Genomic DNA, 144,179 nt, shown 5'->3' on the forward strand with positions numbered 1-144,179 from the left:
GTTAATACAGCATTGGTGATGAAAGGTACATAATGCATTGCCATCAGGCCACTGCATGCTGTGACATGTGCCTGGATGGTGACACATCTTCAAGGTTCCTGATTGAATACTGTGGCCTTCGGTGGTACCGGAAGGAAGGGCCTTACCTGGGAGTACAGCAACACACTCTCTCTCTCTCTCTGACTCACAGCCATTCTGTCAACCACAGGAGGTTGGTGGCACCTTAATTGGGGAGGACAGGCTCGCAATGGCTAGAGTGGTATAAGTGCAATGGTATCAAATACATCAAACACATGGTTTCCATGTGTTTGATGCCATTCCATTCGCTCTATTCTAGTCATTATTATGACCTCTCAGAAGCCTCAACTGCTGTTAACATGTATTGTATGTAACCGCTCAAATTTATACAAACTGCTACGGACACAATCACTGACTTATATTCACTTATCCCATTCACTTATTCCATTCACTCTTGTCTGGGATATACAGTATATATATATACAGTGCCCATCCAAGAAGGCTCAAGGTCACAAATAAAATGATGTCAAATCACGGTATATCTATAGTAGCTTTGATTGGACTGATCATGTCAACATCACACTTTCAAAATCTTAGCTAGCAGTCATAATCATGAATCAAGCCGACAATTATGTAATATGCCGGGGAGATATGTATACTGTAGCTAAGAAAGTAATACTAAGTGTATGTTGTGTAGTAAGCTGTTAGTAGCCCATGTGCCTCACCCTAATAATTTGGTAATATTTTCCCCTCTTAATTTTGCCTAATGTTCTGACTTGGTGGTGCACATGTAGCCTATAACCTGTTATAAGAGCTTTCATTGTCTGCTTATATGCCCCCTTTATTTATCATACGGTCTGACTTGGTGTACAGGGAGAACACTGTAAGAACGGCCCATATTCTGAATTCTGTCGCTGTATATTTAAAAAGTGATGTACAAATAGTTATATTGACTACATCTGCCCTAGCTCGCTCATTAATGTCTTAATCAAAATTACAGATTGCCTCTTATCATCCCCTTATGCCATAATTTGTACATCTGAATTGTCAGTATAAACCACATTTGTTTAAGCAAGTTAGCCATATCAGACCTCACAAGTGGCACAGCAGTCTAAGGCACTACATCTCAGTGCTAGAGGCGTCACTACAGAATCTGCTTTGATCCCGGCTGAAACACAACCGGCCGTGATCGGGAGTCCCATAGGGGCGGTGCACAATTGGCCCAGCGCCGTCCGGGTTAGGGGAGGGTTTGGCCAGAGTAGACCGTAATTGTAAAATAAGAATTTGTTCTTAACTGACTTGCCTAGTTGAATAAAAATAATATCTGCTATGTTTTTAAAAAAGGCAATAAATGAGACTGAATAAACTGTTTCACTGCCAGACAAGGCTCCGCTGAATACTTATGTAAAATATAAAAATAAAAATAGTTTATACATTTGCAGAAATGTCTAAAAACCTGTTTTAGCTTTGTCATTATGGGTTATTGTGTGTACTTTGATAGGAAAAAATGTATTTTATGCATTTTAGAATAAGTCTGTAACGTAATAAAATGTGGAAAAAGGGAAGGGGTCTGAATACTTTCCGAATGCACTGTATTGGTGCATTTATTTATTTATAATTATGGCAGATTTGGTCCTCCACAGAGCAAAGTCATTGTAGCATATCATTTCACTTGCCCTGTGAGAACCATAAGCATGGGCTGGCTTGGCTTTGCTGTACCGTGTCCATATAATGTAGAAAAATGGCTCTCTATCCCAAACCGTTCAATAGTTCAAAGTGTTCAAAGCGTTCAAAGTGTTCAAATTAACTTGATTGAGGTGTTTGCATTGATGACATCCTGATTTACTCCCTGAAGGAACAAATACAGCATGTGCAAAAGGTTCTTCAACGGCTCCTTGACCATAACCTTTACGTGAAGACTGAAAAGAGCGCCTTCCATGTAACTGATAGAGGAATTCTAAATCCCTTTATGTTTTGTTGCCAAAACCAATTCAATTCACACTCATTTCTAATTCATGATAAGTTGTAAGTTTATCATTTGCATGAATTAGCAAGAGACCAGTCTTAAAAACAAGTTCAGCATTTATTCTTGATGAGTACTGCCCCATAATACAAAGAACATTACATTTTAAAGAAAGAAGACATAAAATGACGTCATCAGTTTCACACCCTCTCCCAGCCTTACAATGGCGCAGTATTCACTCCTGGAGATAGTTTCACTCCCCTCATAAACTACATTCCAACCTGTCTAAAGGATATACTTCTCTCCACTAATGGAATCCAACCAAAACATTCTTATCTGTTTGATCCCTCTTTCCCAGGAGACACAGACAATTAATTCATTTCTGCTTACATTTTCAGTAACAGCTCAACTAAAAACATAATAGTATTAGAATAAATGATTCTAATCATTAATGTATACATAATTGATCATCTAAACTATATTTTCCTCTAACAGTAACCTCTGTACATTTCCTCGGCTTCGTACTGACACCTGACGGGATCAGCATGGATGAGAACAAAGTCACCGCCATCAATAACTGGCCCAAGCCCACCACTGTTAAGGAACTCCGTTTCATTGGGTTCTCCAACTTCTATCGCCAGTTCATTTGGAACTTCAGTTCTATGTCCGTTCCCCTCACTGCCCTTACCAGCCAAAAGACCTGGACCTTTCTATTGACTGATACCACCTTGACTGCGTTCAACAACTTAAAACGCCTCTTTACCTCAGATCCTGTCCTTCGCCAACCCGATCTGACCCTTCTTTTCACGCTGGAGGCGGATGCCTCCGGAGTAGGAGCCATACTCTCTCAGTGGGTGAGAACAACTTGCAAATCACAGCCCTGTGCCTTCTTCTCCAGGAAGTTATCCCCCGCTGAGAGGAATTACGATGTGGGGAACAGAGAAATCCTTGCCATCAAGCTGGCCCTCGAGGAGTGGCGCCACTGGTTGGAGGGCGCACAACATCCCTTTCTCGTCTTAACAGATCATTGTAATCTGGAATATATCAGAGGGGCCAAGAGGTTAAGCTCAAGACAAGCCAGCTGGGCTCTCTTCTTCACACGCTTCCATTTTCATGTTACTTACATCCCTGGAAAGAAAAACGTAAAAGCTGATGCTCTCTCCCGCCAGTTTGACCTTCCGACCAGTAACTCAGACCCTACACCCATTTTTCCTTCCTCTTGCATTATGGGACCGGTACAGTGGGAGGTTCACTCTGCCATACAAGAAGCGCTAACCTCAGACCCAGCTCCTCCTGAGACACCAGCTGGGAGGAGTTACATACCAGCAGCTGTTAGACCCTACACATCCTTGGGGTCAGGACATTCGGGCATTACACGAACCACCAAACTTCTAGCCCACTAGCACCCAACGTAAGGGATGGTGTACTCTCCTATCCAGTCTGTGCCCAAACCAAAAGCCCTCGTCACCTCCCTTCCGAGAAAATTCAACCTTTGCCAATCCCTCACAGACACTGGTCCCACATAGCTGTTGACGTCATCACAGACCATCCTGAATCATCTGGTAACACCACCATCCTTGTCATAGTAGACTGTTTTTGAAAAATGTGTCGTCTGGTTCCTCTTCCTTATCTACCTATCGCCATGGAATTTGTGGAGTTTATGTTCCAGAAGGTGTTACGTCTATATGGGATTCTGGAGGACATTGTCTTTGATTGTGGGCCCCAGTTTGTCTCCCGGGTGTGGCAAGCCTTCTGTGACTGACTGGGGGTCGCCCTCAGCCGCTCCTCCGGGTACCATCCCCAGACCAACGGGCAGACGCCTGAACCAACAATGTTCTGCCTCGCCACACAACTGGAGTTGTGTGGGCCAAATACACTCAGAACTCACTCATGCACTCATCCCTCATTGCCTACCTACGCCACTCTTTCACCCCGGACAGCTTGTGTGGCTCTCTACCAGAGACACCCGGCTTCGCCTCCCCTGCAAAAAGTTCTGTCCTCGCTTCATTGGTCCCTTCAAGATAACCCATCGCTTCAACCCTGTCACGTACCACCTCCAGTTACCGCGTCAGTATAATATCTCCTCGTCTTTCCATGAGTCTCTGTTAAAACCAGTCACCTACAGTCCTCTTCATCCTCCAGTCTCTACCCACCGTTCGACGTCGGAGGGGAACCTGCCTACGCCATATGGGCCATCCTTGATTCCAAACGCCTGAGAGGGTCGCATCCACTACCTAGTGGACTGGGAAGGTTATGGGCCTGAAGACCGGTCCTGGGTCCCCGACCAAGACATCCTCGACCCAAAAATGATTCAGGCATTTCACCATAACCGTCCAGAACGCCCCGCTCCCCGACCTCAGGGCCGACCCCCAAACAGACCCACTGGACATCAGCCTCGACGCAGAACGTCGGGTCAGTCCACGACCTCGTCGAACCAGCATCCCGGACCTCGTCCGCCTCTGCTCCCCCGCCTGCCCGCTCCGTTGGGTCATCAGGAGAAAGGACCCGGTGGTCGCTCTGACAGAGCTCTAGAGTTCCTCTGTGGAGATAGAACAACCTTCCAGAAAGACAACCATTTTTGCAACATGCCACCAATCAGACCTTTATGGTGGAGTGGCCAGACAGAAGCAACTCCTCAGTAAAAGGCACATGACAGCCCGCTTGGAATTTGCCAAAAGGCACCTAAAGGGCTCTCAGACCAGGATAAACAGAATTCTCTGGTCTGATGAAACCAAAATTGAAATATTTGGCCTGAATTTCAAGCGTCATGTCTGGAGGAAACCTGGCACCATCTCTACGGTGAAGCATGGTGGTGGTAGCATCATACTGTGTTTTTTTTTGCGGCAGGGACTGGGTGACTAGTCAGGATTGAGGGATAGATGAACAGAGCAAAGTACAGAGAGATCCTTGATGAAAACTTGCTCCAGAGCGCTCAGGACTGGGACAAATGTTTACCTTCCATCAGGACAACAACCCTAAGTACACAGCCAAAACAACGTAGGAGTGTCTTCGGGACAAGTCTCTGAATGTCCTTAAGTGGATCTGCAGAGAAGAATGGGAGAAACACCCCAAATACAAGTGTGCCAAGCCTGTAGCGTCATACCCAAGAAGACTCGAGGATGTAATTGCTGCCAAAGGTGCTTCAACAAAGTACTGAGTAAAGGGTCTGAATACTTATGTAAATATGACATTTCCATTTTTTTATATACATTTGCAATAATTTATTATTTTCTTTTATGCTTTTTTCTTTTATGCTTTTCTCTTTTATGGTTTGTCATCATGGGGTCATCGGGTGTAGATTGATGAGGGGGAAAAAAACAATAATACATTTAGAATAAGGCTGTAACGTAACAAAATGTAGAAAAAGTAAAGGGGTAAGAATACTTTCTGAATGCATTGTACACTGAGTGTATAACACATTAGGAACACCTGCTCTTTCCATTAAATACATGGACTGACCAGGAGAATCCAAGTGAAAGTTATGATCCCTTATTGTCATGTAAAATCCACTTCAATCAGTGTAGATGAAGGGGAGGAGACAGGTTAAAGAAGGATTTTTATGCCTTGAGACAATTGAGACGTGGATTGTGTGTGTGTGCCATTCAGTTTGTGAATGGGCAAGACAAAATATTTCAGTCCTTTTGAACAGTATATGATAGTAGGTGTTAGGTGCACCGTTTTGAGTGTGTCAAGATCTGCACCACTGCTGGGTTTTCCGCGTTCAACAGTTTCCCGTGTGTGTCAAGAATTGTCCACCACCCAAAGGACATCCAGCCAACTTGACACAACTGTGGGAAGCATTGGAGTCAACATGGGCCAGCATCCCAGCATCCCTGCGAAACCTTGAAACCAAGCCCCGACTAATTGAGGCTGTTCTGAGGGCAAACCGGGGTGCAACCCAATATTAGAATGGTGTATAATACTGTCATGTATAATGTATTAAAGCATGAGTTGCCTTGGTGTTGAGGCAAACCTTTACAGTATACGCGTTAAAGTCATTTTAGTCTGCAAGGCTCAACAGTACAGCTGCATTTCACCGTAAAAATAAGATGAGTGCCTGAGCTTAATGATGAATTTGGAGGGATATTATGGTGATGAAGAATGAGCTGTAGTCAAGGAACATCATTCTTACGTAAGTATTTCTCTTTTCCATGGGATAGGGCAGTGTTCAGTACGATGGCGATTGTGTCATCCGTGGATCTATTGGGGCAGTATGCAAATTAGAGGCTGCTGCCCTATCTACAAAGGCATGGGACACTGGTCACTTTAATAATGGAACACTGGTCACTTTAAATAATGTTTACATACTGTGTTACCAACTTCATACGTACAATACAAGTCAAAAGTTTGGACACACCTACTCATTCAAGTTTATAAAATATTTTTTTAAACTATTTTCTACATTGTAATAAACTTTTCTAGGTCAGCAAATAACAGACTGGAATACCGGAAGTCGGAAGTTTACATACACTTAGGTTGGAGTCATTAAAACTCGTTATTCAACCACTCCACAAATTTCTTGTTAACACACTATAGTTTTGGCAAAATCGACTTTGTGCATGACAAAAGTAATTTTTCCAACAATTGTTTACAGACAGATTATTTCATTTATAATTCACTGTATCACAATTCCAGTGGGTCAGAGCTTTACATACTCTAAGTTGACTGTGCCTTTAAACAGCTTGGAACATTCCAGAAAATGATGTCATGGCTTTTTCTGATAGGCTAATTGACATCATTTGAGTCAATTGGAGGTGTACCTGTGGATGTATTTCAAGGACCACCTTTAACCTCAGTGTGTCTTTGCTTGACATCATGGGAAAATCAAAAGAAATCATCCAAGACATCAGATAAAAAATTGTAGACCTCCACAAGTCTGGTTCATCCTTGGGAGCAATTTCCAAATACCTGAAGGTACCACGTTCATCTGTAAAATCAAATCAAATCAAATGTATTTATATAGCCCTTCGTACATCAGCTGAAATCTCAAAGTGCTGTACAGAAACCCAGCCTTAAACCCCAAACAGCAAGCAATGCAGGTGTAAAAGCACGGTGGCTAGGAAAAACTCCCTAGAAAGGCCAAAACCTAGGAAGAAACCTAGAGAGGAACCAGGCTATGTGGGGTGGCCAGTCCTCTTCTGGCTGTGCCGGGTAGAGATTATAACAGAACATGGCCAAGATGTTCAAATGTTCATAAATGACCAGCATGGTCGAATAATAGTAAGGCAGAACAGTTGAAACTGGAGCAGCAGCATGGCCAGGTGGACTGGGGACAGCAAGGAGTCATCATGTCAGGTAGTCCTGGGACATGGTCCTAGGGCCCAGGCCAGTTGAAACTGGAGCAGCAGCATGGCCAGGTGGACTGGGGACAGCAAGGAGTCATCATGTCAGGTAGTCCTGGGGCATGGTCCTAGGGCTCAGGTCCTCAGGGAGAGAGAAAGAAAGAGAGAAGGAGAGAATTAGAGAACGCACACTTAGATTCACACAGGACACCGAATAGGACAGGAGAAGTACTCCAGATATAACAAACTGACCCTAGCCCCCCGACACATAAACTACTGCAGCATAAATACTGGAGGCTGAGACAGGAGGGGTCAGGAGACACTGTTGCCCCATCCGAGGACACCCCCGGACAGGGCCAAACAGGAAGGATATAACCCCACCCACTTTGCCAAAGCACAGCCCCCACACCACTAGAGGGATATCTTCAACCACCAACTTACCATCCTGAGACAAGGCCGAGTATAGCCCACAAAGATCTCCGCCACGGCACAACCCAAGAGGGGGTGTGCCAACCCAGACAGGCTGACCACAACAGTGAATCAACCCACTCAGGTGACGCACCCCCCCCAGGGACGGCATGAGAGAGCCCCAGTAAGCCAGTGACTCAGCCCCTGTAACAGGGTAGAGGCAGAGAATCCCAGTGGAAAGAGGGGAACCGGCCAGGCAGAGACAGCAAGGGCGGTTCGTTGCTCCAGAGCCTTTCCGTTCACCTTCCCACTCCTGGGCCAGACTACACTCAATCATATGACCCACTGAAGAGATGAGTCTTCAGTAAAGACTTAAAGGTTGAGACCGAGTTTGCGTCTCTGACATGGGTAGGCAGACCGTGCCACAAAAATGGAGCTCTATAGGAGAAAGCCCTGCCTCCGGCTGTTTGCTTAGAAATTCTAGGGACAATTAGGAGGCCTGCGTCTTGTGACCGTAGCGTACGTGTAGGTATGTACGGCAGGACCAAATCAGAGAGATAGGTAGGAGCAAGCCCATGTAATGCTTTGTAGGTTAGCAGTAAAACCTTGAAATCAGCCCTTGCTTTGACAGGAAGCCAGTGTAGAGAGGCTATCACTGGAGTAATATGATCACATTTTTTGGTTCTAGTCAGGATTCTAGCAGCCGTATTTAGCACTAACTGAAGTTTATTTAGTGCTTTATCCGGGTAGCCGGAAAAGTAGAGCATTGCAGTAGTCTAGTGACAAAAGCATGGATTAATTTTTCTGCATCATTTTTGGACAGAAAGTTTCAGATTTTTGCAATGTTACGTAGATGGAAAAAAGCTGTCCTCGAAATGGTCTTGATATGTTCTTCAAAAGAGAGATCAGGGTCCAGAGTAACGCCGAGGTCCTTCACAGTTTTATTTGAGACGACTGTACAACCATTAAGATTAATTGTCAGATTCAACAGAAGATCTCTTTGTTTCTTGGGACCTAGAACAAGCATCTCTGTTTTGTCCGAGTTTAATAGTAGAAAGTTTGCAGCCATCCACATCCTTATGTCTGAAACACTTCTAGCGAGGGCAATTTTGGGGCTTCACCATGTTTCATTGAAATGTACAGCTGTGTGTCATTATGTTTTCGAATAACATCCCCAAGAGGTCAAATATATAGTGAAAACAATAGTGGTCCTAAAACGGAACCTTGAGGAACACCGAAATTTACAGTTGATTTGTCAGAGGACAAACCATTCACAGAGACAAACTGATATCTTTCCGACAGATAAGATCTAAACCAGGCCAGAACATGTCCGTGTAGACCAATTTGGGGTTCCAATCTCTCCAAAAGAATGTGGTGATCGATGGTATCAAAAGCAGCACTAAGGTCTAGGAGCACGAGGACAGATGCAGAGCCTCGGTCCGATGCCATTAAAATGTCATTTACCACCTTCACAAGTGCCGTCTCAGTGCTATGATGGGGTCTAAAACCAGACTGAAGCATTTCGTATACATTGTTTGTCTTCAGGAAGGCAGTGAGTTGCTGCGCGACAGCCTTCTCTAAAATTTTTGAGAGGAATGGAAGATTCGATATAGGCCGATAGTTTTTTATATTTTCTGGGTCAAGGTTTGGCTTTTTCAAGAGAGGCTTTATTACTGCCACTTTTAGTGAGTTTGGTACACATCCAGTGGATAGAGAGCCGTTTATTATGTTCAACATAGGAGGGCCAAGCACAGGAAGCAGCTCTTTCAGTAGTTTAGTTGGAATAGGGTCCAGTAATGCAGCTTGAAGGTTTAGAGGCCATGATTATTTTCATCATTGTGTCAAGAGATATAGTACTAAAAGACTTGAGCGTCTCTCTTGATCCTAGGTCCTGGCAGAGTTGTGCAGACTCAGGACAACTGAGGTTTGGAGGAATACGCAGGTTTAAAGAGGAGTCCGTAATTTGCTTTCTAATAATCATAATCTTTTCCTCAAAGAAGTTCATGAATTTATCACTGCTAAAGTGAAAGTCATCCTCTCTTGGGGAATGCTGCTTTTTAGTTAGCTTTGCGACAGTATCAAAAAGGAATTTCGGATTGTTCTTATTTTCCTCAATTAAGTTAGAAAAATAGGATGATCGAGCAGCAGTAAGGGCTCTTCGGTACTGCACGGTACCGTCCTTCCAAGCTAGTCGGAAGACTTCCAGTTTGGTGTGGCGCCATTTCCGTTCCAATTTTCTGGAAGCTTGCTTCAGAGCTCGGGTATTTTCTGTGTACCAGGGAGCTAGTTTCTTATGAGACATTTTTTTAGTTTTTAGGGGTGCAACTGCATCTAGGGTATTGCGCAATGTTAAATTGAGATCCTCAGTTAGCTGGTTAACGGATTTTTGTCCTCTGGCGTCCTTGGGTAGGCAGAGGGAGTCTGGAAGGGCATCAAGGAATCTTTGTGTTGTCTGTGAATTTATAGCACGACTTTTGATGTTCCTTGGTTGGGGTCTGAGCAGATTATTTGTTGCAATTGCAAACTTAATAAAATGGTGGTCCGATAGTCCAGGATTATGAGGAAAAACATTAAGATCCACAACATTTATTCCATGGGACAAAACTAGGTCCAGCGTATGACTGTGACCGTGAGTGGGTCCAGAGACATGTCGATGACAAGTCGATGATGGCTCCGAAAGCCTTTTGGAGTGAGTCTGTGGACTTTTCCATGTGAATATTAAAGTCACCAAAGATTAGAATATTATCTGCTATGACTACAAGGTCCGATAGGAATTCAGGGAACTCAGTGAGAAACGCTGTATATGGCCCAGGAGGCCTGTAAACATTAGCTATAAAAAGTGATTGAGTAGGCTGCATAGATTTCATGACTAGAAGCTCAAAAGATGAAAACGTCTTTTTTTTTTTGGTAAATTGAAATTTGCTATCGTAAATGTTAGCAACACCTCCGCCTTTGCGGGATGCACGGGGGATATGGTCACTAGTGTAGCCAGGAGGTGAGGCCTCATTTAACACAGTAAATTCATCAGGCTTAAGCCATGTTTCAGTCAGGCCAATCACATCAAGATTATGATCAGTGATTAGTTCATTGACTATAATTGCCTTTGAAGTAAGGGATCTAACATTAAGTAGCCCTATTTTGAGATGTGAGGTATCATGATCTCTTTCAGTAATGACAGGAATGGAGGTGGTCTTTATCCTAGTGAGATTGCTAAGGCGAACACCGCCATGTTTAGTTTTGCCCAACCTAGGTCGAGGCACAGACACGGTCTCAATGGTGATAGCTGAGCTGACTACACTGACTATGCTAGTGGCAGACTCCACTATGCTGGCAGGCTGGCTAACAGCCTGCTGCCTGGCCTGCACCCTATTTCATTGTGGAGCTAGAGGAGTTAGAGCCCTGTCTATGTTGGTAGATAAGATGAGAGCACCCCTCCAGCTAGGATGGAGTCCGTCACTCCTCAGCAGGTCAGGCTTGGTCCTGTTTATGGGTGAGTCCCAGAAAGAGGGCCAATTATCTACAAATTCTATCTTTTGGGAGGGGCAGAAAACAGTTTTCAACCAGCGATTGAGTTGTGAGACTCTGCTGTAGAGCTCATCACTCCCCCTAACTGGGAGGGGGCCAGAGACAATTACTCGATGCCGACACATCTTTCTAGCTGATATGCACGCAGAAGCTATGTTGCGCTTGGTGATCTCTGACTGTTTCATCCTAACATCGTTGGTGCCGACGTGGATAACAATATCTCTATACTCTCTACACTCGCCAGTTTTAGCTTTAGCCAGCACCATCTTCAGATTAGCCTTAACGTCAGTAGCCCTGCCCCCGGGTAAACAGTGTATGATCGCTGGATGATTCGCTTTAAGTCTAATACTGCGGGTAATGAGTCGCCAATGACTAGAGTTTTCAATTTGTCAGAGCTAACGGTGGGAAGCTTCGGCGTCTCAGACCCCGTAACGGGAGGAGTAGAGACCAGAGAAGACTCGGCCTCTGACACCGACCCGCTGCTTAATGTGGAAAACCGGTTGAAAGTTTCTGTCGGCTGAATGAGCGACACCGGTTGAGCGTTCCTACAGCATTTCCTTCCAGAAACCGTGAGAAAGTTGTCCGGCTGCGGGGACTGTGCCAGGGGATTTATAATACTATCTGTACTTACTGGTGGCACAGACGCTGTTTCATCCTTTCCTACACTGAAATTACCCTTGCCTAACGATTGCGTCTGAAGCTGGGCTTGCAGCACAGCTATCCTCGCCGCAAGGCGAGCACAGCGGCTGCAATTAGAAGGCATCATGTTAATGTTACTACTTAGCTTCGGCTGTTGGAGGTCCTGACGAATCGTGTCCAGATAAAGCGTCCGGAGTGAAGAAGTTGAGGAAAAAATAAATAAATATATGAACGGTAATTAAAAAGTGAAAACCGTAAAGTTGTCAGGTAGCAAAATAGGTTGGCAACAAAACGCACAGCAACTCGAAAACAAGCCTGCAAGTTGTGACCGGAAATGTACACTTCCTGGCTGTAAAACAATAGTACGCAAGAATAAACACCATGGGACCACGCAGCCATCATACCGCTAAGGAAGGAGACGCGTTCTGTCTCCTAGAGATAAACATACTTTGGTGCAAAAAGTGCAAATCAATCCCAGAAGAACAGCAAAAGACCTTGTGAAGATGCTCAAGGAAACCGGTCCAAAAGTATCGACACTGCTCAAAAAAATAAAGGGAACACTTAAACAAAACAATGTAACTCCAAGTCAATCACACTTCTGTGAAATCAAACTGTCCACTTAGGAAGCAACACTGAATGACAATACATTTCACATGCTGTTGTGCAAATGGAATAGACAAGAGGTGGAAATTATAGGCATTTAGCAAGACACCCCCAATAAAGGAGTGGTTCTGCAGGTGGTGACCATAAACCACTTCTCAGTTCCTATGCTTCCTGGCTGATGTTTTGGTCACTTTTGAATGCTGGCGGTGCTTTCATTCTAGTGGTAGCATGAGACAGAGTCTACAACCCACACAAGTGGCTCAGGTAGTGCAGCTCATCCAGGATGGCACATCAATGCGAGCTGTGGCAAGAAGGTTTGCTGTGTCTGTCAGCGTAGTGACCAGAGCATGGAGGCGCTACCCGGAGACAGGCCAGTACATCAGGAGACGTGGAGGAGGCCGTAGGAGGGCAACAACCCAGCAGCAGGACCGCTACCTCTGCCTTTGTGCAAGGAGGAGCAGGAGGAGCACTGCCAGAGCCCTGCAAAATTACCTCCAGCAGGCCACAAATGTGCATGTGTCTGCTCAAACGGTCAGAAGCAGACAACATGAGGGTGGTATGAGGGCCCGACGTCTTACAGCTCAACACCGTGCAGGACGTTTGGCATTTGCCAAAGAACACCAAGATTGGCAAATTCGCCACTGGCGCCCTGTGCTCTTCACAGATGAAAGCAAGTTCACACTGAGCACATATGACAGACGTGACAGAGTCTGGAGACGCCGTGGAGAACGTTCTGCTGCCTGCAACATCCTCCAGCATGACCGGTTTGGCGGTGGGTCAGTCATGGTGTGGGGTGGCATTTCTTTGGGGGGTCGCACAGCCCTCCATGTGCTCGCCAGAGATAGCCTGACTGCCATTAGGTACCGAGATGAGATCCTCAGACCCCTTGTGAGACCATATGCTGGTGCGGTTGGCCCTGGGTTCCTCCTAATGCAAGACAATGCTAGACCTCATGTGGCTGGAGTGTGTCAGCAGTTCCTGCAAGAGGAAGGCATTGATGCTATGGACTGGCCCGCCCGTTCCCCAGACCTAAATCCAATTGAGCACATCTGGGACATCATGTCTCGCTCCATCCACCACAGACTGTCCAGGAGTTGGCGGATGCTTTAGTCCAGGTCTGAGAGGAGATCCCTCAGGAGACCATCCGTCACCTCATCAGGAGCATGCCCAGGTGTTGTAGGGAGGTCATACAGGCATGTGGAGGCCACACACACTACTGAGCCTCATTTTGATTTGTTTTAAGGACATTACATCAAAGTTGGATCAGCCTGTAGTGTGGTTTTCCACTTTAATTTTGAGTGTGACTCCAAATCCAGACCTCCATGGGTTGATAAATTTGATTTCCATTGATAATTTTTGTGTGATTTTGTTGTCAGCACATTCAACTATGTAAAGAAAAAAGTATTTAATGAGAATATTTCATTCATTCAGAATCTAGGATGTGTTATTTTAGTGTTCCCTTTATTCTTTTGAGCAGTGTATATCCACAACTAAACAATTCCTATATCGACATAACCTGAAAGGTCGCTCAGCAAGGAAGAAGCCACTGCTCCAAAACCGCCATAAACAAAGCCAGACTACGGTTTGCAACTGCACATGGGAACAAAAATCGTACTTTTTGGAGAAATGTCCTCTGGTCTGTTGAAACAAAAATAGAACTGTTTGGCCATAATGACCATCCTTATGTTTGGAGGAAACAGGGGGAGGCTTGCAAGCCGAAGAACACTATCCCAACCGTGAAGCACGGGGGTGGCAATATCATGCTCTTGGGGTGCTTTGCTGCAGGAGGGACTGGTGCACTTCACAAAATAGATGGCATCATGAGGCTGGAAAATTTTGTGGATATATTGAAGCAACATCTCAAGACATCAGTCAGGAAGTTAAAGCTTGGTCACAAATGGGTCTTCCAAATGGACAATGCATAGTTCCAAAGTTGTGGCAAAATGGCTTCAGGACAATAAGGTCAAGGTATTGGAGTGGCCATCACAAAGCCCTGACCTCGATTCCATAGAAAGTTTGTGGGCAGACCTGAAAAAGTGTGTGCAAGCAAAGAGGCCTACAAACCTGACTCAGTTACACCAGCTCTGTCAGGAGGAATGGGCCAAAAATCACCCAACTTGTTGTGGGAAGCTTGTGGAAGGCTACCCAAAACATTTGACCCAAGTAAAACAATTTAAAGGCAATGCTACCAAATACTAATTGAGTGTATGTAAACTTCTGACCCACTTGGAATGTGATGAAATAATAAAAGCTTAAATAAATAATACATATTATTCTGACATTTCACATTCTTTAAATAAAGTGGTGATCCTATCTGGCCTAAGACAGGGAATTTTTACTAGGATTAAATGTCAGGAATTGTGAAAAACTGAGTTGGTTAACGACATCACGCTACCACGTTCCCCAAGGGCCCCCCCCCACACTCAACTCAAAAGGTGGCGCACAGAATGCAAAAATATTCTTCGAAATATTTAACCTCCACACATTAACAAGTCCAATAGCTCAAATGAAAGATAAACACCTTGTTCATCTACCCAGCAAGTCAGATTTCTAAAATGTTTTACGGCGAAAACATAGCACATATTTATATCAAACCACCACCAAAGACACAGCTAATTTAAATAGCCATTTTGTCGAACAAAAGATGTAATCACAAACGCAGGATTAAAAGAAAAATAATTCACTAACCTTTTGAAAATCTTCATCAGATGACAGTAATAGGACATGTTACACAGTACATTTATGTTTTTTTCAATAATATGCAATTTATATCCATAAATCTCTGTTTACAATGACGACATGTTAAAAAAAAAAAAAAATGCTACTAAAATGTCCGGAGAAATTATGATAACTCCACCAGATAACAGCAATACACATCATAAACTTTGACTAAATATACATGTTCTACATATAGTTAGAAAGATACACTGCTTCTTAATGCAACCGCTGTGTTACATTTATTTTTAACGTTACAGAATTCGTTCACTAGGCAATAATCTGAGACGGCGCTCAGACATTAGCAATATTTCTCCGTTATGTTGGAGTCAACAGAAACACAAAATTACCACATACATATTCCCTTACCTTTGATGGTCTTCGATCAGAAGTCGTGGAAGGAGTCATACTTACCAAAAACAGCGTTTGGCTTTCAAGTCTGCGTCTTTGGGTTATCAAACGCGACAAATTCCGGCTGAAATGCAGCCAAAATTCGAGGAGTTGCGCATCAAAACTTCAAAATTACATATTATATGTCGACTAAAACTGGTCAAACTAAGTGCAGAATCAAGCTTTAGGATGTTCTAAACGTGCAAAACAATTCTCAACTCGAACAGACAAACTCACATCGTGTAATGATTCCTGGAACAAAGGGATCTCCAGACGCGACGTGCGCATGAGAGTGCATGTATTTTCGCGTGACCTGAAGGTTTTAGCCCACCAAAGGGTGAGAGAGCGTGCGATTTTCAGAATGAAACGCCCTATTGAAAGGAGACATCTCGCTGAAGACATAGAAACTGTTCCCAGATCCGTAGCTGGTTGGGAAGGGTGGGGGCGATGACGTCAAAGTTGGCCCAACTTTACTGATGACAGAGAGAGTTTGGGAGAATGGCTGCCCTGTGAGTTCTGCTTTACATACAGACATAATTTGAATGGTTTTAGAAGCTTTAGAGTGTTTTCTATTCAATAATAATTATTATATGCATATGTTAGCAATTTTGGACTGATTTATTTTCTGTTTACTATGGGCACGCAATTCCTCCAAAGGGGGCAGTAATTCTGCCTAGCTCTAACTGGTTAAATTTATTTGGCTAAGTTGTACGTAAACTTCCGACTTCAACTGTACCTATTGTTCACTTAATACCTTTTTTGCACTGTTCGTTAGAGCCTGTAAGTAAGCATTTCACTGTAAAGTCTACACCTGTTGTATTCGGCGCACTTGACAAATAATCTTTGATTTGATATACTACGTATTCTATCCATATATTGTCCATATTGTCTATGCATTCCATCACATATATATCTATACTCCGGACTCTGACATTGCTCGTCCTAGTATTTCTATATTAGTTCCATTCTTTTATTTTTTAGATTTGTATTGTTAGATATCACTGCACTGTTGGAGCTAGGAACACTAGCATTTCGCTACATCCGCAATAACATCTGCTAATATGTTTATGCGACCAATACAATTTGATTTGATTTCTTTCACTAGACAGTGCCTTTGAGGTTTTACACATATCCCTGTTGGGAACAGTAATGGCGCACAGCCCATCGGATCCATATCACAGACTCAAAGTCTCAACAAACATCTGCTCCAAGTGATTATGTTTAAGAGAAGTAGGTTGTTGCTGGAAGTGTGTGATGTTGGGTTGTGTGATCCAAGGACAACTCTGGTGGACATTATGAATCTATTTGACAGCCTTTCTGAATTTATTAAAGGTCTATAAAGCATGATACACAGATTTTTCAAAAAAAGTGTTATCAGAAAGTCATGTTGTATTTGTTCATTTTATCAGATAAATTGGGTTGATGCTCTTCCGTGCTTACTCAGTGGTTCTGGGCAACTCCAAAAATAGTTTCAACTTCACTTCTCTCTGCCCCTGGTGATGCAGAAAGACACTCTCCCTTTATCGCTCACACGACCCTTCCACCCATGCAGAAAGCAGTTCAGGGAATTTCCAATCCAGGTTTCTGTGCATCGCCTTCCCCCTGAGTGCCTGTGACTGTGACTAAGAATAGGAGGAAAGAGAGGCTGGAAAGACACTGATCATCCCAGACAACTGGAGGAAGATACTTTTGGCCCCTGAGTTTGATGGATGTGGGAGTTCATTTTCAGTCAGAATGTCTCACTTTGACTTGGGCTGTTTTGGGAAGTTGTGTGTGCATGTCTGTGTGCGTGTTTTCATTGAAAGGGGCTTGTGTTGTGTGTTCAGTGTACTGTTGAACATCCATTAAAAAAACAAGTTACCTTGAATGCCCTACTCTCCAGTTCTACTCTCTACTGCTCATGCTCATAAGTGGTGCACAGGCTTAGACCTGAGACATAAGACCTCATGAGACCCTTGACCTTATGGTCAAGATGCATTTGCATGTCTACTGCGTCGTTCTGTCACGTTGAACAAAACACCCTCACAAGCACAAAAACTAATATGTATGAAATATTTAAACCATTACCAATGTTATTGTGTTGTTTCAGGTGGACTGTGTTGCAGAGTACTACTGTGGTCCTATCAGAGAAGGCCGTCCCTGACCTTAGGACAGAGAACAGTGTTGTCTCTGACGGAGCCGAAACAGTCAGCATCTACAGTGAGGAGACCTACAATGGCAATGCGTGAGTAAAAAGGCTTGATACTGTATATACTGAACAAAAATATAAACGCAACATGTAAAGTGTTGGTTCCTGTTAAGGGAATTTTTATCAATGATGACTAATTATGTATACATTTCAATCAGGACTGACTAATCAGAATACTATTATGTTACTGTATATGTACTAATCAGAATACTATTATGTTACTGTATATGTATGAATTTTCTTTTTAATCCTAGTACTGAATATAATGTGTGTAAATATAATCAAGAATTAGAACAATGACTGTCTGTTCCTTGGTAGAAATGAATGACCTATATCGCCAGACTGGCTAGAATGCTTATCTACACAGGCTGACCTTGGCTCTAGGTGAGGTGGGAAGGCTTGAGAACTATAGAGCCTTTCTATCAGTGTCAAGAAGAGACGGAACATTTAGAAAACGCTGACGTCATTTTCAGTTTATAACCTGTGTTATAAACGCAGCTGGTTGATTTCAAAGGCTGGTCTCTGTCCATTTTATACCAATAAGGGTCTTACAACCTCTTATGAATTGACATAGTGATTAATTTTAATTGGTTATTAAAACAGAGGAATTTATTCATTCCTGTGACAATTGGTCCTTCGAACGCCGGATCTAAATATCCGTCCCTGCCATCTGAAGGTACTATGCCGAAAATCGTGCAAGAGCGGGTTGGGTCCCATTATTTAAGACCTGGCCTCTAAATTGAGGGTGAAAAGACCAGGCCGGTGTACACCCCAGACCGACAGGGACGGTGACTAGATCCAACGAACAGTGCTTTTCCCAGTCGGCGGCAAGGTCAGTAGCCTTTATTCTCGAATTTGGGAGGAATTATTTGGGATATTTTTTGATTAAATCTTCTAAAGGAGGTTGGATTTAATCAATGACAGGTGCGTGAATATTCTGAACAAATACAATGGGTTTCTACTTTGTGTTTTAACCAAAATCAATAGGAAGGAAACAGGTCTGAAATTGAGCTGTGGTAAGGTGCACTACCATAAATAAACTAGAGCTTAATAAATCCTGGTTTTGCAAGCCGGAAGGTTATTAAGGAGGGATATAGTACGTATTGGATGATAGGACGGTCGTTCTGTACAAATAGGATAGCCATTAATTCAAAAGACATACCTAAATAAAGTTTTAACCTGAGTAGTCTATCTGTATATGGGAAGTAGTCTGACTATGAAGAAGTAGCAGATAGATATATTAAAACAGGTGAGGATAAATTAGGCTTGGTGAGAAGGCAGGGTAATTCTAGGCGAACACATTTTTTTTACCTGTACAATCCTGAAAGAAATTAATATCTAAAGAGGAGGAGAGGGAAACTTAGTCATAGAGTAGTCAGATATGAGATATTAACATTACAGTCCCAACGGTGTGATTTGTTTGATCGTAGCTAGCTACATAGCTAGCTACATAGCCGTCTTTGTTTCAAAGATAATTGTGTAGTCTAGAGCGATTTTCTAGGTTAGCTAGCCAGCTATTGTCGTTCTCCTAACGCAACGTAACGTAACCAACACTGCTAGCTAGCCAGCTAGCTCCCGAAAAGCAGCATTGTAGAAACTTCACACTCAACGGTACGACTTGATTAGGGTAGTGTCAACAACGCAGCTAGCCTACCCCAGCAGTACTGTATCATTTTAATCATTTTAGTCAATTAGATTCTTGCTACGTAAGCTTAACTTTCTGAACATTCGAGACGTGTAGTCCACTTGTCATTCCAATCTCCTCTGCATTAGCGTAGCCTCTTCTCTAGCCTGTCAACTATGTGTCTGTCTATCCCTGTTCTCTCCTCTCTGCACAGACCATACAAACGCTCCACACCGCATGGCCGCGGCCACCCTAATCTGGTGGTCCCAGCGCGCACGACCCACGTGGAGTTCCAGGTCTCCGGTAGCCTCTGGAACTGCCGATCTGCGGCCAACAAGGCAGAGTTCATCTCAGCCTATGCCTCCTTCCAGTCCCTCGACTTCTTGGCTCTGACGGAAACATGGATCACCACAGACAACACCGCTACTCCTACTGCTCTCTCTTCGTCTGCCCACGTGCTCTCGCACACCCCGAGAGCTTCTGGTCAGCGGGGTGGTGGCACCGGGATCCTCATCTCTCCCAAGTGGTCATTCTCTCTTTCTCCCCTTACCCATCTGTCTATCGCCTCCTTTGAATTCCATGCTGTCACAGTTACTGGCCCTTTCAAGGTTAACATCCTTATCATTTATCGCCCTCCAGGTTCCCTCGGAGAGTTCATCAATGAGCTTGATGCCTTGATAAGCTCCTTTCCTGAGGACGGCTCACCTCTCACAGTTCTGGGCGACTTTAACCTCCCCACGTCTACCTTTGACTCATTCCTCTCTGCCTCCTTCTTTCCACTCCTCTCCTCTTTTGACCTCACCCTCTCACCTTCCCCCCCCTACTCACAAGGCAGGCAATACGCTCGACCTCATCTTTACTAGATGCTGTTCCTCCACTAACCTCATTGCAACTCCCCTCCAAGTCTCCGACCACTACCTTGTATCCTTTTCCCTCTCGCTCTCATCCAACACTTCCCACACTGCCCCTACTCGGATGGTATCGCGCCGTCCCAACCTTCGCTCTCTCTCCCCCGCTACTCTCTCCTCTTCCATCCTATCATCTCTTCCCTCTGCTCAAACCTTCTCCAACCTATCTCCTGATTCTGCCTCCTCAACCCTCCTCTCCTCCCTTTCTGCATCCTTTGACTCTCTATCCTCCAGGCCGGCTCGGTCCTCCCCTCCCGCTCCGTGGCTCGACGACCCATTGCGAGCTCACAGAACAGGGCTCCGGGCAGCCGAGTGGAAATGGAGGAAAACTCGCCTCCCTGCGGACCTGGCATCCTTTCACTCCCTCCTCTCTACATTTTCCTCCTCTGTCTCTGCTGCTAAAGCCACTTTCTACCACTCTAAATTCCAAGCATCTGCCTCTAACCCTAGGAAGCTCTTTGCCACCTTCTCCTCCCTCTTGAATCCTCCTCCCCCTCCCCCCCCCTCCTCCCTCTCTGCAGATGACTTCGTCAACCATTTTGAAAAGAAGGTCGACGACATCCGATCCTCATTTGCTAAGTCAAACGACACCGCTGGTTCTGCTCACACTGCCCTACCCTGTGCTCTGACCTCTTTCTCCCCTCTCTCTCCAGATGACATCTCGCGTCTTGTGACGGCCGGCCGCCCAACAACCTGCCCGCTTGACCCTATCCCCTCCTCTCTTCTCCAGACCATCTCCGGTGACCTTCTCCCTTACCTCACCTCGCTCATCAACTCATCCCTGACCGCTGGCTACGTCCCTCCTGTCTTCAAGAGAGCGAGAGTTGCACCCCTTCTGAAAAAACCTACACTCGATCCCTCCGATGTCAACAACTACAGACCAGTATCCCTTCTTTCTTTTCTCTCCAAAACTCTTGAACGTGCCGTCCTTGGCCAGCTCTCCCGCTATCTCTCTCAGAATGACCTTCTTGATCCAAATCAGTCAGGTTTCAAGACTAGTCATTCAACTGAGACTGCTCTTCTCTGTATCACGGAGGAGCTCCGCACTGCTAAAGCTAACTCTCTCTCCTCTGCTCTCATCCTTCTAGACCTATCGGCTGCCTTCGATACTGTGAACCATCAGATCCTCCTCTCCACCCTCTCCGAGTTGGGCATCTCCGGCGCGGCCCACGCTTGGATTGCGTCCTACCTGACAGGTCGCTCCTACCAGGTGGCGTGGCGAGAATCCGTCTCCTCACCACGTGCTCTCACCACTGGTGTCCCCAGGGCTCTGTTCTAGGCCCTCTCCTATTCTCGCTATACACTAAGTCACTTGGCTCTGTCATAACCTCACATGGTCTCTCCTATCATTGCTATGCAGACGACACACAATTAATCTTCTCCTTTCCCCTTCTGATGACCAGGTGGCGAATCGCATCTCTGCATGTCTGGCAGACATATCAGTGTGGATGACGGATCATCACCTCAAGCTGAACCTCGGCAAGACGGAGCTGCTCTTCCTCCCGGGAAGGACTGCCCGTTCCATGATCTCGCCATCACGGTTGACAACTCCATTGTGTCCTCGTCCCAGAGCGCTAAGAACCTTGGCGTGATCCTGGACAACACCCTGTCGTTCTCAAATAACATCAAGGCGGTGGCCCGTTCCTGTAGGTTCATGCTCTACAACATCCGCAGAGTACGACCCTGCCTCACACAGGAAGCGGCGCAGGTCCTAATCCAGGCACTTGTCATCTCCCGTCTGGATTACTGCAACTCGCTGTTGGCTGGGCTCCCTGCCTGTGCCATTAAACCCCTACAACTCATCCAGAACGCCGCAGCCCGTCTGGTGTTCAACCTTCCCAAGTTCTCTCACATCACCCCGCTCCTCCGCTCTCTCCACTGGCTTCCAGTTGAAGCTCGCATCCGCTACAAGACCATGGTGCTTGCCTACGGAGCTGTGAGGGGAACGGCACCTCAGTACCTCCAGGCTCTGATCAGGCCCTACACCCAAACAAGGGCACTGCGTTCATCCACCTCTGGCCTGCTTGCCTCCCTACCACTGAGGAAGTACAGTTCCCGCTCAGCCCAGTCAAAACTGTTCGCTGCTCTGGCCCCCCAATGGTGGAACAAACTCCCTCACGACGCCAGGACAGCGGAGTCAATCACCACCTTCCGGAGACACCTGAAACCCCACCTCTTTAAGGAATACCTAGGATAGGATAAAGTAATCCTTCTCCCCCTCCCTCCCCCCTTAAAAGACCTAGATGCACTATTGTAAAGTGGCTGTTCCACTGGATGTCATAAGGTGAAAGCACCAATTTGTAAGTCGCTCTGGATAAGAGCGTCTGCTAAATGACTTAAATGTAAATGTAATTAACGTTGAAAGTCCCAAGGAGAATATCCTACGGGTGAAATGTAATGTCCGATCAAAAGTAAAATCTATTGACGAAGTTTCCAGAAAGGAGAAATACATATAGAATCCCATACACATTGATTATCATTAAAGAGACACACACATAGTCAGACAGAATAGCAACTAAAATAACTGTGTAACAATAAATACACTTGAATAGGTCATAGAAATATATACACAGACAATCATGAGAGGCATATTCGCCCGAGATTAAGACGGGATAGTAAATAGGTGCTGGGGGATAGGACGGTGATCTTGTAAAAATACTAGGCGTGAGGAGACAGGAAGGGAATGCTATGCGGACAAGATAACTGGAATGGTCATTTGAATTGTGGGAGTATTGATCATCGTTCCGATTCAACAAATAGTACTGAAATATCCAAATGAGGAGGAGAGGGAAACCAAAATCTATGGGAATGGGATAAAAGCCAAATCTATAGACAAGAGGTTCCATGCGAGAGGGAAGCCTAAGAAATAGTGGCGTGAGATAACGATTATTAGCGTTCTTTAAAAGTCCTCTGACACAACCGGAAAATAAGATATTAACTACCCCTAGTTGTATAGGTAAGACCTAATATCTGACTCAACAGTCAAAGCTATTGATAAGGTTTCCATAAAGGAGAAAACACAAATAGAAATCCAAGGAGGTCCTGGAACTAACGGGAGATTACCGTTATAGGAGAAGAAGAGAATGGAAGGGAGGCGTCCAAAATCTGACTCAGACGAAGAACCTGAATAGAAGCTGATATTACTAAAATAGTCAGGAAGGGTTTTCTGAGAATTCTCGGTGTCGAAGTTTGCGACTACAGACAATTATAATAATATAGTTATTGGCGGGGAAACTCAATAATTTCAATAGCGGGAGACTAAAGGTTTGTATTTCAGCTTTGAAACCGATAGACTAAAATTGATTTTAGATTGTAATTCATCTGTTTGTATGTTTTGCCTGAAAAAATACGGTCGCTAGTGTTTGTATAAGATATGAACTGAACGTTTAATATGTTGTTTAGATTGAATTGAAAGAAGAATTCATTCAAAATAATGGCGAGACAATTTCGATGTAATACGCTATTTTGCCCAAAATGATCTGCTGGAATAATGTATTGAGATGGGAGTCGTATTTAAATAAATGGTGACAGGCAGCGGCAGCAGGAGCTACGAAGTTTGGAGTATACGACTTGGGAGGAAATAGACAGGTGGGCGGTCGACCCAGAGAGAGTGCCAGAGCCCGCCTGGGATTCGCTGGAGCAGTTCGAAGAAGGTTATCGGAGAATGGAGTTGGCGAAGCAAGCATGGCGGCACGGACGGAAGACCGAGAGTCAGCCCCAAAAATGTATTGGGGGGGGCTCAGGGAGAGTGTGGCAGAGTCAGGGTTCAAACCTGAGCCAACTCCCCCTGTTTATCGTGAGGAGCAGCGATCAAAGGACTTCTGGACTTGGGAGGAGATATTGGACGGAAAAGGACCCTGGGCACAGCCTGGAGAATATCGACGCCCCAAAGAAGAACTGGAGGCGGAGAAAGCGGAGAGGCGCTGGTATGAAGAGGCAGCACGGCAACGCGGATGGAAGCCCGAGAGTCAGCCCCATAAATTTATTGGGGGGAGGGCTCAGGGAGAGTGTGGCAGAGTCAGGGTTCAGACCTGAGCCAACTCCCCCTGTTTATCGTGAGGAGCCAAGGAGGAGACCAGAACCAGAGCCGGTGTTGGAGGTGAGTGAAGCAGAGACTGTGAAGGAGTTAATGGGGAAAGTGGAGGAGAGAGTTATGAGGGAGTTGCTAGTTTGGTGCTTTAAGTACGATATTCGCCCGACGGAGCGTGTCGGGGATTTAATGGCACCTGGGTCAGCGCTCCATACTCATCCGGAGGTGCGTGTTAGTCGGCTGGTGAAAATTGTGCCAGCCTCACGCACTAGGCCTCCTGTGTACCTACCTAGCCTTGCACGTCCTGTGCCAGTCCTGCTCTCCAGTACGCCTTCACGGTCCGGTCCATCCTGTGCCACCTTCACACACCAGTCCTCCGGTGGCAGCTCCCCGCACCAGGCTTCCTGTGCGTGTCCTCGCCCCAGTACCACCAGTGCCAGCACCACGCACCAGGCCTTCAGCGCAGCCAGAGCCTTCCTCCTCTACAGCGCTGCTGGAGTCTCCCGCCTGTTTAGCGCAGCCAGAGCCTCCCTCCTCTACAGCGCTGCCGGAGCCTCCCGCCTGTTCAGCGCTGTCAGAGCCTTCCTCCTCTCCTGCGCTGCCAGAGTCCCCCGCCTGTCTAGCGCTATCAGAGCCTTCCTTCTCTCCAGCACTGCCGGAGTCTCCCGCCTGTTTAGCGCTGCCAGAGCCTTCCTTCTCTCCAGCGCTGTCGGAGTCTCCTGCCTGTTCAGCGCAGCCAGAGCTGCTAATCTGCATGGAGAAGCCAGAGCTGCCAGTCTGCATGGAGCAGCCAGAGCCTCCAGTCTGCATGGAGCAGCCAGAGCTGCCAGTCTGCATGTAGCAGCCAGAGCTGCCAGTCTGCATGGAGCAGCCAGAGCTGCCAGTCTGCATGTAGCAGCCAGAGCTGCCAGTCTGCATGGAGCAGCCAGAGCTGCCAGTCTGCATGGAGCTGCCAGAGCTGCCAGTCTTCATGGATCAGCCAGGGCTGTCAGTCTGCATAGAGCAGCCAGAGCAGCTAGAGCCGCCAGTCAGCCAGGATCCACCAGTCGGCCAGGATCCACCAGTCAGCCATGATCTTCCAGATCCGCCAGTCAGCCAGGATCCGCCAGTCAGCCAGGATCTGCCAGAACCACCAGCTAGCCAGGATCTGCCAGAGCCAACTACCTGCCTGAGCTTCCTCTCAGTACTGGGCTTCCTCTCAGTACTGGGCTTCCTCTCAGGGCTGAGCTTCCCCTCAGTCCCGAGCTTCCCCTCAGTCCCGAGCTTCCCCTCAGTCCCGAGCTTCTACCTCATTCCCGAGCTGCCCCTCAGTCCAGTGGGGTCCTTGGTGAGGGTTATTAGGCCAAGGTCGGCGGCGAGGGTCGCCAATCATAGGACGCGTTACAGGGGGACTAAGACTTGGTTGGAGTGGGGTCCACATCCCGAGCCAAAGCCGCCACCGTGGACTGATGCCCACCCGGACCCTCCCGTTTGGGTTTAGGTGTGCGGCCGGGAGGCTCTGTCACGCCTTGGTCTTAGTATTTTGTGTTTTCCTTATTTATTTGGTCAGGCCAGGGTGTGACATGGGTTTATTTTGTGGTGTGTTTTTGTATTGGGGTTTTAGTAGGTATTGGGATTGTGGCTGAGTAGGGTTGTCTAGGAAAGTATATGGTTGCCTGAGGCGGTTCTTAATCAGAGGCAGGTGATTATCGTTGTCTCTGATTGGGAACCATATTTAGGCAGCCATATTCTTTGAGTGTTTCGTGGGTGATTGTTCCTGTCTCTGTGTTTAGGCTGTATAGGTTTTCACATTTCCGTTTGTTGTTTTTGTATTGTTCGTGTTTTTTTTCTTTATTAAAGATGTATCGAACAAACCACGCTGCATTTTGGTCCGACTCTCCTTCAACGGAAGAAAACCGTAACAGGCAGGCTGACATGCGGTGTCATTTTACGTTGACAACACCGTTCCTCAAATTTAAACAGAGAAAATGGGTTGTGGCATTTAGAGGGAAAATGTGTGCATTATAGCTTTGAGTTACTTTTCAAAAGTGGCTAAAAGTTCCAAATATTTTTTTTTTAAAGGAGCTGAATATCGTAAGGATAGTCTGAAAAGATGCTACAGCTAGCAACGGAATTGCTAGGCATTCAATTGGGCTATATTGGACTATAAAATAGGTAAGAATAGTTGAATCGTAAAAAGTTGTGATTGTTTTCCCGAGTATTGATTTTTGGTTAGGTAACGCCAGTGAATTCAAACAAGAAGTTAACATATTCTAAAAACATGATCTGTTTTCATTACGGGGAACAAGTAAATGTCTTATCTTAAGAAACCCCTCACCTGCTCTTCACTAACAGCTCTCTGTGTCAATACTGATATTCCAAAACGGAACCGTTGGCTAGGATACTCGCAGACGCTGCAGGGACAAAATCATGAGGAGACACTCCTCCTACACGTTTAAGCTAGAAATGAACCTCCCCTTGTCAATGTAATTGTACTCAGTGTGAAGGAAAAACAGATCTTAAAATGAGTACTTCTTTGTGAATATGGGCCTTGGCTTCTCAGCATGCTGACCTGTCAGCAATGCCACTCCACCTAAAATACAACAAAAACATGAATAAGAATTATCTTACTCGGTAACATAGATAATTAGGTAATGAAACACACATGTAAATGTGCACAAGCCTAATCAGCTAAATTGTCTGAAAACAACACAGCCTATTTGCAGTGAAATTAGGAGGGGCATTTCTCTTGCCAACGTTCAGTCACCAATAAACAGGCAGGGGAACAAAGTAGTTTAACTTAGACTGTTGAATATTCAGTAACTAGCTGGTCTTTAAACTATAGCTAAAATATCAACGCAACATGCAACAATTTAAAACATTTTACTGAGTTTCAGTTCATAAAAGGAAATCAGTCAATTTAAATAAATTCATTAGGCCCTAATCTATGGATTTCACATGATTGGGCATGGATGGAGCCATGGGTGGAACTGGGGAGCCAGGCCCAGCCAATCAGAATTTGTTTTTTTCACAAAAGGGCTTTATTACATTTACATTTACATTACATTTAAGTCATTTAGCAGACGCTCTTATCCAGAGCGACTTACAAATTGGTGCGTTCACCTTATTACAGACATACTCCTCAGCACCCCACCCTGCCTCCCTTTTCCCTCATCAATCTACACACAATACCCCATAATGACAAAGAAAAAACAGGTTTTTAGACATTTTTGCACATTTATAAAAAATTTAAAAAATGATATCCCATTTATATAAGTATTCAGACCCTTTACTCAGTACTTTGTTGAAGCACATTTGGCAGCGATTACAGCTTCAAGTCTTTTTGGGTATGATGCTACAAGCTTGGGACACCTGTGTTTCTCCCATTCTTCTCTGCAGATCCTTTTCAAGCTCTGTCAGGGTGGATGAGGAGCATCGCTGCACAGCTATTTTCATGTCTCTCCAGAGATGTTCGATCAGGTTTGGTCCTCCATATTGATCATGATGCATGAAAAAATGATATCAACACCCCGAGGGCATTGGACACAAAATACGAATACAAATGTAACAACAACACAACACAATAGATAAACAATTTCTTTTGCGGGTGCCTTTTCATTATAGGATAGGCATTTGTGCTTTCTAGCTGCACCAGTCAAAGCATTGGAGTGTGTAGTGAAGCAAAACTTTAGTGGTTAAAAACATTAATGTCCCCCTCACATACTGAAATTGCATTTTTGTCCCCCCCCCAGTTGGAATTGGATACAAAACGAGGCAACGGAGTGCTTAAGGGCCATGCGGACGCCTCCGAGCAGTCGGGTAGGCTGTTTGGAGTGTTTTTCCGATGGGATTTAAAAATATATATATAATAATAATATTATGTCCCCCCCACTTCTAAAACCAAAGCTGCACTCCTGGTCAGATGTATATAGATTTTCAATAAAAAAATCAAGTGAAACTTGACAAATTATCATATGATGCAAAACGCATCATACCGTCTTTTCTATATATTTTTTATGTTATATATCTTGAAAACTTGATTGCTGACATGCAAAACATTTTGGGACTATATCAAAAATCGACAAATGAAACAAATACCGGTCCTGCGTCATTTGAAGTGCATCTTATAAAGGCTTCATAAAGCTTTCAGTAAGGCTTCATAAACACTACATAGAAGCTTCACAAATCATCTAAAACCGTATATCATGCTCTATAAAGATTCATAATGTGGCATAACTGTGTGACATAACCATCCATTTATTTTTTCACATTTATTCATCCTCTACAGAGCATTAAATAAATATAATTATTGGTGGCCAATTTATGTAGTGCTTATGAAGTCAATCTCTAAAATTTATGACAGCAGAATTAGAGCATTGAGGCAATTCCATGGTAACACTCAGGTGTTTTTATTTCAAATGTATGTCAAACAAAAGCCAATGATTGCAGGTAAACAAACCTTACATTTACACAAATAATAAAGATGAGTGGAGTTTAGACCAAAAAGCTCTATTTTTGTCTCATCAGACCACATGACCTTCTCCCATTCCTCCTCTGGATCATCCAGATGGTCATTGGCAAACTTCAGACGGGCCTGGACATGCGCTGTCTTGAGCAAGGGGACCTTGCATGCTTGCCTATTGTCCTGTAGCCCATCCCAGCCTTGTGCAGGTCTACAATTTTATCCCTGATGTCCTTACACCCTCTCTGGTCTTGGCCATTGTGGAGAGGTTGGAGTCTGTTTGATTGAGCTTGTGGACAGGTGTCTTTTATACAGGTAACGAGTTCAAAAAGATGCAGTTAATACAGGTAATGAGTGGAGAACAGGAGGGCTTCTTAAAGAAAAACTAACAGGTCTGTGAGAGCTGGAATACTTACTGGTTGGTAGGTGATCAAATACTTATGTCATGCAATAAAATGCAAATGAATTACTTCAAAATCATACAATGTGATTTTCTGCTAAATCGACAGTGTACCAAATACTTCTTCTCCCCACTGTAAATGTTTTAATCTGAAAGCCCTTTATGCCAGGATCTGTTCTTATGGCCTCCGCCAGGGGTTCTATGGCTAGCACAAAAAGGAGCGGGAAAAGTGAACAGCCTTGTCTACAACCTCTAAAGACTGGGAAAGTGGCTGACATCATGACATTAGTGGTGAGCTTGGTTTGCAGTTCATAGTATAAAATCTTAACCCAGTTGACAAACGAAGGACCAAAATTAAACTTAGCAAGGACCTAGAATAGGTATGGCCACTCCAGCCTATCAAAGGCTTTTTCAGCATCTAGTGATACTGCTGCTATACTGTACTAGGATCGCTCCTCACACTGGCCATGTGAATTAAATTGAATAATCTGCGCAAATTATTGGTGGAGGATCTTTTCTGTATAAAGCCTGTTTAATTGGTGTTGGTCAAGTTTAGTCAACTATTGGCCTAATCTATTCGCAATCGCCTTAGAAATAGATTTATAGTCAGCATTGAGGAGCAAGATCAGCCTATAAGAAGAGCATTGTAGGGGGTCTTTATTTTTCTTATTTATAACTTTTATAATAGCCGTGAAAAAGGAGTCCGGTAGGCTCTGTCACAGCAGCTAAATTTAGAACATCCATCAAGAGAGTAATAAGCAAATCCTTAAACTTTTCAGTTTTTGATTTGTTAAAAAAGTTTGAAATATCCAATAAATGTCGTTCCACTTCATGATTGTGTCCCACTTGTTGTTGATTCTTCACAAAAAAATACAGTTTTATATCTTTATGTTTGAAGCCTGAAATGTGGCAAAAGGTCGCAAAGTTCAAGGGGGCCGAATACTTTCGCAAGGCACTGTATGTATGTTATCACAATCACACCATGAGTAGTTCATCATGAAACATACACCCTGCCTTTCTTCTTGCCAGATAGTTATTTGTTCCTGTCTACACGATGTACTGATAACCCAGCTGGCTGTATGGATGGGGACAGTATATCCCAAGAGAGCCATGTTTCCGTGAAACAATTCCTGATGTCTCGCTGGAAGGAGATCCTCACCCTGAGGTCATCTACTTTATTATCCGGAGACTGAACATTAGTGAGTAATATACTCGGAAGCGGTGGAGGATGTGCACGCCTCCTGAGTCAGACTAGAAGTCCACTCTGAATACCTCTTCTCCACCGTCGTTGTTTTGGAGCAGCCTCTGGAATAAGTTGAATTGCCCTGGGGGGTACGAACAAAGGATACAATTTGGGAACGTCGTAGTCCTGGTTGTAAATGCTGGTAAGTTACCACCACTCTGATATCCAAAGTTATTTCCGGCTGTATGTAATAACACAAAAAAACGAAATACTGCAAAGTTGCTTAGGAGCTAGAAGCAGAGCTGCCATATCTGTCGGCGCCATCTTACTCCATTATGTTCTACACCTGTTAGATGTGTTTCTTGTATAAACGCAACATCAGTCTTTAGCTTTTTCAAGTACATAAGCACTCATTTTCATTTAACAGGTCCATTCAGTCCATTAACTTTCAATGATGTATGATTTACTGTCTTAGCCAGGAATATGTCCAATAAGGGTGTCGGATATTCTTTTGCCTATTTTCAGTGAGCCTGTAGTCAAACACATAATATAAAGTAAACGTCTGTCAGAAAACATTACTGTAACATAAAGAAAACAAAACAATCCGTTCCCTTCTTCCCCCCGGTGTTGAACGTGCCCAGCACAAATCTCACCTGCAGTGGAGCTACACTTCCTGCGTCGCTATTCCTATATTCGATTTCTCACATGAAGGCAAACGTGAGCCTGGAGCTCAAAACCAGTAAATTAAAAAAACAGCATCCTTATATGATACTTTTGTTTTTACCTTTATTTTACTAGGCAAGTCAGTTAAGAACAAATTCTTATTTTCAATGACGGCCTAGGAACAGTAGGTTAACTGCCTGTTCAGGGGCAGAACGACAGATTTTGTACCTTGTCAGCTTGGGGATTTGAACTTGCAACTTTTCGGTTACTAGTCCAACGCTCTAACCACTAGGCTACCCTGCCGCCCCGGCTCAGCCATACAAAAAGGTCTAGCACATCACAGTGATGCCTCTGAGGACCATGCCTGTCCCAAATAACAATGTAAAAACAAAGTGACACTCTCTGGTGAAAACGAATAGTTGTGATCTTACCTCATTGATCTGTCCTTAGCCTCTCTGTGATATTCGGAACGGTAGCGTCCCACCTCAACAACAGCAAGTGAAAGTGCAGGGCGCCAAATTCAAAACAGAAATCTCATAATTAACATTCCTCAAGCATTTTACACCATTTTAAAGACAAACTTCTCTAATCCCACCACAGTGTCCGATTTGAAATAAGCTTTACGGCGAAAGCACACCAAACGATTATGTTAGGTCAGCACCTAGTCAGAGAAAAACACAGCCATTTTTCCAGCCAAAGAGAGGTGTCACAAAAAGCAGATACAATTAATCACTAACCTTTGATGATCTTCATCAGATGACACTCATAAGACTTCATGTTACACAATACATGTATGTTTTGTTCGATAAAGTTCATATTTATATCCAAAAATCGGAGTTTACATTGGCGTGTTAGGTTCAGTAGTTCCAAAACATTCGGTGATTTTGCAGAGAGCCACATCAATTTACAGAAATACTCATCATAAATGTTGATGAAAATACAAGTGTTATACATGGAACTTTAGATAAACTTCTCCTTAATGCAACCGCTGTGTCAGATTTCAAAAAAGCTTTACCGAAAAAGCACACCATGCAATAATCTGAGTATAGCGCTGGGACAACAAAACAGCCAAACAGATATCTGCCATGTTGTGCAGTCAACAGAAGTCAGAAATAGCATTATATATATTCACTTACCTTTGATCTTCATCAGAATGCACTCCCAGGAATCCCAGTTCCACAATAAATGTTTGATTTGTTCGATAAATCCCCTCATTTATGTCCAAATACCTCCCTTTTCTTGGCCCGTTTACTACACAATCCAAAATCACGATGCGCAGGCAAGTCCATGCGAAAGTTCAGACAAAGTTATATTACAGTTCGTAGAAACATGTCAAATGAAGTATAGAATCAATCTTTAGGATGTTTTTATCATATCTTCAATGTTCCAACCGGAGAATTCCTTTGTCTGTAGAAAAGCAATGGAACACAAGCTAACTATCACGTGAACGCGTGTGGTCAGCAAATGGCATTCTGCCACTTCACAGTAGAAGCGTCAAACAAGGTTCTAAAGACTGTTGACATCTAGTGGAAGCCTTAGGAAGTGCAGTATGACCCCATAGATAATGTGGTTTCGATAGGGAATGAGTTGAAAAACTACAAACCTTAGATTTTCCACTTCCTGGTTGGATTTTTTCTCAGGCTTTCGCCTGCCATATGAGTTCTGTTACCAATAATATGCATATATTAGCAACTGGGCATGCGTAGCAGGCGATTTACTCTGGGCACCTTATTCAGCCAAGCTACTCAATACTGCCCCCCAGTCCCAAAGAAGTTATAGTATAATCCAGCAAAGCAGTCCTACCGGTTATGAAAGTAATAAGGCATGCTAGTGGGATACAGCCCAGCACAGGATGCTGGTGGCACTTAATTGGGGAAGATGGGCTCTTGGTAATGGTTGGAGTGGAATAAGTGGAATAGTATCAAGTACAACAACCATTTCCTGAGCCGATCGCCTGCAGTCCACAGAGAAATGTTGCGACTTCTTTGGGCGTTTTGAAGAATCTTCTCTGTCCACCATGGATGATTCTCATCGTTGCAGGTTGAAGCAGCGCAAAGGGAATGGTCTTGGAGGTAAATGATCTTTACACCTGGTAGAAGTCCTTCCTGCATTTTACCATCCCGGGACTCATGTCTGGAAATAATTGAATTAACTCCCCATTGTATAGGATCAACCCCTTCTCTTTGAAATGTTTGGCCGAGAACTGAGAACTTTCTCTCTGTCCTGGTACCTCAGGAACTGGACAAGTAAGGGTTGTGGGTTCTGATCAGGGGATGGGCGAGTGACCTGTGTGCCCATTTGATGATCAGGGGCTCAGCAAAATGTTCTTTGCCCAGAAGGAAGGGGATAATGGCAGCAGCGAAATCAATGGGGTCCATCCCTTCACAGCCCTTGCGGAGGCCGATAATTCTAATGTCGCTTCGCCTACTGTAGTTTTCAAAATGGTCTACCTTATTCATCAGGGATTTGTTGGTTTTTGCGCAGTTTCTGTAATTCCGTCCCCATGCCCTCTAGCTTGTCCTCAGCACTGCCGACACGCTCTTCAGCCTCTTCCATTCGTGATCCTAGCTTGTTGATTGATGTTGTCAAACCTGAGATGGAGTTGTTGATTTCAGCCAGCTGTGCTGAGATGGAGCAGCTAATCTCAGCCGTTTTCAAGTTAAATTGTGTTATTGCCTTCTGTGATCAGGATGGGGGCTAGCCTAGCATCTTGCTGATGTGTAATGGCGCCATCTTGGGTTTCCCAGGAGGCTATTGTCAGAGATTCTTTCTCCGACGTCTGTTTTGGTGCTTTTCTTGCCTTTTTCTGTCTTGTAGGCATATCACCAGTTATCAAGTTTTAGGATAAATTTGTCAAAGATTCATCGGGAATTCTCAGTCAAGCTTCTTCCTAGCTACTCTGCATCATGTGACCCCCCCAGAGGTGGAGTTATTAAATTACATTCCAAACTCCGTATCACCAAGCAAAAAAATGGTAGTTCCAACTGATAACGTTCACTTCCCTGAAACGTCTGTAATGTCATGTTTCTTCTCGCATTATCGCATTGTTATATTTTAAAAGTTCCGAATGTATTTTAAGTTTAACATTTACAGTTATTCTCACTTGGAATATACTTTCCGAGGCTATCATCTATTTCTCATGCATGTACATCTCCTCAAACTATCAAAAACATTAGCCATGTAAATACAAACCTCCCCACAGAGCAGCAGAGCTGTCTGAGGTTGTGCATAGGTTGCTATTTAGCTGTAATTAGGACATTTTCAGCTGACCTTTAAACTTGACAATACTTTCATTGTGTCTCTGTTTGGAATACACTTGTGTCTTATAAATGTCTGTGTGCAGTACTCCAAAAACAGGGAATATTCAGAAAAACATTAAATCCACATGTCCGAGGCCTCATCACATCGAAACGACTAGTTCCTGCAAAGATGCTTGGAAATGCTAGCTGTCTCATGTGCAGCAGCTAAGATGGCGAGGAACCTCCTCACGCGGTACAAAACATGGATTTAATATACACTGCTCAAAAAAATAAAGGGAACACTAAAATAACACATCCTAGATCTGAATGAATTAAATATTCTTATTAAATACTTTTTTCTTTACATAGTTGACATGTGCTGACAACAAAATCACACAAAAATGATCAATGGAAATCAAATTCATCAACCCATGGAGGTCTGGATTTGGAGTCACACTCAAAATTAAAGTGGAAAACCACACTACAGGCTGATCCAACTTTGATGTAATGTCCTTAAAACAAGTCAAAATGAGTCTCAGAAGTGTGTGTGGCCTGGGCATGCTCCTGATGAGGTGGCGGATGGTCTCCTGAGGGATCTCCTCCCAGACCTGGACTAAAGCATCTGCCAACTCCTGGACAGTCTGTGGTGCATGGAGCGAGACATGATGTCCCAGATGTGCTCAATTGGATTCAAGTCTGGGGAACGGGCGGGCCAGTCCATAGCATCAATGCCTTCCTCTTGCAGAAACTGCTGACACACTCCAGCCACATGAGGTCTAGCATTGTCTTGCATTAGGAGGAACCCAGGGCCAACCGCACCAGCATATGGTCTCACAAGGGGTCTGAGGATCTCATCTCTGTACCTAATGGCAGTCAGGCTATCTGAGGATCTCATCTTGGTACCTAATGGCAGTCAGGCTACCTCTGGCGATCACATGGAGGGCTGTGCGGCCCCCCAAAGAAATGCCACCCCACACCATGACTGACCCACCGCCAAACCGGTCATGCTGGAGGATGTTGCAGGCAGCAGAACGTTCTACACGGCGTCTCCAGACTGTCACGTCTGTCACATGTGCTCAGTGTGAACCTGCTTTCATCTGTGAAGAGCACAGGGTGCCAGTGGCGAATTTGCCAATCTTGGTGTTCTCTGGCAAATGCCAAACGTCCTGCACGGTGTTGGGCTGTAAGCAAAACCCTCACCTGTGGACGTCGGGCCCTCATACCACCCTCATGGAGTCTGTTTCTGACCGTTTGAGCAGACACATGCACATTTGTGGCCTGCTGGAGGTCATTTTGCAGGGCTCTGGCAGTACTCCTACTGCTCCTCCTAGCACAAAGGCGGAGGTAGCGGTCCTGCTGCTGGGTTGTTGCCCTCCTACGGCCTCCTCCACGTCTCCTGATGTACTGGCCTGTCTCCTGGTAGCGCCTCCATGCTTTGGACACTACACTGACAGACACAGCAAACCTTCTTGCCACAGCTTGTATTGATGTGCCATCCTGGATGAGCTGCACTACCTGAGCCACTTGTGTGGGCTGTAGACTCCGTCTCATGCTACCACTAGAGTGAAAGCACCGCCAGCATTCAAAAGTGACCAAAACATCAGCCAGGAAGCAAAGGAACTGAGAAGTGGTCTGTGGTCACCACCTGCAGAACCACTCCTTTTTTGGGGGTGTCTTGCTAATTGCCTATAATTTCCACCTGTTGTCTATTCCATTTGCACAACATTATATGCAATTTATTGTCAATCAGTGTTGCTTCCTAAGTGGACAGTTTGATTTCACAGAAGTGTGATTGACTTGTGGTGTTTAAGTGTTCCCTTTATTTTTTTGAGCAGTGTATTTAGGAATTTTCTCAGTTGAAATGTTTTTTTTATCTGCAACTGGACACGGACATTTATAAGATACACTTTTTTCACCAAATCGAGAATGAACAAAGTATCGCCAAGACCAGGTTAGTTGAAAAATTATATGGTGGTGTTTTACTTTAGCCAAGAGTCATCACAAAACGGCGTTACAAGTCGTAACTACAAGAATATGCACCCTAACTTCTCTTGTGTCTGCTCCAAAACGACCGCTCTCTCCTTCAAAATTTGGAGGTATTTGGAAAGGTGGAAGAGATGACACTTCTGGAAGATTTTGTAATTTTCACCTGCTGTATAGGCTAGCTGCATAACTCTTGACATTAATACATTTTTATTCAACACAAAACAATGAAAATTGCTCAAATAAATGTTTATACATCAATTCTTATTGCCCCAGCTAGCACATAATGTTCTGAGAACCATATGCTTCTTAGTGCTTGGTGATAGTGTGGTGCTCCTATAATTATTTTGCTTACAACCTTCCCCACACTTTCTGGGAATGGTGCAGGATAGTTGCTTGGCTTTGGAAAATTCTCAGCACATTTAAGGAACTTGACAAACAAACTTTATTTTCTTGATATTTTATTAATAGTATAAGTCATTTAGCAGATGCATTTACCCTAAGTGACCTACACTCACGCTTGCATTCATTTTATGTATGGTTGGTCCTGGGAATCAAACCCACTACCCTGGCATTAGAAGTGCTATGCGCTACCAACTGAGCTACAAATCAACATACTACTTATTACTTTAACATAACCTTTCCTGAAATGTCAAACATTAAATGTTGGTAATGTTCTAGGAATGTTCTCCAACCTGTTTGACATTGGGAATATTCTCAAATAGTTTAAAGAATTTTAAGAAAAACAATTCTTCTATGGGAATTTTAGTACTTCAGCATAACATTTTCTACAGGTTTCCTCATGGTTCTATTTAAAGTCATGTTCTCAAATTGTTCCAAGAATGTTAAGAAACAACATTCCATAAAAAACACAATAAAACTTTAGTAATGTTCAGAGAATATTCTAAGAATGTGATTTAAAAACATATATATTCCATTCTCAGCAGTAACAAAACTCTCTATCCTCTATCTTGTTAAGTGTGTTCAGGTGTGTTGGCCATTTAGTGGGGATGGCCAACACACCTGAACACACTTAACAAGATAGATTAGAGTTTTGTTGCTGCTGAGATTGGAATATATATCTCTGATCTTAATGAGTGTTTGTTTCCTTTGAAATAGGGTCTGTTTGAATAGACTAAAAGGAACAGCCTTTGATGCGTAAAAAAACACGTCACGCTATCTCCATCTCGGGGACTTAGTGGACTTATTCCAATGATCAAAAGATTATAGGTTTGGATCTCACTGATACTGTGTCACAATAATGCGTAAGGAAATACATTTCCATGTGTCTTATTTGTGCTTGGTGTTCAAAAAAGTTAACCCCAAAAAGCTAGTAGTGTTGTTAAAAGTCGTATTGAAACATTCAGTGAACGTTTTAAGGAAGTTAATTAAAACCCTCCAGTTAACCTATGATTTCCATTATCAGAGCTGTAATAAAACCTCCCAGGAAAACATTCGTTTAGTTCTGGGTAAAACGTTCTCAGAACCTCCCTGCAACCTAAAACTAAACGTTCCCAGAACAGGTGAAATTGTCACTTCTGTTCTCAGAGATTTATTTTTTTAAACGTTCAGTTTTACCGGTCAGAAAACGTATGGCTTCATCTCCACAACCAATGTGAAACCAAAAACATGCATTCCCACAACTTCCAAGGAATCAAATGTGCTAGCTGGGGCATGTCATTAGCCTACTGTGTAACAGCTTCAAATTGATTGCTGGTACTTGACTGCCCTTTTAGCATTTCATATTTTAAATTTCATATGAAAAACTCTCCAAGGATTTGATAGTGTATTGCCCTGTAAGCCTACAAGTGTAAATGCAATGCTTGCCGATGCAATGGGAATTGACCCTGTTAGCATTGTTCACAAAAGTCCAAAGGTATGTACACAACTGCGCTCCGTTTATGAGTTTATGAGTTCATTCACTTCATGACTGAAACTCACACACAATATTCGTGGGAAAGTCATTTTTACAGTAAGCGCAAAAAGTGTTGCAGGCTATAATGTAACAACAGTTTACTGATTTGTACAGCCATTTACTGAAACCTACTTAAGGAACACGCCAAAAACACAATTAGTGCTGAAATAAGTCTCACAGAGAAGACGTGACAGGAACAGAATAATAATGGCCCCTTTGTTTCCTCTGTGTACGTGCTAATTTCTTCACATCCGAACCTTTGCCATGGTGTCTTGGTCGAAATTGCGGATCCTGTTCTTGATGTGGCTTAATTTAGCTTTCAGATAGTCACATCGTTCCTTCTTCTCCAGGAAGGCGGGGTCCTGTGAAGTCACACAGAAACACACATCATTTTGACTGCAGCTCTATCACTCCACAGCTTTCCCTCATAGCCCCAGATTTTGTTTGTGATGTATATGTGGTAAATTACAATTTCCAGAGGCCCCATTTCAAAGTGGCAGCAATATTATTCGCATGAATGGGCAGTTTTATTGAAAAAGAAAGTACTACCTGGGTGTTTACACAACAGTAACAATTCTAATAAATCTCAGTTGAATGTGAAAATGATTGCTGAATGATTTTTGGAATTGTCTCAGCGTGAGCGAGGAAACGTGAGAGGAATGTTAGGGACCTCTGCCCATCACTTACACTCTTTTTTTGCTCGTACTTCTTCAAAATCCGCTGGATTCTTTTCTGCTCCTACAGACAGAACAAACACCCGCAATTCAATTGGTTAAAAGGATGACAGATATTTATGTTTAAAAATAGTATCATCCAGACATGCTATTTTTAGTGGAAACCTTTGTTCAGAACATATCTCTTATTGATCAGTGTCCGTGACAGTGAGATAACAAAAATGCGACTTATACTGAGAAGTGCAGTTACACTTCCAGACAGAGGAAAGTTATCGTGGTGTATCTTATCATAGTGAGCTCGAAAAAAAACACCATCAAGCCTCAGGCCCAGATTTAAAGTGGCAGATGAAATCACTCACCTCATGACTGTTGCCATCTTTGAGGAGTTTACCCATCATGGCATCCAGCTCTCTGAACTTCACGAGGGTCTCACTGATGTCTTTGTGAAGGTCCTTGTACTCCTGATACTGGTCGTTGAAGACAGCTTTGTATTTCTCCCTATCCTCCAAAGAGGAGATTTCTGGATACTTCCTTAAGGAATAAGACAAGACACAAGACTATGATAGATTACCTACCATACCATTATTACACCAAGCTTAATACATTTACACAAAATACGAGCACTCTGTCATTTTAAAAGTCACTAATGACATTGAGTCTGTCTCTCCATATGCACCTCAGCTTAAGTGAGAGCCGGTCATCCTTGCTCAAAATCTGTCTCAGGATATTAGGCATAGGTCCTCTCACTCACATGACATAATCGGCGATGACTCTGGGCTTCTGGGCGTACCCTGTGGGGATGGCTCTGTTCCGGCTGCCTGGCTCCTCTTGCTGAAAGTCTGTGACGTGGAGGAGTTTGGTTGCCCTCATTGAGCTGTCCATCTCATCCTCAAATACAATCCTCTTGGTCTGCGGATTGGGAGATTTGGTCTGGGCCACAGGGATGGGCCTCAGATTCTCCTGAAGCCAAAGTTGAAGCATAAGGTATCATTCAGCAACTCAGAGTATATTAGCTACCAGAGCATCCAATGACACATGTACACTGTGCTGAAAGAGCGAAAGAGCAAAAGCAACCTGTCTCATTCTTACGCGATCACTCTACAGTAGGGATGGGCAACTGGCAGCCCGCTGACCCCTTTTGTAGGCCCGAGGATTTAAAAAAAAAGGAATTCAGTCGGGGTTACAGTTGAGACTTAGAATAGTACAATACAAAAGGTTAAATTGCGAAATGTTGTAGCGCATCAGCAATTTTTCTCTTGTTATGTCAGTCACTGACTGACAGTCACTCAATTAGCCATGTCAGCTAACATTTTTTAGATTGGTAAATTAGTGTAGCCAGCTATCTAAACTAGTAGTAATTATGGTTGAATTACTGACCGGTGGACCCACATTGATTTTGTTATAGTCACTCTCATTCAGATTATAACATATAAAAAACTGTGAGAGAAAGAATCTCCACCACAGGAGGTTGGTGGCACCTTAATTGGGGATAACGGGCTTGTGGTAATGACTGGAGTGGAATCAGTGGAATGGTATCAAATACATCAAACACATGGTTTGATGCCATTCCATTTGCTCCGTTCCAGCCATTTTTATGAGCCATCCTCCCCTCAGCAGCCTCCTATAATCTCCACCCCGTGGCAAAATGTGTAGAATTGCAGGAAACTAGCTGTTAACTGCACATGTGGGTACTCAGACCCTCGAGCCACTTCGACCCTTCATGATGAGTTGAGATTTTTTTGTGGCCCCCACCCCCATCCCTGCTTTACAGTAACTGCAGCTGTGTGAAGTTATGTACAGTATGTGACTCTATGACATTGTTCAGCTTATCTAAATAAATAATTTTAACGGTCCAGAGATGCAACACGTATGGTAGAGAATCATATTGTTCCTATATGTTGTCTTCATTTGGCTTATTTGGTTACATTAGCTCAGCTGAATGATGCAATCGCCGTTTTCGCTCCTCACCTTCCGCCCGTGCTTATCTTATTAATGCATTCTCTGTTGTTCTTTACCTATAGTTGGTTGCTGCGAGAACTGATAAGCTGGACTATTTAAAAACAGTAATAGACTTGGGCTGTAACAGCCAGCTGCACTGCTATATGAAACAATGGTGTCCCCATACGTATCCACATGAGTAGTTTCACTGCTGTTGTTTTGAGACCCAAGGCATTGTTGGCACATTCCCAGTAGTAACGGTACATTCCGTGACCTCTAAGTGCTGATTAATCTGACACCATTCCCACAACAACTTCCAGATGCCAATGGGCAAGAGAAATACCATGAGTCAGGTTCCTGCTGTAATAAGTGCCATACCTCAGTCAGAGGAAAGGGCAATGTAGAGTGTCAAATTAGATTAATACACTAGACATTAGATTAATACACTAAATGTACCTCACTTGAATGGTGAGATGCGTGTCTGCTAAATGACAACTCCAAAAAATTAAATAAAAAGATGATAAAGGATCAGTGAACACTGGGATTTAAACAAAAATCCAACCACCCACCTGGTTCTCAAAGAACTCCACCTCCCTGCGGGTGGCCTCGTGCCTCCACATCTTCAGACACACCAGGAAGCTGATGAGGTACATCAGCATGTTGATGAAGATGAAAGCCGTGCCAGCCATCTGGCCCCCGTCCACCCGACACAGGCTGGACATTATGGGGTTAATACCTATAGTCATGTAACACAACCCCCACGGTTGAGGTCATTCAGGTACACGATACCAGCAGCCATGTAGAGGAGGAACAGGGCGACGTTGATGACTCCTTCAGTGAGAGGCCACCAGGGTGAGTCCAGGAGAATGGTACGGTAGTACATGGTCAGCCCTATCACCAGTAGGAGGATGGTTACAATCCACGCCACCCCAACCACCGCTATCACGAATAGAGTCATAGGTCCATTATAGGACTTCCCCGATGTGCCATATCCATTGTTATACGCACCACTGTACAGTCCATAGGAGTTCGACCACTCACTGTCCTTATGGATGTAGGCACAGACACAGGCAAGGACCATACCGCCAAAGAGAAGTTCAAACCCAGCCAGGAGTCTCAGTAACCCAGGCCATGATTTCATATAGGAGTACTTCAGCTTGTAGACCTCCACCTTCTCAGCATAGTACTCAGCTGGATGGATACTGGTCAGCTCTGATTCCTCTGGAAGATAATGGAGTAGGTCATTATCTATAGGAACGTCCCTCAACAAGGGCCTATGGGAACTCTTGCTGGAGGTCCCCAGTGAGTCCTGAGTGTCCCAGTACCTCCTCTCCAGTATGGGACTGACAGGTGGACTCACCCTGGTCCCATTGGGCACAATCTTGACCCCTGCGGAGCCCAGGTCAGAGTCAGCATCCCCATTGCTCCATTTCTGGAGAATACTGCCCCATGATTGGGGGAGGAGAGTTCTCAACCTGTCCTTAAGGGTCCCCTCGTCCCCACCACTCCCCACTCCTTGTACATATGGGGGAGTGCTGGATGAGTGGGCAGTGGAGTTTGCGTCATCTGAAAGGTCGTCATCTAAGGCCCTCTGAGGGGTTAGCTCTAGCGGGGCGTTGTTCAAGGAGTTTTTCTGCAAAGAGGAGTTCCCATCCACACTCTCCGGGTCTCCTCTCTTGAATATCTTATTCCAGCTTTTCATACTACGGGCTGATATACAGTAAGGGGGCTCTGGGTTTAGTTAATCATTGAGGATAGAAGAAAGATACCATTTCTTGTCGTAGAGGAACTGTGTGAATCAAAGAGGAGCACAAACACAACAGGGTTAGGCCTATCGTAATAAGGATTTAGCATTTTTGAATACGTGTGCTGTGTATTTTTTTGCTTGTAATAATAAACTTTTCAACCAATTAATCCTATATGACATTTTCTACTCACTCCCCTTTATGCTGTAGCATAAAGTTATATGTCAGCTGTAAATAGTGCTCCCTACGAATATTTGATCTTAAGAAAGAAAATGACCATGGTGGAATGTTTGTGAAACACTTTTTTTCTTTACAGCATTAGGAAAGCAGCATACAATAGCTTCTCACAGGGTTCTGAGGAAAACTCATTTATCACATTGTACAGTCAGTCGCTCACAACTCAAAAGAGAAAACCAAATTGCTTTCTGGTCAGACCCTGCATTTTTACAGTTGGCTACTCAACACACAAGACAGAAGAGACTTAAAACTGACCTTTGGCTCCTTCACAATAAATGTACACTTAGGCTTAACGTCTACACAAATGATCAACTTATAACTGTCAACATAAAGTCTTAAATAAATCCCTTGAGGATTTTCTTTACAGTGAAAATCGGATTTATATATCATAATGTAGAAGTTAAAAATCTCCTTTAAAATGTAGGCAGCTTACCTTGTTGTGGCTAAGGGCAAGCTCCACACTGGCCAGTTATGAGTTTAGCAGACATTTGAGTGCTGTGAGGCAAAAACCCTTCTCAAAATGGATGCCTCTACAGCAGGCCCAGCCAAACCTTCTTAGGTGACTCAGTTTTGTTATTGCAGGCTGTTGAGCTGAGAGGGAAGCAGAGCTTAAACATTAAACCTGAACAGCCTTCTGTTAATGCTGCTGATTGGCTGGCACCGCTAGGCTAATTTCTGCGTGAGAACAGCTATAAATATTTACATTCATAAGCTAGAGCTTCCCAAACTTCTCTGACGCTCAGTGTATTTTACTTCAACAGGTGTTTGAACGTGTTTAAGAAGAGAACAGACGTCACATTTCCCTATGAAAGAGTTACGTTTATTCTGAAAAGGTTATCTCTGGTAATACAAAATACATGCTAAACATTTATCAGGGGCATCCCCTCAGTTTGATATCAATCAAATGGTATTAATCACATTACAACCACTATCTAAGATCTACAAAATAGCTTATCCCATTATCTATAATTATATTCTATTATCATAACCTAAACAGAGCCAAGTCTGGCACTAGAGGGCACCATACTCCAGTTCTGAGAGCACAACCCCAGCAGCCATGTTCCTGCCTCTCTTGCCTCTGTTTCCTCAGTCATGTACTGTATAAAAAGGCTTTTGACTTTCTCCTTCTGATATGAACATGGCTGGACTACAGGTCTGTCTTTACTCACTTTCAGTTTTGTCAGGTTCAGTGCCGAGCCTGAATCCCTCCGTGCCTCGATCCAAACCAGCAGCTCGCAAGACCTCACCTCTAGTGACGAGTTTCCCTCCAGGGTTGGAATGATTTAGGAAGTGCTGATGCTGAGCGAACTAGATTTTACTTCCCCTGGAATGCCTAGACTGATATAGAAAGTAAGGAATGACGTTTGGGCCTCATGCTCGCCTCTGTGTCTATGTTCTTCAGAATCTGCCGTGACTGTGACATTCGTCAAAACAATGGCCAGCGCCACCTGTATTGAGCCACCCATCAGTCAATCAATCCGATTCCACCCTGCACCACTCAGAGGTTGATGTTACATTCCACACCATTTCTGTATGGAATAAGATTTTTTTTTTTAAGTAATGATATCAAGATATTATCGTCTTCTCTCAACAATGCACATAGAGCAACTCCATTCCGTTGCACCTCACTGACACTCCAACTGACACTATCATGAGTGTGGATATGAGAGTGCGTTGCACAATGACATTGTTTTATCATCCAGCTAGCTTTTCCTCCATGGTCAACGGTATTGTACAATATTAAGAATGTACCCTAAGCTCACTCGACAGCTAGCTTGAGATGTCCACCTTCTGGGTGGCTCAAACCGTTGGAATGTTGTCAAGGAGCGTGGTCGCGTGTGATAGCAAAGCAGAGGTCCCGAGTTTGAGCCAGGTATGAGCCGAATATTGCGGGGAAGTGGTACTCGTTAAGCAAAGCAACGAGTTTGTTCCATGTGCACATTTATATGGGGAGAAACCTCAAGGCAAGGACATCTGAAGTGAATAGCCCAAACCCCCTCACATGCAGCCTCCTACCCCCTCAGTGAGCACTGTATCCCCCCACGGTCTTACCCAGCCTCAAGCCACCTCATCTAGTCCTGTCCTCTGCTGTTCAGTTGCGAACACATAGACATGGAATGAATAAATAGATATGAATCTCTTTTCCAGGTGGCAGTGGATCGTGTCTTATGTACATTGTACTTCTAGTCAGCTGCTGTTGATGTTGTATTTTTGTGAAAGGTGAAGGTCACTTGTTCAGTTGAGAACAATGTTGAGAGCATTGCAGATAGAAATGTAACGTAGATAGAGAATGAACAGCTGGGAACTCTATTCCACATGACAGAGGATCAGATCTGTTCTTTACATTACGTTTCTCTGTAACTGATATGTTTTTGCTCTAAGTGACTTCCCTTGTTTATTAAACAGTATTGGTATCTCTGACTTTGATCACTGAGTAGAGGTTGTGGTAAGGGATGACAAAACACCAATTCAGATGGCTGCGGAGTGATGCAAGTGTTCGATATTACTGTAAATGGACAATGAACAATATGCAACATTTTAAAATTGTGAGATATGATCATGGATCTGAATCACTGGCCTTGGTTGGAGTGATTGTGAGATATGATCATGGATCTGAATCACTGGCCTTGGTTGGAGCGATTGTGCCAGATGGAGGACATGTCCAACAAACATGCACACACAACTTCATGGCTCCGGCCCTGACGCATGGCTCATGGCACCGGAAATGGGCCTCTCCCTCTTCACAGCTAAAGGAAGCAGAGGAGCCACGACAGCCTGCCACAGACAAGCTCATTTGTAGCATGTCATCCTGTTTCCCTCAGACCTTCGAGTGAGCAGGATGATGGATACAGGAATGGGAGACGCTCGCTCAAAGAAACATCTCCACAGAAAGCCCCCTATACTTCTCCTCCTCCTCCGAGTCACCACTGTCCGTCAAAAAAAGACAGAAAATATATAGATAAATTCCTATCCTCTTTGATATCTCCAAGTCAAATCAAATCAAATTTTATTTGTCACATACACATGGTTAGCAGTTGTTAATGCGAGTGTAGCGAAATGCTTGTGCTTCTAGTTCCGACAATGCAGTAATAACCAACAAGTAATCTAGCTAACAATTCCAAAACTACTACCTTATAGACACAAGTGTAAGGGGATAAAGAATATGTACATGAAGATATATGAATGAGTGATGGTACAGAGCGGCATAGGCAAGATACAGTAGATGGTATTGAGTGCAGTATATACATATGAGATGAGTGTAAACAAAGTGCCATAGTTAAAGTGGCTAGTGATACATGTATTACATAAAGATGCAGTAGATGATATAGGGTACAGTATATACATATGAGATTAATAATGTAGGGTATGTAACATTATATTAGGTAGCATTGTTTGAAGTGGCTAGTGATATATTTTACATTTCCCATCAATTCCCATTATTAAAGTGGCTGGAGTTGAGTCAGTGTGTTGGCAGCAGCCACTCAATGTTAGTGGTGGCTGTTTAACAGTCTGATGGCCTTGAGATAGAAGCTGTTTTTCAGTCTCTCGTTCCCAGCTTTGATGCACCTGTACTGACCTCGCCTTCTGGATGATAGCGAGGTGAACAGGCAGTGGCTCGGGTGGTTGTTGTCCTTGATGATCTTTATGGCCTTCCTGTGACATCGGGTGGTGTAGGTGTCCTGGAGGGCAGGTAGTTTTCCCCCGGTGATGCGTTGTGCAGACCTCACTACCCTCTGGAGAGCCTTACGGTTGTGGGCGGAGCAGTTGCCGTACCAGGCGGTGATACAGGATGCTCTCGATTGTGCATCTGTAGAAGTTTGTGAGCGCTTTAGGTGACAAGCCAAATTTCTTCAGCCTCCTGAGGTTGAAGAGGCGCTGCTGCGCCTTCTTCACGATGCTGTCTGTGTGGGTGGACCAATTCAGTTTGTCTGTGATGTGTACGCCGAGGAACTTAACTTACTACCCTCTCCACTACTGTTCCATCGATGTGGATAGGGGGGTGTTCCCTCTGCTGTTTCCTGAAGTCCACAATCATCTCCTTAGTTTTGTTGATGTTATTTTCCTGACACCACACTCCGAGGGTGTGTATGCCCAACCACGTTAGTGGAAGGTGATTGGAGGAGTATTAGCATATTGCAGCTGGTAGTAGCCTCCAGGGCAGACAGGGAGTGGCAGTGGGCACATAATTCAATAAATTACTTCCTATGCCAGGGCTGATGTCCCAAACTGACCTTTTTACACTTCAAGGCCTCTGTGAGTGTTGCATAATACCGAGGGGGGAGTGGCCACACTTATTGGGGGAAAAAAGGTGTGTCATGACTGGCCACTCTGTATATAATTAGCGTCAGGGGATTGTTTTATATATGTAAACATAAATAGCCTCCTTAAGCCGGGCCTGTACATTAATGGGTGTGCCCCCCGTAGCCTGTCCATTTGTGACGACACCTCATAGTTCACCTTAGAATGGGGCCTAAGCAGCCAGATATCCCCTGGAGGACTGTGTTTATGTTTCAATACAGACTCCGGTAATGTTTCCGGACATTCCCCTCCACAGGATTTATTTACAGGAGGAGTACACGTTTTCTGTGGCTGACACAGCACCATTCTGGCTCTCTGTCGGCACTTGGCACAGCATGTTCCAGTTTCTCTGCTCCTGGGGGCTCCACTCAAAAACAAATGTGCTCATGAGAGGATGGAGGAAACTGTCAAATATGGATTTACAGAACTGATGCCAAACACACATCAGTTACAATTACCACATGAAATGTGTTATGATGATACCTTATTCTATCAAAAGGGAATCTGAGGTGCAGCATGTACTGTGGGTGTGGTTGTAGAGGTAGTGAGGGTGATCAGTACCACACACTTGTTTAACTTAGAAGTATTTACAGTACTATTTACACTGTCAAATACTTTTCCTTCAAAATATTAGTTATCCCAATGTTTGTCAAAAATTGGAGAGCAAAATCATCTCCTCATTGGGGTACAACTGTTACCTGCAAATGAAAGAACAACATACTGTATACAGAGCACATACTATCCCCGATTGCCATCCATTAAAGCTGGTTCTACAAATGCATTATGTGGCAGTGTACACATAATAATGGTATACTTTACTTTTCGAGTTTTCATCCTGTTTAACCCAGTTTAAACATTTTCAGATGCCAGCTTTGAGAAGTAGCCTGTTATCTTTGAAAGACCTACGAATTCTTTATTATATTCAGATTATTAGCCCGAACCAGATATTATCAGCATATTAATATCAATTTCCCTCTCTCTCTTTGCAAATTTGTTGCATTTTTAGTGAGGACTCCATTTTCAGAAAATGAGGACTCTATTTTGCTGTAACAGCTATTGTAATGATGTTTCGGCAGTTAGCATGTAGAAAAACCCTGGGGCATGTCATAAGGAAATATAACGTCTAGAACTGAGTTCTCTAGTATAATGTGAAATACAGAGAGCAATACCCTGTCTATACATTACTTTATTCTTTAGATTTCTGTAATGTTCTGAACATTGCGCCCCGCTGCATCTGCCCCTGCGTTATTACATTAGTCCCATTTGCTCTGTGACTTCCACAATGAGGTCCTATTCACGGGACACCCACTCTCACTGCTTCCAAACCCCATGGGGCAAAACAGAAATCTGTCAGTAAATTAGGTATAGCTCTAATCTTTCTCTCTCTCTATTTGCTTCCTCTCTGCAAGCTGAAGTACCTCTACTCTTTGGAGAGGACATTCAAGCACCTCTGATGTCTGTTTACTGGTGCTAAACTAAGTATCACATACTAAATGCAATGTGGAGAGGGACATGGGGGTTCCCCCATCTATCGACCAAATTTTCACACCATCAAAACGGTTGTTGAAGCAAAAACATAATGAAAAATATCATTCATTGTGGAGCTTTTATTTTTGGTGATGACAGATGGAGTTAAATCTCAAACATACAAGGAGGGTAACCCCGGTATGCTTGGAACAGGTGAGAGCACAATGGAGTAGCCCTCCAGTCATCTTGAAGGTGCAACACTGACTTAAAGAGAGACTGTACGTAATGGAGTGATATCCCTCAGTTGGAGGGGGGGGGAGGGAGAGAAGAGTCATGCTTGATTAAATCAAGTTTAAAAAAAAGAAAAGAAAAAGATTCACACTTGATTAAGTCCAATTCACATCAACCTGAACATGTTATTAAACCAAGAGCTCTCTCTCTCTGGACAGCCTGTCCGCTGGCAGACGCTTACAGGTACAAACTTGGTCGACCGGTCGGAGGAAGTCAGACTACAACGTCTAACAGACTTGCTGACATGGTTTGTTCTCCTTACTAAAGCCATATCGTAATACAGTGTTCTCTTGAGTGATAACGTAAAAATGTTTTTTTTTTTATGGGAGATCCATGACCTTTTTGAAGGAGGTCAAGGTAATGAGTATTCTTGGACACCTTGGTACTGTGAACCAATTTAGTGTCTATAACCATCCAAGTATTTATTTAGTACTTGTTTATATATACAGTACCAGTCGAAAGTTTGGACACCTACCCATTCAAGGGTTTTTATTGATTTGTACTATTTTATACAATGTAGAATATTAGAAGACATCAAAACTATGAAATAACACACATGGAATCATGTAGCAACCAAAAAAATCTAAATGTATTTTAGATTGTTCAAAGTATCCACCCTTTGCCTTGATGACAGCTTTGCACACTCTTGGCATTCTCTCAACCAGCTTCATGAGGAATGCTTTTCCAACAGTCTTGAAAGAGTTCCCACATATGCTGAGCACTTGTTGGCTGCTTTTCCTTCACTCTGCAGTTCAACTAATCCCAAACCATCTCAATTGGGTTGTGGTTGGGTGAAGGCCAGGTAATCTGATGCAGCACTCCATCACTCTCCTTCCTCGTGAAATAGCCCTTACATACCCTGGAGGTGTGTTTTGGATCATTGTCCTGTTGAAAAAGAAATGATAGTCCAACTAAGTGCAAACCAGATGGGACGGCGTATCGCTGCTGAATGCTGTGGTAGCCATGCTGGTAAAGTGTGCCTTGAATTATAGATACATCACAGACAGTGTCACCAGCAAAGCACTCCCACACCATCACACATGCAGAGATCATCCATTCACCTACTCTGCGTCTCACAAAGACATGGCGGTTGGAACCAAAAATCTCAAATTTGGACTCATCAGACCAAAGGACAGATTTTCACTGATATAATGTCTATTGCTCGTGTTCCTTGGCCCAAGCAAGTCTCTTCTTATTATTGGTGTCCTTTTGTAGTGGTTTCCTTGCAGTAATATTGGGGCTCCCGAATACTGCAGTGGTATAAGGCACTGCATCAGTGCATCAGTGCAAGAGGCATCACTGCAGTCCCTCGTTTCGAAACCAGGCTGCATCATATCCAGCCGTGATTGGGAGTCCCATAGGGCGGCACACAATTGGCCCAGTGTCGTCCGGGTTTGGCCGGGGTAGGCCGTCATTGTAAATAAGAATTTGTTCTTAACTGACTTGCCGAGTTAAATAATGGTAAAAAATAAATAATTGACCATAAATGATATAAATGATTCACAGTCTCCTCTGAACAGTTGATGTTGAAATGTGTCTCTTACTTGAACTCTGTGAAGCATTTATTTGGGCTACAATCTGAGGTGCAGGTAACTTGAACTTATCCTCTGCAGCAGAGGTAACTCTGGGTCTTCCTTTCCTGTGGCCGTCCTCATGAGAGCCAGTTTCATCATAGCACGTGATGATTTTTGCGAATGCACTTTCAAAGTTCTTGAACTTTTCCGGATTGACTAATGATGTTTACTGTCGTTTCTCTTTGTTTATTTGAGCTGTTCTTGCCAAAATATGGACTTGGTCTTTTCCCAAATAGGGCTGTCTTCTGTATACCACCCCTACCTTGTCACAACACAACTGATTGATTCAAAAAGCACTAAGAACAAAATAAATTCCACAAATTAACTTTTAACAAGGCACATCTGTTAATTGAAATGCATTCCAGGTGACTACCTTTTACGAAGCTGGTTGAGAGAATGCCAAGAGTGTGCAAAGCTGTCATCAAGGCAAAGGGTGGCTACTTTGAAGAATCTGAAATATAAAATATATTTGATTTATTTAACACTTTTTTGGTTACTACCTGATTCCATATGTGTTATTTCATAGCGTTGATGTCTTCACTATTATTCTACAATGTAGAAAATAGTAAAAATCAAGAAAAACCCTGGAATGAGTAGGTCTGTCCAAACTTTTGACTGGTACTGTATATTATATACATATATATATATATTTCATTTTAAAACAGGGAATGCATTTGTTATACAGTAACACATTACTGAAACTCTCTAGATTTACAACTATAGAAATTCTAGTTTCCTAATAAAAAAGAAATCTCAGTAAAAATAAAAAAATACAACTAAAGTAGCATAAAATCAAAGTGTAAATTTTCAAGCCATCCAAAAGGTTTTGCTCCATCGTCATTTTTGCACAGAACCATGCAAGGGGTGGGGTTGGTTTCTCAGTTCGGTCAGTGCCTGTCGCTATTTATCTGAAGACCTGTGGAAGCTCTGATTTGTAGTGATGGAAAAGGTAGACTACATTTCATAATTTTGCGTGAGCATGAGTGCACAGCATCGAGCTTGAAGTGAACTCTCTCTCTCAGACACATTCTCACTCGTCTTTCTCTCTGACCTACTCAGATTTTAGTGGTTAGTATAAGTAGAAAAAGAGGGAAAAGTTTTCAAAACATTTAGAGATATTGTGTAATGGAGGCAATGTTATGCATTACATTAAGACAATTTCTTTGAGTTTTTGAAGAGGAATGTATCTGAAAAAGGAATGCAATGCTTGTATTCAGAGTGTTAACATCATTAAAAAAACTTGCTCTGAAATTAGTAATTAAATAACCCTCTACTATTTGTACATTCAGGCACTGAAAAATCATGTCAATATGTAACTAAAAAAGATAGTCATACTCAACTTTCCCTTGGGTAAGAACAAGGAAACTGAAACTTTGAAATTGGCATTCGTGTAAATATACCTACTCAGTAGTAATGTCATGTGCATTCCCCTTGCTCTCCTTTTGTATGAACCCCCTCCCCCCTCCCTTTAAGTGCGTTTCAATACTGAACTGACGTCAGAGCTTTCAGAGGCCCTCTTAAACCGCCACCTTGACTTACGGGGAAAACAAAGGCAAATGTCCACCGTTTTTAAGTTTCCCTCTGTGCAGACGCAGGTGTCCTCTGTCCTCCAGGCAGCCCCCCCCCCCCACACCCCACCCAGGTGTAATAGCCAGCTCTCACCCCAGCGAACCTGAACTCAGTCAGTTTAACTATACAAGGGCTTTTACAAAAAAAGCTAACTTGAACAGCCATACAATGGCTAAAAAATAAACCATATCTCTACTTGTCTCGGTTTAAGTCATTTAGGTTGTTGTTTAGAGGATGTGTCGAAGTTTTCACTCATTCGCATTGGAGCAGTTTCCAGTTCAGTCCTGCCCTGGGAGTTCAGTCACAGCGGTGTTTGTTTTTGGATGCGAAGGCAGAGGGGGTTTAGGGGGGTTAGGGGAACGCTATGGGGCTCCAAAGGAGAAGTTGTAGTCGGGGGTGGTGCGGTTTAGGGCAGGTTCAAGGGCTAGCCGCTGTCAGAGGAGGTGTGTGGTGCCGTGGAGGGCGAGCGGCGTCGGCGGGCGGTGGAGGTCCAGGAGCGCTCTGAGCGTTCGGAGCGCTCTGAGCCCAGTGAGGCAGGCCGGAAGCGGTGCAGGAAACCGTCCAGAAATTCCTGCTGCTGCTGGGTTATGGCTTGGGAGATGAGGCAGGGCAGCGCCTGTAGGCTGCCCGTCACCGAGTCCAGCTTGTCCTCCAGCATGCCGATGCGCTTGTCTAGCTCCTCGCTGCGCTCCTGCAGCTCTGACACCAGGTCGTACATCACGTTCTGGGTCTGCAGGAGGAGGAGAGAGAGGTGGTGATGGATCTATTATGGTATACTGTATGCTAACTGAATTTACTGTGTATATAAAAATGTAGTCATTTGACAGTTGTCATAAATTGCACTAAAAAGTAAATATCGTATTCTATCAGTATTATTGGTATGGTCCATAAATTGCACTCAAAGCATGTATATGTAAATACTGTATTCTATCAGTATTATTGTATGGTGCATCTGTCTGCCAAAGAGCCAAAGATAGAAATTAGCCTAGTAGCTTTGATCTCACATCAGTTGCGCATGACCCCTTACGAGGTAATAATGAACAAATGAATTAATAAATAAATACATAAATCATTTTAGGGTAAACAAGCAAACAACTAGAATCTGAATCTAAGGATCTCAATATCAGAGTTGACAGGAAAGAGAAATATATCTGGGGTAGAAGGGGTAGTAACTAGGGCAAGAACAAATTGATGGGGGATCTTTTTTTTTTATCAGCTATTTCTAAACACTCAATCACTGGAAGTGTATTCATATACAGCAGGGTTCCCCAACTGGTGTGATTTTGTTTCAGTCAAATATGATATATGTTTGTGCTACAAGCGATCAATTTGCAGTCTACAAATGATTATGTTCCGGCACCCTAACCATCCGCTCAAGAAAAGATTGTCTCGCAGATTAATCTAGTTGATGATCCCTGATATACATATGCATTTTGGAAGTGTTCTATATCTGTCAATTCCACCGGTCCTAGTTCTGGAACAATTCAGGATCAAGGATGTCTTGTCAAAACGTAGACTAATAGCCCTGCAGATAAATTAATGAGAGAATACATATCTCTGAGCTAATTGGTCATTTTTCATCATCATATATATCTGTCATTAACAGAGAATCATACGCTGAGGGAATAATCTACAAACGACTTCACGGAAAAGCAAAGCCCTTCTGTATGTTTAAGTGAACAGGCTACTACCCAGCAAACGGGGCGTTCTAATGAAATTAACTTCATATGGCTGCAGGGGCAGTATTGAGTAGCTTGGATGAAAAGGTGCCCATTGTAAATGGCCAACTCCTCAGTCTCAGTTGCTAATATATGCATATTATTATTAGTATTGGATAGAAAACACTAAAGTTTCCAAAACTGTCAAAATATTGTCTTGTGAGTATAACAGAACTGATATTGCAGGCGAAACCCTGAGGAAAAACAAAACAGGAAGTGGCTTCTATTTTGAAAACTCCCTCCCTTTGCTGGATTTAAAGGGACATGAACCAGATTCCTTTTCCTATCGCTTCCTCAAGGTGTCAACAGTCTTCAGACATAGTTTCAGGCTTTTATTTTGAAAAATGAGCCAGAACGATAACATCGCGTCAAGTGGCCACACGAGTTTTGCTTGCGCAACAGAATTCGGACAGCCATTTCCTTTCCGTCTCCTACTGTGAAAGACATTTGCGGTTGATATATTATCAATTATATATTTTAAAAACAACCTAAGGATTGATTATAAAAACGTTTGACATGTTTCTGTGGACATAATGGAAACTATTTGGAATTTTCGTCTGCGTTGTCGTGACCGCTCTTTCCTGTGGATTTCTGAACATAACAGAGGTATTTTGGATATAAAAATCATCTTTATGGAATAAACAGAACATTTGTTGTGTAACTGGGAGTCTCATGAGTGAAAACATCCGAAGATCAAAGGTAAACGATTAATCTGATTGCTTTTCTGATTTTCGTGACCGAGCTACGTGATGCTAAGTGTACTTAATGTTTTATCGTGCTATCGATAAACTTACACAAACGCTTGGATTGCTTTTGCTGTAAAGCAAAATTTAAAAATCTGACACGACAGGTGGATTAACAAAAGGCTAACTGTGTTTTCCTATATTGCACTTGTGATTTCATGAATATAAATATTTATAGTAATATTTATTGTATGTAGCGCTATGCTATTCAGCGGTTGTTGATGACACTTATCCCGATAGGGGGATTGCAGCCATAACAGGTTAAGCGACGTTCCTATAAGGTCCCTTTAAGGGTTTTTGCGAGACATTATCCCACTGATGTTCTGAGAAGGTTCTAGGAACATTTGAACATGATGTTAACCTTGGGACTATAATAGGACGTTCAGTACAGGTTATTTTTATGTCCATTAGGGAATGTTACGTAAAGGTTCCTATTTGGTTCTGATAGGACGTTATCCATGGAACATTTAACAAGAGGACGTCGCATGATGGTCCCAAGGGAACGTTCTCTGGGGACCTTTGTCTAGTTCCCTGTAAGTTACCAGGACGTCAGTGAGGACCATGTCTCAGTTTTACTAGTATGTTCTCGGTACGTTGTGTCATGGTTCCCAAAAATCTCCAGGGGACCTTGACACAACATCCTAAGAATGTTCTAAAAATGGCCTCGGGGACATCCCCAGAACAAATCGGGAACTAGACAAAACCTCCAGGCGACCATGACACAACATCTCAAGAACATTTAGAACCAACTCGGGAACTAGATAAAACCGTTGTCACACCTGATCTGTTTCACCTGTCCTTGTGCTTGTCTCCACCCCCCTCCAGGTGTCGCCCATTTTCCCCATTATTTTACATTTACATTTAAGTCATTTAGCAGACGCTCTTATCCAGAGCGACTTACAAATTGGTGCGTTCACCTTAAGACATCCAGTGGAACAGCCACTTTACAATAGTGCATCTAAATCTTTTAAGGGGGGGGGTGAGAAGGATTACTTTATCCTATCCTAGGTATTCCTGAAAGAGGTGGGGTTTCAGGTGTCTCCGGAAGGTGGTGATTGACTCCGCTGTCCTGGCGTCGTGAGGGAGTTTGTTCCACCATTGGGGGCCAGAGCAGCGAACAGTTTTGACTGGGCTGCGCGGGAACTGTACTTCCTCAGTGGTAGGGAGGCGAGCAGGCCAGAGGTGGATGAACGCAGTGCCCTTGTTTGGGTGTAGGGCCTGATCAGAGCCTGGAGGTACTGAGGTGCCGTTCCCCTCACAGCTCCGTAGGCAAGCACCATGGTCTTGTAGCGGATGCGAGCTTCAACTGGAAGCCAGTGGAGAGAGCGGAGGAGCGGGGTGACGTGAGAGAACTTGGGAAGGTTGAACACCAGACGGGCTGCGGCGTTCTGGATGAGTTGTAGGGGTTTAATGGCACAGGCAGGGAGCCCAGCCAACAGCGAGTTGCAGTAATCCAGACGGGAGATGACAAGTGCTTGGATTAGGACCTGCGCTGCTTCCTGTGTGAGGCAGGGTCGTACTCTGCGGATGTTGTAGAGCATGAACCTACAAGAACAGGCCACCGCCTTGATGTTAGTTGAGAACGACAGGGTGTTGTCCAGGATCACGCCAAGGTTCTTAGCGCTCTGGGAGGAGGACACAATGGAGTTGTCAACCGTGATGGCGAGATCATGGAACGGGCAGTCCTTCCCGGGAGGAAGAGCAGCTCCGTCTTGCCGAGGTTCAGCTTGAGGTGGTGATCCGTCATCCACACTGATATGTCTGCCAGACATGCAGAGATGCGATTCGCCACCTGGTCATCAGAAGGGGGAAAGGAGAAGATTAATTGTGTGTCGTCTGCATAGCAATGATAGGAGAGACCATGTGAGGTTATGACAGAGCCAAGTGACTTGGTGTATAGCGAGAATAGGAGAGGGCCTAGAACAGAGCCCTGGGGGACGCCAGTGGTGAGAGCGCGTGGTGAGGAGACAGATTCTCGCCACGCCACCTGGTAGGAGCGACCTGTCAGGTAGGACGTAATCCAAGCGTGGGCCGCGCCGGAGATGCCCAACTCGGAGAGGGTGGAGAGGAGGATCTGATGGTTCACAGTATCGAAGGCAGCCGATAGGTCTAGAAGGATGAGAGCAGAGGAGAGAGAGTTAGCTTTAGCAGTGCGGAGGGCCTCCGTGATACAGAGAAGAGCAGTCTCAGTTGAATGACTAGTCTTGAAACCTGACTGATTTGGATCAAGAAGGTCATTCTGAGAGAGATAGCGGGAGAGCTGGCCAAGGACGGCACGTTCAAGAGTTTTGGAGAGAAAAGAAAGAAGGGATACTGGTCTGTAGTTGTTGACATCGGAGGGATCGAGTGTAGGTTTTTTCAGAAGGAGTGCAACTCTCGCTCTCTTGAAGACAGAAGGGACGTAGCCAGCGGTCAGGGATGAGTTGATGAGCGAGGTGAGGTAAGGGAGAAGGTCTCCGGAAATGGTCTGGAGAAGAGAGGAGGGAATAGGGTCAAGCGGGCAGGTTGTTGGGCGGCCGGCCGTCACAAGACGCGAGATTTCATCTGGAGAGAGAGGGGAGAAAGAAGTCAGAGCACAGGCTAGGGCAGTGTGAGCAGAACCAGCGGTGTCGTTTGACTTAGCAAACGAGGATCGGATGTCGTCGACCTTCTTTTCAAAATGGTTGACGAAGTCATCTGCAGAGAGGGAGGAGGGGGGGGGGGGGGAGGATTCAGGAGGGAGGAGAAGGTGGCAAAGAGCTTCCTAGGGTTAGAGGCAGATGCTTGGACTTTAGAGTGGTAGAAAGTGGCTTTAGCAGCAGAGACAGAAGAGGAAAATGTAGAGAGGAGGGAGTGAAAGGATGCCAGGTCCGCAGGGAGGCGAGTTTTCCTCCATTTCCGCTCGGCTGCCCGGAGCCCTGTTCTGTTCATTATCCCCTGGGTACTTATACCTGTGTTCTCTGTTTGTCTGTTTCCAGTTGGTTTTGTTTTGTCAAGCCTACCAGCATTTTCCCCTCTATTCCTGTCTATTGATTGTTCCTGTTTTTGACCTTTTCTGCCCGCCCTGAGTCTGCCTGATGTCCTCTACCTTTGCCCCACTACTCTGGATTACCCACCTCTGCCTGACCCTGAGCCTGCCTGCCTGCCGTCCTGTACCTTTGCCCCACTACTCTGCATTATCGACCCCTGCCTGCCTTCATCTGTCATTTGCCTGCCACTGTTGCTGTAATAAACACTGTTACTCACAACACAGTATGCATTTGGGTCTTACCTGAAATGTGATAACCGTCAGGGGACTATGACACAATATCCCTTGAATGTCCTAAAAATGTCCTTGGGGATTTTCCCAGAACAAACCGGGAAAATAGACAAAACCTCCAGGGGAACATGACAGAACATTCTACGAACGTCCCATAAACATCCTTGGGGATGTCCCCGGAACAAACTGGGAACTAGACAAAAACGTCCATGAGTCAAAGATAAAAACATCCTAAAATCGTCCCTGGGAACGTTCCCGGAACAACCTAGGAACTAGACAAAACCTCCACAGGACCATGACACAACATCCCAAGAAAATCCTAAAATTGTCCTTGGGGATGTCCTGGGAATAAACCGGGAACTACACAAAACCTCCAAGACAATGACACAACGTCCTGATGACTTAAGGCGACCATTTTGCGAGGTTCCGGGGACGTCCTAACAACTCATTTTTGTTTGCAGGGTAATGACTACTGATAAGTTTGAATAATGCACATACAGTTGCAGAGTTGACCTGTTATTTACATGGCTATCCAATGCTCTATCCCCTAGGACTAGACAGACTGCTTTAACCACATGTGTAGAGAGAGGGGTGGGGGTCCGACAGTGCAAACACACATTAAAGCATCATCTTCTGAACATTTTAGAACAGACACCTGGAGTGCAAATGCCACCCACATCAATGCAGTGGCTGGCGGCCAGCTGCGGCCCTTTGAAAAACCCCAGTCTTCTTACCTTCGCCAGGTCCACTAGCGTGTTGGCCTGATCGTTGAGTTTCCTCTGCTCCATCTTTACACTGCGTAGTCTGGGCAGAGGCAGGGGGGTTGGAGTGGGGAGAGAGTGGGGATAGAGGGCAGGGGTTGGTTGGTCGGTCATCAGGGTGAAGGTGGATGGGTGGAAGGGGGGGAAGAAGCAACACATCTTTGTCACGAGAACGCTCTCTGGGAGCACGTTGAGGAGAGAGAGAGCCTGCATGCATATATAAGCATTCCCAGTCTTGATCATCGCCATACCAACACATGCAAAAATGCAAAGAAATCTGAGTCAAAACAAAATAAGTCCCCCCCCCACACTTCTGTCAATAAAAATGCATAAATAAAGCCTTTCATAAAGATGACATGACTCTTTATGCTTCCAGCTGTCACACCTTTCCAACTAGCTGAGTGGCAGGCCGTCAGAGGAACATCAGTCATTGGGTGAGCTTGCAATGACTTGTGAGTGACGTGCACTTATGGTGTGGAGGGTGCTAGTGGGGGAAGGGCCAGAGCCTGTGAATGTGACATACAATAATGCATTGCAGTGGCACTTTAAATTTAATCTATGGCACCGACCGATAAAACACAGTGGCTACGTTAAATTACTTTGTTAATTGATGATTTTGACGCGCTACACTTCCCATAACACTGATCTTCTATAGGGCTAATTCTGATGCAATGACATTCAAGGACATTCATTCATGTGCAAATCGGGAGATCACAGCAAAGGCTCTGTTTTCGGGTTCATCTAATGAGAGATGAGAGAGGCTCAGTTTGGCCCGAGCGGGGTACAAAGGACCCGAGCGGGGTACAAACAATATTCTAAAACTGTTTACCAGGGTACTACTATGGTGTGTAAAGATACCACTTGATTTGTGCTCTTTATTGTGAGTGTCTGATATGGCTGAGTGTTGATTTGCCGTAAAAAAACACACCCCAAAACTAAACCCTGATAATATGTGTTTAATACAAAATCAGGAGCAAGGATGGGTCTGCCAACGCAGGTTAATATAGCCTACATATTGTAGCTATATTAATCATGGTAACATCATAGATGGCGACTTCATTGATGAATCGACTCTGGCCAAGCCGACAAGCCCCAACAAGCTCATACTGCCAGATGCCTCTGACTTTCTTCAGACACCCGACTACCATGTCATCATCAGTGGTAATGTTGATGCTTTTTGTCATTCCATTCAGAGGATGAGGGTAAATGGAACATTAAAAGGAAACCAAAACAACCGGCATCCAGCATTTGAAGGTTCATGCATGTCAAACGTAGACATGGAGAGAGAGAATGTAGAGGGAACATAGAAGACTCAACTTACTTCTGAGCTCTGCAGTGATAGAGCAAAACAAAGACAGAACACAATACAAAGTTTTAAACCCCACAACATCCACGAAACAAGTGAACCATTACACTTCTCACTGTAAGCACAGGGTAAGGGTTGCCTCAACCCTGGGGAGGGAAGGGAAGGGAAGGAGAGCCATTAAAGTGCACTGTAGTTTAGACTGAGGATGTTGTGTGTGTGTGTGTGTGTGTGTGTGTGTGTGTGTGTGTGTGTGTGTGTGTGTGTGTCAGGTGCAGCTGCGTTTTATGTGTGTGTGTTATTATTTTTGTATACTATTGAATAACACAACTTGCTAACTGAACACATAGGATATCGTCACAGGAAATGGCAGCGAGAGTAGGAAAAGTAGGACATTATAACAAACACTACCAGTAGTGCTGCTGGCTAGGAGTGCTGTTAGGAATACACAAATACAGCTAAATACTGTTAGTATGATAGCAGTGCAACTAAAATCACTATTACTTCCTACTGCTTCAACAACAAATAACAAAGACAATAACATATATTTAACAACTTTGAACAGGTGGTAAAAAAACAACTAAGTGTTCACATAGGCTTCAGGCATGCTTACAAGGAAGTCATATTCTTTGGGAAATGGTACTTACTGATGGATGGCCTGTAGAAACTTCCGCTGGTGTTTGCGCACCTTAGCGTGATCTATCTTCTTGACCAGCTTAGTGTGTTTGTAGATGAGCCATGTTTCCCTGAGTACATTGGCAGCTGTGTTCTTTACCTGCGGAACAATGAGGAAACAAATGTGAATCCTTACAACATTGGCAAGGTGTCACGCAGTGTTGTGTTCGAGACCACCTAAAGCGAGACTGATTCAAGAACAAGACCGGAGCGAATTTAGTCTGAGTCAAGACCAAGACCGGAAGGAGGGCGAGACTGAGTCGAGACCGAGACCCAAAAAATGCGAGTCCAATTCAAGACCATGATTGGAATTTTGTCAAATCGTCACCATAAGAGTTCAAAATGTCTAATATTTCTGTGTTCATATTTCAGAACAACATATGGATTCTTTAGACATTCAGAATGGTGAAAAAAAGCATGCTGAGGGAAAATAAACTCTACACATTTTTACTAATGTAACAGTATAACTTTAGACCGTCCCCTCGCCCATACCCGGGCGCGAACCAGGGACCCTCTGCACACATCAACAACAGTCACCCACGAAGCATCGTTTACCCATCGCTCCACAAAAGCCACGGCCCTTGCAGAGTAAGGGGAACTATTTAAAGGCGCACCACTATTTAGCGCGCACCACCGCTAACTAAGCTAGCCGTTTCACATCCGTTACACTAACCCAAACACAGTGGGAAAAAATTAGGGCCTTCTACACTTTAAGAAAAAGGTTTAATGTTCTGGTTTAATCTCTTATATTTTTGTTGGAAAGGAAAGGGTTAACACGGAATTTAAAAAATATCCAATCAGGATTTTACTTTGGTGGTCTCTGGGGAGATAATTCTAGCTAGCTAAGTCAGCCATTGGCTAGGCCATCAAAGCTTGATAGAAGGCATCTGCCATTAACTGTATTAGGGCAAAATGTTGGAGTGACTGTGAAATCAACCAATCACATTGACTTGTAATGGGTGGGACCGTTTTTACAGAAAGTATGGAAACATTTGCCTTCTCGAAGGCCAACAAGTCACTGTGCAATAGCGAGCAGTAGCTTTCCCACGGTCTAGATGGCTAGCTTTTGTTGTAGGCTAGTTTGCAGCAGCTGCAGCAGGTGTTATCGAAGAGGATGTTGTTGCTAATTTGTTAGGTTCTCCCTTTTCAAGAATAACTTTCAACAAGAAGTTAAGTTTCAAATGATTATCATCTGGTGAGTGGAACTGTGTTCTTTACTGCAACTCACATGCTGTTAGCCATCTCTTTGAAAATAGCTTATGTGTGTAAAACATTTTTTACACTTTAGATCACTGGTTACTTTATGTGCTATACATAAAAATAAAAAATTGCAATGGGAAGTAATAGTTGTCCATTTTGACTGGGAGATGCTTAGCCTAATTGTTGTGTTTTTGTATTATGATTGGGACCTACTGGCTTATTATGTCTCAGTGAATGGACTGCTTTCTTTCCATCGGCCCTATGCAGTGGTGTAGTGGTGCCTGGAGAAGTGGGTCGTGTGTTAAAAATCCTGTTTTCCTATGGATTTTTCTGATTTTCTCTCAAAATCACACGTTTTGGGTGTCGTTGCCCTTTAATTCAATTGAGCAAAACAAATGTCCTCCCCATTGATACAAATCAGAGTTATATTATTCTGTCAGGTAGGCCTACATTGTATTAAACATTTAATTGGAGCGGTTTTTAGGGGAAAGCCTTTAGAAATGTTCACGCTGTTGGATTCGGGGTGAAACTTTGAACATTGTTATACTCAGAGGTATAGGAACATTAGTTACAAAAGAGACATGAGGGGTGCCATAATGAAGCTTGGGAGGGGCTGAGTGCAGGGAACACGATCGCATGTGGCAGTACTGATAAAGGGAGAAACCGTTCAAGGATCATGTCACTTAGCTCCCTGCTTAGCAAGAATGATGCAATGTCTAGCGATAAGGAGGAGACGCCACCCTTTAGGAAACATTTAACATGGTTAAGCTTCTCTAGTGTCCGTGAGTTATTTACTCTAAAGGACTGTAACGGAACTTTTCCAGTTTTTGTCTGGGTGAAGTGCCTGCGCCTCATGAAGATGTTCAGCCCAGTACTCCAAGCTAACAACAAGTGGCTATTTGGACATAAATGATGGAACTTTATGGAAAAAATCTGTCATTTAGTGTCGAACTGGGATTCCTGGGAGTGCCTTCTGATGAAGATCATCAAAGGTAAGTGAATATTTATGGTGTTGTTCAACTTTGTTGATTTCAAAATGGCGGATATTCCTCTGGCTGTTTTGGGTTCTGAGCGCTGTTCTCAGATTATGCTTTTTCCGTAAAGTTTTTTGAAATCTGACACAGCGGTTGCATTAAGGAGAAGTCTATCTTTAATTCTGTGAATAACACTTGTATCTTTTATCAATGTTTATTATGAGTATTTCTGCAAAATCACCGGATGTTTTGGAATCAAAACATTACTGCACGTAAGGCCCTAATGTAAACTGAGATTTTTGGATATAAATATGCACATTATCGAACAAAACATACATTTATTGTGTAACATGATGTCCTATGAGTGTCATCTGATGAAGATCATCAAAGGTTAGTGATTAATTTGATCTATATTTCTTCTTTTTGTGACTCCTATCTTTAGCTGGAAAAATGGCTGTGTTTTTTTCGACTTGGCTATGACCTAACATAATCATCTGTTGTGCTTTAGCTGTAACGCATTTTTGAAATCGGATACGATGGGTAGATTAACAAGATGTTTATCTTTCATTTGCTGTATTGGACTTGTTAATGTGTGAAAGTTACATATTTCTAAAAAATATTTTTGAATTTCGCGCACTGTCTTTTCAGCTGAATGTTGTCAAGCACTAGAAAGGTTAATGGTTATCTGTAGGAGCCAGATGGCTTTGGAATGTGCTGGGTGGATGTGAGGAAGTCACAGGATCCCTATAGGGGATACGGGTGGACATCTGTGGATTAGGCAAATGAGGGGTTGAGGCCAGGTCAGATCCCCTTAAACCTTATGGTTTATTACCCAATTACTTCATTTTCCTGTCGGAGCATAATTGATGTAAGGATTGGAGAGAAGGAGGAGTGCCTAAATTGGAGTATATATACTTGTTGTGGTGGAAACATGTTTTGTCTAATACAGCTATATTTATCCTCTGGTCAGAATAAACTTGGTTAAGCTTTCATAATGTCCGTAAAGTTTTTTTAACTCTGAGAATTAGAACCTAACAATACATTTTACGTATGGATTGTCCCAGCAATCAAACCCACTACCTGTCACGACTCCGACCGAAGGTGGCTCCCCTTCCCGCTCGGGTGGCGCTCGGCGGTCGTCGTCGCCGGCCTACTAGCTGCCACTGATTCTTTTCTCCCCCTCCTTATGTGTTTATTGAGTACACCTGTTTTGAGTTGATTGTAATTAGTGAGGCTTTATTAGTCAGCCGGCCCGCCTGGTTCTTTGTGCGGGATTGATTATTGTAACCCTGGTGTTTGCTATAGATGTACGTGTTTGTGTATTTAGTGCTAGACTGTTTTCGTTCCCTGTGTCTGGGGCATTTGGTTTGAGCACCCGAAAGTGGGGTGACCGTAGTTCACCGCATTAAAGAAGCACTTTATTGAACTCTGCTTTCCTGCGCCTGATTTCACCCTCACGACACCCAGGACCTTACACTACCCTGGCATTACCAGTAGTGTAAAGTACTTAAGTAAAAATACTTTAGTCGTTTTTTAGGGAATCTGTACTTTACTTTACTATTTATATTTTTGACAACTTTTACTTTTACTTGACTGCATTCCTAAAGAAAATAATGTACTTTTTACTCTGACACCCAAAAGTACTCGTTACATTTTGAATGCTTAGTAGGACAGGAAAATGGTCCAATTCCTCCCTGGTCATCCCTACTGCCTCTGAGCTGACGGACTCACTAAACACACATGCTTCTTTGTAAATTATGTCTGTGTGTCGAGGTGTGACCCTGGCTATCTGGAAATGTTTTAAACAAGAATGGTGTCATATGTTTTGCTTAATATAAGAAATTTGAAATTATTTTTCTTTTTGATACTTAAAGCATATTTTAGCAATTCAATTGCTACAATTACATATAGAAATGTTTTGATTTACATATTTCATGACTACGATCATGTCTCATCACTGCAATTCCCCAACGGGCTCAGGAAAGGCGAAGGTCAAGTCATGCGTCCTCCAAAACATGAGCCGCCAAGCCACTTAACACCCGCTAGCTTAACCCAGAAGCCAGCTGCACCAATGTGTTGGAGGAAACACTGTTCAACTGACAACCGAGTCAGTCTGCAGGTGCCTGGCCCACCACAAGGAGTTGCTAGAGCGCGATGAGCCAAGTAAAGCACCCCAGGCCAAACCCTCCCCTAACCTGGACGATGCTGGGCCAATTATGCACTGACCTATGGGATTGAACCCCAGGCTGTAGTGACACCGCAACATTGCGATGCAGTGCCTGAGTCCACTGCACCAATCGGGAAGCCTTAGTTGTGATACTTAAGTATATTAAAACCAAATACTTGTGAACTTTTTAAGTAGTATTTTACCTGGTGAGTTTTACTTGAGTCATTTTCTATTAAAGTAATTTATCTGTACTTTTACTAAAGTATGACAATTGGGTACTTTTTTACCACTGTTCATTACATGCGCCATGGTCTCCTAACTGAGCTACAAAGGACCACCAGGGACATGAATTTGTTTGTACTTTTTAACAGTTATTAACACAGTGTTCCATCATGAACCATAAACGACAGTTCTTGTATTATTTTTAGACAACCTACCATACAGTAAGTGATGTGACATTTACTTTAGTGCGTGCACGTGAGTGACTCACTCGTTTGCAGAGTTGTGTGTCCATCATGAAGTTGTGGACATGCTTCTCAGCCTTGGTCAACTCCAACTTCCTGGCTACCACGGCGACCACCAGCGCAGTGCAGCCCGCTCCCTATTGGTCAGAAACATAGTCAGGGCCATTAATCAATTAACCTCTGAAAGGTGACTACTGAGTTGGGTCATTGTGTTAGTACTGTATGGGTGGTGACCGTTGGGAGGAAATGTTAAGCTGCTCTAGAATAAAGCAAGTTGAAGAAACACAAGTTTTCAGATTTCAAACGTGGCTGTTATGTGGAATAATATGCCTATTAGTCATGAAATAGTGCATGAAACAAACACACAACCTCATTTCCAATGACCGATAACATACCATGATCCCTGTAAGCAGACATACGCCTTTCCCACAGTACGTGTTAGGTACCATGTCTCCGTAGCCAATGGAGAGGAAGGTAATAGAGATGAGCCACATGGCTCCCAGGAAGTTACTGGTCACTTCCTGTGTGTCATGATACCTAAAGTAAGGAAGAGAGAAACAGAGGAAGATACCCATCAGTGACACCCAATACTGTAAAGGGAACCTGAGCATGCTGGAGAGGCCATGAACTAACAGAGGTGGTTGCTGTTAAAGAAGCTATACAATATGTGCAAAGTGTTTCACCTTTCATCATGCCTGTACTAAATATCTAAAAGGCACCCAATCCATGTTGGAAACAAAATGGTCAAACGTTATGACGTTGTGCCATTGCATTCCAAACTACCATAGTTTTTTTGTCAATGCGCTGTGGTAAATTAAGTTCAACATTCAATCATTCAATGAGTAGCCAAATGAAAATGAAATGGAAGGGAAGGGAAAACATCATTGATTTCTATAATCCTTTTAAAGAATCAGATCAAATGCTGATGGTGGTTTGAGAATTCTCCACAGCAAAACACTGAACATATACTATATGTATCAGTGTCTATCAATCAACATGAGAAGATAGATGATTTCAATTGAGAAGCATTTAAAAATGGACATAAATCCAGACGTACACCTGAAATTACAAGATGATTGGAATGAGGAAGTAACAGGGTAAGTTATGCAGCTATGCATTTAAGCATTATGAGAACCGCAGGCAATTAACTTGAAGTTTTACAGGAATTTAATACAAACTAACCAGTGGCATTCTAAAATACTATAACCATTTTGATCAGCACTCATCTCCAACAAATACAAAATCAATGCACCAAAATAAAATTGACCATCGACATAATTTTGGAAAGTCAATTCTCGTTTCTTCCAACATGATAGGGGAAAAAATACTTTGGATCTCTAATGTGAAGAGTTTTAACTAACCCAACAAAGGTTTGGTTATGAACATCATCCCTTCAAACTTTGTCACTTCACTTCATTTTTTGGTTTGTTCAAAATGGCATACAACCATGCGATAGCCAAATGTTCCCAAAAACACAGCAGATATATCATTGATTGAACATTGATAAAGACATTCCCATTCCCTTGCATTGTGGAGAAAAGTCCCAAAATATGCATATCCAGCCCAACCCTCCCTTTCTTTACATAACATTTCCCTGATTGGCTAAGCAGCTGTCTAGGAGGAGTTAAAATACTGAGGCTCATTGTACAATTGGATTACTAACAACTCTCAAAAGTACATAGGGTGACTATTAAGGATATAGAGCAAATGCCAAATGGGCTGGTCCATTTTTTATGTAGTGGACCTGCAAGTTTTTTTGTGCAAAATAAGAATTATCTGGCGAATGATGGGAGCCTCAAGGAAATAAATGGGCCATAGCGGGGGCCTTAAGGGGAAAAAAGGGCCAATGTTTTGAAATGCCAAGGATGACTTCTGGTCTGAGTCCGCCCCTGATATAGAGGATGATGTTTTCTGCTCGCAGAGATTTTATCCGAAAGGGACCCTTGTTATACCAATTAGGAATATGCTAATGCCTCGATTATGCAGTTGTGACCCAGTATGTGGACTTCAAATGGCCGGAACAATTCCACCTATTCAAGGCAGAAATAGAGTTTGGAACAGCTGGGGCAGATGAACTACGATGGAACTCAAAGTTTCCTCAAAAGAAAGGCTTCTTAAAAAATCTCCTCCTAGACAGTTCACTTTCATTAACCAACTAGTCATGCCTTCAGCAGCTGCTAAACTCTTATCTGCTTAACTCAACTCTGGTTTCATGCTCAATGTCAGGAAAAACAACATGATTTTTTCCTCAGAGTGAATAGTGTGGGTTCAAGCCACCGTATGGCATGCAAAAAAAGCAAGTCTATACAATACCATGCAGGCATTAAAAAGATGTCCGCATCCTGCATGCTGAAAAGCCAGTATATTGAGAGCAAAGAGAGCGACAACAAAGCCTGAGATCTATTTAGAAATGAAAACCATCCTTGACAAATATCGCAATATTGTCAAGTTGGATGGGGGTCGAATATTTACTTAGACAGTGTTTTATCTGCAAGCAGCTGTAAAAACGCATTAAGAAGCTCAATGTTTTTGACGTCCCTGTCTCTTTCCCCTGGACTCTTCGCCTTCAGTAGCATGCCATCTGACAAGGCTTTGGAGCAAGGAAGGGGGCCGCAATAGTGACTAATTTGCTAATTTTAGACAATCTACGATTTAAAACGGGCAGAGACATGAGTCATTCCAGGTCACAAATTATGTGACAGAACCTGATGGAAGTCGTCCGTCAACATAATACATGGATTCCTATTTTACCCTCTGATTAATGTGAAGTTAAGTAGCAAAGCAGAGGTGAAATATGTCATTTAAAAGTGACTTGCTTCTACGTCGTCTTAATTGTTTCGTGAATCATGATGAGTTCCACTCAATCAGCTCGGTTCATCGGGGGTTGGGTCGATGTGTCGTTTGCACACAGGAACTGTCTCAAATTGCATGGATGCTCTTGACGGCACCAGTGACGCCTTTGTAGGAGGAGTATTTTAAATGCCGTAGTGTCCAAATGATTCCAGGCTGGTGAAAGTGGTTAGAGCATTACACAATGCGAGAGGTTGCTAGAGGGTTCTCAATTTCCGTAATGGTATAACATTGCACAGTGTATGTTTCTCTGTATCGGGATATGTTTGCTTTAAGAATACATCTTATTGTCAATCTCAACATTTAAGGCTGGACTACGTTGGATGTGGAAGTACATTTTTTTTTTTGGGGGGGGTACAAAACTGTAGGTAGGTTTTCACAAAAAAATCTATGAATCTTGAAAAGGACACAAATAGACAAATGTCCATAGACTACAGTGATGTGGGCACCAGAAGCTACGGAAGCAGAACCAATTGATGGCATTTTGAAGCTCTCAATATACTGTGTAGTGTTGGCATAGCATGGAGAAGAGCTGGCACCACTTTCGACCTAGTGCGAGACAATTGGAATTGTCTGAAATAAAATGTCTCCCACCCTTGCAAAATATCCCATAGAAGTAGGCTTTCAAAACATCCTTTTGTTATAGACCTTTCATTGTTTGTATGATCACTCCAAAAAATTCTGCATTTCCTTACTTCGTCAGCAACTCTATTTGCAAGTACACACAGCTGAGAAAACTAGATATAAATACACCTTCCAAAAAGGGCTTTAGAACATGTGAATATGGGAATATCAGTTGATTCACACTGTTGAAAACAACCTAACCTGTGACATCACCATATATCTACCATCAGCCAACACAGAAGAGACCATTGAAGAACGTAATTGTCATAAACAACATCACTGTCCTGGGTGGTGTTGAAGTACCAGCCTGGTCTCATAGACTAGATGTAACATAATAAATGTAAATCCGGGACACTCAAATTAGTACAATATACAGTAAGTTACATTTTGTATGGTTACATACCTCAGAATTTTGGCAATGAAGTCCTTCATCTATTTCCACAGTCAAATGAACCAGTGTATGCCTCTGTGCACAGTTTGATGGAAGTTGCTAACTAGTGTTAGTGCAATCACTAACCAGCATTAGCGCAATGAATGGAAGTCTATTGGTACCTGCTAGCAAGCTTGTAGATACCATAGACCTCCAGTCATTGTGCTAATGCTAGTTAGCATTGGCTTGGAAACTACCTCTAACTTCCTTCATACTGGATGCAGAGACATAAAAATAGAAGTAGATAAAGGGCTTTATTGCCAAAATCCTGAAGTATCCCTTTAAGGCAAAAACAAAAGGAGGGTGGATGGGGGCATAAAACGTGAATGTCTAGCAACCCAAAGGTTATGTGTTCAAATCTCTTCAGAGACCACTTTAGCATTTTAGCTAATTAGCAACTTTGCAACTACTTATCATGTTAGCTAACCCTCACCCTACCCCTAGCCTAGCTAACGTTAGCATTAGCCATTTAGCCACCTAACTAACATTAGCCACAACAAATAGGAATTTGTAACATATCATACGTATTGTAAATTCGTAACATATTGTACTAATTGCAGTTCGTAACATATCATACGAATTGTGTTTCATAACATCTCATGAAATGGATGATGGACATCCATAAATGAAAACATACCATACGTAACATATGGAGGGAGACAGATTTAGGTATAGATCAGGTTGGAAGTACACAACTCATCCCTGATGGGAATGGGTTAAAAACGGATGCAGTGATATGGCCGTGGGCTGCTTTTTCCTCTTTGTGTCATCTAGTCTTTTAACCCTGGCCATCTCCCCCAGCTTTCTTTATCTCCCTCTCTCACCATGTTTGGATGAGCTGATGCAAGAGACAGATGGTTTGTCCCGGGGATATACAGTAGCAATAACTGACAATGCGTCCTCTAAGCTATTGGAGGGATTTCATGAACAAGGGATAAAATCAAAAGGCCTCTCTCAGTCATGAGTAGTCAAAACTTCCCAAAATCCTGTTGTCAGTTCTATGCAGTAATAAAATGTAACATATATACATTTACCAAAAAGATTGGTTGGAAAGAATTGTAATACAGTATAAAGACAACATTACACAGTAGACAATGATAATGCCAAATAAAGCATTATTTGTTGCTTGTATGGCATGCTGCATGCAAGTCTGATTAAACCTGAAATTGAGAAAAACGGGTTTAACCGGCAATTGTGGACACAATACTGTATATGGAGCAGCAAGCAGTATTTTTTGCCACGTGTTATATTACAGACACTTTAATACATACTTTTAAATTAGATTATGTGAGCTAAAAATATAAATGTAATATAAATTATACTTTTTTTTATTACTAATGTTACTGTCCCCACTACAATTTTTGGGGGATTTGTAATTTTGTCTTTGAAACATTTAATTCATTTCTATGGAGGAATGCTTTTACTGGGGAGTGCCAATATGGCCGACCTGTGGCTTCAAAGCCTCTCGGTGGCCAATACATAGCATCAGCGATCCATGGTTTATAAACATCATTGCAGGTAGGCCATATGATCCTACTTGCTCTGGACTTCATAGGAGAGACAATGTGACATGATATCCCCAGTTGATATTAACTGCTAACATTAAAGACTTTCAGCTCAAAATGCAGATGTAAAACACAGTTTATTTCTGTATCTTGCTTTTTTCATGTTTATGGCTGAAATGACAGGCTACATTTGCATAGCGATTTTGCGCTGGAGTTTACCCTGTGTGCGCGTGCGTAGGCTGCAAGCTTTGAACCACTTCTTTTTTGGGATCGAAGGTCAAAAAGCTTGAAAACCACTGAGCTAGTGAACAGATTGCTGATTTGCTGTACAGCTATATGATCGGGTGCCGCGCAAACTTCAAATTGCAGGGAGAGAAGAAATATGCATCTCCAGAAATTGTTTGGTGATCAAGAAAATGAACTGTTTACTTTGCAAGCTCACCAGCAATGGGGCATCACGCAACAATTACTAGCATAGGCCTACCGGTCTTTTGGTATTTCAAAATTGCTTGAAATTAATAATTTACTATTGTAGCTTGCATTTAGAAATTTTTGTTAAAATGTATTATTGCATAATCAAAGTGTGTTGAAGACAAAGTAATATATGTGTAGTTGAACAAGTCATTGCCTGTATAGAATTTTCTTCACTTGACTTGAAAAAACGTATGACCTGACTTGACTTGCTCTTAGAATGCACAACTTGGACTTGACTTGGGAGTCGCCCGTTCTACTTGTGACTCAACTTGAGACTTGGACCTTGACACATGCTTGTGACTCAAATAATAATGACTTGGTCCCACCTAGATTATTTTGGGACAAATATGTTGAAATGTAAGAGGGGAGGATGTCAATGGCAGTAAACATATACAGATAGGTTTGCAGTTGAGTTTAATCCTAATTGTGTTTGCACATCAAGCCAAAATGCAAAGCAAGCACTCCACAAGGATTCTAGCAATCATTTCAAGCATTCTAGAAATTCTCTCTTTTCATGACCATTTACTGAACGAAATTGTAATAAAATCTATTTGAAACTAAGTCTCATTACGCCGCAAGCGAAACAAGCCATTCCACAGCAAACGCAACAAAAAAAATGAGAAAACCAAGCAAAAGTATCAGATAGCACAAGACAACACAGAACATATCTCCTTTAAGCAGCAAGTTTGGCCTGAAGAGGAAAGATTGTGTATAGCCTCATGGAAAAGTACTGTAGTGACTACAAAAGCTATCTTTGACAAACATAAACATCCTCCATGTTTCGGAATGTTGTTAGGTCAAGCTTGTCCATTGTCAGTAATAATACTGCATGGAATATCAATGGTATGATAAATACAGAGAGTGGGGGTATACTCCAATAGTACACAAAATACAACTCAGAATAACTTCTCTTGAAGGTCTAGAAGTCTACCTGGACCATCTTTCTCACAACATACAGTGTGTTCAGTTTGTGTGCGTGGAGTTAAATGTTACATTACCACATAATGAGAACATGTTGAGAGTTTATGAAAGGCTAGGCAAATGAATCCAAGAGGGCCATTTCTGAGCCCGAGCTGCATACGAGCAAACTTGAACAGACCCACATATCCTTCATGAAATCTTTGTGGAATTTCAAAGTTTCACACACATATCTCTCAAGTCAGGATATGGCCTGTACTTCATTAACAGCCAAATCCAAACTTGAGAAAAGTACACAGAACGTGAACTTTTTACCCAAACACAAATGTGTGATTTACACAAAACTTTTGAGTTGTCGTGAAAGTTCAAGTTCAAGCACACATGTATCTCAAGTTAGGATTCCACCCTTGCTGTGAACTGTATCTTTTGACCGAGTGACAACAACACACACTGGATATCAGTCAGTAACCGGCTAGTAACTCAACCCTGTTCATCTGTGGCAAAGGAAAGTCTCCTGACTTTCCAAAGCTTGTTTACATGGCCAGAGGTCCAAAGGGAGACCGAGAAGAAAAACAACGGTCTCATGTAGCCTCGAAGAAGAGTGTTTCGTTTTCAGAGTGAGAGAGTGAGGGAGAGAGAGTTGGAGAGAAGAGATAGGACCGGAAGGGAGACAGGCAAGGCATGCAAGTGTATCTGAGTTCTGACTGGATTAGGCCTGCTGGTTATGGATAAGGAAAGATAAATAAGTGGGGAGGATGAGGAAAAACTGCAAGCATGCCACGTTAGATGGTTACACTAGGAGGATATCCATAAAGGATCATGATGTAAAAGGGAGGGAGTTTGATAGGATGTGTCAACCCTTCCCCCCCGTCTAGGTGTATTGCAGATAGACTCTGTGCTTGTCCAATCTCACATCGTTTTGCCCTTTGGCTCAGGAGCGTGGCCAATGTAACAGCGTACCAGCAGATTCATTTCCTAACTCACACCCAGCACTTTGGAAAACAATCGCCTCTTTTTTGGGTGAGTTGGAATGATGTGATCGAGAGCAGTAAACATGAAGACTCCCATGCTGTTTCACGGGTGATCACTCAATCCATGTTTTGAAACCTCAAACTGGAGACACTGCCTTTGCCTCGAAGAAAACAATCTCCTCATGACTCCATTTTTGAAACTGTGCTAGAATGCATAGCAACACTCTCACTATTTCCCATCCTGGCTGTAGAGCTTTTCATCTAATGTTTATGGGTTAATGGGGTTATTATAATATGGTTAAATGTTAGAACTTTGGTTAACAAATGTGTCCAAATCAAGCTCAAATCCACACTAACGATTTTGACCAGACAAATGACTTGACATTTATTTTCACCTCAAATAAGCACGGATGTCTTGTGTGAATATTTATCTCAGATGAATTTCCTTTTCCACGTCTGGAGCAAACTGAATCAGCTGGTAAAAAGTGACAAAAGCCTGTTGAATACCTAACCATTATGACATCACTCAATCAATTCTGTGAGGGGAGACACATAATGAAATGGTAATGTGTGTGAACCCAAAGGACTAAAAAGCTTTTGTTCCTCAGCAAAATCTTTGAAGTAGATGCTGGAAAGAGTGGGCACATTATGGATCTATAACAATTACATAAGGAAGAGGAATACATTTTTTTTAAACGAGAATTGCTCTCAGGCTTGCTCGTGAAGGTGACTTGAAGGAGCTGCTCTCTTTTTATCACAAATTCCCTCCGCCTCCGCCTCCTCCTCCTTTTTGCTACCATAAAACAGTTTAGAAAGAGACGTTTGGTTCAAAGTGCTGTTCAAATCATAGGTTTCCCCTATGCTCCTAGCCACTAAAAGCCAGGATGTTTTTTTTTTCTGATCACATTTTTTTATTTATAGGTGCCACATTCATGCCAGCTAATAGGGAAATACCTAGTCCTCCTTTGCCATACTCTGTTTGGGAAGGATAGCCGTTTTTTTGGGGTGGCTGCCCCACGCCATCCCCCCCCCCCCTCCCTCCCCCACTCAGGGCAGCAGTGGCGCCAGCTCGGTGCAAAATGATGCGTTTTCCACTAGAGAGCGAGAACTCACATGGTATCCCTATGGAGCAGCATAATGGGGAAATAGAAAGTACAACATAACATTATAGACACACACACACACACACACACAGACAAACACATACACACCCAAACACACGTAAACATGTTACTTTCAAATTGAACCCATAATTGGACCGTCTCATATAACATGCACTGCTGCGGACTAGTTTGGCACGGAGTGGTGATGGGGATATCATTTCTCCTGACCCTATTAGCCACTCTATTTTGTTGACCCCAGCCACATGTTGGGCTCAAGTACCATACATATCCGTAGTACCATAGATACCGTTAAATATTTACTAAAGAGCTTGGTTACATTTCTCTGTGGTTCTATGGTTTTCCTTTGTAGTGTTGGGAAATTACTAGACAGATAAAACACCATCAACAATGCCATCCATACTTTCGATTCATGATTTCCATTGTATTTGGCAACACATGTATCTCTCATTGTTAAATTAAGACTTAAATACCAGTATGTCCATCCTTGTGACAGTACCACTTTAAAATGGTGTCATGCAAGTAACTTCAGCAAAACGCTATTCGTTCCTGTAGACTATGATGAATCGAGTGTTCTTTTGAATGTGTGCCAACAAAACTACTTGGTGAACTAGGATGCGAGTTGCGCCTCACCCTACTGCTTTCCTTTTTCATGTGGAGGTGGACCCAAAGGTCAAACACTCTTTTCTCTGCTGGACCCTATGGCTCGAGGGTGCAGGGGGAATTTGTTAGTGGTGTTAACAGAGGGAGGAAGTACGGGAGGAAGTGTGAGGGAAAGGGAGAAAATAAAATAAAAAAGCAGGCAAGACGTAGGAGAGCAACTGACCGAAAGACTGACTGACAACATGACAGACTGACAGTGAGCATTCCTGTTGACTGATTTGTCTCTTTGACTTTTTGACTTGCAGCCCTTTTTTCATAACGAGCCTTACGGGAGCTGATGTCAACCCATCCCACCTCCCTCAGTCCCTACAAACTAAACAACTTAACATCAAATAAATTATAAACTTCAAATTTTCTCGGCATAAAGCGCGGGGTCTGAAAAAAAAAAATGTACGCTCTTCCCTGCCTCCTCCCTTTTCTCTGAGAATCTGTGAGAATCCCCACCGCCCCCTTGAGATAAAGCCTGATGTGCAGTTTTGGAGGGAACGGGGATCCTTGGGGCTGCGCAGCATTACCAAAACAAACCATTCAGCAAACAAACAATTAGACACTCATGAATTATGGAAAAGCTGCTAAAATAGCATAAAAACAAGGAGTAGGGACTCGTGTAGTGATCGCTGAGCTAATGAAACTCGTGTTTTTTCTCTCTCACTCAGTCAGTAGTGTGTGTTTGTGTGTGTGTGTGGGGGGGGGAACACAACAGGACACCGATAACAGAAAATTAGACTGAGGGAGAAAGAGAGACAGGGGAGTGCCGACACACACAGTGTACAGCGGTGGGGCGTGCGTTTCTGTGGCGTGCGGCAGAGGTTTTCCCTCTCTAGGGAACTCCCTAGCTGTTGTTTACCTCTCGCAGACGCGCACCGTCCAGGCGGCAATGATCCAGGAGGAGATGCTGAAGACAAGCAGCACGGTGCCGGGGCAGATGGTCATGAGGGTCTTCATGACGAAGCGCGTATTGAAGTTGATCTTGTTGAGGGCGCCGATGCTGCGCGACGAGGCGTCCGTGAAGAGCTTGCTGTGGAGCAGCATGACGCGGCCGATCAGGTAGAGGCGCAAGAACATGGGAATGGAGAGGATGATGTCCACGTCGGCATTGGCCGTCGATGGCGTGTAGGTGAAGGCGATCCGCGCCGTCCACGTGAAGCGGTAATGGCCCGGGATGGGGTGGATGGCGCACACCAGCAGCTCCAGCACGATGAAGAAGATGCGCTCGTACGTCATGGCTATCCTCCAGTCGTCCGCCCCATTGTCCACCATGAACAGCTGGAGAGGAGCACAAAATAGCTCGGTTATGCTTTATTTGACCGTCTTCGTTGGTCACACTAAACAGATGCGGTGCTAAACCCATGCATTTACCAGGTAATTATATAAGCAGGTAGTTTCTTACTGCAGTGTGGGTACACATTGCTCCGCCGTGCTTAGCTTTATGCCAGGTTTTTAGACCGTACAAACGTGATCAAATATTTAATAGATGCCCCTCCTTATTTAAAATATGGTCTTAAAATAAGTACCAGAGGGCACCTTGTTGAGAGTACATTGCATTGTTGTCTCACAATTTCTCTGTAAATATCATCATATCAATCAACTGAAGAAGGACAGTAAAATATCTAATGTGCCCAATTAAGCTGACCTGTGTAATGGTTGAATCCTAAATCTATAAAAAAAACTTCAAATATTACGATTTATTAATAATAGGCATCATAATCAATGCAATAAGATAATCCTACTCAATTACACTGCATGCATTACTGCATCCATGAAATGTAATTTTCGAGCAATTCAGGCAATCACCACACCACCACATAAATGACAGGATAATGAAATGGTATTTCCTGCAACATTGTTCCATTGTTTCGACTCACCTGGATTTCCCGGGCATGGTACATTATTATAAGACCAAGCAATATAACAGTGGAAAGGCTGATAAGGCATTTCAGTGCAAATGAGTACGAAGATTCCTGCAGTGAGAGACAAAGACATAAAATATTTTTTTAGAGACAGTAATATTGATGACAAACATAAATACAGAAAATATATGAACAATATATTTAGTTCTTTATTGATGATTCGTGTAGAACCTATGTTGACTTTCAGAAGAGTGGTCATACCTGGGTCATACCTAAAAGCATTCATATAAACTGCCTAATAAATCTTCACCTGTGTCAATCAGTCTCAAGCAGTCTTAATGGGGTGGCAGATAGCCTAGTGGTTAGAGCAGGTAGCCTAGTGGTTAGAGCAGGTAGCCTAGTGGTTAGAGCATGTAGCCTAGTGGTTAGAGCAGGTAGCCTAGTGGTTAGAGCAGGTAGCCTAGTGGTTAGAGCAGGTAGCCTAGTGGTTAGAGCAGGTAGCCTAGTGGTTAGAGCAGGTAGCCTAGTGGTTAGAGCAGGTAGCCTACTGGTTAGAGCAGGTAGCCTACTGGTTAGAGCAGGTAGCCTAGTGGTTAGAGCAGGTAGCCTAGTGGTTAGTGTTGGGCCAGTAACCACAAGGTTGATAGAGCAGATCCCCAAGCTGACAAGGTAAAAATCTGTTGTTCTGCCCCTGAACAAGGTAGTTAACCCACTGTCCCTAAGCTTTCATTGTAAATCAGAATTAGTTCTTAACTGACTTGCCTTGTTAAATATAAAAAATGGTGGGCAAAGCATGTTGATTTCAGATTTCTAGTTGGATGGAGCAAATAAATCCTTCCAACTTTTAACTTCTTTGGAGTGACTGTAGTAGCAGAGAAACACTGACAGCGCGGGCAACAACAAACTGGTGAAAACCACCTTTTATTTTAGCTTAAAACCTAACGAGAGAGCACCACAAAGTGTTGTCTCAAACATGGCAGTGGCAGAAAGAGGTGAAACATTGGCTTGTCTACAGAATGCTAACTACTAATTCATAAACGCTGCCACTAAGAGGGGAGAGAGGTATTTTCAATCTAATAGTAGATGCAGAAACGGCGCAGTTCTGTTGTGCATATCCTGGCATTAGCAAGACGTGACCCTAGATGAGTGGTGCGAGTGATGAATTGGTCATTTGGATGCTAGAGCTGCAACGCATATAAAGGAATCATAGATCTTTGGAATGAGGGCCTGCACTACTCGAGTTCCCTCTGTGGGTAAAAAGCAATTTGATAAATCAGCTGTAATAGTGGTGGGGAGTAAAACGTGTTATGGTAATGACGTGGGGTTGTAATCACGATCCTGACAACAGCGACAAAAACAACAACGGGAATCATTCATAAATGTCACTAGCGATTGTAAAAGCTGCCCATTACTAGGTTGTCAAGGCCCTCAGGCGTCCAAGTCGTTGTAAATGGATATTGATATGCTCTCTTGGGGTGGGGTCAAGGAAGCATGCATTAGAATGTGAGCCATTACACTGACCATGCAGCCAACAGACATAGTAGGCGGAGAGAAAATTAGCGAATGTATTTTTGGCAATCAACTAAATTGCTTTGCCCCTCAGGTCTCAGGTACCTCCCAAGACACCCTAATGTCTGAAATTGTTTTGAGAAGTCCCCAGTGAAATAACATAGTGTAAACCAATTAATCCACCTGCCAGAAGTTCAAGGATTTTTCAGTCCCAAAGCTCACTCCCTTTAACGCATTCCCCTCCTTAAGGGCTCGGAAAACCTTGATGCCCATGTGATGTGACATGCAAGATAGAAAATGGCTCATTCGTATTGTTGCCCGTCTTATGTGGGATGAGTGCCCTGTCGCTCAGGGATGGGGTCAGTTCAATTTCAACTTAGGTCAACTCCGAAAATTAATCAAAATTTTCTAAAACAATTGGTTAACACCCAGCAAACAGGGGACGTCCTAAGGAAATTAGGTGACATTCCCAGTAGGTCCCTTTAAAGGTTTTCCTTCTGAGAATGTTCTAGGAACATTAAAACATGTCGTTTACCTAGGGACCATAAGAGGACGTTCAGTACAGGTCTGGGTTTGGTCGCAGTATAACGTAATAATGAGGTATTTTGATGTCCATCAGGGAACATTACGAAAAGGTTCATAGTTGGCTCTGAGAGGACGTTTTCCATGGGACATTCAATGATCACAAGGGGACGTTTCGTGATAGTCATGAGGACGTCACATGATTGTCCCAAGGGAACGTTCTCCGGTGGTCCTTTGTGTACTGTAGTTCCATTTCGTTTATCAGGACGTCACTGAGGACCATGTCAGGACCTTTTTAGTACTTTCACTTTACAAGTATGACAATAATTAGGTGGGTACTTTTATCACTATGATAAACATTTACATTTACATTTAAGTCATTTAGCAGACGCTCTTATCCAGAGCGACTTACAAATTGGTGCTTTCACCTTATGACATCAAACATAATACTTTCTCTTAAAGGTAGACTTCTCTTAAAGGTAGAAATTACGTTGCTACGAGCAGCGCCGCAGATATTGAGATGAGCGAGATGCAAGATGTTGCTCTCACACAGTCACACACGGTCCCACAAAATATCTGCGCATGTGCACGGGCTCGCTTCATGCTGTTACAGCGTGGTAGCCATAGGACCAAAGAAAGCAGCTGAGAACCAAGAGATTGTGAGTTTAAATTCCAGATGAGGACAGGTTGAATAATAATTACTGTATAAATAAGACAAAGAGCTGTGAATGGATCAGAGGTTCACCAATCAGGTCCTTGATGGGATTGGCAACAGTAACAAGGGGAGATTTCTAATGAAGCTAGGGTGCCCGTTCCCTGTGTGTAACTTTATTTTTGAGAGCATCTGAAGAGAGGAATGGGAGAAACTCTCCAAATACAGGTGTGCCAAGCTTGTAGCGTCATACCCAAGAAAACTCTATGCTCTAATCGCTGCCAAGGGTGCTTCAACAAAATATTGAGCAACGGGTCTTTCTTTGCAACCATCAGGTGACTGATGTGACATCAGGTGACATCAGGTGACAGGGAACTAGACAAAACCTCCAGGCGACCATTTCGTAGAAGTTCTGGGGACGTCCTAAAGACTTATTTTCATTTGCAGGTTACATTTACATTTACATTTAAGTCATTTAGCAGACGCTCTTATCCAGAGCGACTTACAAATTGGTGCGTTCACCTTAAGACATCCAGTGGAACAGCCACTTTACAATAGTGCATCTAAATCTTTTAAGGGGGGTGAGAAGGATTACTTTATCCTATCCTAGGTATTCCTGAAAGAGGTGGAGTTTCAGGTGTCTCCGGAAGGTGGTGAGTGACTCCGCTGTCCTGGCGTCGTGAGGGAGTTTGTTCCACCATTGGGGGGCCAGAGCAGCGAACAGTTTTGACTGGGCTGCGCGGGAACTGTACTTCCTCAGTGGTAGGGAGGCGAGCATGCCAGAGGTGGATGAACGCAGTGCCCTTGTTTGGGTGTAGGGCCTGATCAGAGCCTGGAGGTACTGAGGTGCCGTTCCCCTCACAGCTCCGTAGGCAAGCACCATGGTCTTGTAGCGGATGCGAGCTTCAACTGGAAGCCAGTGGAGAGAGCGGAGGAGCGGGGTGACGTGAGAGAACTTGGGAAGGTTGAACACCAGACGGGCTGCGGCGTTCTGGATGAGTTGTAGGGGTTTAATGGCACAGGCAGGGAGCCCAGCCAACAGCGAGTTGCAGTAATCCAGACGGGAGATGACAAGTGCCTGGATTAGGACCTGCGCTGCTTCCTGTGTGAGGCAGGGTCGTACTCTGCGGATGTTGTAGAGCATGAACCTACAAGAACGGGCCACCGCCTTGATGTTAGTTGAGAACGACAGGGTGTTGTCCAGGATCACGCCAAGGTTCTTAGCGCTCTGGGAGGAGGACACAATGGAGTTGTCAACCGTGATGGCGAGATCATGGAACGGGCAGTCCTTCCCCGGGAGGAAGAGCAGCTCCGTCTTGCCGAGGTTCAGCTTGAGGTGGTGATCCGTCATCCACACTGATATGTCTGCCAGACATGCAGAGATGCGATTCGCCACCTGGTCATCAGAAGGGGGAAAGGAGAAGATTAATTGTGTGTCGTCTGCATAGCAATGATAGGAGAGACCATGTGAGGTTATAGCGAGAATAGGAGAGGGCCTAGAACAGAGCCCTGGGGGACGCCAGTGGTGAGAGCGCGTGGTGAGGAGACAGATTCTCGCCACGCCACCTGGTAGGAGCGACCTGTCAGGTAGGACGCAATCCAAGCGTGGGCCGCGCCGGAGATGCCAAACTCGGAGAGGGTGGAGAGGAGGATCTGATGGTTCACAGTATCGAAGGCAGCCGATAGGTCTAGAAGGATGAGAGCAGAGGAGAGAGAGTTAGCTTTAGCAGTGCGGAGGGCCTCCGTGATACAGAGAAGAGCAGTCTCAGTTGAATGACTAGTCTTGAAACCTGACTGATTTGGATCAAGAAGGTCATTTTGAGAGAGATAGCGGGAGAGCTGGCCAAGGACGGCACGTTCAAGAGTTTTGGAGAGAAAAGAAAGAAGGGATACTGGTCTGTAGTTGTTGACATCGGAGGGATCGAGTGTAGGTTTTTTCAGAAGGGGTGCAACTCTCGCTCTCTTGAAGACAGAAGGGACGTAGCCAGCGGTCAGGGATGAGTTGATGAGCGAGGTAAGGGAGAAGGTCTCCGGAAATGGTCTAGAGGTTAGAAACCTTATAAACACACATAGGCCATATTGGATTCATCAATTCAAATCAATTTATGGAATTGGCTGGACTTGACCAACACATTGCTGCTGTATCTTTACCTCATGCAGTTGTAAAAAAAAATAATAAAAAAATAGAGTAGCCGTTCCAGCTATTACAGGGCAATCAATGCTGGCTCGTAGCATTGACTATGTGGTGATGCTAGCCAACAGTGCAGCCTTGTAAACATTGGGGCTGAACCTTTCCCCAAGTGCACTGTGAAAAAATGTCTGGACAGAAAGCACTGCCCAAATCCAAATTGATTGGTTGATAGAGCGAATGTTAGGTCTGGGAGTCACGACCAGTCCAATGCGACTGTTTGAGTTTATTGAGTTTATTTTATTTTTACAGGGACTGTGCACATTAATCAACGTTTCAGTAAAAGTGCCGGTTTTAGCCAGCCAGCTAATTTTCAACCGCAGTCCCTGGGCAGGTTATTAAAAACAATTACAATAATAGACAATAGCAACATAGGACAAGCAAGACATAGCATACAGACAGAGCAACATAGGACAAGCAAGACGTAGCATACATACAGAGCAACATAGAGCAAAAAGCAGCAAGACAAAATTCATAAAAGCAACTAAGTGTTTTCACACCTCACAAGCTACAGACAACAGACAACATGGAAAGCGGCAACACACAGCTATAGGGACCATGTTCACAAATATGATTGACCTTTAGCCATGTCATCAAGCATTTTGTGAAAGTGTGATATGTGGTGCAGTTATGTGTGTCTGATGGCGGTGTATTCCAGACATGGGAAGCTCTCACAGAGAAAACGGATTTACTAAAGGTGCTTTTCCTTAAGGGAACTATACAGTCACCTCTCATGGTAGATCTTGTGGATCTGCTGCCATATGTTTGTGTTTTCTGTTTAACAAAAATACTGAGTGGAGGGGAGCCAGGCCATTTAGGATCTTGAATACCAGACATGCGTCGGTGTATTGCACAAGATTTTCCCAACTCAGGAGCTTTCTGAGGATGTAACAGTGATGATGGCTATTGGGCTTTGTATCAAGCACTTTGAGAGCCTGTTTGTAGACAGACTGACTAGGTCTTAATGTTGTACAGCAAGCTTGGGCCCAACTAGTCAAGCAGTATGTTAAGTGGGGGAGTATCATACATTTGAAGTACAGTTTGGCTACCTCTGTAGTCAAACAATTTCGTAAATATCGGAAATGACCTAGGTTGAATTTGGTTATTTGAATTACCTTTTTCACATGCTTTTTAAAAGAGAGGTTGGAATCAAGTATGATGCCAAGGTACTTAAAATCAGATACCACCTGGAGCTTCTCCCCTGACACATAGACATCTAGCTCAGTATTATCTGTTGCCCTCTTTGTGAAGAACATGCAAACAGTTTTTTTCACATGGAGATGCAAACAGGAGTAACTGAGCCACTTTGTAACCTGGACCATTACAGTAGTGAGTTCTTGTGCAGCTTGTTGTTTGCTCTTTGCATGCACATATATCACTGTATCATCTGCATACATTTGAACTTCAGACCCAGTACAGACAGAAGGCAGATCATTAATGTACAGGCTGAACAGGAGGGGCCCCAGTATTGACCCTTGGAGCACGCCCACATCATAGCTAAGAGTGGGCGACAAGTCATTGCTCCCTCTGACACACTGAGTTCTGCCTTCAAGGTATGATTTCATCCATCTCAAGGCATCAGGGGAAAAGTTGAACTTGGACAATTTTGTGATGAGAATCTCATGGTTAACAGTATCAAAATCCTTCCTTAAGTCCAGAAACACAGCCCCAACAACGCCCCCTTTGTCCATCTTGGCCGTTTCTGTGGAGTGTTTCGCTCTGAAGCCAAACTGCATGGAGTGTATTGTGAAGGGGCTGTTGTTGAGGTGGGCAATCAGTTTTTCTGCTATACACTTTTCAACAACCTTTGACACCACAGGCAGTATACTAATGGGCCTGTAGTTACTCACGTTAGCAGGGTCGCCTGATTTAAAGATTATTATGGCTGACTTCCATACCCTTGGAAACACACCGAGACCAATAGATGTGTTGGTGACCTTAGTAATGGGGCCAATGAGTGACTCTTTGTAGTTTTTAAGAAAGGTAGAGTCCAGCCCAAACACTTCTTTGGCTTTAGAGTTCTTTAGTGAGCTAATCACCTTGTTCACCTTTGACTCAGAAACCTCCCTTATGATGAAGACAGGTTGAGCGTCATTCACTAGTACTCTGAGCCCAAGAAACCAGTGGAGGGGTTCTGTGTCAGTACCCTGACAGAGTCAATAAAGTAGGAATTGAAGGCTATTGCTATTTCGACTGCATCCTGTGTTAGATTGTTATTCACCCTGATTTCTAGTCTTTTTGCAGTGTTACTATGGTCTTTCCCTGTTAACTTTTTTAGATTCTCCCAGATCAGTTTAGAATTTCCCTTTGCTTCACCAATTATGTTAATAAAAAAACTGTGAAATTACAGCAGCCTGCCCCCATGTTGGGTCGTCCTGACACTCCCATGCGCTGGTCAGAAATAATGTCCCAGCAAATACTGGACGTCCTGAGGACATTCGATGACCTTCCCATTAGGTCCGTATACGGTTTTGCCGCTACATTATCTTGTTATCACATCGCGTGATGGTCCCAAAGGGAACGTTCTCTGGGGGACCTTTGTTTGGTTCCCTTTACGATTTCAGGATGTCACTGAGGACCATGTCATTTGACTAGTTCTTGGTCCTAAGGGAACGTTCTTTTGGGGACACAATGTCCCAAGAATTTCCTAAAAACGTCCTCGGGGACGTCCACGGAACCAACCGGGAACTAGAGAAAACCTGGGGAAGTCCTAACAACTCATTATTGTTTGCAGGGGTCAGACACTTGGAAGTAGCTCTCTCTATTGCTTGATTGTGCAGCGTCTTGTTTGAATTCTCAGGATACCATCAGCAGCCTAATGAAGACAGTCGTTTGGCCAAGCTCTGCCCTCTGATACGGCAGCAGTTGTCTATTCCAATACGAAATCAAACCATTCAAAAAGGCCATCCTTTTTTGTTTTTGTTACTTTAATACACATATATCTTTATGAAATTGACTGTGTGTTCACCATGTTTAGCATTACTACATATCTACACATAGCATAGGAGGGTCGTTCCACCGATAGAGTACGTTTTGAGTAGTGAAGTTTTTAAAAAAGAAAAGGAAAAGAAAAGTCACCTAATTTTAACATTCTGACAAAGAGCAATTTTAATAAAAAACATGATTTTACCATCTCAAGACGTAGAATAAAAAATACAACGAGCCAATAGAGTGCCAAAGAAAATAACAGGGTTGATGTTTTCATCTTAAATCAGCCATGAATCCGCTTGTGACAGGGGGAATGGAAGCTTGTTGTGTACACCAGGGAGGGGCAATTAAATACAAGCTTCCTATCTATCTATTGAGTAACAGGTTGGCATGTTATGTTATGCTCGATGCACCGAGTTTTCCACCACAAAACACCAGAAATGGCTAAAATGAGTAGAAAAAGCTCACCGGCATTTATTATACAGTGCCTTGGGAAAGCACTCAGACCCCTTGACTTTTTCCACATTATTTTACGTAACAGCCTTATTCCAAAAATGAATTTAATAAAATCAATTCCTCAGCAATCTACAGACAATACCCCATAATGACAGTGCGAAAACAGGTTTTTTGATATTTTTGCAAATGTATTAAAGATAAAAAAACAGAACAGAAATACCTTATTGTGTGTAGATGGATGAGGGGAAAAAAACAATTTAATACATTTTAGAATAAGTCTGTAACGAAATGTGGAAAAAGTCAAGGGGTCTGAATACTTTCCGAAGGCACTGTACGTTCACAACTGCAGACCACGTGCAACTACACCAGCCCAGGACCTCCACATACAGCTTCATCATCTGCGGGATCGTCTGAGACCAGCCACCCGGACAGCTGATGAAACTGAGGAGTATTTTGGTCTGTAATAAAGCCCTTTTGTGGGGAAAAACTATTTCTGATTGGCTTTGCCCCTGCCCTGTCATGTGAAATCCATAGATTAGGGCCTAATGAATGTATTTCAATTGACTGATTATCTAATATGAACTGTAACTCAGTAAAATCGTTGAAATTGTTGCATGTTACGTTTATATTTTTGTTCAGTATACTTAAAATATCTAAGGGACGCAAAACGTACACTATATGTGGAACGACCCAATAGTATTGGAGGTAGGCAACAAACAAAAAGACCACCCACACTAATTACCTTGCCGTAAACTCCCCAGGACAGTTCCGTCTCCGTCACCATGACGACAATCCCAAACATCCCGAAGATGAGTGCGTAGTCACTGAGTCTCTTTCGCTTCTCAAAGAGCGCCCTCCGGTGGCCGAGTCTATAGCCGATGTCTTTGTTCTTCTTCACAGGAGCACCGTTCCCGTCCCTGACCAGGCTCTCGTTGGACTCCTTGCCGGGGTCCTCACTGTTTCCCTTGGAAACAACCACCTCCAGGCCAGAACTGTGCAGCGTCTGGAGGGGCTGTGTTTCGGAGTCGAGCTCTGCTAGGTTGCGCCGCGATGACGCCAGGCTGCCCAGTGGTCTCACTACGCCGCCATTGTGCTTGCAGGTGTTCATGGCTATCTGAGGGAGTCGGCCGCTGCTCTCGGAGAGGGAGGATCCAGCATGGCTCAGCTTCTTTTGCTCAGTGGTTGCCTGGTGGAAAAAAAAGACAGGAGGATGTTAGAGAAACAACAGAAACCAAACTCAACAGTGCATCAGTGTCTGAGGGTGGAGAGATGGTGTCAGAGATTGGGAAAATACAGTATAGTCCTCTTTTGAGGACTATTTGAGCAATATCCCATGGGCCGGAGTCAGAAGTACGAACTAGAAACACTGCTCTGCACTAAATCAATGCTTAGGGATGACAATATCTGTGTTATTGTTCTGCTGCACATGGCACACATCAACTGTCCCTCACAAATAATGCATCCAGATCAACAGGGAAAAAAAACATGAACAGTGAATGAAGATGGATGCATAAATAAAGCCATATAACTAATAGTGGACCCTACAAAGTGCAGAACGTTTAATCTCTGTGCGGCACAAATTTCAGTATGAAAGATTTATGTGCTGCATGACCATGTTTCCTGTTAAAGAAACACTTTTTCCTGCAGAGATGGGAAATCAAGGACATTCTTCAGCCAAAGACGCGTCTTCGTCATCTGTTTGTCAAAAACAGCATCTAAATTGAAGAGGACACCTGCTCTGACCTTTCGGTGCTATCTTTGAACCAGAGTGTGATTGCAATTGCATCACTGGTTCAAGGAGAGGCAAAAGTTAAATGGGGTGAGAAAGCAGAGGAAGTGCAGAAAAATGTACAGTATGTACACCACCGTTCAAAAGTTTGGGGTCACTTAGAAATGTCCTTGTTTTTGAAAGAAAGGCACGTTTTTTTTGTCCATTAAAATAACATCAAATTGATCAGAAATACAGTGTAGACATTGTTAATGCATTTACATTACATTTAAGTCATTTAGCAGACGCTCTTATCCAGAGCGACTTACAAATTGGTGCATTCACCTTATGACATCCAGTGGAGCATCCACTTTACAATAGTGCATCTAAATCTTTTAAGGGGGGTGAGAAGGATTACTTTATCCTATCCTAGGTATTCCTTAAAGAGGTGGGGTTTCAGGTGTCTCCGGAAGGTGGTGATTGACTCCGCTGTCCTGGCGTCGTGAGGGAGTTTGTTCCACCATTGGGGGGCCAGAGCAGCGAACAGTTTTGACTGGGCTGAGCGGGAACTGGACTTCCTCAGTGGTAGGGAGGCGAGCAGGCCAGAGGTGGATGAACGCAGTGCCCTTGTTTGGGTGTAGGGCCTGATCAGAGCCTGGAGGTACTGAGGTGCCGTTCCCCTCACAGCTCCGTAGGCAAGCACCATGGTCTTGTAGCGGATGCGAGCTTCAACTGGAAGCCAGTGGAGAGAGCGGAGGAGCGGGGTGACGTGAGAGAACTTGGGAAGGTTGAACACCAGACGGGCTGCAGCGTTCTGGATGAGTTGTAGGGGTTTAATGGCACAGGCAGGGAGCCCAGCCAACAGCGAGTTGCAGTAATCCAGACGGGAGATGACAAGTGCCTGGATTAGGACCTGCGCCGCTTCCTGTGTAAGGCAGGGTCGTACTCTGCGGATGTTGTAGAGCATGAACCTACAGGAACGGGCCACCGCCTTGATGTTAGTTGAGAACGACAGGGTGTTGTCCAGGATCACGCCAAGGTTCTTAGCGCTCTGGGAGGAGGACACAGTGGAGTTGTCAACCGTGATGGCGAGATCATGGAACGGGCAGTCCTTCCCGGGAGGAAGAGCAGCTCCGTCTTGCCGAGGTTCAGCTTGAGGTGGTGATCCGTCATCCACACTGATATGTCTGCCAGACATGCAGAGATGCGATTCGCCACCTGGTCATCAGAAGGGGGAAAGGAGAAGATTAATTGTGTGTCGTCTGCATAGCAATGATAGGAGAGACCATGTGAGGTTATGACAGAGCCAAGTGACTTGGTGTATAGCGAGAATAGGAGAGGGCCTAGAACAGAGCCCTGGGGGACGCCAGTGGTGAGAGCGCGTGGTGAGGAGACAGATTCTCGCCACGCCACCTGGTAGGAGCGACCTGTCAGGTAGGACGCAATCCAAGCGTGGGCCGCGCCGGAGATGCCCAACTCGGAGAGGGTGGAGAGGAGGATCTGATGGTTCACAGTATCGAAGGCAGCCGATAGGTCTAGAAGGATGAGAGTAGAGGAGAGAGAGTTAGCTTTAGCAGTGCGGAGCGCCTCCGTGATACAGAGAAGAGCAGTCTCAGTTGAATGACTAGTCTTGAAACCTGACTGATTTGGATCAAGAAGGTCATTCTGAGAGAGATAGCGGGAGAGCTGGCCAAGGACGGCACGTTCAAGGGTTTTGGAGAGAAAAGAAAGAAGGGATACTGGTCTGTAGTTGTTGACATCGGAGGGATCGAGTGTAGGTTTTTTCAGAAGGGGTGCAACTCTCGCTCTCTTGAAGACGGAAGGGACGTAGCCAGCGGTCAGGGATGAGTTGATGAGCGAGGTGAGGTAAGGGAGAAGGTCTCCGGAAATGGTCTGGAGAAGAGAGGAGGGATAGGGTCAAGCGGGCAGGTTGTTGGGCGGCCGGCCGTCACAAGACGCGAGATTTCATCTGGAGAGAGAGGGAGAAAGAGGTCAGAGCACAGGGTAGGGCAGTGTGAGCAGAACCAGCGGTGTCGTTTGACTTAGCAAACGAGGATCGGATGTCGTCGACCTTCTTTTCAAAATGGTTGACGAAGTCATCTGCAGAGAGGGAGGAGGGGGAGGGGGAGGAGGATTCAGGAGGGAGGAGAAGGTGGCAAAGAGCTTCCTAGGGTTAGAGGCAGATGCTTGGAATTTAGAGTGGTAGAAAGTGGCTTTAGCAGCAGCGACAGAAGAGGAAAATGTAGAGAGGAGGGAGTGAAAGGATGCCAGGTCCGCAGGGAGGCGAGTTTTCCTCCATTTCCGCTCGGTTGCCCGGAGCCCTGTTCTGTGAGCTCGCAATGAGTCGTCGAGCCACGGAGCGGGAGGGGAGGACCGAGCCGGCCTGGAGGATAGGGGACATAGAGAGTCAAAGGATGCAGAAAGGGAGGAGAGGAGGGTTGAGGAGGCAGAATCAGGAGATAGGTTGGAGAAGGTTTGAGCAGAGGGAAGAGATGATAGGATGGAAGAGGAGAGAGTAGCGGGGGAGAGAGAGCGAAGGTTGGGACGGCGCGATACCATCCGAGTAGGGGCAGTGTGGGAAGTGTTGGATGAGAGCGAGAGGGAAAAGGATACAAGGTAGTGGTCGGAGACTTGGAGGGGAGTTGCATTGAGGTTAGTGGAAGAACAGCATCTAGTAAAGATGAGGTCGAGCGTATTGCCTGCCTTGTGAGTAGGGGGGGAAGGTGAGAGGGAGAGGTCAAAAGAGGAGAGGAGTGGAAAGACTGTTGTAATGTTGTAAATGACTACTGTAGCTGGACACGTCAGATTTTTAATGCAATATCTACATAGGCCTATTATCAGGAACCATCACTCCTGTGTTCCAATGGTCCGTTGTGTTAGCTAATCCAAGTTTATAATTTTAAACCCTTTTGCAATCATTTTAGCACAGCTGAAAACTGTTGTACTGATTAAATAAGCAATAAAACTGTCCTTCTTTAGACTAGTTGATTATCTGGAGCATCAGCATTTGTGGGTTTGATTACAGGCTCAAAATGGCCAGAAACAAAGACCTTTCTTCTGAAACTCATCAGTCTATTCTTGTTCTGAGAAATGAACAGCGCAAACTGGCCCTAACCAGAATAGAAAGAGGAGTGGGAGGCCACGGTGCGCAACTGAGCAAGAGGACAAGTACATTAGAGAGTCTAGTTTGAGAAACAGATGCCTCACAAGTCCTCAACTGGCAGCTTCATTAAAAAGTACCCACAAAACACCAGCCTCAACGTCAACAGTGAAGAGGCAACTCCGGGATGCTGGCCTTCTGGGCAGAGTTGCAAAGAAAAAGCCATATCTCTGTCCAGTGTCTGTGTTCTTTTACCCAACTTTTATTTTTATTGGCAATCTGAGATATGGCACAGGAGTGATGGTTGCTGATAATGGGCCTCTGTATGGCTAGGTAGATATTCCATAAAAGAATCAGACATTTCCAGCTATAATAGTCATTTACAACATTAACAATGTCTACACTGTATTTCTGATCAATTTCATGTTATTTTAAAGGACAATAAATGTGCTTTTCTTTCAAAAACAAGGACATTTCTAAGTGACCCAAACTTTTGAACGGTAGTGTACAATGCTAGCCAGTAGAGTACTACCCTGGCGTGCATTCCAGTGGCATCTCCACAGCTCTTCAGGCAGTTCACTCAGTTTATCATTAATGGCTTGTAAAACTTGACTTCACATGGAACCGTGCATTTTCCAAAATAACTTGGGTGTTTGACAACACTGCCTTTTATTTGGCTTGAGTGAGCTCCCTAATGCCTCTAGATGTGTTTGGAAATAAAGCCTGATTGCCCATAATGGAAATGTACTAAGTCGGGCCCAGTGACACTATCGCCTGACACAGACCGGACTAAAGGTTAAGGATTAGAGGGGGCCAAGGTGTTCTAATCCCCTTTACTGTATTAAATAGTTTTATCATTGCGTCATTAAGACCCCTTTTTGAAATGTATCTCAGATAGTGGCACATTCCTACCATAAAACCATAAGGTTGCTTGGAATTGGAAGACCTCAAACTTCATTATACACTGCTCAAAAAAATAAAGGGAACACTAAAATAACACATCCTAGATCTGAATGAATGAAATATTCTTATTAAATACTTTTTTCTTTACATAGTTGAATGTGCTGACAACAAAATCACACAAAAATGATCAATGGAAATCAAATTTATCAACCCATGGAGGTCTGGATTTGGAGTCACACTCAAAATTAAAGTGGAAAACCACACTACAGGCTGATCCAACTTTGATGTAATTTCCTTAAAACAAGTCAAAATGAGGCTCAGTAGTGTGTGTGGCCTCCACGTCCCTGTATGACCTCCCTACAATGCCTGGGCATGCTCCTGATGAGATGGCGGATGGTCTCCTGAGGGATCTCCTCCCAGACCTGGACTAAAGCATCCACCAACTACTGGACAGTCTGTGGTGCAAAGTGGCATTGGTGGATGGAGCGAGACATGCTGTCCCAGATGATCTCAATTGGATTCAGGTCTGGGGAACGGGCGGGCCAGTCCATAGCATCAATGCCTTCCTCTTGCAGGAACTGCTGACACTCCAGCCACATGAGGTCTAGCATTGTCTTGCATTAGGAGGAACCCAGGGCCAACCGCACCAGCATATGGTCTCACAAGGGGTCTGAGGATCTCATCTCGGTACCTAATGGCAGTCAGGCTACCTCTGGCGATCACATGGAGGGCTGTGCGGCCCCCCAAAGAAATGCCACCCCACACCATGACTGACCCACCGCAAAACCGGTCATGCTGGAGGGTGTTGCAGGCAGCAGAACATTCTCCACGGCGTCTCCAGACTGTCACGTCTGTCACATGTGCTCAGTGTGAACCGGCTTTCATCTGTGAAGAGCACAGGGCGCCAGTGGCGAATTTGCCAATCTTGGTGTTCTCTGGCAAATGCCAAACGTCCTGCACGGTGTTAGGCTGTAAGCACAACCCCCACCTGTGGACGTCGGGCCCTCATACCACCCTCATGGAGTCTGTTTCTGACCGTTTGAGCAGACACATGCACATTTGTGGCCTGCTGGAGGTCATTTTGCAGGGCTCTGGCAGTGCTCCTCCTGCTCCTCCTTGCACAAAGGCGGAGGTAGCGGTCCTGCTGCTGGGTTGTTGCCCTCCTACGGCCTCCTCCATGTACTGGCCTGTCTCCTGGTAGCGCCTCCATGCTCTGGACACTACGCTGACAGACACAGTACACCTTCTTGCCAGAGCTCGCATTGATGTGCCATCATGGATGAGCTGCACTACCTGAGCCACTTGTGTGGGTTGTAGACTCCGTCTCATGCTACCACTAGAGTGAAAGCACCGCCAGCATTCAAAAGTGACCAAAACATCAGCCAGGAAGCATAGGAACTGAGAAGTGGTCTGTGGTCAACACCTGCAGAACCACTCCTTTATTGGGGGTGTCTTGCTAATTGCCTAGAATTTCCACCTGTTGTCTATTCCATTTGCACAACAGCATGTGAAATGTATTGTCAATCAGTGTTGCTTCCTAAGTGGACAGTTTGATTTCACAGAAGTGTGATTGACTTGGAGTTACATTGTGTTGTTTAAGTGTTCCCTTTATTTTTTTGAGCAGCACCTCCCTTTTCACCTAGAAAAGGTGGGACAATTACAGTGCCCTAGCAACGCCTATTTGTCATGATTCATTTCCCCAATAAGATGACCCTTCAGGGGCTGAAAATAAAACACAATGACAAAGTTTGCTTTGTTAAGTGATTAAAGGACAATCGATCAAAGCAAATGGATATGACTGCCGTATCAGACCAAAGAAGGTGAACAGAAAGGAGCCATGACAAGTTATTCCAATAACATACTGAACAATATTGATGTATCCCCTTGGCTCTCGGTCACCATTTCTGACCATTATGCTGCAGGTTCTTTTGGTGGCTGAAAATATACCACTGACTGCTGACTGACTAACTAACTCCTAGATGGGGGTGTCCATACCGTATAGGAGACGGCGCAAGAGAAATACAAGAAGGTAAGATGGAGGTACAGTAACACAATCTTTTCTACAGGCAAATCCCACATGGATATCCCAAAAGAGCTCATTCTGTATCATCCTCCCAACTCACAACACATCATCTATTCCATTTTGGCATTTGAACTACTGTTCCTCTATTGTGATGCGTTTCATTTCGGTGAATCTCCATGCATTTCAGTTAATTGTATTTGACTTCCATAGAAGAAATCAAAAGTATCATCATCATGTCATAACACCCAACTCTTTGCCATGCAGAGAGTGCTCTCTCCCATTTTCCACAGCTGAAAAGATTGTGCGTCCCAAATGTCACTCTATTGCCTAAATAGTGGACTACTCTTGACCAGAAACCACACCCAGCTCTTTACCATGCAAACGGGTGCCCTCTCCCGTTTCCCACCCCGACAAAAAGTGTGCGTCCCAAATAGTGCATTACCCTATATAGTGCCCTATTGGCCCTGGTCAAAAGTAGTGCAGCATATAGGGAATCGGAAGCCATTTGGGACGTGAAAGGGCACAACAAGCCGCGATTGCCTTTGTCCGCTGATCATCCTTCAGAAGGAGACATGGGGTAGTTGTCTGTCCCGGCGAACGCTTCCATTTTCATTCTGAATGGCACACAGCATCCAGCCTGTATGAAATGGAGCCTCTTAATCAAATTGAAAAGCCACAGTGCAGAACAGTTGAAATGAAGCACTGCAACTCTCTGCCTATCTCCTCCTCTAGCTCCCTCCCTCCTTCACTCCCCTCTCCAGCCGGCTCCAATCTAATAGAATACCCTCCTTCTTTTTGAATGCACACACACAATCCCTTGGAATTGAAATGCACTGTACAGCCAACCCGTGTGTGTGTGTGTGTGTGGGAGTGTGTACATGTGCATAAGAGTGTGTGCATCACAGGAGGCTGCTGAGGGGAGGACAGCTTAAAATAATGGCCGGAACGGTGCGAACAGAATGGCATCTACGCCTGCATGGCTGCCTACCAGCCTGTACGCCTGCACGCCTCCCTGCCAGCCTGTACGCCTGCATGGCTGCCTGCCAGCCTGTATGCCTGCATGCCAGCCTGTACACCTGCATGCCTGCCTGCCAGCCTGTACGCCTGCCTGTACCACCTGCATGCCTGCCTGCCAGCCTGTACGCCTGCATGCCTGCCTGCCAGCCTGTACGCCTGCATGCCAGCCTGCCAGCCTGTACGCTTGCATGCCTGCCTGCCAGCATGTACGCCTGCACGCCTGCCTGCCAGCCTGTACGCCTGCCTGCCAGCCTGTGTGTATTCGGACATGAGGCGCATGTGTGAAGGAGGGCCGACTCATACAAAGAAAACAGAGGGACACGAGGGAGGAGGGAGAGAGAGAGGAAAAGAGAGAAAGACAGGACAGACCCCTGGGGACCTCCCCAGCCTGCTCCTGTTGAGACAGAGAGCTGTAGGCTATAGTTGCCGGTTTGTCACATTGCACAGCGCTGTCATATTTCTGTGACAGGCCAGCAGGCACCAGGGCTGGGCTGTCCAACCCGACCAAGAGCACCAGCCAGGATCTAAGCACATCTAATTAGTAAAGATGTAACGCACCACCGCCTATTCAGACTAAGCCTGTCTGCGTCCTTGCCAGAAAATGTTCTAAGGAAAGATCTTAATGTACTTTGATGCAGTAAAACTACAACGCTTCAATGTAAACACTGTAACCAATTACTTATAGAATCCTTGCTGTATACTTTACAGTATACACAGTAAACAGTATAAACTCACTGTATACTGATATATGTTTAGTCTTTCTAAGGCAGTACAAGAGGAGTTTTCCTCAGTGGAATCCGTATGGGCCGTCCTTTGAGAAAAGCCTTTGGTGAAAATTACTGCAGTTTGATAGCAGTCACAATTACAGGCTTCCTGAAGCAGCATTCTCGTCCCCATCTCCTCCTCGGAGATGAAAAGAAAAATGAATTATGGCTTAAACAAGACAAAACTCCCCACGGAGACGACAAGACAGGTATTTTGCCGGTGTTGAATGGCCATTGTTAGAGCTAATAATGCACTAGGCGTTCAACAGCATCACAATAGTGCACTAATTAGTATGCACCAAGGTGTCACAGTATACACAGAGAATAATACTGAGATCAGAGTGATATAACTAAAGGGTTTAGGACTCCCTTGGGAGACAAATAGGACCTCATTAGTAGCATGTTTAACGTGTTCAATTCCAGACAATTCGTAGAATGAATTGGAATTCAGTTCTTGGTTTCAAAAATTGTCCGTAGATCTCATGAAGTCATGAATTAAAATTGTACTCAGTTCTGGAATTTACTGGAGTTGATAGTTGACATGACTCCCTGAATGTGATTAGTACGTAAGTCGATTGCAGAATGTAAATGTAAACATAGATAATGCTAGTGCGCACTACCCGTGTATTAGTACATACAGATGTTGAGCCAGTTTGCTACAGCAGGAAAATAATCCTGCAGAAACAGGAAATGTGAATTATTATGTGGATTATAATTAATGGATATTTTTTGTAGGGGTTGATATATTTTTCATGGGGGTAATCAGGTAAAAAAGGTCTAAGTGGAAAATACAAACATCAGAAGCCTTTGTAAACCTCAAATAAACTACAAGTTTAAAATGCCCTGCATTGCAGGACTCTTCATCTGTACACTATAAGACTTTACTGTAATTTCAACAGTAAAGCACTGTAAGATGCACAGTAAAATACCCTGAATATGTTTTATAGGATTAAAGCTGTAGATTGCACTGCATGATGGGTAAAATGCTGAAAAATACTTATTATTGTTATTACAGTAAAAATGTATATTACAGTAATAACTTAGGCCTACAATAGATTCACATTTTCAATTGCAGGCGAGGTGCATGAAGCTCAGACTGTTACAAAAATTCATTAAGATGAAAAAGATCACCTAGATAATAATTGTTGCAATGATTAGGCTTTCGCTATACTGCAGCCTCTGGGTGCCACAGTGAATAAACGGACTGTTATGTTTGCACCATTACTACAGAGGAAATGGTAATATTGTATTTCAAATGGCACTGTAAATCCACCCCACAGAATACAGTACCTTACTGTATTTTTGGAGCACCAAAAACATTTGACCATGGTATTGTTGTTTCTGGCTCATTAACATATTGAGGCATGCCTTGCAAGAGGTTACATTTATTTATATACATACAGTACAAGTCAAAGGTTTGGACACCTACTCATTCACGGGTTTTTCTTTATTTTTACTATTTTCTACATTCTAGAATAATAGTGAAGACATCAAAACTATGTGTAACGGCCATTGTTGGTGGAAGAAGGTGAGGACCAAGGTGCAGCGTGGTATGTGTCCATTTTTATTAAATGAACACGGAAATAACAAAAATAACAAAGAGAACGACCGAAAACAGTTCTGGCTGGTGCAGACACACAACAAAAAACAGAAAATAATCACCCACGAAACACAATAGAAAACAGGCTCCCTAAATATGGTTCTCAATCAGGGACAACGATTGACAGCTGCCTCTGATTGAGAACCATACCAGAACAAACACAGAAATAGCAAATCCTAGAAAAACTAACATAGACAACCCACCCAACTCACGCCCTGACCATACTAAAACAAAGACATAACAAAAGAACTACGGTCAGAACGTGACACTATGAAATAATACATATGGAATCATGTAGTAACCAAAAAAGTGTTAAACAAATCTACTCTCTGTTCATCATATATGCATAGTCACTTTAACCATACCTACATGTACATACTACCTCAATAAGCCTGACTAACCAGTGTCTGTTTATAGCCTTGCTACTGTTACTTTCAAATGTCTTTTTACTGTTATTTCTTTACTTACCTACACACACACACACACACACTTTTTTTTCTTTTTTTCCCGCACTATTGGTTAGAGCTTGTAAGTAAGCAATTCACTGTAAGATGCACCTGTTGTTTTCGGCGCACGTGAAAATATATGTTATATTTGAGAATCTTCAAAGTAACGACAGTCCATCATTACTTTAAGACATGAAGGTTAGTCAATGTGGAACATTTCAAGAACTTTGAAAGTTTCATCAAGTGCAGTCACTAAAACCATCAAGCGCTATGACGAAACTGGCTCCCCTGAGGACCGCCACTGGAAAAGAAGACCCAGAGTTAAGTTCATTAGAGTTACCAGCCTCAGAAATTGCAGCCCAAATAAATACTTCACAGAGTTCAAGTAACAGACACATCTCAAAATCAACTGTTCAGATGAGACTTCATGGTCGAATTGCTGAAAAGAAACCACTACTAAAGGACACCAATAATAAGAAGAGATATGCTTGGGCCAAGAAACACGAGCAATGGACATTAGACCGGTGGAAATTTGTCCTTTGGTCTGATGAGTCCAAATTTGAGATTTTTGGTTCCAACTGCCAAGTCTTTGTGAAAATCAGTATAAGTGAACGGATGATCTCCGCATGTGTGGTTCCCACCGTGAAGCATGGAAGAGGAGGTGTAATGGTGTGGGGGTGCTTTGCTGGTGACACTGTCTGTCACCAGGCACACTTAACCAGCATGGCTACCATTGCATTCTGCAGCAATACACCATCCCATCTGGTTTGTGCTTAGTGGAACTATCATTTGTTTTTCAACAGGACAATGACCCAACACACCTCCAGGCTGTGTAAGGGCTATTTGACCAAGAAGAAGGGTGATGCTGCATCAGATGAACTGGCCTCCACAATCACCCGACCTCAACCCAATTGAGATGGTTTGGGATGAGTTGGACTGCAGAGTGAAGGAAAAGCGGCCATCAAGTGCTTAGCATATGTGGGAACTCCTTCAAGACTGTTGGAAAAGCATTCCAGATGAAGCTGGTTTAGAGAATGCCAAGAGTGTGTAAAGTTGTCATCAAGGCAAAGGGTGGCTACTTTGAAGAATCTCAAATCTAACTTTTATTGTGATTTGTTAAACACTTGTTTGGTTACTACATGATTCCTTATGTGAAATTTCATACTTTTGAAATTTGTCTTCACTTTTATTCTACAATGTAGAAAACAGTAAAAATAAAGAAAAACCCTTGAATGAGTAAGTGTGTCCAAACCTTGGTGTCACGTCTTCCGCCGGAGTCGGTCCCTCTCCTTGTTCGAGCTGCCACCGGCCTTCTAGCCATCGCCGATCCACTTTTCATTTTCCATTTGTTTTGTCTTTATTTTCTACACACCTGGTTTCAATTCCCCCATTACATGTTCATTATTTAACCCTCTGGTTTCCCCCATGTTTGTGTGCATGTTTGTTTTATTGTTCAGGCTGTTACTGACGGCTGGTATTTTGTTGCTGGGTTTTGTTATAACGCCCGTTTATTTCGTGGTACCGGTATTTTTTCCACACCATAGTATTGTGTTTATACTGGTGATATCTTGTATTAAATACCTTGTCCACACATCTCAGCTCTCCTGCGCCTGACTCCTTTCACCAGTTACCCACAGCCTTGACAGAAACAGGCACCCACTCGGAATGGAGTCAGTAGGAGCAGGTGTCCCTGCAGGAGGGGTAGAGGAGCGAGTCCAGCAGCACGCTGCCATGCTACAGCATCTCGGCAGCGCCATGGATCGAGTTCTACAAACCATGGAGCGCTAGGAGAGAAGAGTCCCTCCAGCACCACCAGTCTCACCATCACTCACCCCTCCTTCACCCGGCCCAGTGGGATTCGGCGCGCCCTCCCGAGGGAGTATGATGGAATGGAGGCGAGTTGTCAGGGGTTCTTGCTCCAGCTAGAGCTCTACCTGGCAACCGTCCACCCGGCTCCTTCAGGCCGTGAGAGCGTGGCTGCCCTCGATTTCTGCCTCTCAGGGAAAGCCCTGGAGTGGGCCAATGCCATATGGGGGGGAAGAAGAAGCGGTGTTGGACCACTTTGAGGATTTCACTCGCAGTCTTTTACCACCCGCCTGAGGGTAGAGTGGCAGGTGAACGTCTCATCCACCTGAGGCAGGGGACGAGGAGCGCACAGGAGTTCGCGGTGGAATTCTGGACCCTGGCCGCCGGCGCAGGATGAAACGACAGGGCCCTGATCGATCACTACCGGTGCAGTCTGCGCGAGGACATGTGTCGGGAGTTGGCCTGCAGGGACACCACTCTCACATTCGACCAGCTGGTGGACCTGTCCATCCGGCTCGATAACCTGCTGGCTACCCGCGGACGTCCAGATCGGGGTCTGTCGTTCCCATCACCCAGCACCGCCGCTCCGACTCCCATGGTGCTGGGAGGTGCTGCACTTAGGACGACTGGAGAAGGGGCCGTTCCATGCACCATCTGTGGCCGCAGAAGGCACACTGCCGGTCGGTGCTGGGGAGGTTCCTCTGGGATTCGAGGCAGCAGGCAGGGCACTCTCGTGTCACCCCAGGTGAGTCGGCACCAGGCTCACCCAGAGCCCCCTGTTGCTCACATGTTTTTGTTTATTAATTTTCCTGAGGTTTCCCCGCATTCCCAGCATAAGACCAGGTCTCCACCGTGCGCATCCCCTCTGAATATGCCGATTTGGCTCTCGCCTTCTGTAAAAAGGAGGCGACTCAATTAGACCACCCCATCGGCGGGGGGATTGTGCGATAAATCTCCTGGTAGACGCAGCACTTCCCAGGAGTCACGTGTATCCCCTGTCGCAAGAGGAGACGGCGGCTATGGAAACATATGTCTCCGAATCTCTGTGTATTGACTTTCGAGCCATCAACCAAATCACTGTGAGGTACAGTTACCCGCTACCTCTCATAGCCAGTGCGATCGAGTCAATGCACGGGGCACGCTTCTTCACAAAATTGGATCTCAGGAGCGCTTACAACCTGGTGCATATCCGGGAGGGGGACAAGTGGAACACGGCATTTAGTACCACATCAGGGCACTATGAGTACCTCGTCATGCAGTACGGGCTGATGAATGCTCCATCAGTCTTCCAGGCCTTTGTAAACAAGATTTTCCGGGACCTGCACGGGCAGGGTGAAGTGGTGTATATCGACGACATTCTGATATACTCTGCTACATGCGCTGAGCATGTGTCCCTGAGGCGCAGGGTGCTTGGTCGACTGCTGGAGCATGACCTGTACGTCAAGGCTGAGAAATGCCTGTTCTTTAAACAGTCTGTCTCCTTCCTAGGGTACCGCATTTCCACTGATGGAGAGTGACCGCATCTCCCACCACGGAAGTGCAGCGGTTTTTAGGGTTTTCCAACTACCGGAGGTTTATCAGGGGTTTTGGTCAGGTATCGGCTCCCATTACCTCACTGCTGAAGGGGGGACCGGTGCGTTTGCAGTGGTCGGCTGAGGCGGACAGGGCTTTTGGTCACCTGAGGGCTCTGTTTACCTCGGCTCCGGTGCTGGCCCATCCAGATCCCTCTTTGGCGTTCATAGTGGAGATGGACGTGTCCGAGGCTGGGATAGGAGCTGTGCTCTCTCAGCGCTCGGGTACGCCACCAAAGCTCTGCCCCTGTGCCTTCTTTTCAAAGAAGCTCATCCCGGCGGAACGAAACTATGACTTGGGGGACCGGGAGCTGTTGGCTGTCGTCAAGGCTTTGAAGGCGTGGAGACATTGGCTTGAGGGGGCTAAACACCCTTTTCTCATCTGGACGGACCACCGCAATCTGGAGTATATTTTTTTTTTACATTTATTTTACCTTTTTTAACTAGGCAAGTCAGTTTTAAGAACAAATTCTTATTTTCAAGGTCCATGGATCCCACACCCATACGGCCTCTTGCCTGGTGGCGCCGGTAGTGTGGGTGCTGGACGCGGACATCGAGCGGGCGTTACGTACAGAGCCCACTCCCCTCCAGTGTCCAGCTGGGCGTCTGTGCATTCCGTTTGCTGTCCGTGACCGTTTGATCTATTGGGCCCACACGTCACCCTCCTCTGGAATGGCCGATCCATCAGTGGGTGCTCTGATCATTGGGTGTGCTTGCCCCCACCTGCCCCCAGCCCAAAGGAATTTTCCAAGGGTGGGAAGGACTAATCCCCGGCAGATGCATGGGCGGGAGTGGAAGCGAGCGGGCCAGCACACACACCGCTCACAGCGTAAAACCAAAACAGAAAACAGAAATAATTAAACACAAAATATACAATAATCACATTCCCACCCTCACCCCTGATTGGAGGACTTCAAACATTGATACTGTGCATGTATTTATTCCCACACACATTAATTCCAACGTTCAGACAGCCACAGATCAGCCCATCTTTCCCAGTAAATTATCATTCTACCATTTCCATCTGCAAAACATCCCTCTATTATACCATGGTGTGTCATTAGGGACTTGAACCTCCCCATCTGCAACATTTCTGCTGAAATTTCCCCCAATTTTTTTTAAATGTACCTAAGAGCACAGTGATTCTGGGTGTGGTCCTTCAAATCCCCTAACAATACAATTTGCAGGTCCAACCACGCTCTGATATGTAAGGGATAAACGTTGACGTTCTGTACATTACCTTGGAAATAATGGACGACGCAGCGGGATGAGGTGGAGCCGAGTCCCAATATATTTTCCAACTGTCCCGTTATCTTGTTTTAATGTCCACTCTAGAATGTCCTTCTGACCAATCAGAAACGAGTATTCAACAATGTTGTGGTATTGTCTCGGGCCTAACACCCATGCCAATATATCCTCCAAACAATACCCCATAATTACAAAGCAAAAACTGTTTTTTAGATAATTTTACAAATGCATAAAAGTACAAATAAACTTAAATATCACATTTACATAACTATTTGTACCCTTTGCTATGAGACTTGAAAATGAGCTCAGATGCATCCTGTTTCCATTGATCATCCTTGAGATGTTTCTACAACTTGATTGGAGTCCACCTGTGGTAATTTCAATTGATTGGACATCATTTGGAAAGGCACACACCTGTATATAAAGTACTACAATTGACAGAGCATGTCAGAAAAAAATACATGTCATGAGGTCGAAGGAATTGTCCTTAGAGCGCTGAGACAGGATTGTGTAGAGGGGAAGGGTACCAAAACAGATCTGCAACATTGAAGGTCCCCAAGAACACAGTAGCCTCCATCATTCTTAAATGGAAGAAGTTTGTAACCACCAAGACTCTTCCTAGAGCTGGCTGCCCAGCCAAACTGAGAAATCGGGGTTAAAAGGGCCTTGGTCAGGGAGGTGAACAAAAACCAGATTGTTACGCTGACAGAGCTCCAGAATTTCTCTGTTGAGATGGTTGTCCTTCTGGAAGGTTCTCCTATCTTTGCAGCATTCCACCAATCAGGCCTTTATGGTAGAGTGGCCAGACGGAAGCCACTCCTCAGTGAAAGGCACATGACAGCCCACTTGGAATTTGCCAAAAGGACTAAAGGACTCTCAGACCATGAGAAACAAGATTATCTGGTCTGTTGAAACCAAGATTGAACTCTTTGTCCTGAAGCTAAGCATCATGTCTGGAGGAAAACTGGCACCATCCCTATGGTGAATCATGGTGGTGGCAGCATCATGCTGTGTGGATGTTTTTCAGCGGCAGGGACAGGGAGGATAGTCAGGATTGAGAGAAAGATGTACATAATACCTCAATTACCTCGACTAACCGGTGCCCCCCGCACATTGACTCTGTACCGGTACCCCCTGTATATAGCCATGCTATTGTTATTTTACTGCTACTCTTTAATTATTTGTTACTTTTATAACTTTTTTTTGGGGGGGGTATTTTCTTAACTGTATTATTGGTTAAGGGCTTGTAAGTAAGCATTTCACTGTAAGGTCTATGTTTTGATATTTAAATATCTGAATTCCTCACCACCCCATTCAATTAGTGATCATTTTGATTAACCTTCGATTAACAGATTCATTTTAGGAATGCTTACCACATTAAATAAATATTAAAACAATTTTTTATACCTGCTTTTCAAAACTTTTCAAATGAATTTAGAGAAACATCAAATCTATTGTTATCTGTAAAATATTCAATGTTGATTGTATGAATCTGAAACTTGTTGATTTATTGAGTTACTTATACATCGAATTCCTTATATTGCTAGATGTTTATCACTTTACCTATCTTTATTTTGGCAAAATAAAAGGTGTTGCAGTGTCAAGTGTCAATCATAGAGATAAATGGAGGACTCTAGGTCGATATAATGGGCTCCCGAGTGGTGCAGTGGTCTCAGTGCAAGAGGCATCACCACAGTCCCTGGTTTCAAATCCAGGCTGTATCACATCCGGATGTGATCGGGTGGGGCACAAAATTTGATTTGATTTGAAAGGCCCAGCATTGTCCGGGGTAGGCCGTCAATCTAAATAACAATTTGTTCTTAACTGACTTGCCGAGTTAAATTTTAAAAAATATAACTCATTTTAGAATAGGCGTTGCCACTGAGGGCTTCCACCATTTAAAAGTAGTCAACTGGCTAGGGATTCCAATGGGTTGGGAATGATTAGCCATTTTTCATAGAGCATTATCTTCTTCAAATTAGGTTACCTATGTTTTGTAAGCCACAGACTAAGGTAATATCCAGGAGCCAAGATTTATATCAGGACATTGGTCCCAAGATCCAGACACAGACTGAGTGAGTTGAGACCATGACAAGTTAAAGACCGAGAACAGTAGAGGACAGTAAAGCACCTCAAAGCACAATCCAGTACAGTATAATACAGCACAACAGCAGTGGTTACTAAACGGCACACTTTTCCTAACATTCACTCACTTATAAACGTGACCTGTGGAGTGCACCAGTGCCATTCGGATAATAAATTGAACGGCACATGATTAGGCTACATCTGTGTCATTGCTTCAAGTCCAGTGCGCTCTGGCTGTTGTTAAATGTGTATCATTTGAGGGGCGCGCATCACAAGCAAGTAATTTATATCATTTTACTTCGACTGTGAGAATCATTAGCACTGCTTAGGCTTAGCTGTACCACAGCCTCTGCCATAGAAACAAATGGGGCATGGCTTTGTTTCCATGGTTGCACCTTTACGATGCAGAAAACTGCTCAAACCGTTCAAAACTCAGTAACTATTTTACAGGAGAAATTGCGGGAAATTAGTCATATCGAGTAAAAATGAAAATAGTTCAAATATAGCCTATTTCATCTATTTGAAAAAAATTGTCACAGAAAATAGATGACTTGCAGTATGGATCAGATGAAATGGAGGTCATTAAAAACTAAATAAATTAATTGTAGGTGTGCTGCAGGTGTGCCTATCAAAGGGTACAATAAAGGTTGGGAACCACTTCAGTAGAGTACAGTATAGTACAGTAGAGCACAGTACAGTATAGCACATTATAGATGTCTAGATTTTGTCAAAATAGATGTCAATGTTTGGCCTCCTGGAGGGTTGGAGCTCCCCTGCTGGCTATGCATCTCAACACTCTACATTTGTGTGTGCACTTGTCCACTATCCACATGGTGGTCCTCTTTAGCTCAGTTGGTAGAGCATGGTGTATGCAACTTTAAAATGGAGATAGCCTCAAAGGTACTGCCCGTGCTGTCACAGTTGCCACAATGGCACAGATACAAAGATGAGACCTCTATGTGTCTCTATGGGGTGAACGTTTCGGTCAATTTGGGTCAATTATTTTGGACTTTAAAGAAGCTAACATATAGCTGGCTATCTTTCATTTGCTCATTCATTCATTTTCAAAAGAATATTTGCAGACAGTCTACTCACCATGTGGTCATGCTGGAGAGGGGTGCAATCCTATCCCCTGGTGATATTTGTAGGGGTGTGGCGTAAAGCACATTTTTAATTCTGTATATTTGTATTCTTCTTTTCACACTGTCATTTAGGTCATTATTGTGGATTCAGCACAATGTTGTTGATCCAGCCTGAGTTTGCTCCCATCACAGCCATTGAACGCTGTAGCTGTTTTAAAATCACCAATGGCCTCATGGTGACATCCCTGAGCAGTTTCCTTCCTGTCGTGCAGCTCAATTCAATACTATATTTATTAACTTGACCATGATTAAAGAGATATTCAATGTCTGATTTGTTACTAATACCCATCTACCAATCACTGCCCTTCTTTGGAAGGCTTTGGAAAATCTCCCTGGTCTTTGTAGTTGAATCTGCACTTGAAATTCAATACTTAACTGAGGGACCTTACATATGTTGTATGTGTAGGGGACAGAGGAAGGGGTAGTCATCAAAAATAATGTCAACCCCTATTATTTCACACAGTGAGTCTGTGTAACTTATTATGTGATTTGTTAAGACAAATTGTATTCTAACTAATTTAGGCTTGTCTTTGCAAAGGGGGTGAATACTTATGCAACAACAATTTTAAAGTTGCTTAACTGTTTTCATTTTGTTTTAATTATTGCGCGTTAAAAATATAATACAGCTGTGTTGCTGTAGGCTCATTTACAGTATAATGCTGCATTGTATAATATAGCACGGTTTTTCTTATTGTAAAACATATTACAGCATCCCTACTGTAAATCAAAAGTACAGTATGTAGCTGGCAACTCAGCGGCCAGTATAATGCTGTAAATGTACAGGGAATAGTTGTACAGTGTAATGCTTCACAGCTCTTGACTGGCTGGCAGAATTTCTCTAGGTCCTCTCAGAATTTGGAATTGGAACGTGACAGAATGTGACAAAAACAAATCATGGCTTTTCTCACTAAACTAAAGATTGATGTGTGACCCCAATCCTAGTCTAATTTAGCCTTTCTGTTGAATATGTAAATGGCATGGGGCCAGCATTTTAATGCTCTGCTTATCCTTTCTAGCACGTTCCTCTTTGCCTTTGCTAATCTGTGCTATTTGCCCATTCCCCTCCATAGACTCCAATTACCGCGTAATTGCTTGATTGATATAGATAAAATCTAGATTAGGTGGAATATCCTACCAATACACACAGGCAGGTAACCTGTGATACAAGTCAGTAATTCAACGGGCATCGGGAAATTATGGTGAGTGCTGTTACCTTCAAGTAGGCTTTGGTTTTGAAAGGATGTTGTGGACAGGAATGGCAGATGGGCATAAGTATAAGCATCTGCCTCTGGTTCCAAAGGGCCAGATGCATGTTTGAATCCAGCGATAGAGATTTGTTTTTTATAGGTATTAAGAGACTATGCCTGAACTTAATCCTAACCCTAAAATTATGAGTTAATGCCTAAACTTAACCTTAAACACTTTGACGTTTAGAACAACTGAGCAATTTGACATTTCAGAAACATGAACGAACGTCTAATTCTGACATGAGACTCTGAGACATTGTCAATATGCACACATAGACAGCCACCTTCATGCTGACAGTCTCTCCCTGTGTCCCCCTCTGTTTTAGCGGTACACACATTTTAGAATAAAGACATTCAGGCACACACATGCACATAAGCACACACACTCGCACACACATGTACACACACACACACTTCATACCAGTAAAGGCCCCTCTGCTTCTACACATACAAACACTTGCCGACCCAGTAAACTACATCATCCTATTACGCAGCCCTCGTGACTATTTGACATCATAGGCACAAACAGTCATAAATTCTACTCTGAGATTATTACAACAGGCAATATCCTTCATTGGTGCAAACGCACAACTTTGTCTCACGGCGCCGAATTCACTGTCTCGGAATGCAATGGCAATGCATAACAATCCTTCAGAGTTAATTTTTTTTTAAACGAGCCTCCACTAAATTCCCGACAAAGGCCGTTTCTTTCTCTCCCAAGGCAGAGACATCAATACCAAGGAAGAGTGCAGCACAACCTATAGCATAGGATGGATCAATACCATAACAAACTCAGTCAACATTGACTCGAGAACTCTGTGGATCCATCCAGCCTTAGATTGATGATGTGAGGAGGACAAGACGACAGAGTTACAGCCAAGAGAGAGAGAGACAGAGAGAGTTCTCTCCATGGTTCTGAGAAGAGAGAAAAGCATCATGGAAACTCTCCGTTTCAAAGAGCAATGCATTAACATGGAGATAAGACCCAGGTCGTACTTAGCGTTTCACACCTGTTTTTGTGGTATGCTTTACCTTAAAGGGATACTTCAGGATGTTGGCAAATGAGGTCCTTTTTATCTACTTCCCCAGTCAGATGAACTCGTGGATACCATTGTTATGTCTCTGCATCCAGTTTTAACCCCTTAATGGACTCTGTCCCGGCTCCTTTGGTCACCTCACTAGCTCCTTTTTATTCAAACCTTTCATGGCCAGTTCCGGGGAGAGTCCATTTTCTAACCGCCTTTTCTCTCTCTCGCTCTCTCTCTCTCTGCAGCCATCTATATTCTCTTCTCAAGTAAAAAAAACTTTTTTTTAAATAGAATCAATTTACACTAAAGGACCCCGAGGGCATTAAAAACCGCAGCACTTAATTTTACAAAAAAAACACACACAAAAAAAACACATCATAGAAGCAAACTGTATCTGAGGGCTGTGACCACAATTCCCAGGACTTTTATCTTGTCGGACTTAATAGCCGGGCATGGGAAGAATCCTGTTGAGCATAAGGGATATAGCCGCACGTATTATACGTGGGCCTCCCAACCATACAACAACCTCAAAACAACAGCGGGTTGAGCGAGTAGTACAGTATGTTAGTGAACTGACTGTAAGTGTCTGGGCGGGGGGTTGGGGGGGCAGGTGAATACAAATGTGCCGCTATTCCAAATGGCTTCTCTTTCATTTAGCAGAAAAAGAGGGTTATAAAGCAGATAAGGAAATTCAATTAGTTTCTACTGGGTGCTGCCGGAGTCAGAGCCATGTTACGTGACATATGGTAAGGGCTGTCTCTTAGACTAGGCCTTGGAGGACAGATATCGTGTTTCAACTTGCGTGTTTCTGTAATTTTCCTTCTGGACTCGGAGGCATTGCGGCCGTTGTCTGAGTAGGGTCCAGATGCACCATGGAGGGGATTGCAGTTGCAGATGGAAAAAGGTTTGCAGCTGTCTTTTTCCCAAGAAACTTTTACATAGAATGTGTAAAAAAAAGTCTAACAAATGTTATGTGAAGGAACAAGGCATTAAAGGGATACTTTGGGATTTTGGCACTGAGGCCCTTCATCTACTTCCACCCGGGTCAGATGAACTGTGTCCAGTATGAAGGAAGTAAGAGTTAAATTCGTGAGCTAATGCTAATTAGCATTAGCGCAATGCACTATTGCTAGTTAGGAATTTTCTTAACAATCAGACGACCCTAATGAAGGGCTGTGCAGCTGTATGTACCACGGAGCCACAGGGTGAAACCACAACGGGGACTTTCGCTATAGAAACACAGTGGGGGGGTTCCTTATTCTTCTCATGTATACTATACTTAGTGTCGTACAATACAACAAAATATTAGAGATGGAAAGGTCTATAGCCACACTGTTCACAATAATAATATACTGAACCACATAGCAATGAGCATCACCGTGTGTGTTCACACTAAAAACAGCACATCAAACCACATAGCTATTACCACCATCATGAGAAATCGTGTCGAAAATCCCTCCTTCTTGTGAAAACGTGAACCGAGTTGCATACGGAGGCTGTTGTTAGGACTCGGAGGGGAGAATCTCCCCAAAGACAAGTGAAACGCGTCACAACGTCATTGTGGAGAAAACTGGTGTTTCAACAGAGTTTGTATGCCCTTTACGCCTTTTAAGGGAAGATTGTGGCATGGCGATGACAATGGTATACTAACAACTCTCCCTCCCACTCACAAGTACACACACACTCTCTCTCAGTATTTGTCTTTCTCTATCATGCACACACACGCGCACACACACACACATGCGCGCACACACACACGCACAATATCTAGTGAGAGCTCTCCTAAACAGATACTGTTAGGCACTATTGCAGTGAGAGAGCACATACTGTACTGCAATGCTTCATTCGACTGAGACCGTCGATCAACTGAGTCCCATTCAAATGACGTGCAAATAAGGACAATAATTTAAACACTACGCAAACAACGATTCCCCTACTGGTACTCATTACAATGGCATGCATTGTACGTTTGTTCTATGACAGCTACACAAATACACGCACGCAAATATTGTTTTCATGATGAATAATTATCATTTGCATTCTATAAATTCAAATAAATGCCACACAACATCCATTCTCTATAATAGCTAAGTCCTTAGCTCTATGGCAGAACCAGCTAATACATATTTCAGTGTGAAAGTGTTTAAATATGCCACACAGACTGGACACCCTCCTACTGGCACACATCTCTATGGAAAAGTTAATACATTCATATTCATGTTCTTTGTAAAAAATAATAATAATAAAAAGTGGTTCAAGGCAGTTTCTGAGCGTGAGAAGTCCTCTTTCCGCTCAATGGCGCCTTCTGTTTTACACAGAATATTTATTCATCTGCCCAAGGGTTTTTCGTGAGGTTTACAGAAACGGTGATATGTTTGAACCGGGAGAGAATTAAGGGGTGCAGTATCTCCAGTCAAATCTAAACCTTAGGGCACCAGGACCTTAGCCCGGGGTTAAGACTTCAAACCAAATGGGTGAGAAATACAGTGAGTGTCTGGGTAGCCGCACAATGGGGGGAAAAAAGCTACAGTACACATGCGCTAACTGGGTTAAACGGTAAATCACATTGGTGAGAGATGCTTTCAGACGTGCATATTGTAGTGTAGTCAGGGAACCATGAGTTGATTTACTGTAAGATGTACAGCACACTATCTCTGCTGTAAAGGCGATCTCATTCATTCTCACAGTGAATTGCAATTTGCTGTAATATGAACTATAATAGCGTTACAGTACTTATTCAGTAACACCTGCCAACTGGTACGGTTCCGCGATGGCGCCAGAAACACTGAACATGATATTCTAGCAGATGTAATGAAACACATCACACTGATTACAATTGGAGCATATCACAAGTCTTTCCAGACTCCTTATCATGATGAATGATCAATATCAAATTAGTGTGACATTATTCATACTCTCCAGGTTCCTGTCCTCTGATCATGCCATAACCCAGGCAAGATCAATAACATAATTAGCCACCAACCACATGCATGGCTGTGATACATTATATGGCTGACACAACTTGGCCACTATCGCGCAAAAATTACCATATGAAGGAACCTGGGTCATTTATAGAGCAAAGCGGCATCTGGGCAGAGTGACAAACCCCGACAATTATGGCATGTTACAGCGTGCATTCAAATGGGAGCTCAGCAGAGGTCAAATACAGGCGACAAATTGCACTTGGATGACAGGAGCAAAAACATCTGGCATGTAGAGCGATGGTGGTCTACGGCAGCGTTGCTCTGGGCTACTGAGGAACCCCCCCCCACACCACACCTCTTTGTATCTAACTGGATTGCACACGATTCAATACACCTCTCCTTGTGAGAAATCACTCAGATGAAACACAAGAAAGTCATGTGAACTGAGCACGTGGAGAGGATAGGAAGCCATCACCTATTAGAAGAACCGTAGTAGCTGTCCAGTGTGTGGGTGCGTGCGTGTGTGTGCGTGTACAATGTATGTAAAACCTTGGAGGGCATTTCTTCCCTTCATTCTCTGTACGTAGGCAATGTCTTTAGAGAGGCCCAGCTATACAATGTCAGGTTTTCCTCACCATAGCAACAAACATAGAAACATAAATCTATTTCAGTTACCAAGTGTGGAGTAGCAGCACTTAAATGCAGACCCCCCCCTAATTCAATGTGAATGTGTTATCAGAGATCGGGCCATTCACTCCCAGCATACAGGATATGGCTGGGTTCCACCCCCGTAATGAATGAGGGTGACATTTCTTCATTGGTGTGTGTTTACTTACAAGGTGTTGGCTGCCCTGGGCCTGAGGATGGGAAGGTAGCCAGTGGAAACATGCACAACACTGCACGCCCAATCGAGCTAAAACAAAGTGCCTTGTAGAACAGGCCTGGTGAGAACTGATTGAGAGAGTCAGATCAACAAATGTTGTTTCCTCTGGCAACGGATGGAGCCTTGAACAGCATCGCTAATCATAGCAAAGCAGGGGATCTGTTCGACATTGCAGGCTCGTGGGTCACACAATCGCAATTACCGAAGTCTAGTCGTGTAGCCTGAATACATGCTGCCCTAATAGCGGTAGCCGTGAAAAGACTACTCTTAGAAAACAACTAGTCTTGACGAGACTATGCGATTTTGGAAAAGAACACATTCCTTTGAGAGAAAAAAAACTCTCTCTAAAAACCCCGGAGCCAAAAAAGGCAAAAGCCAACGAAGGTGCAAACACAGCAGCACAGCCGTAATATAAATCCAAGCATTATGTCATGTCATATGGCATCAGGTTTGTGGCAGTGGCACGGTGACGTATACCCTACTGACCTCCTATGGCTAACATAGGGTGATTATGACCGTGTGCCACTCCAGTTTGGCACCAGCAGTACAAAGGCTTTAGTGTAATAGCTTTCCCCTTCGTCTCTCCATCCATCCTGCCGATGACACGCGCGACCCCATCTTCCCTTTTAGAGGTATATAGGCTGGCAACCGGAACCAGTCTGCAGCCGGAGCCACTCACTTGTGGGGGTGGGGGTGGGGGGTGGGGGGGGTCGCTATCAATAAGTGGCAGGGGTTCAAGAGTACTTACACGAGACTCACAATGGGGTCAGCAAGTTACATTTCAAAGCACATGTTATTGAAGCTGGACACAATATCACAGTGCTGTCAATATGGAGCAGCTAGAGAGATTGGGGGGGGGGGGGTGTTGCAGGATACTGTGATGGTATACACTGTATCAGTCTCACGCTGTCACAATTGTTTTGTTTAAGGTATTTCAAACAGGGGGAGCAGACTCGTTAAGGGCAAGTCAATAAAGTAGAACCAGAAAGCTGTGAGTGTATCAAAAAACGTGTAGTAGTTGTTCACGTCTGATGGACTAGGGACTAGACAAGCATTTAATGCATATGTATAAGGGTGCATGCATAATATGGAAATGCATATAGTTTAATGTAACAGCAATATAAATTCAAGAGGTACATTTTTTAAAGGATTTATTGGCAGAGATTACATTTAAAAATGATATCACTTAAAATACCACAATCTCGGATGAAAACATATTTGAGCATGTATTTATTATTTACTGTTAGGCTACATATCCATTATGTCATGGGTTGGCTTTTGCACAGTATTTGCATCCAACCCGTTCATTAGTTTGTACGTTGCAGTACAAAGGATCCAATGAAAAAATGGACTCCGGTAAGGAGCTTCATAGCTAAATGTTTTGTCATAACTGTGGCACAATGCCAAAACGTGTAACAGGAGAGAGTCGCCTACTGTGAAGATTTAACAGACAGTTATCTCTGGCTGCGAGAGAACAGATTTACATTTTTCAACGAGCAAAAAAAGACTCGCTGTTATTGCAACATGGAACAGGTGTGTGTGTGTGTGTGTGTGTGTGTGTGTGTGTGTGTGTGTGTCCGCGCGTGCGTGTGGGTGTGTGTGTGTGTGTCCGCGCGTGCGTGTGTGAGAGAGATTCTAGGAAAGAGGGGTTGAGTGTGAGAATGAGAGAGCGCGTTCGTGCGTGTGTGCGTGAGGAAGGGGGCGTGTCATAGGTTACATTTGTGTTTTTTGAAGAAGCAGTTGCAGTTACATAGACCCTTACGAATGTTACCTGTGAAACAATATGCACTAACACATACCTATCCATCCATCCAAATAACCCACATGAAACGCTGTTAGTCCGATATCAAATAATCATGTGACAGGCGTGGCCATGGAATGTTAACGTTATAATAGCCCATTTACAGGTTACAGGTTTATCAGACCCTATAATTATTTGTGCATCAGCAAATGTGAAATGTACCTGATGATGATCGATGAGTATCCTCTCTTCTCCCTTATGCGGGCTCTCGGGCCATAGGTGATAGCTGGAGCCGTAGTTAGGGCTGCTCTTGCTGCTACTGCCAGTCGCAGACGAGTTCCCTCCGTACGGCTGCGTTGGTGAGTTTACACGAGAGTCGCGGCAATGGTGCTGCGGCTGGTTGGGGTGCTGTGGCTGGTTGGGGTGCTGTGGCTGGTTGGCTTGGTTTGTCCTCCCTGGCTTATTGCGGTCTTGGTCACAGTGCTGCGGACGCCCCTGTGCGTCTTGCTGATGCTGTTGCAGCAGTGTTGCCTGGTTATTCCGACAGAGCTCTCCTGAACCGTTGGCGCAGTAGTATACAGGGAAGCTGCTCCCCACCAGTAGCTGTTGTTGAGCTCGCAATTGTGGGAGTTGCTGTAGCTGCTGCAGGTCCTGAGTCTGGGACTGGAATGCTCGCCGATTAGCCTCGATTGACTCACATACATTTATAGTGCGCCCCTTCTGTGAGTTTGCTCGGGTTGTTTCAGGGGAGGGGTCCCTGTGTTGGAGTCTGCTGTGCTGCTGTTGCTGCAACAACTGCTTCTGGTCTCGGTGCCCTCCTCCTCCTCCTCCCCGGTAGCGTTCCACGTTGCTCGCCTGTTGATAATTGTCACTGCTTTGCAAATTATCCCCGTGATTAGATTCCTGCAAAAACAGCAGAGAGGACGACGGCGGCAAAGATGGGGAGGGCTGCGGCGGGTGAGCGAGGGGTTGGCGCTGGCGCTGGTGAGAAAGGCTCGCCTCCTCGGAAAAATTGCAGTGGTAGCTCTGAAAAAAAGGCTGCTCCGACTGCGGCTGGGAACCGGCTGCGGCCCAAAGGTTCTGCTGTAGGTGCGCTGGCTGCCCGGCGGGTTTACAGACCCGGTGTGAAGGTCGCTGGGCGATGTCGTAGCTTGTCAGAGGCGGGGGGTCGCCGTGCTGCGGCTGACAGGCATGGATACCTCTTCGAGAGGGCTTGCTCAGACAAGGCAGTTGGTGGTGGTTCAGGTAGTGCGAGGTGGTAGTCGAACGCTCTCTGAAAGACGGAGGAGGGGGCGGCAGACTGAAAACTGGAGCGACTGGGTTTGGGTCTTGGCTCTGCACGCTGCCTCGCTCTTCGTCGGGGATTTGGTGCTGATAGACAGCTCCCGCGTATCGATGCCTCATCCCCTTAATAGCCGCGTCTTACTGTGGATGCTCCTTTGCCTTGTATAGCTCGGACACCCGTTCATTGCGATCAGTCCCAGCAGAATAGAGCCGACTCGTCTCATTGGTAGGTTTGACCAGGACCTGCCTTAAAACGTCACCGTACGGCCAAAACACCGCCTTCGTTAGAATATTGGTAGCCACATATGCACACATGTTAGTGTATAGAGCCTCAACGACAACAATGCGCGCAACTGATTTAGTTGATGCGACAACCAAATGGAGATGAAAGTGTTAATATCATTTGCAGGCATGATCTATATGGCCAATAATTTATAAACGCATTGGATCTTGACTATCGAATATCCACGGTTGCCACAACCACCATGCATGTCATCGGGCGATCACTTTTCCTCCAACTGAATCTGCTTTAGCTGTCTACCCTGAGAGCTATAACATAACTAGGCTTAGCCTACTCGGTTGTGTCACTACTCGGTCTATAGGTCTATAATACGAGGTTCTATAAAACTCTACTTCCAACCACTCATCATAAGCATGAACTGAAAGGCCCAATTAAAAAGTAATGTAATGTAACACCTCAATAGACTTCACATACTTGGTCCATAGAGTCCATTCGAGAAACTTGTTTTTAATAATGGTCGAAAACCCTCTCCTATCTTATCGTTGAGACTTGCAGGTCAGTGTTTAATATTTCATCAAGAGTAGACATGGTTTTGGATTACCAGGCAGAAAAAAAAATCGGCATGATATCATGCACAGCCTGCATGGTTGAGCACAACAAAATGTGCAACCATAAGAGGTGCTCACAAGGCCTATGTAAAAACACTGTAGCTGCTGTCGGATTGCATTACACACAAAGCACAATGATATAAAAGCATTTGGTTGTCTGGCAACATGGTAGGATTTGTTGTGCAGGCCATTTTAAGACAACCTGCCGATAGATCCGAGGGAGGGAAAGAGCGAGGGCGTGAGCGAGGGAGAGGGGAAGGGCAAAGAGGGGGAGAGCGCTGCCCAAGCTTCTGAAAGAGATAGCTGGTGAGCGAGCGACAAAAATACTCACCAGTGGCGGTTCTAGCTTGTGTGCCCCCCTTCAGCCCCCCCCCAACAAAAAAATAAGTACCATCCTATAATAAACAAATAGAATAACACACTTATAAAGAAGAGAACCTGATTATTACACTACTAATTGCATTACTGATTGCATTAGTACTGTACAAAGCTATAGGTGTGCTATTTGATAGATTCCCCCGCTTCCCCTACCTCGGGCTCCCCCTCAATTGACATGTTGACAGTTTGCGTAGAAGCTGGAGAGAGTGGGTGGGCAAGAGAGAGGAAGAAAACTCGTTTTCATCATACATTCGGAGTACTTCTTAATAAGTAATACTTTCCAAAGCTGGCTCAGCCATTTTGAGTTTTGATGGGCCTCAGACTGCAGATGTAGACCCTTTCGTCAATAGTTGGGGGGAAGGCTTAGGTACACTCTGTTTTATAGCTCCTGTGAAAGACTGAAGGAATTTGGAGTAGCCCTGGCCAGCATCACATTAGAAACCTGATCATTTTCATTAAGTAATTGGTCGTTGTGACCTGTGTGGGTTCCTTGGCAAGATGGAGTTTCATTTGGTCGTTTGGGATGCAATGTTACTGCTGCCATGTAAATAATTAAATCAAACTTTACAACTCTTACACAAACACAAACGTCCACGAACACGAGTGTTAACACACACAAGCACAAGAGTGCGCATTCCAAAACACACACACTCGCTCGCACGTACGCACACTCACTCACTCACTCACTCACTCACTCACTCACTCACTCACTGACACTCCACTCCTCCCACCCTCTCTCTCTAGCAAAAAAGACTGGCATGCCTATTTAATTCCTCTTGGATTTAGCCCACATACCAGAACCCATCCTTCTTAGCTTGACTATTTGCATTAGGAAGCATGTTGTGTGTCTATCCCATAAGAAATACTGTGGAAGCTCAGTGACACATAAATGGTAGTGTAGAGAACATGGGCGAGGGGAAGCAGTTATACCTAACACAGGAAGCAGATAAGAAGACCGTAATCACAGATTAAGTTGTATATACACTGAACCAAAATGGAAACACAACATGTAAAGTGTTGGTCCCATGTTTCATGAGCTTGAGGCCCATTATCGTGCCGTTCATCCGTCACCTCATGTCTCAGCATGATAATGTGTTGCCCTGTGTCGCAAGGATCTGTTCACAATTCCTGGAAGCTGAAAATGTCCTAGTTCTTCCATGACCTGCATGCTCACCAGACATGTCACCAATTGAACAATTTGGGATGCCCTGGATTGACATATAAGACAGTGTGTTCCAGTTCCCGCCAATATCCAGCAACTTCGCACACAGTGGTGGAAAAAGTATCCAATTGTCATACTTGAGTAAAAGTAAAGATACCTTAATAGAACATTACTCAAGTGAAAGTGAAAGTCACCCAGTAAAATACTACTTGAGTAAAAGTCTAAAAGTATTTGGTTTTAAATATACTTAAGTATCAAAAGTAAATGTAATTGCTAAAATATACTTAACTATTAAAAGTACAAATAATTTCAAATTCCTTATATAATGCAAACCAGATGGCACCATGTTGTTGTTTTTTGATTGTCTTACGGATAGCCAGGGGCACACTCCAACACTCAGACATCATTTACAAACAAAGTATGTGTTTCTTGAGTCCGCCAGATCAGAGGCAGAAGGGATGACCAGGGATGTTCTCTTGATAGGTGTGTGAATTAAACCCTTTTCCTGTCCTGCTAAGCATTCAAAATGGGTGTCAGGGAAAATGTATGGAGTAAAAAGTACATCATTTTCTTTAGGGATGTAGTGGAGTAAAAGTAAAAGTAGTCAAAAATATAAATAGTAAAGTACACATACCCAAAAAAACTACTTAAGTAGTACTTTAAAGTATTTTTAATTAAGTACTTTATACCACTGTTCGCACAGCCATTGGAAGAGGAGTGGGACAACATTCCACAGGCCACAATCAACAGCCTGATCGACTCTGCAAAGGAGATGTGTCACGCTGAGATAAATTGTGGTCACACCAGATACTGACCGTTGCACCAACAGATGCATATCTGTATTCCCTGTCATGAAATCCACAGATTAGGGCCTAATGAATTTATTTCAATTGAATGATTTCCTTATATGAACTGTAACTCAGTAAAATCTTTCAAATTGTTGCATGTTGTGTTCCTATTTTTTTTCAGTATAATAAGAGCAGGTGCAGGTTAGAGAAAATCAAACACATTCTATTGAATAGAGGGGAAATGGAAACTATGTTGTGCTGTGGTCAATGAAGTCAACAAAAATAAGGATTCAACTACAATAGTGAGGATACAGGGGAAATAGTAACGTTGTATGCATAAGCGCACATCTTCTGTGTGTATAACCTGTAGGTATGCCCTATTGCATTCTGTAATAAAGATAGCATTTTCATTACGACCCCAACCCGCCAATGTCTCGTCAGACTCAACACCTATGCATGTGTAGCATGACATGATTTGGTTAAACAGTGCACATTCTGTGCCTGTCTGTTCTCTGAGTCCAACAGGCTCTGTGTGAATCTATCCATGTGTAATGAGAGTTGCCTTCTCCCTCGTATTCTCTTTGTGCTCACTGTGGGAAGCGGTGGAGCCGACAGCTGTTGTGGAAACAGGAGAGCGAGAAGAGCCTGTGTTGGGAGGCTGTACTTTTTACATTTAAAGAGACAAGCCGCGTTTCAAAGAAATCCCTGCTCCTCTGCCTTATATGGAGGGGAGTTCTCATGTGGTGGACAGGAGCGACGGCCATCTTGGATTGCTGTCTGTCAATTCAAAGCAACTTCGTACGACTTCACTCGAGTCCGATGACTAACAATGGTGGTTCTTACAAGCAGTGAGGGGGCGAGGGTCCTTGGTGCAATGTTATGACACACAGAGGAGGTGACATCCAATAGAAGTGATGCATTTGTACAGCATTGCCAATAGCATGATGAATGACCCCTGAACTCAGAGATATGAGACAGTGACTCAAACACGCCTGCCAATCACACACCACACAGAGAGAGAGAGAGAAAGAGAGAGAGGGAGAGTGAGAGGCATACCCTAGCATTTTCACATGTATTACATGTTAACACCACCCTTTCACATGTGAGGAGAATAACATGTTTTCACCTCACATGTGAATTGTGTTTTCACATGCGAAATTTGCATTTTCACACATTAAAAACTTTCACGTGAAAATCGGATATGCAGTTTCCCATGTGAAAAACATTCTCATGCGAAAATCCTACTTTCACATGTGGAATTGCAAGTTCACAAGTGAAAATCAATCATGTGAAAATCTAACTTTCACATGTGTGATTACATTTTTGGGGAGTTGGTTAATGGATCACATTCAACTGGCAACATAGTTCTGCTGTATGAAGGTCACTGCCTGTTAAAGGGGCAATCCTTAGTTGCTTACATACACGTTTGGCTTATAAATTAATAATATGAAGCCACGGAACCTTTAGGAATAAAACGTATAAATGTCTTTATGAGCTTAGTTCAACTGTCGTAACCCATCAGAAGCCAAGGCATAAGCTTGTTTTACCCCTATGTTTGTAAACAAAGTAAATGTAAAGCACCACTGTATAGCCTAAACACATGTTTAAACCATCATTTTTGATATCATGCATGGGCAGTACTTTGTATGCATAGCGTGGTCTATGGATTTGAGAGTGGTTGCATTTCTCCAGCCCCATCCCTCAGCTTTACTGAAACTGTGGCGGGGAGAAGACTTTCAACACTTTTAATAGAGTAATAGCGTTATGGGATGCAATCCTCAAGTGAGTGAGCAATCTTTTTTTCTATTAATATCATGGAACATTCTGAAGGCGAGAAAAAATGTCATCGTATTGTAAACAAAAATAATGGTATCGAAAGCTTAACAAAAACCCAAAAGTATTGATAGCAAAACAAAATATTGCAAGGAAATCCTTTCCAAATGTGAAAACAAATTAATTGTAAAAATCATTTTCAGTGATAATTTTTTATGATAATGCTATAAAATAACACACTTCCTTCTTTCCTGCAATTTTCCCTATCTTTAGTTATCTTACCCTGGCCTTTGCTTTCGCTGTATTTTTTCCAGTTTTGGCACATTCATTCCAGCGACATTAGCGCCCTGCATCCCACTGCTGGTTTGCCTCTGAAGCGAAGCAGGGTCTGTCCCGGTTGTCCCTGGATGGTAAACCAGATGTAGCTGGAAGAACTAAAGAAAATATATATCACGTGTGAAAAAGAATGAATGAGGGAAAAACACGTGAAAAATGTACATGTGTCCGAAAACCACGTGTCTGATTCATGTAAAAAAATAAATACATGTTTTGTAAGGGTAGACTGGTGTTCAACCTTCCCAAGTTCTCTCACGTCACCCCGCTCCTCCGCTCTCTCCACTGGCTTCCAGTTGAAGCTCGCATCCGCTACAAGACCATGGTGCTTGCCTACGGAGCTGTGAGGGGAACGGCACCTCAGTACCTCCAGGCTCTGATCAGGCCCTACACCCAAACAAGGGCACTGCGTTCATCCACCTCTGGCCTGCTCGCCTCCCTACCACTGAGGAAGTACAGTTCCCGCGCAGCCCAGTCAAAACTGTTCGCTGCTCTGGCCCCCCAATGGTGGAACAAACTCCCTCACGACGCCAGGACAGCGGAGTCAATCACCACCTTCCGGAGACACCTGAAACCCCACCTCTTTCAGGAATACCTAGGATAGGATAAAGTAATCCTTCTCACCCCCCCTTACTAGATTTAGATGCACTATTGTAAAGTGGCTGTTCCACTGGATGTCTTAAGGTGAACGCACCAATTTGTAAGTCGCTCTGGATAAGAGCGTCTGCTAAATGACTTAAATGTAAATGTAAATGTAAATGTAGACACCGTCGACCAGATAGATACTGGCAGGCAGCGGCACTGACAGCCGAGCGCCCAATGGTTGAATAGAATTCCTCTGACAGCTAGATCATCAGTTAGATTTGCTAAGGCTACTCAAACAACTAAGCATCCCGCCATCATTCAGGGCAAGGTAGGTACATGGCAAGCCGCTGTTAAATATCAGTTTGCGTGGTAGTATCCAAGCCCCCATAAATGAATGGACCGGCACTGGGCGGACAACTTTGATTAAGTGTTTTCCATTGCAGCCACAAAGAAGTGGGCCGCCGGATGATAAAGTGCCACATGCAGGCGGCAGCTGTAGTACAGCACGCTGGCGCCGGCTCAGCCAGATCAGATCCGTGTTAAAGGGATATTCTGAGGAGCATTCAAGTTCATACGCCACTGTGAAAGCGCCGTGAGAAAGAAAGCCTGTAACTGTTGCTGTTACGCCATGTTGTCATGCGCCAATGCAAAGATAAGGGACCAATAACCAGTTAGTTACCATGGCCGAGGGGAAGCCATCCTCCTCTCCACACTGCCTGAACGTGATCATGTCTTCTCATTAGGGAGGGGGTACACCGTGGTAGGGTTGGTGTGCCCGATGGCAGTATGAGGTTTTAAATTAATGGCTGGATGGATGGTTGGATGGAGGATGAGGGAGGGGTTATAGTTATTATGCAATGCAGTGTGAGGTGCATGTCGACAAAGCAGAATGTACAGTACTCTAACAACGACACAGGAGCTTCCCCTGATGCTCATCATTTGACCCCCCTCCCCCAAGGAGCCGAATCATCAGATTCCCTCCACTGAGCCAATATTGTGGTCCCAGAGGAAGCAGGTTGGAGGGGCGGTTAAGGACAGGAGAATGGACATGTTGAATGGGATAAGGACAATGAAAGAGAAGGCCACTCTGAAGGGGGTGTGAAGCTTGTGATGTCAGAGATGGCCAGGAACGAGCTCGGTACACAACAGTGCTTTGAAAGTGTGTATTGGTAGAGAGTGTGTGTGGGTGGAGAGGTCTGTGTGGAATAGAGGGTATCTAGGTGAAATATGGAAATGAGAGGTATAAGAGAAACTCATCATTCATGCAAGGTTCAAAGACTCACCCGAGCCTCTCATCCCTTCAGAGCCACAACAGCAACACAAAGAATGGAACTGACCACAGCAAGCAAGCACTTAGAACCGTGGAACCATATTGTTAGCTTGGCCATTGAAAGTAAACAACAGCCTTCCTGATTTAAGTGCTACACATGTACTCCCCTGTGCAAAATCATATGCCAAGCCTCTAGGTCAAAACATTGACTTTGTAACTGCTGCTATTTAATTTATTTTTTCTCTCTTGTATTTTTTTCCATGGCACTAGCTTGCGCCACTTGCATGTTTACGACAGACTTCCACTGCATAAACACATTTTTTTATAAGTGTGGGGCTTTCGTGTCTCCATTATAAAGGATTATGTCCACCGTCTTGAAGTGAAATTAATTATAAATCCAATCCAAAAACAAATATTTGACAGCGAAGATGGGTCTCTTAAAGAAATGCTGACAATTGCTGTAATATACGTGACGTTCCTCTTCTAAATTAATGCAGGGATTCCTGGTTCTATTTTTAGGTATTGGCGGTAGAGAGCCGTGCGCGGGGGGGTGGGGAAGGGAGGAAGGGGAGCGGAGGTTCCCATGCAGGCAGGCAGACTCCAACTGCAGCACGAATACAAAGCTCCCCACGGCGAATCTTTGAATCGTGACCAGGTAACCGGATCAGAATTTAAAAACTGAAAAGGGTCATTTTCACAGAGCTTTTGCGTCTTTTGGCTGGCGACATTGCTGTCATTTTGCTCATGATAAAATGCTGAAATGTGGTTGGTGTTGAAATGTCGAAAACAATTTAAGTTTAACGCAGTATTTTGATATAAATAACATAATTTTGGGGGGTTGACTGCAAGCCTGGCCTAATCGCCCAACATCAGTGCCTGACATCACTAATGCTATTGTGGCTGAATGGAAACATGTACCTGCAGCAATGTACCAACATCTAGTGGAAAGCCTTCCCAGAAGAGTGGAGGCCGTATAGCAGCAAAGGGGGACCAACTCCATATTAATGCCCATGATTTTGGAATGAGATGTTCGATGAGCAGGTGTCCACATACTTTTGGTCATGTAGTGTATCTTGAATGTGAAAGGGACACCTAGCTTTTTTTTTACAAATTCACTCGATTGGATACCTTAGTTTATTAAGTTCAAGCTTCAGGATCACTGAGTCTATAAGCAGAACTGAGGCTCAAAATTCTAATTAAAACCCCACAAGCCCCAAAAGAGCGTTCCATCCTGCACTTTGGAGAGAAGAAGGGGAACGGCACCTCAGTACCTCCAGGCTCTGATCAGGCCCTACACCCAAACAAGGGCACTGCGTTCATCCACCTCTGGCCTGCTCGCCTCCCTACCACTGAGGAAGTACAGTTCCCGCGCAGCCCAGTCAAAACTGTTCGCTGCTCTGGCCCCCCAATGGTGGAACAAACTCCCTCACGACGCCAGGACAGCGGAGTCAATCACCACCTTCCGGAGACACCTGAAACCCCACCTCTTTCAGGAATACCTAGGATAGGATAAAGTAATCCTTCTCACCCCCCTTAAAAGATTTAGATGCACTATTGTAAAGTGGCTGTTCCACTGGATGTCTTAAGGTGAACGCACCAATTTGTAAGTCGCTCTGGATAAGAGCGTCTGCTAAATGACTTAAATGTAAATGTAAGAAAATGGAGTGGAAGAAGAGGTCCAATGAGTTAAGGGATAAAACAGGAGGTAGCCTGATAGGGAGGAGGGGGGAAACGGATTGTATTAGGAATGAGGGAGGAGAGAGATAGAAAGTGACAGGGGGGGGGGGGGTAAATTCAGATGTTCTGGTCGATAATACTGCCTTACATCCTATGAAAAACCCCAGATCCAATCTGGCCCCTGAATGTTTTTATCCTCTCCCCTTGGTAGGAGAGAGTATGTCGGGCTGCTGTGTGCTCCTCCTGAAAGGTTTGGCTGAGTAATCACAGTGGAGGATTAGCTAGCTCTGTGCCTTAGTCTCCTCAAGGTAGTCTCGCCTGAGACACTGACTGGATTCTGCTCTTCAGTCCCTACCCCACAGCACTGTAATTAGAAGTGCTTGCTGTTCGGCCCGCAGGTTTAAAGTTCGATTTTCTGCTTTTAAAGAAGAAGGGGTGGTGTGGTAATTAGTGATTGGGGGTTTGGGGAAAATAAGGCTTTGACACTGCCTGATAATCTTATTACAGAACTTTCTGAACTGATAAGCAGACACTTTTTAATAGATGATCTGTCTTGTCACACCGAAAGACTCATTTGTTACATAAATTGGTGATGGACTAGCCTGGTCCAAGGTCTATTTGTGCTGTCTTGTCAACTCTTATAGTTATTCTCATGCCAGATGCCTGATTAACAGCATCTGAGGCATCATTCCCATTCTTGCTGGAGAAGTCATTATGGGTGATCAATCAAGAACACTGCCAAACGCACTACAGCTTTGACTATATAGCAGTCACATTAGTATATACGAGATTAGGGGCTAGTAAATGATAAAAATGACATGACCATTTATGCTAATGATCACATCACACCGAAACTGTATATGTGATTGGAAAAACCAAGAGGTCCAACAGAAATGTACTCGTCCAGCTGTCTCACGACCCACAGCATCTCCATTTGCCCTCTATCACTTCACAGCCCTGTTTCTCTTTAAAATGTGTATTTTTTTTCTCCCCCCCACCGTTATTTTTTAATCCCTTTTCCTCTGAGGAGTGAAATATGATTTCACAGGACATTAAGTGGATGGGGGTTGATCTGGCCTAATTATGGATGTTGGTGACTTTCCCTGTGAGTGTGAAGGGCAAAAGGAGTGTTGCTGAAATCATAATCCCCCTGACTTTGACAGGAAAAGGATTAGTCGAGCGCTACCCTGCGCGTCCATGTGCAGGCTCCCACTGCATCTTGTGTCTATTTCTACGCCGAAGATTTTGACTCAGTAAGATTATATTCAAACATCAAGAGTGTTTCCTAAAAGAAGCCTTTCAATGTCCTAGGGCTTTGTGGCCGAAAATACATAGCCACACAGAAAATAGTTTTTTTTTTTTTTTTACAATATAAGCCTTGTACTCTACTGTCTCTGCTCTGTATGTCTTTAATATATTAGTATAATGCAATTTAGTATAATCTCCTTTGTATGGGACCAAGTGGCATGGTGACCCCTGTTGTCTATACAGTAGGATTTTACCCATACCATATAATAGAAGTGACCCCGTGTTTTCTTAAAGGCTCTGACCCAGGTGTCATTGCGCAGGTAAATGAAGACAAGTCCAGCCAAATGTACACAAAGTGTTCCCTTCCACCTGACAACCCGGAGGCCAATTATCTCTCAACCCCTCTGATATTGTACCTCGGCACGTGGGAGAAGAAACTTCTACCAGGGTTCACGTGGAAAGAGAAAACACTGTTTCAACGCCATTCAAATGACGGATGGCGGTGAATTTCTGCACGACTTCTGTGGCGGTAAAGGGATGGTACGATGGGAATCCAGCCGAGCCCACCGCGGCGTATCGGGCATGAGAGGTTGGCGGCGGCGCAGGACCGATGGTTGATTGATGACGCACCATAACAACCTCTCGTTACTGGTCATGCTGCACAAGGGTGCCACTTGGCACGATGATGGACGACCTCAAAACTCCACATAAAAATCAAACCCGATATAAAACACATTCCCCAGTCTTTTCTCAACCATAATGTATGTGAGAGAAATCTGTTTCACGATTCATTCTGTGCAGATGGTGATGGATTGCGAGAGGGAGATGGAGAGAGGGAGTGAGTTTTCGTTTATTGTGTGTGTGGACGACAGACTGTGGGAATGTAAGTGAGAAAGAAGTCCCCTGTCGATTCACGCCAGTCGCCACCATCTCTCTCTCTCTCTCTCTCTCCCTCTCTCTCTCTCTACATTTTTTACATTTAAGTCATTTAGCAGACGCTCTTATCCAGAGCGACTTACAAATTGGTGCTTTCACCTTATGACATCCAGTGGAACAGCCACTTTACAATAGTCTCTCTCTCTCTGTCTGTTGAACATACACACACTAAGAAGTGTTACGAAATGTCCACTCACAGACAACATCTGCTCTATCACTGTATTTCTAGGAAAGCAGCGCTCATGCTGTTCATGCAATGACACTGATAGTACGAGGTAGGGCACCATACCGTGGCATGGTATGCCTGAATGTTACTTACCACATACTGTAGGTATGTATGCATACAGAGTTGTTACCACAGGTTCAAAAGTGGTGTGGCAGAATTCATACGTTGTCACGTTCTGACCTTTATTTCCTTTGTTTTGTATTTATTTAGTATGGTCAGGGCGTGAGTTGGGTGGGCAGTCTATGTTTGTTTTTCTATGATTTGGGTATTTCTATGTTTCGGCCTAGTATGGTTCTCAATCAGAGGCAGGTGTCATTAGTTGTCTCTGATTGAGAATGATACTTAGGTAGCCTGGGTTGCACTGTTTGTTTGTGGGTGATTGTCTATGTTGATGGCTTGTTTCAGCACAGCTCGCATTAGCGTCACGGTTGTTATTTTGTTTACTGTTTTTGTATAGTGTTTCAGTGTTCAGTTCTTTCTTTAATTAAACATTCAACATGAACACATATCACGCTGCATTTTGGTCCTCCGATCCTTCTCGCCTCTCCTCTTCAGATGAAGAGGAGGACGACCGTGACATACGTGTTTTTTCTGGGGCCTGGAATGTTTCTGATCTCATGAACTGGTCTGGTAAAACTCTGGATCTTATTCGTAGGCTATGCCAAAATATTATTATTATAGATAGCTTCCCTTTTCATCTGTCCTTTGATTATAGGGCTGGGTTTTTCTTGTCAGATCATGTGAATTGGAAACACTCCTGGCCAAAGGTGGATCAAGCCCTATCAAACTACCACAAACCTTGTTAATATTAATTCTGAATCTGATATCAAAAGAGCCAGAGACAACAACTTCAGTGAACATCATACTCTGTAGTTTAGTGAACTACACTGAACAAAAATGTTTTGATCCCATGTTTCATGAGCTGAAATAAAAGATCCCAGAAATGTTCCATATGCACAAAATGCTTATTATTTTGTGCACACATTTGTTTACATCCCTCTTAGAAGCATTTCTCCTTTGCCAAGACAATCCATCCACCTGACAGGTGTGGCATATCTAGAAGCTGATTAAACAGCATGCTCTTTACACAGGTGCACCTTGTGCTGGGGACAATAAAAGTGCACTCTAAAATGTGCAGTTTTGTCACACAATACAATGCCACAGATGTCAAAAATTTTGAGGGAGTGTGCAATTCGCATGCTGACTGCAGGAATGTCCACCAGAGCTGTTGCCAGATCATTTAATGTTAATAAGTAAATGTTTTGTTTTCTTCTATATTGTTTGTAGTGAGTTTCATATTTATTAAACATGTGGAACTCTAAGTACGCTGCGCCTTGGTCCATTCATTCAGACGATCGTGACGCAGACTAAGTCCTTTCTAAAGGAATTATGAACTCCTCTTCTCTCAAAAGAGGAAGCCACCTCGCTGGGAGCCAAAATCTCTCTCAATTAACTCAAAAGGGCATTGGATAGCATGAATAAAAGCAAAATCCCCTGGATGGGACGGTAATTCCTCCGGAGGTCTATTTAACATTTTGGAATCAATTAGGTCCACTATTGCTCAAATGATTAATACAGCCATTCACAACGGTTCATTTGGGTGAGATTTTTTTAAAGGTAAGGATGTTAACGTGTTCTCACTATCGCCCCCTATCTTTGATAAGCACACATATTAAACTGTTTTTGGGACTTACCTAAATTGGTCCACATGGACCAAAGCGAGTTTGTTAAAAAGTGTTTATCCTCGGATAACCTCTGTCAACTATTACCTACAGGGAGCTTACATGCTTCATCAAAAACAACAGCTCTTTGGGCTGTATTATCTCTCAATGCAGAAAAAGCTTTTGATAAACTAGAATGGTCATATATCTGCTCTGACTTGGAACATATGGGAATTGTCTCCAGTTTCATTAATATGATTAAAATACTATATGCTAATCCATCAGCCATAGTTATAAAAGGCAATATCTGTTCTGCTCTGTTCAGAATCACCAGAAGCAGCAGACAAGGTGATCCAATTTCGCCTTTCCTATTCTTAATATCCATGGAAGCCCTGGCCCAAGCAAATTCATCAATCGAAGGAAATAACACAAATTACTCTAAAATCTACAGATAATTTCATCTCATTATACGCAGTTTATATTTTACTACAATGCATTCGGAAGGTATTCAGGCCCCTTCACTTGTTAGAAATGTGTCTGTGTGCTTCAGGTCGTTGTCCTGTTGGAAGGTGAACCTTTGCCCCAGTCTGAGGTCCTGAGCACTCTGGAGCAGGTTTTCATCAAGGATCTCTCTGTACTTTGCTCCATTCATCTTTCCCTCGATTCTGACTAGTCTCCCAGTCCCTCCCGCTGAAAAACATCCCCACAGCATGATGCTGCCACCACCGTGCTTCACCGTAGGGATGGTGCCAGGTTTCCTCCAGATGTGACGCTTGGCATTCAGGCCAAAGAGTTCAATCTTGGTTTCCTCAGACCAGAGAATCTTGTTTATCATGGTCTGAGAGTCCTTTAGGTACCTTTTGGCAAACTCCAAGCGGGCTGTCATGTGCCTTACTTGAGGTGTGGCTTCCGTCTAGCCACTCTACCATAAAGGTCTGATTGGTGGAGTGCTGCAGAGATGGTTGTCCTTCTGGAAGGTTCTCCCATCTCCACAGAGGAACTCTCAGTGATCATCGGGTTCTTGGTCACCTCCCTGACTAAGGCCCTGTTCCAAACTTCTTCCATTTAAGAATGATAGAGGCCACTGTGTTCTTGGGAACCTTCAATGCTGCTGACATTTTTTTGGTACCTTTCCCCATATCTGTGCCTCGACATAGTCCTGTCTCTGAGCTCTATGGTCAATTCCTACAACCTCATGGCTTGGTTTTTGCTCTGATATGAACTGTCAACTGTGGGACCTTATATAGACAGGTGTGTGCCTTTTCAAATCATGTCCAATCAATTGAATTTGCCACAGGTGGACTCCAATCAAGTTGTAGAAACATCTCAAGGATGATCAATGGAAACAGGATGCACCTGAGATACATTTAGAGTTTCATATCAAAGGGTGTCTGAATACGTTTATAAATAAGGTATTTCTGTTTTTTATTTTCAATACGTTTGCAAAAATGTTTTTTTTTTAATGTTTTGGCTTTGTCATTATGGGGTATTGTGTGTAGATTGAAGAGGGAAAAATGTATTTAATACATTTTAGAATAGAATAAGGCTAACGTAACCAAATGTTGAAAAAGTCAATACACTGTATATCTAGAGGGTTTCCCAAACTCGTGCTAGGGCAAAAACCAAAATGTGCACTCAGAGTGGGCTCCAGGACCAAGTTTGGGAAACCCTGGTCTAGACAATTGGTGAGGACTGAGAATGGGTTGACTTTTAATGGATTGTTTTTGTAACTGTAACCCCCTTTGAAAAAAAAAGACAAACCTAACCAAAAAGTTGGTCGCAAAAAAATATATAACCACCGGCCCACCAGAGGTTGGTTCCCTGGTGCTCACGGTAGGAACTGATTGCCTGTAAAAATCCATATATTCTATCAATAAATCAACTACTTTCAACATTTTAATTTAAAATAATATCCCCCTTTTCAAGTTCATATCAATAGGTGTCACTATGCACTAGCTAGTCAGAAAAGACTGACGCCATCACGGCTGCCTGTCTCCGTAGGCCTATTTGTTAAAGTTATGGTTGCCCTACGATCCATCAATTCTCTCTTTCTGCGTTAGCCATGCATCTGTTATGGTTGGATATTGTCTGTGTAGAGTGTTAGCGTTAGCTTCTGGTAGAATGATTGCATCAACCTATCTAGCTAATGTAATCTAGCTATCGATCTAGCTAGGCTCCTAAAGCTAATGTTAGTAGTTTTGTTAGCTAGCTATAGATTGGATCTTTCTTGCTAGTTTTAAAGGATGCCTAAACTGCTTTTATTAACACATACCTCATTTTCCATGAAAATTTGTGTTGGCTCTCTTATGAGGCAGGCAACTAGACAGATAGGAGTGGAGCATGAGCGAAGAATGAAACCAAGTGAATCCACCTGTCACAGCGGACGTGGGGGACGTGGGGGTTACTACGTGAAATCTCAGGGACAGGGTTGTATTCACTAGACAAAACAGAGGCAAACTGTCTTACATTTGGCACTGTCAACTTGTACAATAAGAAATGCCTGCTTTCATTTTTTCCATGTTTTTCTATGACGTGAACTAATGAATATGTCTGGTAAACACGTTTGGGGCTGCAGCTTTGAAAAATTCTGCTCAAGTTCTCAGTAACATTATGCCCACTGAGTGTAAATCCTAAAGATGAGGGACATTTTTTAGATGCAATTTATGCAAATAAAAACGGCCACACACTCAGACCCAAGCACACTCATACACAGAGTAAGATACACACACACACACACACACACACACACACACACACACACACACACGCACACACGCACACACGCACACACACGCACACACCTGTGCATACTCTCTCTCTGTCTCACACATATACACACCACCCACAGAGTATTGTTAGCCTATCAAATTGATTCCTTGTTAGGAATATCGCAGCAGCTAATAAATATTAGATAAGAAGCGGATGAAGCCTCAACCCAGGGAGGCTCCCAGTAAGGCAGGTGGTGATGCACACTCAACAGTGAAGCGCTGCCCACAGAGATTCCCCGCCAGTTATGAATTCCCTCACAGTGTGTGTTGTGGGTGGATGTCATGTGGCTGAAAGAGAGATGTATTCATCTGTATCTCCATGAAACCTCCAATTGGATTTGCCTTCTCATCATGAACTGCGCAGGATTGTAATTGCAAAGCCTCGACCGTACAGAGGGATTTCAGGGCTTAAAAGTTTACTTGCGTGAGAAGAGAAAAGAAGCTGTGCATCAGCAATTCGGTGTGTGTGTGTCTGAAAGAGCACGGGGCGAAACACTGAGCATACATTTGACATACAAGTGCCCAAATAGCATCTCATGGCTAAGCCAGACCTTTAAGAGAAATGTAGAAAATGGAGTAAAGTCTTGTGTGGGGTGTTCCCATTACCAATTTTGTCTTCATGGGCAGAATCCTAATTTGAGTGTCGCTTGTGTAGCCTAACTCTGATTTAGGCATAAATTCAATTATATCAGTGGAAGATGTGAGTGAACATTTTAGCTATGCACGTTTATCTCAAGTTACAGTGCCTTGAGAAATTAGTCACACCCCTTCGCTATGACTCTCCAAATTGAGCTCAAGTGCATCCAATTTCCTTTGGTCATCCTTGAGATGTCACTACAACTTGATTGGAGTCCACCCGTGGCCAATTCAATTGTTTGTATGTGATTTAGAAAGAAACACGCCTGTCTCTATAAGGTCCCACAGTTGACAGTGCATGTCAGAGCTGAAACTATACCACAAAGTCCAAGGAACTGTCCGTAGATCTCTGAGATGGGGAAGGGTAGAAAACAATTTCTACAGTGTTGAAATTTTCAAAGAGCACAGTGTCCTCCATCATTGGGAAATAGAAAAAATATGTAACTACCCAGACTTTGCCTAGAGCTGCCCGTCCGTCCAAACTGAGCAACCGGGACTTTGGTCATGGAGGTGACCAAGAACCAAATTACCACTATGACAGAACTACAGAGTTCCTTGGCTGAGATGGGAGAACCTGCCAGAAGGACAACAGTCTTGACAGCGCTTCATCAATCTGGGATTTATGTGAGATTGGCCAGACGGAAGCCACTCCTGAGAAAAAATGTACATGACAGGACCGCCTGGAGTCTGCATTAAGGCACGTGAAAGACTCGGAGAATAAGGAAAAATATTTTGTGGTCTGATGAGACAAAAGCGCTATGTCTGGAGAAAACCCGGCACAGCTCATCACCCGTCCAACACCATCCAGCATGGGGGTGGCAGCATCATGTATGGGTATGATTTTTAGCGGCTGGGACTGGGAGACTAGTAAGGATGCAGGGAACAATGATTGGAGCCAAATACAGGCAAATCCTTATAGAGAACCTACTTCAGAGTGCAAATGACCTTAGACTGGGGTGAAAATATACATTCCAACAGGACAATAACCCCAAGCATACAGCCAAAGCAATGCTGGAATGACTTCAAAATGAGAATGTGAAAGTCTTTGAGTGGCCCAGCCAAAGTCCAGACTTGAATCCAATTGAAAATCGGTGGAAAGACTTGAAGATTGCTGTTCTCCGCCGCTCCCCATCTAATTTAACAGAGCTTGAGAAAATCTGCAAGGGAGAATGGGAGAAAATCCCCAAATCCAGATGTGAAAAGCTGATACAGACACACCCAAGACGACACAAAGCTGTAATCGCAGCCGCACATTAATCAATTTAAAGACATGTTGACGGTTTAGCTGCACGAACATTATGTACTTTAGCTTTCCCAGCTAGCTAGCAACAAAATGTCACACTCAAGAGTCCATTGTCGTGTCTGCGCGTAAACGACATAACAAGGTATTGACTCAGTGGTGTGAATACTTATGTAAATTAGATATTTAATTTTAAATAAATGTTTAACAATTTCTAAAAACATGTTTTCACTTTATCATTATGGGGTATTGAGTGTAGATGGGTGGGGAAAAAATCTATTGAATCCATTTTGGGGCTTCCGAGTGGCGCAGCGGTCTAAAGTATTGCATCTCAGTGCTAGAGGCATCACTACAGACCCTGGTTTGATCCCAGGCTGTATGACAACCGGCCGTGGTCGGGAGACCCATAGGGTTGAATCCATTTTGGGGCTTCCGAGTGGCTCAGCGGTCTAAAGTATTGCATCTCAGTGCTAGAGGCATCACTACAGACCCTGGTTTGATCCCAGGCTGTATCACAACCGGCCGTGGTCGGGAGACCCATAGGGCGGTGCACAATTTGCCCAGCGTCGTCCGGGTTTAGGGGAGGGTTTGGCCGGGGTATACCGTCATTGTAAAATAAGAATTTGTTTGACTTTCCTAGTGAAATAAAAAAATAAAACAATTAAAAATAGAATTCAGGCTGTAACAAAACACAATGTGGAATAAGTCAAAGGAAAGAATACTTTCTGAAGGTACTGTAGCATTCTGCCCCATGAGAGGAGAGAGTATACTAACTCTATGTCGTAGGGAAATGTATTAATCTCCACTATATCGCTCTATAGAGTATTGCATTATTATTACAGGGATTAGAAACAGTTTCCAGACCTTTTTGTACCTCAAAGTCCATATTCCATGCCATCTGTTGTGTAAACACACAGGAAGAAATTTGCAGGCTTAATTTCCAAATAAATGGGAAAGATTGGCACTATCTAATTAACATAATGCAGGCTAACAGAATCTGCACAACAGATGGCACAGAGTATGGACTCAGCTTGCCTATAGACCACAGGGAAGTATGTAAGCTTTTAACAAACTTGATTTGGGGGTGAACTATCCCTTTAATGCACCATGACTATCTCTTTAATATACTATTGATATTCATATCTCCATGGCTTGATGTTACAGGACAAGACATGATCAGAACCAATATTCAGAGTATCTAAGTGATTAGGTGTAAGGGTTTACTATATAGCATACCTTCAGTAATGCTGTATGGTAAAGAAACAGGAATGTTATTCCCACAAAGCTAAAAGGGGAAGATTGAATGTGAAAATAATAACCACCTTGGTCTGACGCCTGGCTAACTAGATTATCTTCTTCTGGTAATAAGCTGGTGGAGAGAGGCAGGAAATGCATTAACTGATAAACTGTGCCTTGCTGCCCTAGCCTGTGTCCAGTATACAGGCCACCCATCATCTGCAGGCCTGCATTAGGTCCAGGTCCAGGCTCTTGCTACGACACCACAGCAGCAGCTCCTACATTGTGTATTGATGAGTGCGGGTGGATAAGATGACAGTGTTAAGTGAAACCAGAGCCCCCCGCAGTATCAGGGGGTGTGATTGAACATTTGAACTTGCTCACTTGATGAGAAAGGCCCTTCTCTACTGTAAAAGCCTGGGAGAGAAGTTAAAGCTTCTTGCTCGCCCGTCGACAACCACCACCACTGCAGGGAGAGAGAGAGAGAGAGAGCGAGGGAGAGAGAACACCTCCACTCCACTGGAGCCTTAATTATGCATGGGAGCCAGAGTGAGCAAGCAAAAAGAGAGAGAGAGAGAGCACCCTTGAATTGAAATTGAATTGAGAGAGCATCCAATGCATGTAGGATGATGAGGGGGCAGAGGGGTGAGGAGGTGGAGGTTGGGGGAGTGTGGGTTGTGTCCAGACCTAGAGCTCAAGGGCGATTGTGGGGGTGTGGGTGGTGAGCCATGGGCCATGAGCCGTGGGCTATGGACACACACAGAAGAGGCCCATGCACTCTACCCATAGGTGATTCTATTACACTGCGTTTATTTCTAAAGGAATATGAGATCATCAAAATCATAATATGAAGAGTTTGTGCAAAACTATATATACATTTTCAGAAATATTGGTGAATTAACTTTTATTGTTTAACAAACTTATGAAAGGGATTGGTGTGTTTTTTTTCACTCTCTAATCATGGCATGGGGTTGTTCAATGACCGACATATTTGTTTCAAATCTGTTTCTTGTTGGTTTTATTTCAGATAGCATTTTAGCAAAAAACATGATTATTTGTCTATCGGCCTCCCTCTCAGAGAAGTAAGTAGTTGTGCTAGGTTTTACACAGTCAAATGTTGCAAATAACTTTTTTTAAATAAAGAACTGTACAAATGATACATTTGTGGCATAATTTTTTTTTTTTTATCAATAATGAAATTATTATTACTAATTGATTGTATGTGAACTTCTGACCCACTGGGAATGTGATGAAAGAAATAAAAGCAGAAAGAAATCATTCTCTCTACTATTATTCTGACATATCACATTCTTAAAATAAAGTGGTGATCCTAACTGATCGAAAGACAGGGACTTTTTACTAGGATTAAATGTCAGGAATTGTGAAAAACTGAGTTTAAATGTAATTGGCTAAGGTGTATATAAACTTCCAACTTCAACTGTATATATATAAAACATGTCTTACCGAGCCTTTCCATAAGTCCCACGCCAGTTTCTTCAACCGTCTTCTGACTATGATTAGTGCGATGTTGATGTTGTGCCATGATGCCAGCGGATTACAGATGGCCTTTGCCCGATCGCTTATCATCTTCATTCATCAGTGAGTCGATGGCTTGAATAGTCTCGCTGGAAATGAAATAAAATGTAAAAATGTGCAGCATACAGTAAAGACCAGCAGTCGATTTATTTAGGCATTATTAGGCTTACTTTACGGTATTGTCGCCTACTGTACCTTTTCATTTTCCTGGGCTTTTGAGTTCGGTGTAAAACAGGCATCTGACGATAGTGTTTGCGAATAGCACTGTCCGTGACCAAAATCCCCAAGTCTACCAGTATTTTTGAAATGTCTCCAGTAGATTCTTATTTACAAGGACTGCCTACCCCTTCCTCCCTGTCAGGGAATTGAATCCCGGTCTCCTGCGTGCCGCATTCTCTAGTACAGATATGGCCTGCTCTTAGGCACTTTCCCATGTTTACTACAGTATGTATTGTAGGTTGTTTACTTGTCAGACTGCACAGTATCCTAATAAACCAATGCAGTTGGCTTATACAGTGAGGGAAAAATGTATAATTTTAATGGTATGTTTATTTGAACAGTGAGAGACAGAATAACAACAAACAAATCCAGAAAAACGCATGTCAAAAATGTTATAAATTGATTTGCATTTTAATGAGAGAAATAAGTATTTGACCCCTCTGCAAAACATGACTTAGTACTTGGTGTCAAAACCCTTGTTGGCAATCACAGGGGTCAGACGTTTCTTGTAGTTGGCCACCAGGTTTGCACACATCTCAGGAGGGATTTGGTCCCACTCCTCTTTGCAGATCTTCTCCAAGTCATTGTTTCAAGGCTGACGTTTGGCAACTCGAACCTTCAGCTCCCTCCACAAATGTTCTATGGGATTAAGGTCTGGAGACTGGCTAGGCAACTCCAGGACCTTAATGTGCTTCTTCTTGAACCACTCCTTTGTTGCCTTGGCCGTGTGTTTTGGGTCATTGTCATGCTGGAATACGCATCCACGACCCATTTCAATGCCCTGGCTGAGGGAAGGAGGTTCTCACCCAAGATTTGACAGTACATGGCCCTGTCCATCGTCCCTTTGATGCGGTGAAGTTGTCCTGTCCCCTTAGCAGAAAAACACCCCCAAAGCATAATGTTTCCACCTCCGTGTTTGACGGTGGGGATGGTGTTCTTGGCGTCATAGGCAGCATTCCTCCTCCTCCAAACCCAGCGAGTTGAGTTGGTGCCAAAGAGCTCCATTTTGGTCTCATCTGACCATAACACTTTCACCCAGTTGTCCTCTGAATCATTCAGATGTTCATTGGCAAACTTCAGACGGGCATGTATATGTGCTTTCTTGAGCAGGGGGACCTTGCGGGCGCTGCAGGATGTCAGTCCTTCACAGCGTACCGTGTGTTACCAATTGTTTTCTTGGTGACTATGGTCCCAGCTGCCTTGAGATCATTGACAAGATCCTCCTGTGTAGTTCTGGGCTGATTCCTCACCGTTCTCATGATCATTGCAACTCCACGAGGTGAGATCTTGCATGGAGCCCCAGGCCGAGGATGATTGACAGTTCTTTTGTGTTTCTTCCATTTGCGAATAATCGCACCAACTGGTGTCATCTTCTCACCAAGCTGCTTAGCGATGGTCTTGTAGCCCATTCCAGCCTTGTGTAGGTCTACAATCTTGTTGTCACACCCTGACCATAGTTTGCTTTGTAGGTTTCTATGTTTTGTTTGGTCAGGGTGTGATCTGAGTGGGCATTCTATGTTACATGTCTAGTTTGTCTATTTCTATGTTTGGCCTGATATGGTTCTCAATCAGAGGCAGGTGTTAGTTATTGTCTCTGATTGGGAACCATATTTAGGTAGCCTGTTTGGTGTTTGGTTTTGTGGGTGATTGTTCCTGTCTCTGTGTTTGCACTAGATAGGGCTGTTTTGGGTTTTCACGTTTCTTGTTTTGTTAGTTTGTTCATGTGTAGTTGCTTTATTAAAGAAACATGAATAGTAACCATGCTGCGTTTTGGTCTGCCTCTCCTTCACCGCAAGAAAACCGTTACACTTGTCCCTGACATCCTTGGAGAGCTCTTTGGTCTTGGCCATGGTGGAGAGTTTGGAATCTGATTGATTGATTGCTTCTGTGAACAGGTGTCTTTTATACAGGTAACAAACTGAGTTTAGGATCACACCCTTTAAGAGTGTGCTCCTAATCTCAGCTTGTTACCTGTATAAAAGACACCTGGGAGCCAGATATCTTTCTGATTGAGAGGGGGTCAAATACTTATTTCCCTCATTAAAATGCAAATCAATTTATAAAATTTTTGACATGCGTTTTTCTGGATGTTTTTGTTGTTATTCTGTTTCTCACTGCTCAAATAAACCTACCATTAAAATTATAGACTGATCATTTCCTTGTCAGTGGGCAAACGTACAAAATCAGCAGGAGATCAAATACTTTTTCCCTCACTGTATCTTCAAAATGCTTTATTATCCAAATGTAAAAGCATATACTGTACAGTACTGTATTTCTTCATCAGCATCTTTATGCCTTCGTTAATAAAATTATGATAAAATACTATTTCAAAATGCAGATGTTAATTTAGTTATGGATCCGTAATGAATTACTATTGGATAAATATCACTGATTTACAGAAATATTGGAACAAAGTTATCTAATGAAGGCAATAAATTTAGAATCCTCCAATGTCACGTTGTACAGCGCCATATTTTCCATTCCATCCTAACGGAAACCCTGAGGGTTTTGTTTTTCTCGGAATAGAAACACCATAATGTTAATCAAATTAATTAAGCCACATTTCTTAAAATCAATCCCATATGCTATGTTATTACAAAAAACGGTTTTAAATTCTCTGGTAATGCCAATATGGAAGACTATCAAATGCTTCTCAAAGATGCCCTCTGGTGGTCAAACTAGCACTAACTTGCATTAACAGAAAAAAAATAACATTTTGCAGCAGCCCGCAAGGTGGGCTCCAGTGCGACGCAATTTTTAAAAGAGGAACCACTATATATGGCTCTGTCCCATTCGTGAACACCCTCAATATGATACATTTTTACATTTGAGTCATTTAACAGACACTTTTATACAGAGCGACTTATAATTAGTGCATTCATCTTACTCTAACTGCACTGTTCAATTTACAGTAGCTATTACAATGAAAGAAAACCATGCTATTGTTTGAAGAGAGTGCACAATTTTAAACAGTTATTAAGAAGTTATTAACTTCTTGCGTTGAGCCATCCCGGATCCGGTATCGTGACTACAGCCTCAAGCTCATTACCATAACGCAACGTTAACTATTCATGAAAATCGCAAATTAAATTAAATTAATATATTTGCTCTCAAGCTTAGCCTTTTGTTAACAACACTGTCATCTCAGATTTTCAAAATATGCTTCTCAACCATTGCAAAACAAGCATTTGTGTAACAGTATTGATAGCTAGCATAGCATTTAGCGTAGCATTTAGCATTAGCATTCAGCAGACATTTTCACAAAAACCAGAAAAGCATTCAAATAAAATCATTTACCTTTGAAGAACTTCGGATATTTTCAATGAGGAGACTCTCAGATAGCAAATGTTCAGTTTTTCCTGAAAGATTATTTGTTTAGGACAAATCGCTCCGTTTTCTGCGTCACGTTTAGCTACGAAAAAAACCTGTATCCAGGATTGTGTAAATCTATCCGCAAGCTCATTAGCATAACACAACGTTAACTATTCATGAAAATCGCAAATGAAATGAAATTAATCTATTTGCTCTCAAGCTTAGCCTTTTGTTAACAACACTGTCATCTCAGATTTTCAAAATATGCTTTTGAACCATAGCTAAACAAGCATTTGTGTAACAGTATTGATAGCCTAGCATAGGATTATGCCTGGCTTTCAGCATGCAACATTTTCACAAAAACCAGAAAAGGATTCAAATAAAATAATTTACCTTTGAAGAACTTCAGATGTTTTCAATGAGGAGACTCTCAGTTAGATAGCAAATGTTCCGTTTTTACAAAAAATATTATTTGTGTAGGACAAATCGCTCCGTTTTGTTCATCACGTTTGGGTAAGGAATAAAATATATATATATATTAAGTCATTAAAACGCGAACTTTTTTCCAAATTAACTCCATAATATCGACAGAAACATGGCAAACTGATGTTTAGAATCAATCCTCAAGGTGTTTTTCACCTATCTATCGACGATAAATCCTTCGTGGCAGTTGACTTTCTCTTCTGAAGAAATGGACCTACAGATTACGCAATAATTTCGACACAGGACACCGGGCGGACACCTGGTAAATGTAGTCTCTTATGGTCAATCTTCCAATGATATGCCTACAAACACGTCACAATGCTGCAGACACCTTTGAGAAACGACACAAAGGGCAGGCTCATTCCTGGCGCATTGACAGCCATATAAGGAGACATTGGAACACAGCGCCTTCAGAATCTGGGGCATTTCCAGTATGAAACTTCATCTTGGTTTCGCCTGTAGCATTAGTTCTGGGGCACTCACAGATAATATCTTTGCAGTTTTGGGAACGTCAGAGTTTTGCCTTTCCAAAGCTGTCAATTCCATGCATAGTCGAGCATCTTTTTGTGACAAAATATCTTGTTTAAAACGGGAACATTTTTTATCCAAAAATTAAAAGAGCGCCCCCTATCTCGAAGAGGTTAATAAACAAATTAGGTACATTTGGGCAGTCTTGATACAACATTTTGAACAGTAATTTAATGGTTCATTGGATCAGTCTAAAACTTTGCACATACACTGATGTAAATCTAAAACTTTGCACATACACTGATGTAAATCTAAATTGCAGCTAGGCTGGAATAATACGTCTTTCTCTTGCATTTCAAAGATGATGGTACAAAAAAAATCTTCTTTGTATTATTTTTTACCAGATCTATTGTGTTATATTCTCCTACATTCCATTCACATTTCCATAAACTTCAGTGTTTCTTTTCAAATGGTACCAAAATATGCATGTCCTTGCTTCAGGGCCTGAGCTACAGGCAGTTAGATTTGGGGATGTCATTTTAGGCGAAAATTGAAAACAAGGGGCTAATCCAACACGTCAGTCGTAGTCAATACATTTTCCCTCAATACATAATAATAATCAGCAAAGTCAGTTGTAGTAGGAAAATATGATTTAAGATCAGTGGAGGCTGATGAGGGGAAGACGGCTCATAATAATGGCTAGAATGGAGTTAATGGAATGGTATCAAACAGTTTTCATGTGTTTGATACCATTCCATTGACTTCATTCCAGCTAGAACACTCCATTCCAGCCATTATTATGAGCAGTCCTCCCCTCAGCAGCCTCCACTGTTTAAGATACTCTGTGAAGAGGTACTCTGATTTGTTGAAAAAACAATACGCCACTGACTTTGTGTTGAAACGTTAAGTGTCAGGTGTAGTAAGTGTCAAAGGTGGAAAATGTACAGGCTATTTTGGATCCCCAGAACAGACAATACTGCACAAAGGGTAGCTGTTAAATACACAATCTTTATTGTAGAAAATTCATAGGGAGTAGACAGTACTCGTTGGTAGGGCAAAACAAAAACTAACACACATGGACAGTGGGGCCACCTAGGGCCCTACAGTGGCAAGAACTGACCCTAACAATGACCAGAGGTACAGACAGGCAGTGTAAACCAAAAGGGCAAATTCATGCAGCAAAAAGTAAATATCAAACAGCAAATCCCAAACTTGGGATCCAAAACCACACGATTCTGTTTCAATGAGGAGCACACTAAAACAACGCAACACACTATGGCACAGCAAACTATGCAACTTTCTCAATATCACACGTAAAGAGTGGCAAACAAGGTACCAAAACTAGCCAGAGGAAACCAAGCATAAAGCATCTTTAGCCTAACCTCACTCTTTAGAGATGTTGACAAGTTTGAGTACTATAAATAAGTGTAGCCAATCAGGATACCGAACCAGCCACCACAGGCTAGATTCATTTCTTTACAGTCTGTTTGGGGTTCTTCTCTCGCAGTAGCTGACGTCACTCTGCTGCGACAGTCTCCGTGGTAACAGCGGTAAACATGGAAGTGGTGCTTCCGGCTTGCTTAGTTCGGTAGTTAGTAGTGACTGGAGGAGCGAACACAAAGCAGGGTTCAATGGAAAGCCTGACAAACAGACAGTAGAAGAGACTCACGCATTTCAGAGAGACACTAGGAAGTGCGTTGTCGCTTGTCCCTTCTCAACTCCCTTGGCTTTGCTCTCTCCGTAGACGGGTGCTTCAGCATCTCTGTGGGCATCCGAATCCAGACCAGCGGAGATGACTTGGAAGGAGCAGGACAAAGCAAATGAATACTCAGAACACTCAAATGCAATAGAGTCTCATTCAAACGTAACTTTAGGAAAGGCTTTGTCTGCGTTGATCCCCACTCCAGTTGTCCTCGGCAGCTGTGTTCCTCCCTGGAGTGGCACGTCAACTTCCTCCTTCCACCGGCGTCCTGGATGAGTCTCTGCTCGGCTCTTTTATTCGGTGTCCGCTGGATCTGGCGGCTAACAAGGACTAATCTAATCTCTCCTCGTCTCCGGGGACAGATTGCAGATGAAGAATTCCAATTAACTCGAGGAAAAGAGACAGCAAGAGAGAGAGCGACCGGTACAAAACAACAATGCTGTTCTCCCCTCATGTCCTATAGTCCGTACATACATCCCACAGTTCTAGTCCTTTAGGCTACTAAAATCAAATCAAATTGTATTGGTCACACACACATATTTAGAAGATGTTATTACGGGTGTAGTGAAATGCTTGTGTTCCTAGCTGAAACAATGCAGTAGTATCTAACATTTCACAACAATGCGCACAAATCTAAAAGTAAAAGAATGGAATTAAGAAATATATAAATATTACATTGAGCAATGTCGTAGTGGCATTGACTAAAATACAGTAGAATAGAATACAGTATATATATATATGAGATGAGTAAAGCAGTTTGTAAACATTATTTAAACATTATTAAAGTGAGTATTGTTCCATTATTAAAGTGGCCACTGATTCCAAGTCTATGTACTGTATATAGGGCAGCAGTCTCTAAGGTGCAGGGTTGCGTAACCAGGTGGAAGCTGGCTAGTGATGGCTATTTAATAGTCTGATGGCCTTGAAAGAGAAGCTGTTTTTCAGTCTCTCGGGGCCAGCTTTGATGCACCTGTACTTGCCTCTCCTTCTGGTTGATATCAGGGTGAACATGCCATGGTGGTTGTCTATGATGGTCTGTTTGGCCTTCTTGTGACATCGGGTGCTGTAGGTGTCCTGGTGGGCAGGTAGTTTGCCCCCGGTAATGCATTGGGCAGACCGTACCACTCTCTGGAGAGCCCTGCTGTTGTGGGCGGTGCAGTTGCCAGGATGGATGCTCTCAATTGTGCATCTGTAAAATGTTGTGAGAGTTTTAGAGGCAGTGCAATGACGATTGCATCATCTGTGGCTCTATTGGGGCGGTAAGCAAATTGAAGTGGGTCTAGGGTGTCAGGTAAGGTAAGGTAGAGGTGACAATATCATTGTCCATCACCAGTGGTGTAATGTATTTAAGTAAAAATACTTTAAAGTACTACTTAAGTCATTTTTGGGGGTATCTGTACTTTACCTCACTATTTATATATTTTTGACTACTTTTACTTTTACTTCACTAAATTCCTAAAGAAAATATTGTACTTTTCACTCTATACATTTTCCCTGACAACCAAAATTACCCGTTACATTTTGAGTGCTTAGCAGGACAGGACAATTGTCAAAGAGAACACGTGGTCATCCCTACTGCCCCTTCTTTAATCAGAACAACAGTTTTCAGGTGTGCTAACATAATTGCAAAAGGGTTTTTCTAATGATCAATTAGCCTTTTAAAATTATAAACTTGGATTAGCTAACACAACGTGCCATTGGAACACAGGAGTGATGGTTGCTGATAATGGGCCTCTGTACGCCTATGTAGATATTCCATTAAAAACCGGCATTTCCAGCTAAAATAGTCATTTACAACATAAAAAATGTTTACACTGTATTTCTGATCAGTTATTTTAACGGACAAAAAATGTGCTTTTCTTTCAAAAACAAGGACATTTCTAAGTGACCCCAAACCTTTGAACGGTAGTGTAAGTGTTAAATGAATAGTAATAAGTGTCATTTAATTTTTCCAGATCTGATTGTCATTTAAAATAATAAAAAATAAGTGTTTAAAGATTTGTATTGAAATTATTCCACTATTATGACATAGAAAGAGACAGACCAAATGAATAGCAAGCAGCACCAGCTAAGCACCAGCATTCAGGAGTATTTTTTCAACATCCCACTGGCAGTAAACAGCTCAGTCACAGGAGAGATGGAAGGTGCAGTGGTGCAATGGGGAGCAGCTGTGACAGAGCAGCTGGGGTAATCGTGTCTGGGGCCTCATTCCCTCTTTCGCTCCCTCTCACTCTCACACACACACACGCACACACATACACACACACACACACTCTCCCTTCTCTCCCTTCTCTCTCTTCCCCGCTCTCAGAGTCTGTGGCAGGTCACATCGTCTAGCGAGAGGTGAAGACATTTCCCTGGCACGGGCGCCCGCCACCGCATTCCAGGGCAGATGCGGGCACAGCTGAATCTGTATGACCTCTCCAATCAGTATCAACAGTAGGCCCCTCAGAGAACACACCCGCCACGGCATCAAACATTAGAGCGAGCACAGGGCTGGTTAGTAATTGCATCACATTAAGAGCTGGCGCTGCCAAGTGAAATGGCATCACGTCGGGAGTTATCGCAGCATACGGAGCGATAGCATCACTGTAGAGTAAACATAGAGGCAGAGAAAAAGAGAGAGAGCATAGTATCACAGTTAGGATACAAAAACAAGGCAATAGTGAGCACCCTGTTACCCATGTTAGTGGTTGTGGAGAGAGCCGAGGATAATAATGGCGTTAGCCACATCACAACAACAATACTCGAGGAATACCCCTCACTTAGTCCTACCTACCTTATTGGTACAGAAGGATAAGAAGACTGGATGGGATGCCACCACATTGCTGCGGTCAGGTAGCTGTTACCTGTCAGGCAGTTTGCAAACAGTGGCTATGGAGGAGAACATAAGAGGATGCTATTTACATAAAGAAGATTGGGACATTGGTCTATCGCATTACACCTGTGCGTAAGTCAGTCAGGGCACGAGCGTCTGCTAAACAGATCAGAGGTAACGTATCCTATAGTTGATACAGCATAGGGCAATAGCATCAGATGAGTCTTGGGGCAGCAAGGAGCGATTGCATCACGTTAGAGCCAAATAGGCCTGCAGTAACAGTAGTCCGCTGCTCCCATACTGCCCTCTACCAGCTCAGTCTATTAGTTCAGCATCACTACCTCCCAGTGGCCAAGGTTATTGTAAGGCACTGATAATGTCTTAGATGTGTGTGTGGACGTGTTTAACTATTCTTGTGGGGACCAGAACGAACAAAAGTATGACCAACCGGGGACATTTCTTTTAGTCCCCACGAGGTCAATTGCTATTTCTAAGGGGTTTAGGGTTAAGGATATAATTAGTGTTAGGATTAGAACGACGTTAAGGGTTAGAATTAGGAGCAAGAGTATGGGTTAGGGTCAGGTTTAGAGTTAGAGTTAGGGGTTAGGGAAAATAGCATTTTGAATGGAACTGAAATGTGTGTCCCAACAAGACTTTGTGCGTGTGTATATATGTATATATACATGTGTTCCGGCATTGTGCTGACCTGATTAACTGGATATAATGACTTGCATATGGATGAACAGACTATAGGGCCAGAAGGGATTAAGGGAGTACAGTTAATTAATTGATTTTGGTCTGTAGCGGTAGGGGGGGGGGGCTATAGGCTATAGTGTAAAGTAATAGGGTCGAAAGGCTACTTAGACTTATGGTACGGTCCCCGTGCATCAAGTCTCTTCATCTCCCCCATTACAGTACCTCACCACTGGGATCTATACAAGTACACCAAAAAAGGAACTATTAGACAATTGTGCGATGATTCCCTTAACCCATTTCCATCCTCAAAAAGTATTGCTTTGAAGTGTCTTATAAATGTCACATCAAAAGTGTATCTGGACATTACAAACTGTATTTAACCAAATTAAGTGGATTCATAAATCCCTGGACATTGGATGGTTGAGCAGGCAGGGACGTGGGCAACTCGTCTTACCGAGGGACCCAACAAGGCCACTGTTACCTTCCTGTGATCACGACGTGTCACGACCAGCCACAGCCCACCATCACTCACCAGAGGCCATCCTGTAAACTAGTGGGCACCGTCATCCACTTGATCATTTCATTGTCACGTCCTTCCGATTCTAAGATACTCGTCTTGCATGACACCAAGTCCGTCTCAGACTGCGGCAGCCCTAATATGGACACCGTAGCAATGGTTTCATCTTGCGTCGTATGACGTGTTTCACCTTTTTAGGCCTCTTGCAAGACGAACCCGATGCTGGGCAAAAAAAAGATCCTGATATAACCCAACAACAACCCATTCGTATGATATGCGCCAAAGATGTTTTCAACTTCTAGTGTTTATTAGGTGTTATATAAGGCA

General features: G+C 43.7%; 2 protein-coding genes across 2 annotated transcripts; both read right to left on the reverse strand.

Moving 5' to 3' along the window:
- Positions 1-38,096: 38,096 nt before the first annotated feature.
- Positions 38,097-43,310, reverse strand: marveld2l (MARVEL domain containing 2-like). The gene is given in 7 exon segments (XM_029642275.2): positions 38,097-38,479; positions 38,805-38,855; positions 39,151-39,322; positions 39,543-39,751; positions 41,299-41,483; positions 41,486-42,518; positions 43,145-43,310. Coding segments are annotated over 6 exon segments (1,680 nt in total). The 5' UTR covers positions 42,432-42,518; positions 43,145-43,310; the 3' UTR covers positions 38,097-38,362.
- An 8,382-nt stretch (positions 43,311-51,692) lies between these two features.
- On the reverse strand, positions 51,693-113,522 carry LOC115114210 (small conductance calcium-activated potassium channel protein 2-like). Its single transcript, XM_029642277.2, has 9 exons — positions 112,274-113,522; positions 85,558-86,001; positions 76,576-76,671; positions 75,558-75,976; positions 65,550-65,691; positions 65,181-65,291; positions 60,322-60,449; positions 58,345-58,414; positions 51,693-52,641 (listed from the first exon to the last, which is right to left on the reverse strand). The coding sequence occupies exons 1-9, from the start codon at positions 113,453-113,455 to the stop codon at positions 52,336-52,338; spliced, it is 2,898 nt and encodes a 965-aa protein (XP_029498137.2). The 5' UTR covers positions 113,456-113,522; the 3' UTR covers positions 51,693-52,335.
- Between the last annotated feature and the right edge of the window lie 30,657 nt (positions 113,523-144,179).

This window comes from Oncorhynchus nerka, unplaced genomic scaffold, assembly GCF_034236695.1.
Source record: "Oncorhynchus nerka isolate Pitt River unplaced genomic scaffold, Oner_Uvic_2.0 unplaced_scaffold_4___fragment_2___debris, whole genome shotgun sequence".
NCBI lineage: Eukaryota > Metazoa > Chordata > Actinopteri > Salmoniformes > Salmonidae > Oncorhynchus > Oncorhynchus nerka.

Bases quoted from the DNA above. Each gene is read 5' to 3' on its own strand.
- LOC115114210 (XM_029642277.2), bottom strand. From the start codon at position 113,455: ATGAGGCATCGATACGCGGGAGCTGTCTATCAGCACCAAATCCCCGAC. The intron at 86,002-112,273 runs GTACATTTCACA...TTTTTCCACCAG, and splicing joins TACTCATCGATCATCATCAG to GCAACCACTGAGCAAAAGAA. The intron at 52,642-58,344 runs GTAAGAAGACTG...CTCCTCCTGCAG, and splicing joins CGCTAGTGGACCTGGCGAAG to ACCCAGAACGTGATGTACGA.